Raw genomic sequence first — 144,179 nt, 5'->3', positions numbered from 1 at the left:
ACAACATCAATAAATTTGCAATTCATTACGTTTCGAATACAACTCTAAACAAGTGGGTTTTTAGTTGAGATTTAAAGGAAGTCAGTGTTTCAGCTGTTTTACAGTTTTCTGGAAGTTTGTTCCAGATTTTTGGTGCATAGATGCTAAATGCTGCTTCTCCTCATTTGGTTCTGGTTCTGGTTCTGGGGTTGCAGACCAGAACCAGAACCAGAACCTGAGAGTTCTGGAAGGTTGATACAACAGCAGCAGATCTTTAATGTATTGTGGTGCTAAACCATTCAGTGATTTATAAACTAACAACAGTATTTTAAAGTCTATTCTTTGAGCTACAGGGAGCCAGTGGAGAGACTTTAAAACTGGTGTTATGTGCTCTATCTTCCTGGTTTTAGTGAGAACACGAGCAGCAGCATTCTGGATCAGCTGCAGCTGTTTGATTGATTTGTTGGACAGTCCTGTGAAGACGCCATTACAATAATCAATACGACTGAAGATAAACGCATGGATGTGTTTCTCTAGATCTGGCTGAGACATTAGTCCTTTAATCCTGGAAATGTTCTTCAGGTGATAGAAGGCCGTCTTTGTGACTGTCTTTACGTGGCTCTGAATGTTCAGGTCAGAGTCCATCACTACTCCCAGGTTTCTGGCCTGATCACTGGTTTTTAGTTGTAATAACTGAAGCTGTGCACTGACTCTAGATCGTTCCTCTTTAGGTCCAAAAATAATAACTTCAGTTTTGTTTTTGTTCAGCTGGAGAAAGTTTTGGCACATCCACACATTTATCTGTTCTAAGCATCTGTTCAGTGATTGGATGGGTTCTGAGTCTCCTGGTGACATCGTAATGTAGAGCTGTGTGTCATCTGCATAGTTATGGTACCTAATATTATTTCCTGTTATAACCTGAGCTAGTGGAAGCATATAGATATTGAATAAGATTACAAAGCCTGTTGATTATAAACATATATATTCTTGTATTTTAATTGCTGATTATAAAAAAATATTTTTGTGTTCTGATTTATTAATGATTATAAAATAAGGATATTTGTACTTTGATTTACTGAAGATTATACAAAGCGTTGATGTAATAAAGAGCAGATTAAGAAATGAACAGCACAATGAATGAATGGTGAATAGAATTAACCTCAGATGATTATTATAAGACGTCATGTTTGAATAAAAATAGAAAGTTGATTATATTGAATCATTTATGCACTCTGGAGCCATGGGGAAGAGAAGACTTCGCACTGCTAGAAGGGACAAGAGCCATCAACCCTCAACCTTGGTTCCTGATTCGACTGCTGCTCTGGGCTCAACCCAAAGATTTCAATGCTGCAACGGACTTGGAGAATGGACAAAGGTCTATGTGATGTAGATCTGAGTGTTAGACAGACGACAACCAGTTCTGCTTTACTTCTGAACAGAAGAAGATTTTTGCAAAAGACAAAGACTGACCGAGGACGTCGAAGTTTTCTGTTGCCAAGATCATCCATCATCTGGGTAAGAGTGGAACTGCTCCCCAAATCCTCGCTCAGTAAATTAGTGACACAGTTAGGGAAATAAGTTAGGAAAGTCTTATTCATTTTAATGTTCATTCTTAATTTGTAATCATCGATAATTTATTTGTCACTTATTCCTGCTAAAAGCTTGCTTAATAAAGTTGCATTAAAATTCCATTAAGATGTGTGGACAGAGAAATTACTTCAGTCATCTATTATTTTATGGTTCTTCTAAATAGTATAAAACCCATGAACATGATTCTAGAAATGTGGTGGCTTCAGAAATGCCTTTAGTGTTGGTAAAATAATGATCCTGGGGCTTATGTTGAGCCACTAATAATTATCGAGTCGGTAACAAGTGCACGTTATTAATAGAGAGAGAACTACCATTGACAAGAGCGGTTATTGAAGTTATGCAGTTGCGAGAGATACTCAGCTGATTTCTTCTTAACTGAAAAAGGTCATAGCTCTTGGATTGTAGGCAGATAAAGGCTAGATGTCTCTCATCAACAGCTTGGACAGATTATCTTTCCTAGAAACTGTTTCAGAGTAAGACTCTACGGTTTGGAAATTCTCCGGACCCATTAGATGGAGTGCTGGTGTGTAGTCAGTCTTTGGGAGTTGTGAGGTTTAGGGCGGGCTGGCTATTGCACAATAACATCTGTGGCGCCCAACATGGGGTGGTTCCAAATAAAAGAAGGAGGGCCCTATGTTCTAAGTGTTTAAAAAGAGAAGTTTCATTCTTAATAACTCACTTAGTGTGAAAACTCTAGGGAAGTAGAGTTAGTGGTGAAAGATAAGGCCGTCAGTCACAACCCTTGCAGTAACTGTATTGCGTACAGGTGAGGGAAAGCTTTTACTGCAGATTACTGACCAAATTCAGACAGTGAAGCCAGTAGCCAAGCAGTCTGAACCTATTCCTACTCAAGATCGTTAAATGAAGCTTTGGGGACAGGCAACTCAAAGACAAAGAGCGAAATGAGTATCGGAGAAGAAGCATACTCATTGGTTAAGCAGATGCAAGCAATCCCACAAGACAATGGCTCCAACCATGAAGGTCGCGGTCAGAGTGGAGAGAACAGTTTGTTTTCTCCGCATCCGTACTACAGAGGACTCCAGTGGTGTTGATATTACTCGGAGACGGATTTGACTCCTGGACGAAGGTGAACCAATCCATGTTCCGTAGTTGTCACTTCATCAACAACGAAGCAAACCTGTGAGCAGCGATGACTGTCATGATAAGAGACCAGGGTGTTCTCCCCGAAAACACTCGTATGGGAAGCCGAAAGAGTACCCCATCCTCCATTCACGGAGCAGCAGCTGAAAGAAGCAGCCGAGAATCGGTCTTCTCAGCAGGTCCAACGGACCGAGTTCCACCCTACGGTCCACAGCACAGAGAGGAAGCAGCCAGCTCCCTCACGACACCAGCCTGGGAAAAGCTCAGAAGACGAAAGAAACAACTCAGACGAGGAAGTATGGGGAACCGGCAGACACATGAAAAAGACCCAGAAATCAAGCTCCCAAAAGATGGCTCCACTACCATCAGAGGCCATCTGCGACAAAATGCAGACTGGACTTAAGGTTCATCAGTTCATTGGGGAACCATGGGACATCAAAGGTGATGGACTGATAATGATCACCAACGACTGATACAAGATCCACAACCGTAAGTTCCGAGCAGACCACAAAGCTAAAGCTGGACAGAGTTACCAACAAGATGCAGAGGGCCACCAACAGCAAAGTGGCCAGTGGAGATGGTGCTGGTTCCGATCGACACCTACAAGAAAAGCGATGACCTCGAAGACTACCGAAGAAAGATCTTGCACAGGCTCAAATGGGCACTTGTGGCTGCCAACAACAAAGGAATGAGACAAGTCGTGGTGAGTGTGGAAGGACTGAGGTCGCCTGATCAACCAGGGGATACCACCCAGTCAATCGCAGAGAATGGAGTGGTGAGTATAACGAAGAACAACAGTCATCTCTTCACATTCATAGAGTTGGTGATAGTGGTCAACACCCTCCAGCACCGACTCCAGTGAGATCAAGGGCTGTGGATGGCAGCTAAAATAGAGGAGTAGTGCTGCGTTGACCGCTCACCCCATGAGATCAAGAAGCGAAATAAACCTCCAAGCACCTCCCAAAGAATTTTTGACAGCCTTAACGACACCAAATGGGTTAGAAATGATGCCTCACTTCAATGTGACATCTGGCAAACAGGTACCACCTCTTTCTCCACATGGAAGTTGTTAAGGAAGATTATTTTAAATTAGCTTAATTTGGAAAAAGTTTGGCTCTCTCTCTCTTCCTTCCTCCCCGGGTCCTCTGGCAGAGCAGCATGCAGCGACAAGGAACAGCCATGCGTGATGATGTCACAGAGTTACAGAGTTTAATTCCATTCAAAGCAGTGTATGAATTAACAAGAAAACTGCAGCACAACAGAGATACAGATTCATTACCTGAGACAGACAAAAGATAGAGAAAGAAAAGGCAAAAAAAGAGAGACAAAGACGCGTCTTTGGAGAGAGCTGATGCAAAAAGCAAAACAGGGCAGCTATCTGAATTCTTATTATTGTGCATTCACTTTTATAGTGAAGGCGTTTCTTTCCTTCTTAATGTATTCAATTAAGGCGTACCTCTGTTTGACCAACCAGAAGCTACCTTGGACACTCAGAAAACTTAGAACTTCCCTTAATTTCACGCCAAGATCAAAGGCCGTTTGCTCCTTGCTGAAACAATGGAGCAGGCAGCTGCATCCTGGTTTTCTGGGCAAATAAAACCATAAAATAAGACTCCACAGATACCTGTGAAATTTGGAGTGTCTATGGCAATTAACAACTCAGCTCTTCCGAAGGTTCTCCACAGAGTCTCCTGGATTAAGCATTTAACTTCTCTTACTCTTGCTTGACATTCATTTGTCGTTTTTTCCAGATCAGATCTCTGCTGTTCAGTCAGTGTGGCTTCATCATCTTCACCCAGTTTGGATTCTGCTTCTGCGATGAGACTTCCTTCCAGATCGTCATTTGCTGACATTACTTTTTCAGCCTCTATGTTAAGCTTGTTAAAACTGTCCTTCAATTCCTCTTCAGTCATGTCCCCATGCGTCCGAGTTATGTTGTTGACCAATCGAGTTAACGACCTCTTCGCTGAAGTTCTCTCCATTTTTAGTTGTTCTATGGACTTTTTATCAGCTGGTTCTGTCATCTTGAAACAAACAAATGATGTCAGCACTGTATCTTCTTTAACAAGATCCTTCAATTAGCTTATCCCCTTTCCTTCAGCAGATTGAAGATGTTTTTCTGTAACTTGAAGCTGATTTCTTACTGCAGTTTGCAGCGGTTTTTACTGTCAAGTTCTTTCTTTAACTTGTGCAGCTTCCCCACTTGAGAAGGGATGGATGAATTGATGCAAACTCTAATCAGCAGGGTTTTACTCAAAAGGACCAAGCAGTTCTCTTCATTACATTCTCCATTTATTTAATGTGTTTAGAACATGTTGACCTTTGGTCCAGAAGCAGGTAAAAACCTTTAAACCAGGGGTCTCAAACTCAATTTCCCTGGGGGCCGATGGAGGTAGAGTCTGGGTGAGGCTGGGCCTCACCGGGTTTTCCACAAGAAAAGCTCTTACAAAAACATTCCAATGTTATCAAATGTCTTTATTTTTATTTTTTAAACACAAAATAAGATGAAAAAATAAATAAATTAACAATTCATAAGAAAAAAAATTAATTAGTAATAAATAAATACAATAATAATAATAATAACAGCAGCTATAGAAGACTAGATAAATGTAATTATTATAATTCAGATTCAAATGGCTGTATTAACAGTTCTTTAACCTTTAACTTTCTGAACATGAATGGAACATTGAACATAAACTGTTATGAATATAACAGTTTATAAACTGTTTCTTCTGCCTACTTCTTACTGCTAGAGGTCTGGCAGCGCTTCCTCTCGCATAGCCGAGCCACATTTGGCTTAAGGGAGGAGGCAGTTGAGACCCTAAGTAGAGCTTGAAGATGCTCGTCAGTAAGTCTGGACCTGTACTTGGACTTATTGAAGTTCAAGGTAGAGAAGAGCTTTTCGCACAAGTATGTGCTCCCAAAAAGACACATGGTCCGCTTGAACATTTGGGAAAGCTCAGGGAAGCTGGGTGGCAATTCCCTCAAAAATTGCCCAAGCTTGTCTGCTTTTCCACTCACCTCCCTGAACTTGGCTTTGAGTTCAGAGAGGCACTGCGGGTCAATGAGCTCCATTTGAAGCACTGTGATTGGTAAGTTAGTTCAGCTCCACACACAACACTGAAAAGTGCCAATCATATCAAACTCGCGGGCCACACTAACATTAAACTTTCATATTAAGGTGGGGGCCACAAACTATCGTCCCGAGGGCCGCAGTTGGCCCGCGGGCCGCGAGTCTGAGACCCCTGATCTAAAGAAAAGATGAATAAAATATGTCACTTAAATGAGTTGTTCCTGCACCTCTTTGGAAGAAGAAAGTCTTTTTCTAGTTTGGGCAAAAGCTGAGGTGGTTTAAGAGAGCAAAAAGCGTGACAGTTGAAAACCAGCTCAGAACCAGATGACAGTGAAGTCCTGATTAATGAAAGTTTTGTCTGGACTGGACTCCAGTCAGCTGATTCAAAATGCTGAAGAAAGTTGTGTTGAGTATCTGGCTGACTAGCTGACATGTCCAACAAAGAGGCTGAAATGCATCAAAGAAGAGAGCATGGGGAGTCACAGTTTACTGTCCTTATTAGATAAAGCAAGTATGAGTGAGCAGACCGTTTCCCCTGTTCAGCCACAAAAGAGCGATTGTAACAGATATTCAGACATTATTGGCCCGCTTTGACCGTATTGAAGCTCAGTTAGGCCAAGTCTTATCCACTCCAGCCTCCCCAGACCTGGACAGATGGACTCCAGCACCACCACACAGCAGCCATTCTTCAAACCAACAGACAACTAGGGCTTCAGTTCCACCAGCTACAGGGGGCCACTTTCCCCAACTCTTCAACCCCATCACCAGCCGTGCTCACCCCAGCACCCTCTCCCTCATTCAGGGAGCGTTCCAGTCACACCGGTCAGAGTACGGTGAAAGATTTGCCGCTGCTGAAAATTCAAAATGCACTGAAGTCCAAGAATCAAAGCAACATTTCAGGTATGTTTTTGATGAGGGAATGGAGGCTGTAGGACTTCTGTTTGCTCCAAAAACATGGTGACAAATTGAAGCCTGTCGCCTATTTCAGTTCTAAATTAGTTCCAGTAGCAGCCGGACTGCCCCACTGTCTTCGCACTGTGGCCGTGGCAGAAAGAGCTGTACTGGCATCTCGGGACATCGTGGGTTATTCTGACCTGACCTTACTCGTTTCCCACGCTGTCACATTGATTGTCAACGAACAGAGAACAGCTCACCTGTCCTCTGCTCACTGGTTAAGGGACCATTCTGTACTTCTGGATATGCCAAACATAACTATTAAACGGTGCACCATTTTAAATCCAGCAACGTTGCTTCCTACATCTGATGACGGTGAGGAGCATGACTGTGTGTCTGATCTGGAAATTGTGTGCTCGCCCCGACCTGATTTGTCCCAGGAACCCATCCTTAATCCTGATTGGACGCTCTTTGTGTATGGTAGTTCCTCCAGAGATCCAAACTTTGGTGCTATTCTGAGCAGTTATGCTGCTGTTACATCAACTGAGGTGGTTGAAGCTAAAGCTGTTCCAATCTGTTCAGCACAGGGCTGTGAACTCATTGCTCTAACACGTGCATGCATTCTCTCCAAAAATAAAAAATAAAAAGTCTGTTAATCTGTACATCGATTCCAGCTACAAATACGGTGTTACGTTCGATTTTGGGTCCTTATGGAAACATAAGAATTTCTTGAAATCTGAGGGAAAACCTATCCTGCATCATAACCTTGTTTAAGACCTTTTAGAAGCCATCACTCTCCCTGCTCGCATAGCAGTGATGACGTGTTCTACTTGTGGTAAGGATGTGGTTTCAACAGGAAATGCTTTCGCTGACTCCACCGCGAAGGCTGCACAGCGTCTCTGCAGCTGTCTCTCCCCAACCTTTCTGCAGACTCTGATGATAACACACTCTCATTACAGGACATGCAGAAGCTTATTACTCCACATGAAATGTCTAAATGGAAATCATGTGGGACCACCTGCACACCACAAGACATTTGGATTGGTCCCAATGGTAATCCGTGTCTACCTGTTTATTTTTTCCATCCATTTTCTGTTATGACACATTCTATAGATCATGTGTCAAAGGGAGGAATGCTGAGAGAAATGGACAGAAATTGGTACACCCATAATTTTTCAAAATATGCGGCTGAATACTGTCATAACTGTCTCATATGTGCACAAAATAACGTAGCAAAAGGCTAAAAATTAACAGGAAAAGGAGCAGACCAACAAACTGAAGCCCCATTTCAACATCTGATGATTGACTACATTTAATTAACACCGGCAGAAGGAAAAAATGTTAAGTCATGTTTGACATGTTCTCTAAATGGGTTGAAGCATTCCCTTCCAAACATGCTGATGCATCCACAGTGGCAAAGTGTCTCCTAAGGGAGGTGTTACCACAGTGGGGTATTCCCAGGAAAATATCTAGTGACAATGGTTCACATTTTACAGAAAAAATCTTAGAACAAATTTCACAAGTATTACAACTGGACTTGACGAAACACTGCAGTTACCATCCGCAGAGTGGTGGTGCTGTTGAGCGAGAGAACGGATCGCTCAGGAACAAACTGATAAAAATATGTGAGGAAACAAAGTTAAACTGGGTACAAGCATTACCATTAGCCTTGCTTTTTAATGCATGTGCAATGCTGTCAGAAAAATAATCTTTCTCTAACAGATCAGATGAGAAGGATCTGGTCGCAGGCCCAAGGAGGCCTACCTGCCCTAGCTACAAAAATGTTGCATGACATACAACCTGGAGATTTTGTGTTAATAAAAAATTTCAGAAGGAAAAACTGGCGTTCCCCCCGGTAGACAGCACCTTTCCAGGTGTTGCTGGCGACCCACACCATGGTGAAGGTTGCTGAGCGGACCACGTGGATTCATGCCAGCCACTGCAAGAAGTTCCTGGGCACTCCACCCACACCTGACCAGACCAGGACAGAGGGTTCTACCTACAGAACCACCAGTGTTGACCTGAAATAATAAGCAACACCACCGATCGGCCCACTCAGTAGATAAGGATCTAGCTGAGGCAGCATCACTGACTTGGACTTCACACCGGACGTCATCGTGAGGGCCCTGACGCCCGACCCAGGGGCAGATGACAGCGACCCTGAGGACGAGGAAGAAGATGTTGACAGACATTGGTTTCCTGAAAGAATAGACACTGTTGTCCAAAGTCTCAGTGGGTTTAACCCCAGACCTGGACAACAACCTGTTCCTCCATCATGGCCTGACCGCCCACTCACTGAACTAGTAGATAATACACTGCTGTGTCTAATCTTCACATGTGCTATTATTCTTCTGACCCTGTCAGCTGCCCTCATTGGAATCAACCCAAGAAGAACCAGAACCGTCAGCCTCATCCCAACTGTCAACCCAGGCTTCACTAAGATAGGATCACCTGTAACGACCAACCCACCTGTATCTGCTAAGAGTAAGAACACCACAGCCACATCCCCTCATGACACGTCTCAGCCAGACCACAACATCTCAGTTAAACTTAGAAAACCAAGGTCAGTACAAAAGGTTTCCCCGAAATCAATCCCTGAGGAGATGACAGCTCTCTGTGGTGCCTTAACCACCGTACCTAAAATAACTCAAAATGGCTACACCATAGGTCCTAAACATCCTAAGTGCACGTTCCCTGGAATTAAAGATCCTAGCGTTTGTATTTTGATATGTTCTGCTCTCAATGAATTGTATGGATCTTCCCACCCAGAACTAGCTATGAGTCTCCTCCCAGCACTAGGGTCTGTACTGAACAAAGTCAGATGGAACGAAATAATTCATGAAAATAGAGCTGATGACCACCCTGTTGGTGTTAATGCCATACAAATAAAAGCCCCAAGGCCCCCAGATGAATTGATAACCCCCTGTGTCACTAACTTAGCTGAAGAAGGCCCCAAATATAGATACATGGTTATTCTTTATTCTGAAAACACTCAGATTACGGTTAGACTTACCACCTGTGAAGTTCTAGACTGCGGAAACCACAAAAATTCTGAATTTCACAGAGGACAAGCAGCCTATCTGTGTCTGTATAATAAGTGTGCTACATGGAGATGGGTGTTTGCATACTCTGACAATACGTATAAACGTATTGTCAGAGTATGCAGACACAACGTAAGCAAAACATGTCTGGCTTACTCACAGTAGTTAACGCCTTTGACGTCTTACTTCTCCTTTTCTGCTGCCTGCAGACTGACCATCTGGCTTACTTCCCCATTCTAGTTATGAAGAAAACATCTTAGTTTCTCTGTGGAACTCCGCTGCCTTCCCGCTCAACTCAGCTTTGACATCTGCTCCAGTTACAACACAGTCTGTGAAAAACATGTCACTTCGCCTCACAATGTATCATTACTTCAGTTACAATTCTGTAGATTATCATAAATCATTCAACATAAACAACTTTCTATTTTTATTCAAACATAACATCTTATAATAATCATCTGACGTCAATTCTATTCACCATTCATTCATCATGTTATTCATTTCTTAATCTGCTCTTTATTACATCAACTCTTTGTATAATCATCAGTAAATCAAAGTACAAAAATCCTTATTTTATAATCATTAATAAAACACAAAAAAAATTTTCATAATCAATTAGTAGATAAAATACAAGAACATGTATGTTTTTAATCAACAGTAAATCAAAATGCAAGATTACTTATGCCTCTCAGGCCTTTATGAATAATTTTCTGCATATACCTGGAAAGATCTCACCACTCTACAGTCCACCAGTTTTCACAACATTGGTCAAGAGTGTCTGCATGTTTTCTTTTTGTTTGTTACTGCATGTTTTTTACTGCATGTACTTGGTCTGCCAGTCACCAGAACCTCATTATTCACACAGAGTTTGTATCTCCTTTACAAAGCCATGGTCTCAAAGCCATGGGTCCACTATGCATTGTACATGCACTTCCCTACTAAGATGGATCACATCTGGTTCAGACTTGTAGGAACTGGATGTATTGGATGGGTTATTATGGCAGTGATGAGATACACCACCTAAAGGCAGGACAAAGTATTACAAGCCAGGATCAACTATATTACATTTTTCACAACAATTCATAACCCAAACTGAGACAAGGACACAAGCTGAGATCAGGACCTGAATGGAATTGGCTACCTGACCTTTGACCCCAAATATCCTATAATATGCTATCCTTGCAAGGTTGATGAAGATCAGATTTTGATGAAGTGGGTTTTCTGTTATATTTTGTTTGTTGAATGTTTTGTGTTCCCTTATATAAGTTTTACTTGAGTAGGTTTAGTTCAGATACAAATTTCTGAATGTTGAACTTCCTTCCTGCTGCAGGAGCACAGAGACATTTTATCATAGATACATAGACGGATAGATTTCCAGGAGTCTGAAACATCTCTCTGCTCCTTCCTGTGGATGTGAAATGAAGATCATTTTCTCCTGGTTCCTTCAGTCTGCAGTCTCCTCCTCTAAGCTGCCTTCAGCTCTGGATCCTTCATCATGGAGGAGGATGTTTTCTGGTCCAGACATCTGGTTTCTCCTGGCCTGGAAACAGAGGATGGTTCAGCTTCAATGCAAGAACTTTCCCAACTGAACACATCATGCATGATACATGCAGTACCTTAAAGTAGAGGACCAGGACTGATCCCAGCAAACCCAGCAGGACGACAACCAGTCTGATGATCAAAGCAGTGAGATAGGCTGAAACTGAATGAAACAGATTCAGGATCAGCTTTCATCAGATGAGTCCAGTTAGAAAATAATCATATAGACCCTTGTTTTCATGCTGCCTGTAGATCTGATCATGAACATTAATATCATCAATCCTCTCTGACCTCATGAATGAGGCAGACAGCTGCTGGTTCACCTGAAGCAGAACTTTTCCTGATGGACTCCATGACTTTGTCTGAGACAGTGATGTTGAGAGGCTGGCTCATAGAGGAGAAGTTATAGAAGAAAACGTAGACGTGGTAAACGCAGCGGTAGGTTCCTTGGTGGGCGTGGCCAGCAGCAGAGAACAGGAAGAGGGCGGAGTGATTAACAGCTGGCAGGGTGTGGTTCTGAGTGTAGTTAGAGGTGCTGAAGATGAGCTGGAAGGAGCCGCCTTCATACTGAGGTCTGATGGAGCACATGATGCTGAAACTTGATCCAATGAGGAGCTCAGACCCCTGCTTTCTGCCTGTGGAGACCCCGTCAGTGGAGGAAGAGAGGAAGATGAGCGGCTCAACCAGCAGACCTGGGAACGCAGAGGAAACACAGAGACAACTGGATCTAATCTGAGGTGGAAAACAAGATGGCATGCATGTGAAAGAGAAAGGAGCTCATCACAGACTGGTTGCCATGGTTACCAGCATGTTTATACATGATTACTAGCACCTTTATGATAGATTTATAGTTTGTCAGTAATATTTAAACCAGTTTTAGTTTCTCTCCCCTCAAAGCTTCAGGTTCTTAGTTAAAGGTGACGGTTTCTCTGCAAACATCTGGAACCTGATTGAAGAAACATTTTAAAAGAAATAAATATGAGAGTTCAGAGTTACCTGAGCAGACAAGCTCATGGCTCTGATTATTGTTTACATCATGAGGGAAACAGTTCTTTAATCCAGATCCTGACTGGAAACATACAGACAAGATCCACCAAACTGGTCTCTCTGAATCTTCCTCTGATTTTCTTTCTGAAACAGCAGAACCACAGTCCAGTGCAGCACAAACTGCAGCAGCTGAGTTCATGTTCCATTTAGGATCCCAAACATCCACTGGTCTCCACTCTTCGTGATGTAACATCTCCAGTTTCCCGGCACATCGGCTGGCCTCTCCCACCAACCTGATGTTGTCTTGATGTGAGCAGAGACAGAGTTCATTAATGAAGGAAGTGAAGCAGTGAACAGCAGCAGGTCTGCAGATCCTCCTCTACCTGAACAGGTGAGTCCAACAGCTTGACCAGGTGAGCAGCTGTTTCTACCCGAAGTCTTCCTGCTGCTGCAGTTCAGCAGAGCAGACTCACTGCCTTCACACAGGAACTCTCTGCTCCCCACTGGAGCCTCTGCTTCTCCATAGAGCGCCCCCTGGAGGACTGAAGGAGACCCACAGCCAATCTCCCTGCAGACCACCTCTGCATCCTGCAGGTCAAAGTCTTTTTCACACACTGAGGACCACGACTGGTTGGTCTTCACCTCCAGTCTGCCTGAGCACCGGTTGGTCCCTTGAACCAGCCTGACTGAGTCTGTGGATGCAGAAAGAAAAAAGTTTCTTCAACATTTTCACTGAAAGGCTGATGGAGAGACGGTCTGGTTCTCATACAGCTGCAGGAAAACATCTCCCAACCTTGTGCATGTGTGGCACACAGGCCATTTTAATGGAATAGTCGAGGTAAATTGATACTGTTTTGTGTTTATTAATACTGTTTTGTGTTTATTAATACTGTTTTGTGTTTCGTTGTGTGTGTTATTTACTAGTGGTGTCGCAGTTTGACGTGGTTGCGGAGGGGGGTGAATATCACTCCGCCGTTGCTAGGAAACGAAGGTTGTGGAACGGAAGTGGATGTGTTCTTTTTTTTCTGTTCTAACGGCTGTAAAAAAAACCGTTACCGCTAACGAAGTTACTTTGTAACTATCATTAAATTAAAATGTTGCGGACTCAATCTCCATCTCTCTTTTGATTGTTTGCCACCGTTACATTTTTGGCGAGCCAGCCCCAGGAGGAGTTCAGCTAAAAGTAACTAATCCAAACGAGACGAACCGAAGACGGAGGAGAAACTACCGATGGAGCAGCTTCAAGACGAAGTGAGCAGAACGCTGCTAATGTTAGCGAAGTCAGAGCTAATTTTAGTTTGTAAACACCTCAAGAGTGATGAACCTTCAGGAGGGTTTACTGGCCAAACTCGGCGTTCCCTCATCAGACTAGCAGAGACAGCACTGGACGATATCGGAAATGAGGAAGAACCTGAATCGTTTCAACAGTTTCTCCAGAATTTAATCACCTTAATGGAATCTTGGACGTTGGATGATCCCAGAACATCAGAACAGACGCAAGCTGACGAAGGTGAATTAAACTCACTAAAAGCCAAGTACAAGGAATTCCAGGAAGAACATAACAAAGCCCGACAGCGTATAGAGGAGGAAATTGGGGTTTTAGAGAAGAAACTGAACATGACAGTGCATATGGAGGAGACTGAACCACACTGTGCTCCATCACCTCACATACCAGAAGTGACCCTCAGGCGGGAGTTTCGGATTTGTGGGCAGATTGGAGAAGCTGGTCAGAGGGATAAATTGTCCTATACGAGCCTGATCAACCAAATTGAATCTGGGCAGAGGAAAGGATATTCAGAGACTGAGATCCTGGAAGCAGTCATACGGGCCATAAGCCCAGGGCTTCACCTGAGAGAGATGCTGGAAATCAAAAGAGGACTGACACTGTCCACTCTGAAAATTATCCTAAAAAGCCATTTTAAAGTGGACTCTTCCTCTGACCTCCTTCATCAGCTGATGAACATCTCACAAGATCCAAAAGAATCTGCACAGAATTTCTTATTTAGAGCTATAGAACTGAAAGAAAAAATGCTCTGGAAATCAAAAGAAGAGGATGAAAGCGAACAATTCAGCCCAGAACTGATACAAAGGAAATTTCATGCTCCATAGATACAGGACTGCTAAGCGATGCAGTAAAATTCCAACTAAAACCTTACCTGACTAATCCTGCAGTATCAGATGAGGTCCTAATTGAGCGGGTGAGTGAAGCTGCAAACTTAGAGCAAGAAAGACAAAAAAAACTGAGAAAAAGTGCAGTGAGTAGGTTCCCAAAAATAAATGAACTGAGAGCTGAAGGAGGCATACATGAGTTTCAACCTTCTTCCATGGAAGAAGCTGCAACCAGAGGTGAGATAGGGGACACAGTAATGACCAAGGATGTACTGAGAGGGGCCAAGAAAAATCGAAACACAGAACAGGAAGCAGGAACAACTAAACTCATCGAAGGACTGAAGGCTGAAATGTTAGAACTAAAGAAACTGGTGTTAGAAACAGTGGAGATTACTAAGAAACATCAGACAGAGAGAGCTACCACATGCAGCTACAGCAGACCCAGAGGTTGCCCAGCCTGTCTAGAAGCACAGTCAGGGGAGATGTGCACTCACTGTTATAAGTGTGGTCAAGGAGGACACTTTGCCAGAGGCTGCCGTCAGAACAGGGGACAGCAGGGAAACGGGACAGGGCTGCTGGGCCGGGACCCTCAGTAGCCCCACACAAAACACTCAGTCCCACCACAAACAAACCAGGCTCCCATACAGAACTTTCATCTACCCCTACAGCTCATTACATGAATCCACGGAGCAGACAGAAACTTCTGAACCTCATAGGTAAGAGATGCATTGTTCATTGTTGGATGGATGCCACGCCAGTAGAAGCATTATGGGACACTGGTGCCCAGGCATGTCTCATTAATGAAGAATGGAGACAATTACACTTACCACACCAGCGAGTTCGACCTCTGAATGAACTACTGGAGGTGGATACACTTATTGGGCTTGCAGCAAATCAGACACAAATTCCTTTTCTGGGCTGGGTGGAGGTGGAATTTAGACTGGGTAAAGATTCCCTCTCAGCAGAACCCCTGTTGGTACCAGTACTTGTGTCAAGTGACTCCAGTGTGGCACAACAGCCAATAATTGGCTACAATGTTATAGAGGAAGTGCTAGGAGACAACACACTTAAACACCGGAAACCTGAAGTCATCCAAAATGTGTGTGAAGCCTTTGCTGTCACTGTCCAAACTGCACAGACAATTGTCAAACTAATTCAGACATCAGATAGTCAGGTTGATGTGGGTCTTGTGCACACAGGGAGAAGTCGAATCAAATTAGCAGCTGAACAAATCACCATCATCCATGTTAAAGTTAATACTGGAACTCAGTTCAGAGGAGAGGACCTTCTTTTTGTTCCCAGGGAGGACTCGGTGCTGCCAGAAGGTGTCAGTGTTGAGGAGGGTCTCATGACAGTTCCTACAGAAAGCTCAGGATTCGTATCAATCCCAATTTCCAACACCAATAAGTATAATGTTACTCTACATCAGCGTGCAGTCCTGGGGCACCTAGAAGCAGTAAAGACAGCTTATACTGTAAATGCACAACAGTTGAACATCACTGTTGGTGAACAACAACAAGATGACCCTTCACCCAGAACAAAGCCAGCTGCAGCTCAGTCCCTGATTATCAACAGCAAAGCAGAAAAACAGAAGCCAACACAGTGGGATCCTCCAGTTGACCTCAGCCACTTAACGGAAAGCCAAAGACAGACTGTGAGACAGATACTGAGAGAAGAGTGTCATGCATTCGCCTATGATGAAGATGACATAGGTTTAATTCCTTCTTTGAAACTTCAAATCACTCTGCATGACACCACTCCAGTGAAGAAAACATATATGTCAGTTCCCAAGCCATTACATCAGGAAGTTAAAGAATACCTTCAAGATCTACTGAATAGAGGCTGGATAACTCAGTCACGTTCTCCATATGCATCACCAGTGGTGTGTGTGAGAAAGAAAGATGGGGGTCTGAGGTTGTGCTGTGACTACCGGGAATTAAACAAAAAATCTGTCCCTGACCGCCACCCTATTCCCCGAATCCAAGACATGCTTGATTCTCTAACTGGCAGCTCCTGGTTCTCTGTATTAGATCAGGGGAAGGCGTACCATCAAGGGTTTCTGGATGAAAAAAGTCAGCCCTTAACTGCTTTCATAACACCATGGGGTTTGTACCAGTGGATCAGAATCCCCTTCGGTTTGAGTGCTGCCCCAGCAGAGTTCCAAAGAAGTATGGAGGAATGTCTGATTGGTTTAAGGGATGTGATATGCCAGCCCTATCTGGATGACAACTTAGTTCACAGCCCAAGTTTTGAGGATCATCTCAACCACATGAGAACTGTGTTGCAAAGATACCAGAAGCATGGAGTGAAGCTGAGCCCAAAGAAATGTGAGGTGTTCAAAAGAAGAGTGAGATTTCTGGGACGTCTTGTCTCTGGTGAGGGCTACACAATGGATCCAGCAGAAGTGGCACCGGTTCAAGCTTTGAAGGAGAGAACCCCCAGAACTGTAGGAGATCTGAGAAAAATGCTGGGATTTCTCTCCTATTATCGAACATATATACCAAACTTCTCCAGAATAGCTAAGCCCCTCTACCAGCTTCTGGCTAGTCCACTGGAAAATCAACCTGAAAATCCACCATCAGGAAGGCAAAAAGACAGACGGAACACCAACACTTCAAGAAATAAAGGTAACCTCCCATCAAACACTCCCATTCACTGGACACAGAACCATCAAGAGACAATAAACACACTTATTGCCAAACTCACTGAGCCTCCCATCCTTGGGTATCCAGATCTCACCCAACCATTTATTCTGCATGTTGATGCTTCCCAGGAAGGGTTGGGAGCAGTTCTGTATCAGAGACAGAATAACAAAATGGTTGTCATCGGGTATGGATCTAGAACACTGACCCCACCTGAGAAAAATTATCACATGCATTCAGGAAAATTGGAATTTCTAGCACTCAAGTGGGCAATATGTGAAAGGTTTAGAGATTATTTGTACCATGCACCTCACTTCACTGTATATACAGATAATAACCCCCTGACCTACATTCTCACCACAGCCAAGTTGAATGCCACGGGTCACAGGTGGGTTGCCCAACTTGCAGATTTCAATTTCACCATTAAATATCGACCAGGCAAACACAATACAGACGCAGATGGCCTCTCTCGCATGCCACTGGATATAAATGACTTATTGCAGCAATGTACAGAAGAAATGACTCAGGATGTGATTAGTGCTTCAATTCAGGGAGTGACTGTGCTCCAAGATGCCCAATCTGTCTGGATAACCACAGCTCACATCAACACACTGGACTTAGTAAGGGATGCTTCTTCACCTTCATTACCTGCCCCACTAACACCAGAACAAATCAGAGAAAGTCAAAAGAAAGACCCTCTCATCAAGCAAGTCATGCATTATAAAAGCCAAGATCTATTCCCCCCCAGAGGAGTGGTGAAAACCGAGCCTGCAGATGTCAAAGTGCTCTTGAGGCAGTGGCGAAAACTGTATATCAGCGATGATGGGATCTTATACAGAAAGGCAGGAAATAAGTCTCAGCTAGTGTTGCCAAAAGAACATCATCTGTTAGTGTTTCAAGAATTACACAAAGAGATGGGTCATCTGGGGGTCGAAAGGACTCTGAATCTGATCCGAGACAGGTTTTATTGGGTCAGAATGCAGCAGGATACAGAACATTTTGTGACCCAAGTGTGTGAGTGTCTAAAGTCAAAACGACCACAGAGAGCAGCCAGAGCACCACTGATGCCAATTGTGACAACACGTCCATTCGAACTGGTTTCAATTGATTTTCTGCATCTAGAGGCCTGTAAGCAAGGCTATGAGTATATTCTGGTTATAATGGATCACTACACTCGCTTTGCACAGGCCTACCCCACAAAAAACAAATCCGCAAAAACAGTTGTGGAAAAGCTATTTGATGACTTTGCCCTTCGCTTTGGCTTCCCGGAGAAAATCCACCACGACATGGGGAAGGAATTTGAAAACCAGTTGATGGCTCAACTGCAGAGGTGTTGTCACGTGCGAGGGTCCCACACTACCTGCTACCACCCACAGGGTAACGGACAAGTGGAGCGATTTAACAGAACCCTGCAGTCTATGCTCCGTACGCTCACAAGTGCCCAAAAGTCTGACTGGAAAAAGTCGTTATGTAAGATGGTGCACGCATATAATTGCACCCGCAGTGACACCACTGGCTTTGCTCCATACTATCTACTCTATGGGCGATCCCCACGTCTGCCGATAGATCTCCTGTTTAACATACAGCCAAATGAAACACAGCAAAGCTATGCTGAGTATGTCAAGGATTGGCAAAGCAGGATGCAGCAAGCCTACAAGATTGCAACCAAAACTGCCACCCGTGAATCAAACAGAGGAAAAAAAGGATATGACAAAAGAGTTTATGGAGCTGACCTGCAGCCGGGGGGGCGTGTGCTTGTACGCAACTTATCAGAGAGAGGAGGTCCTGGTAAGCTCAGATCCTTCTGGGAAGATAAAGTGCACATCATCATGAAAAGAAGAAGTGATATCAGCCCAGTATATGAAGTAGTACCAGAAGGAGGTGGCAAAAGACGTGTGCTGCATAGGAACCTCCTGCTCCCTTGTGACAGTCTGCCAATCGACAACCCAGAAATAGACTCAAAAATGAAAAAAAGGACTAAAAAGACTAAGTCTAATACATCTCCATGTCATCTTTGTCAACGAGAAGAATCTTCAGACAGTGAGAAGGATGAGGAAGTGGAGCTGGTGTGCCGTTTTCCTCCTGCTCAGCGCAGTGGTCACCGAGCTGTCGGCTTAGGCCCAGATGCTGAACCATTTGCACCAGACCTTCCTGACCAAGACGGTGCACCGACAGTGGATGAGTCTCAGGCTAGTTGGATGGACAGCATACTGGAAAAAGAAGATGGAGGCCAAGATATGGAGCTACACCAGGATCTTCCTGAGCCATCTGCAGAAACAGCTTCTGAGGAAGAAGAGGATGCAGCTGTTCCACCACCTGCATCCAGCTACCCAAAGAGAGAGCGTCGCCGTCCGAGGATGCTGACCTATTGTGCTTTGGGTGAGCCAACCATGGTGGAATTAAGACTGGGTAAAGATCTACCTGTGAGTATGATTCCAACCTGTAAAGAACTTTGGCGACCCTGGGTAGTTCCAGGTGTTAAAGTACAGAGTTAAAGACACACTGTATATAGGTTTGAGAACTACATTCAAAAGAAAAAGACTATACATGAATTCTCAAAAGACAGTGTATTGACTGTGCTTTCAAGACAAAAGACTGGTATCAGAAAAAAACTGTGGCTGAAAGTAAGGTTCTGTTACACTAGAGAGATGATCTGAACATATTTAGAAGTATTTGTAACTGGACATTTGTAATCTAAAGTGACAATATCCTCTGTTAGTGGTGGACACTATTACAATAATATGTAATGTATGTATGTAATGAATGTCATGTTAAGTACCTTACTTATAATATCACTTCCAGTAATAGGTATTTAAAAATGTCATAGGACATTTTTTTTTTTATGAGGGGGAGAGTGTGGCACACAGGCCATTTTAATGGAATAGTCGAGGTAAATTGATACTGTTTTGTGTTTATTAATACTGTTTTGTGTTTATTAATACTGTTTTGTGTTTCGTTGTGTGTGTTATTTACTAGTAGTGTCGCAGTTTGACGTGGTTGCGGAGGGGGGTGAATATCACTCCGCCGTTGCTAGGAAACGAAGGTTGTGGAACGGAAGTGGATGTGTTCTTTTTTTTCTGTTCTAACGGCTGTAAAAAAAAACGTTACCGCTAACGAAGTTACTTTGTAACTATCATTAAATTAAAATGTTGCGGACTCAATCTCCATCTCTCTTTTGATTGTTTGCCACCGTTACACATGCAACCCAAATAGCTTCATTTGGTGAGAGTTCACTAGCATTTAGAATGAAGACAATACAACCAGCAGATGTTACCTTACAACAGTGCTTCTCAATTATTTTCTGTCATGCCCCCCCTAGGAAGAAGAAAACATCTCGCGCCCCCCCCAAGCCCCTGTGACTATTAATAGTATCACTGTCAATAAAACTGTTATAAGTACACCTCTGCATAACACTGCATACTTATTAACATATAAGAGAATATAAAAAGAAAGAAATATGGATCGACTTACCACAAATAATAGTTTTATTAACTGTAACAGAAAAGATTTAAAGTGCATCTGAAATTCAAAAATAAAATGAAATCCTTGATTAAACTATTAACATTTTTTGACTGACCATGTCAAACCATATGATACTGAAAAATAAAATTACATAAAATCGATAAATAACAATGCATTCAAACTGATCACCAACATTAACTCAGGATCACAATATTTTAAAAAACTTTAACCTGCAAAACAAAAATATATAAAATAATCTGTGCTGATTTTTTTTAATCAAAGATGATGTCTGGATTAATGGCTACATTACATTACACCCCAATCAGCGTGATTGGGGTGTAATGTATTTAAGTGACGCCTTAATTTATTTTGCTTCATGCTGTCCGCTGCCAACAGTAAGCACACCGGTCTTTCTTCGTCTCCCACCGTAGTCACAGTGAAGCCAAACGCTACATACGCTTCGTCATATTTCCTCGTCTTAGCTTTAGGAAGACTTTCGTTTGTCTCTTTATCTCCGTCTCTCTTCGCCTGTCTTCTAATTCCTGTTAAATATTTTTCCATGGTGTCACTTGAGGGTCTGCTACACTTCGTGTCTACACTTCATACTCATACTATGTGCAAAGGCGCAAACCCCTACACCACCGAGCAAATGCTTCCTGCGCACACTCTGCCAATGAGAGCGCCACTGCCCCCTAATGTAGTGGAGGTGCAATTGCACTTTATTCTAGGACAGTCAAAAAAATCAAAATAAAAAAATAAAAAAGCATGTTCCCCGAGGTCAAACGCGCCCCCCTTGATGGAGCCTCGCGCCCCCAGGGGGGCGCGCCCCACTATTTGAGAAACACTGCCTTACAATAATTTGTCCACCATAAACAGAGAAGAGCCGAATGAGGCGACTGTTAATGTTAATTCAATATGTGGAAGTTTGGCCACCATGGACTGAACTTCCTCCACTGCCATTGCTAAAACTACAGAGACAATGTTTCTAAAATTGTCATGAAATGGTGGTGAAGTGGTGAGGCAGACGCCATAGACCCAGGTAAAGTGGATGAAAAGATAATTTAATAATAATTCCAGCTCCAAACAGTCCACAAAATTCTGGCAGCACGTCTGAGCAGAAGCCAGGGTTCACACTGGTAACAACAGAAATAATGCGTGGCATACAACCAGGCAGACAGAAAGGACGCGACAAATACACAGAGACACAGGTGACACTAAATACACATGAGGTAATCAGGGGACGAGACACACCTGGGAACTAATCAAAGGGCGACAGGACAACACGGAGACTCAGAAACACAGAAAACTCAAAATAAACACACAGAAAAACACGGAACATGACAAAAATAACAGAAAATTAATCATGGTTCAAACTTCTTCTTCTGTTTGCTGATTGGTCCAGTAGAAAATCTACCAGAGTGAATCCAGGTGAAGGGGAAGAAGCCCAGACTGAGCTGGAAGTGAGAATTTTTTAAAGTGGAGTTGGAAGCAGAACAGGAAGACAATGGACAGGATATAAAATCACCTGAACAGATGATCTCTATATTGTCGTCCCCATCTCTTCGTAACGACACCACAGATCCACAGTGGAGCTGTCTGCAAGCTACAGCTGCTGATGTAAAGTTCCAGTTCCAGGTCCAATACTTCACTGGTTTCCAGTCTCCCAGATTCTTCTTCTCCAGTCTGCCAACACAGCGACTCCTTCCTGCTACCAGTCTGAGTTCATCAGACAGCGCTGGAAGAAACAACATTTACATGTTGGGTTACAAAAAGCAAAGACAGATTTAGGATGTGTTGACAGGATCCTGTTGATCATGTTTATTTTATCTTCTCTTGATTTTTCCTCCTGTTAGAGGCAGAGCTATCATGGATGGTTCTGATCCCCAGCAGTTTTCAAACCACTGATATAAAAAAGAAAAACAATCTGGACAAATAATTACTGCAGAATTACAGGCCGATCTCCAACCTTTCATTCATCAGCTAAATTATTGAAAAGCTGTTTCAACAATTAACTCTGCAAAACAACTGAAACACTGAGTTCCTTTAATCTGGACTAAAATCCCAGCTGGTCAGATTTGCTGTTGAAACATAATAAATGAAACACTGAACAACATTTTGATGTGTAACGACGACACTTTGACAAAATGTACTGTTTACTGGTTTACTGTGTGGTGTCTTTAGGACTTTTTGTGTTTTTATGACATAAAGCTCTTTGAACCGCCTTGGTGCTGAAATGTGCTTTACAAATAAACTGATCGATTGGTTGATTGATTCTAATCTGCAGCAGGCGAGTTCGACATCCTGCCTGAGACACTCCCACGTCAGACGGAGCTCAAACGTTTTCACCAACACAACCAGCGGTACCAGAAGCTGGTCCAATGACCGTGGTGCTACTGGGCTTGGTTGGCCAGCAAACGGGCCTGACCAGAACCTCCTAGAGAACCTGTGGAGCCAAGAGGTAGATGAGACAATTCATGCAGAAGGAGCCATTTTATGTGGCTCCACCTGTTTACTGTGCAGATTCAGCGCTGCTGCAGAGTTTCTGCAGCTTCTCCTTATCAATCAATCAATCAGATTATTTTATAGCACATTTCAGCAACAAGGCAGTTCAAAGTGTTTTACATCATAAAAACACAAAAACTAACAATTCTTGATTTTATTGGCTCCTTAGCAGCAAGTAGACAATATAAACATCACTAACTGTGTAGCAGCAGCTCTATGATCTGAGACTAGAAACAGTTTCCAGTTTTATGTTTGTAAAATTTAACATGTTTATCAGTCGATCATTTTTAATTTGAACTCTGGTGAATATTAGTGTTTTTGTTTGAAAGTGGAGTCCTACCTGAGCTGCAGAGACACAGAAGCAGCATCAGAGCTGTTTGGTCCATGTTTCCTCTGGATGTGGAGTGAAGCTTCGTCTCTTGATGTGATCAGGATGAGGCTCCAGACTCTGAAGACTTCCTACTTTAAGCTTTTTTATCTGCCACTTCCTGAACGTCACAGTTCAGCTCTTTGGCTGCTTTCAGAGACAACGCCTCCTTCCTATGATCCGATAATGAAGATTGGTTCATACTGGGCCTACTGGGATTCACAGGTTTCACCAGTGTCTGTTGTTCCTGTGTTTAGTTCAGTCTTTGTTCTGCATGTGGCCGGAGTGGATCCAGGTGTGTGATCCACTGAAGGGGAACCTGATGTTGTTGGCAGCAGTAGCTCAGCTTCCCTCCAGGAAGGGATCACAGCTAAACAGAAATGAGCCCAGGTGTAGCTGCTATGAAGAGAAGAAACAGAGAGAGAACATAAACTTCATGTCAGCAAAAACTGCAGACATTCAAGGATGGAGAGCAGTAGGAGAAAGAAGCAGAGGAAGGAGAAGTGGTCAGTTTGTCCTCCAGGAGGATTGATGGAACATCTTCAGATTATAAATATGAAACATTTAAATAGATTCTTTTCATAAAACATTTTTCTGCCATTTTATTTCAGTTTTAGTCTTTGATCATCAGAGCAGAAAGGCTTCATAAAGGTGTAAACTGGTTGTATTTCTCTTTTGTTATAATTACACAAAATGTCTTTTTGTTGTTTATTTGTATTGTTCCCTACCTGGCTGAAAATCTTTGTCATTGTTTTACTTTAAGTGCGGAAGCCTCTCCTTTTTATTTCTTCTTCTGTGGTATTGTCTTTAAAATGTTTGCGTCTCTTAGGCCCCCCCCTTTTGTCATATTGTCCTGTGGGAGAGGTTTGTACTATTTATTTTTCATCTAAATACATCCAGTTCATTTATGGATCTATTAAGTTAATTTTTGTTACGTACTTCTGTTTTGTGTAGGACTTGGAGCGAGCGGCCTACATCACAGTTGTTTTCTTATATGATTCTCGTCAGAATAAATAGAGAAATAATCTTTTTAAAGACAAACCGTGTCACGGCCTGATCATTTAAAACCAGCTCAATGCAGAAAGGATCCAGTTACAGAGGCAGAGAGCGAAATCTAAACATTAATCTGGATGTTCAGCCTCTGTGTGCTGCCGTGAGCAAGCTGAGTGATGCTAATCTGGATGGAAACTTCAGCAACTTTATCAGTTTTGTTGCAACATAACCAGGTTTTTCAGGGTAAATCTAAACTTTATATCTTCAGCGGAAAAACTTGTTTATTTCAAAGAGCTGAGATATTTTAGGCCCATTTAACCCAAAACATATTTTATTTAGAATATTAAACACTACCAGCCCCTTTATGTTGCTGCAGCAACTTGCATTTATATCATAAAACAATGAATGAAGAGACATGAAAATCTAAAATATTAGCTGAACCTCTGAGGTTCTGACCCAAACTGTGAGCCCAGTTGGGTCAAAGTTTCCTGTTTGACAGTCGGGTCGGGCTTCTGTGGTGCATTTTTAACAAGCCAGCAGGTTTTCTTGCATTACTAATTGCTGTGTTGGATTAATTTAATTTTTTACCTTCATAATTTTAGTCATAACCTGTTTTTGCATGTTTATCATCTTGTGATAGTATCACAGTTTCCATCTGCTTTGGCTGACTCAACGTACTGAATGATGAAATATCCGTCACTAAGCAAAAAGTCACTGACTCTTCAAAATCCCCAAATAAATTAAACTAGAACTTCTGAGTTACATTTTTATTCTTTTCTCTCATAATTATCAGTCAATTCCACTAATCTATTAGTTAAGCTAATTTTTAGCTTAGCACTAAAGCTAAGTTAAAAAAGAAAAGACATCTTTCTCATTTTAGTGGAAATATTTCCAATCAGTCAACCTGGAAAACTTCATTGCAGTCAGCTGACTTGCAGCAATAGGTGGGGGAGGGGCATTGATGCTCTGCAGAAGAAAAGCAACAACATAAATAAAAATATTTGCTTTTGAAGCTGGTTTTTAAAAATAACATCATAAGTAAACAGAAAATAAACCCAAAAATCTTCATGTCATGGTTTAAATTCTCTTTAATCCTATTTAACGTTTTACAAAGCTGCAGATATAAGACACAAACATTCCTCTAAACCAGAGTAAACTTCTTCAGTTTTAACCCTAAATGTGTTTTATTTTTTAAATACGGTTTCTATGGTAACTAACAGTATAACTTCAACTTTAGCTTATGCTAGTAGGAATATGTTCATGTTTTTAGTTACAATGTGCGATTTAAGTATCTGCATTTTTTTATCCATTCTAACAAAAAATGTTTTTACCTTATTTTATAATTATTTCCACATATATTGCATGTGTTTGTTGTTGTTGGTGTCAGAGACCAGGTAAAGGGTTACGGTTCACAACAGGCCCCATAATTTAACGGTACAGCAGCTCTGATGTCAGAGTCTGAGTTCAGTTGACTGTTCAGGTTCAAAGTTGTGCTACCGTGTTCTTTAAGGTCTCCGTGTTATTTTGTTTTTTTACTTTTGCAGGCTTCTTGTGAATTAGAAGTGGTCAGTTTGTCCTCCAGGAGGATTGATGGAACATCTTCAGATTATAAATCTGAAATATTTAAATAGATTTTTTTCATAAAACATTTTTCTGTCATTTCATTTCAGTTTTAGTCTTTTATCATCAGAGCAGAAAGGCTTCATAGAGGCAGAAAGAGAAATCTAAACATTAATCTGGATGTTCAGCCTCTGTGTGCTGCCGTGAGCAAGCTGAGTGATGCTAATCTGGATGGAAACTTCAGCAACTTTATCAGTTTTGTTGCAACATAATCAGGTTTTTCAGGGTAAATCTAAACTTTAGATCTTCAGCGGAAAAACTTATTTATTTCAAAGAGCTGAGATATTTTAGGCCCATTTAACTCAAAACATATTTTATTTAGAATATTAAACACTACCAGCCCCTTTATGTTGCTACAACAACATGCATTTATATCATAAAACAATGAATGAAGAGACATGAAAATCTAAAATATTAGCTGAACCTCTGAGGTTCTGACTATTAAGGAAGAGTATTTTAAATTAGCTTAATTTGGAAAAAAATCTTAGCTCTCTCTTCCTGGTCCCAGGTTGTCTCAACGGGCGGCGGGCGGCGACAAGGAAACAAAACAATGCGTGATGACGTCTCAGAATTACAAAGTTTAATCACATACAAAGCAGCGTATGAATTAAACAGAAAACCGCAGAGTTACAGAGATATACATTCTTTACCTGAGACAAAAGAAATAGAGAAAGAAAAGATAGAGAAAAGAAGGCAAAGACATGTTTTTGGAGAAAGCTGATGCAAAACGCAAAATAGGGCAGCTATCTGAATTATTATTATTATTGTGCATGCACTTTTATAGTGAAGGCGTTTCTTCTCTTGTTAATGTATTCAATTAAGGTGTACCTCTGGTTGACCAACCAGAAGCCACCTTGTACACTAATAAAAACTTAGAACTTCCCCTAATTTCACGCCAAGATCAAAGGCCATTTTGGTCTCCGGTAAGACAAAGGAGCAAGCAGCTGCATCCTGGTTTTCTGGGCTCTGGCGGCACCTGGGCAAATAAAACCATAAAATAAGACTTCACAGATACCTGTGAAATTCGGAGTATCTCCCGTTATCTTCTCCTTACATACATTCTCAGAACAAAGCCAAATCGAGTAATTTAGTTCAGGGAAATGTTACCTTCTCACAATCAGTTTTACTCTGCTGCATTCAGCATTCTCAAAAGATTTACATCTTTGCCTTGTCACATAAAATCAACAGTACAAAATGAGATACAATTGCTTTTCTTAACCTATAAAACATAACATTCAAACAATTTTCATTCGATTCAGATATTGTCACAGATAGTACAATTTTCAAATACATTCATCATTTACTAGATTAGTAGTTCTAAACTTAGATAATCCCATGTTCGTTCAAAACCCGCTATTAATACTTAGAAAAATGTCTTAGAAATTAGATGTTAGTGGTTTCAACATTCTATGTTGTATTTAGTTTTATACCATCCCAAATGTTGGCCCTGGGAGACCTTCGATGTTCTGTGAACCAAACAGACTTTCTGTCCTGCAGTTGATGCTAATTTTATGGCCTCCTGACCTCTGATAACACAGCAGGAGCCTCCTCGAGATCTCCTTTTGCTCTGCATTTGGTTCCTGTTTTCTAAATACTTACCGATTAAATAGTTTAGTTTTAAATCCTTGGCACAAACCTGTTTAAAATTAAGAAATTTGTTCAAAATAAGAATGTTCAATATACCTTTTACACATGGCGTAAGATTAACTGTTTTAAGCACTGAAAATAATCATTTTTCCTCAACATGACCCAAACTGTGAGCCCAGTTGGGTCAAAGTTTCCTGTTTGACAGTCGGGTCGGGCTTCTGTGGTGCATTTTTAACAAGCCAGCAGGTTTTCTCGCATTACTAATTGCTCTGTTGGACTAATTTAATGTTTTACCTTCATAATTTTAGTCATAACCTGTTTTTGCATGTTTATCATCTTGTGATAGTATCACAGTTTCCATCTGCTTTGGCTGACTCAACGTACTGAATGATGAAATATCCGTCACTAAGCAAAAAGTCACTGACTCTTCAAAATCCCCAAATAAATTAAACTAGAACTTCTGAGTTACATTTTTATTCTTTTCTGTCATAATTATCAGTCAATTCCACTAATCTATTAGTTAAGCTAATTTTTAGCTTAGCACTAAAGCTTAGTTAAAAAAGAAAAGACATCTTTCTCATTTTAGTGGAAATATTTCCAATCAGTCAACCTGGAAAACTTCATTGCAGTCAGATGACTTGCAGCATTAGGTGGGGGAGGGGCATTGATGCTCTGCAGAAGAAAAGCAACAACATAAATAAAAATATTTGCTTTTGAAGCTGGTTTTTAAAAATAACATCATAAGTAAACAGAAAATAAACCCAAAAAACTTCATGTCATGGTTTAAATTTTCTTTAATCCTATTTAACGTTTTACAAAGCTGCAGATATAAAACACAAACATTCGTCTAAACCAGAGTAAACTTCTTCAGTTTTAACCCTAAATGTGTTTTAGTTTTTAAATACGGTTTCTATGGTAACTAACAGTATAACTTCAACTTTAGCTTATGCTAGAAGGAATATGTTCATGTTTTTAGTAAAACTGTATAATTATTTCCAAATATATTGCATGTGTTTGTTGTTGTTGGTGTCAGAGACCAGGTAAAGGGTTACGGTTCACAACAGGCCCCATAATTTAACGGTACAGCAGCTCTGATGTCAGAGTCTGAGTTCAGTTGACTGTTCAGGTTCAAAGTTGTGCTACCGTGTTCTTTAAGGTCTTCCGTGTTATTTTGTTTTATTACTTTTGCATGCTTCTTGTGAAGAGCTCAAACAGTGTGTACAGCAGTGTGTTGAGGCGGGTCGGTTTTCCAGCTGTCTGGCTCTGGTCTGCTCACCCATACACTCGCCCTTTCAGGCTGAATACAGAAGTGATTCCATGGTAGTAGAAGGGTGGCAGGTTCATTCAACCTAAACACTTTCAAACAGACAAAAAAGAAGAGAGAGACAAGTGATTCAATTTTGTACTCGAGGAGAGAAAAATAGGAGAGTGTGATTTTTACATTCTCCAAATTCACTCTGAGGTTTGTTGAGACACTTATCAAGGGCACATATACACACAGAAGTTTTTATACACATGGCGTCCTTCACTTTTACACAAAGGCTTTTGTAGAAATAGAAACTTAGCTGACATAAGACATCAGGCGACCACCAGGCGTCTCACATATAAGGAATGGATCGTCCGTTTTTGATCAGATGCTGTGTAAACCCGCTGATATTTCACTTCACAACAAATTAACATGTGAGGGTAAGTGTCTCTCTTTTTTAGCACTAAAAAAGAATAAAAAAGTAAACTGATTATTCTGTGTTGGCTGATTTGCTGTTCGTGTGCTCACACATTTCTGGTCCATCCGGTTTTAATCGAAACAATTGGTAGCAGAGGATGGTTCCATGTTGAGACACGAGCAGAAATTGGACAAGACGTTTAAGGCAAACAGCTTTCCGGAACAGCACACGGGCGTTGGGCACGAATAATCAGGTCAGGACGCTTTCTTCCTTAAACATGAACCCTTGTGCTGTTTCTTTGGGCTGTCTAAATTCCATATATCAGCCGTTGTTCATATTGAGTTCTGGGTTGTCTGATTTGTCAGTCATGTTCGTACTGCTTTCCACTGGTTGGTCGAAGTCTTTTGTTATTCATAGGAGCAAAATACGGTTAAGTTTATTTATGTAATAAAAAAGTGTTTTGGGTGATTGGCAAGCAGTGAGTATTGGCCGTCTTCCCCTTGCGTCGGAGGTGACGGAGGTACAGGCTGGGTTTTGTCGGTTTACCCCCAAGGAGTACTGCCCTCGACAAATAACGCGTTAGCTAATCTGAGTCAGCTTGAGAAACGCAAAAGTGGTGAAAGCTGTCCGCATAAAGATATAAGATAACGGTTTAAGGTTTATCACGATCTGATCCTCAGATGAAATATAAGTAAAAGTAGAAGTACAGAAATATACGTATAAAAAAGTAAAAGTGTTGAAAAGTGTTGTCATCGAGGACTAAAATAGGAAGCTTTAAAGAGTGTGGATCCATTTCTGTGTTCTATGTAAATGTCGGTGTGTGTGTGTCAGACTCTGCCGTCAAGCAGACGCTTTTGCTCATACGTCGCTTTTCTGTTTATTGTAATGTGCTTTGAAACCATGGTTGACATTTGGGAACTGTAATTTGGGGAAAAGTCTTTAATTTTATCTGCTGTGTTGGTTTTCTCGCTGCCGTGCGAAGAGTAAAAAGGCAGAGAGAAGAGAAGAGATGATTTCTGGCTCTGAACATGGCGGATGGGGTCGACAAGGAGAAATACGATTCAAAGTGGGGCATAGGGCCTTGGATTACGCTTGGTGAGCAAATAGACGGACTAATAACTTATCTGGCAGAGCATAACGAATTTCAGAATAAGGGGTGTCAAGAAATCTGGTATGTGCGTGTGAGATCTGTCCAGGCTCATGCATAAAAACCGAGTATAAAAAGGCCTGAAGAGATTGTTGCAGCTTTGTAGGTTGATTAATGCTGTTTATCAAATGTGTATTCCCTATATTTACTTGATATGTAGTCCCTCTATTGATAAAGAGAAAGAAAAAGTTATAATGATGAACTAAAATCAAATAATCTATGGTTGTTGAAATGTAAGGAATTGAAGTTTTACACAGGAGAAGAAATAGGGCTGAGTTGCAGCGACAGGAAGTGGTCAGGATGTCAGAGCTGCCGATGACAGAGTGCTTGCAGCTGCAGATTCGGAAAGTTTTTTAAATAGTTACAAACAGAGTCCTTGCAGCTGCAGATTCGGAAAGTTTTTTAAATAGTTACAAACAGAGTCCTTGCAGCTGCAGATTCGGAAAGTTTTTTAAATAGTTACAAACTGTCATAAGTCAAGAAAATGTCAAGAAGAGGTGGAGGTTTTAGTTATTTTAGTTAAATAAAGTTATCTTTAAAATGAATCACTTAAGAGAAATCTAGACCCAACAGTAGACTTAAAGGAATAAAATAAATATTTTGTTTCCAGCCTGCAGATTTATAAAGATAGTTAAAGCTAGTATTTCCAAGCATGAAAGTTGTAAAGAATGAAATCTAAACATTGTGAGTAATTGGATAAGATTCAAAGTGAAATGCTTTTATTAATATTGGTTTGCTTGTAATAAACATTTACACTTGTATTAAAACAAGTAACTGTAACTTTGATGTCAAGTAATTAGGATCATGTATTATTCTTGGTTTCTTTTCAGAAAACATTTGTAATAACTCACATTAAGATTAGAGTAGCTGATAAATTATAGTTATCATAACATTATAAATGATTGATAAATTAGAGAAGTAAAGTAAGTTATAAATGTGATTTTTACTCTAAACTTGAAATGGTTGGAGGATGCAGCTGGCATTTATCAGCTGCCTGATAAAGATCAGAAAAGGTTAGGGCGGGGGTGTGAAGTTAGCAGCTCTCGGGTTGCAGATGTGAGATGTAGGATGAAGCCATGTGGTGGCCTCCTGCTTGCACAAGTCAACCGCCCACATGGAAAAGAAGACAAAGTTCATGTCACAAGTTCATGAGGCCTAAAGGTAAAGGTGGGGGCCTGGTTGGGCCACCATGGGTTGCGTGCGCAGATGTTCTTTGTCTTGGTACACTTCCATGGAGAGAGAGAAAAGAAAGGTATAAAGCCACGAGACCGAGGTTATTCGAGGTTCTTCGTCCCCGGTGGTGAGACTCAACACAAGTGCAGCAAGAAGATCAGCAGAGGATTATATTCTGGAGCCAAGGAAAACGCCTCACGCCGGACTGAGAGACGAGATCCACCGACCCACTGCCTTGGTTCCTCATTGGATTTCAATACTCTGTGCTCCAACCCATCGATCTCAAAATACATCGCAACGGACTTGGGGAACTGAACAAAAGTCACCGGATCGACTGAGAGCTGATCAGTTGGATGTAACAGACAGTTAATTTTGTTTCAATTCTGAAGAGGATTATTTTCAAGAGAAAGAATCTGACCAAGGACTTCTGTTGCCGAGATCCAATTCCATCGATGAGTATGAGTTTGCCGCACCCCAAAGCCTTATTTTATAGATAAGTTGACAGTATAGGGAGTTATTAGGAAAGATTAAATTGATTTACATAATATTGATTTTATTTGAATCATGTATTCACAAGTGAATTTATATGCCTGTCATTTACCCTGCTAAAGCTTGCTTAATAAATGCATATAATATAAAATTCTAAACAGGTTGTGGACTGTTAGAGAATTTTTGGTATTATCATTTTGTTATTACTTTAGTTCACATTCAGTCTGTTTAAAGTGTTCTCTTCCTTATGTGTGTATTAACTGACCTGGAGGTCAGGATTGTCTGTTTATCTTCATGTGAGCAGTTGTAATTTGTCTTGTTAACAGCTTGACCGAAATTTGAACTGGGCTCAGATCGTAGATCAGTTATCACACCTGGAATTGGGTTGCTGGTTGTTTAGGTTACATGTTTTACGACCTCTGCTGTTTTTACTAACTGCCCCCTTGGCTGTTTTTCTTTGGCAATAAAACAGGTGCTCGCGTGGAAGGATATCCAGAACTCTGTAAGCGGCTTGGAGAAGCTGCTATCGGAGACTTCTCCTTTTGCAAAAGCTTTGTCATAAAATTCATACACGTTGTCTGTGGTTCTTTTATGTAGGTTCAAGAAAAACTACCTATCATTTTGGTGCCGAAACCCGGGATCTCTCCTTCCCCCGCTGTCAGGCAGAGGGAGACGCGCTGAAACCGTGCACGGCCAGAATCAACTGGATCTGGAAAAAAAAGAAAGACCCAGGAAGCAAATTCTTCGCTGGGCCAGCGACGCATGTCCGACTTTGTCTGCCAACGGCGGAGTGACGAGATCCGACTGGACAACCAGACAACTACAGAAACGTAGGTGAATTTTAAAACAAAATAAGTTATACAGGTTTGAATCCTTGTCAAATATCAGTTTGACTAAAGAAAGGTTTGAGTCCTTGTCAAATATCATTTTGACTAAAGAAGCTATAAAAAGGGTTAGAGTCCCAGTTGACAGAGTTTCAACTAAAGGCAAAAGGTAAGGCTCTCAGAGCCTCCTTACTTAGAGGACACCCCTTAAGGGCAAGTCCTCACGTAGTTAGGAAGTTTGCAATACTGTTTTGTTATTGCTGTGTTGATATTGGTGTTTTTGTCTGCTGCTTTGTTGATGTGTGTGTGTATGAAAGAGTGAATGGTGCTTTTCTCTCTGGGAAGTAAACCTCTATGCCTTCGGAATTAGGATCCAAAGTGAAAAACCGCTTGGAAGCTAGGCTCCAAGTAGAAGCCTGTTTTTCAGAAGGCATTGAGCGCTGATTTACAGCACTTTCTCTGAGAAAGCACAAAATACCAAAAATGTTCAAGCTAAAATTGCAAGTGATTTAAATAATGGGAAACACAAACTCTTGTAATTCCTCACTCGCTGAGGGCCTCGACGGAGATGAGAAATACATGCTGTCCAGATTTCCTGGTAGCATTGTACACATGAAAAAATGGAAAAATAAATATAAAATAGATGGGAAGCTAAAGATTGATCAATGGCAAACAATTGTGGGAATTTTGGAGCGTAGTGTAGCAAGAAAAAAGGGGATAAAAAAGGCTAAAAAGGAGGATGAACTAAGGTGTGCTAAATTATGGTTAAAAGCAGCCATAGACCGTAAAGAACAAAATAAAAAGATTAAAGATAAAAAGCTTGTAGAATCAAATAACTTATTTGTAAGGTCAGAAGAAAATGAAATGGTGTTAACCAGGCGGAATGCTTCAGCGGGACAGGGAGAGCAGGTACGGCCGACTGCTCCTCCCCCAACCGCTGCAGCAGCTCCGTCTGCTTCTGCACTGTAAAAAGTAATAAGTTCACTTTACTTAAAAAAAGGTAGGAAACCGATTGCCTCAAAATCTTCAAGTAAAGTAGCTAATTCATTTTAAGGTGTTATTGCTAAAAATAACTATGTTTAGACCACTCAGATAAAGGCAGTAAACCTGAGTGCTGTTAACTCAAAATCATTAATTGGGTTAACTGTAAAATATTCATTCAGACAACTCATGCAATGGCAGTAAACTTGAGTGCCGTTAACTCAAAATCATTAGTAAAGTTGACTATAAAATGTCAATTATGACTACTTCAAATTGTGAGTTATGTCAATTAAGCAGTACTCATAAAAATAAGTTATACTTACACGTTTAAGAGTTCACATTACTTGCAAAATATCAGGAAACCAATTGCCTTGATATGTTCAAGTAAGATGAACCAAAAGTGTTAAGTTATTGGAACGAAGAGCCAACAGACAACAGTTTGAATGGAAAAAATGTTTAATAATTAAACAAGTTTACCTTAAATACAAGGTTCTCAAGTGTGGTTACATACACACTAACCTGGAAACAAAGTTTTCCATAGACTTTTTTTAGTGAAAAAAAATGACATGACTTTTTTTCTAGGGTAGCCTTCAAACTAATATTGAATCCTTCAAATGGCCCTCAGTCTTTAAAACTTTGAGAATCCCTGCTTAAATGTCTTTGTTGACTGGTGTGAAACAAAAACTCAATTCTCAATACTAGAGCCCAACATCTATCATAACATTGATAAAGTAAATAATGAAGTAGTGAAGTGAAGTAATGTTTCTCCTCATTAACATAAAACCATTTAGTAGTCTGCAAATGCAATGATGCTCTCTCCAACAAAAAAAGAATCAAACAAGAAATAAAAATCACTTTTCCAATAAGGGTAAAGGTATCAACGTTGATCCATAATGTCACATTCACTCATTGCATCAGAAGATTTTTGAGTGATTGTATTTTTGGTTTTAGGGATTTATGTCCAAGTGACAGAAGCACCCTTTGGATGAAGTCAAATGTGTACTTCAGTTGTTGAGGGTACTCCAAATTCAGAGTATAAATAAGTCCAAAGAGCAAGCACATGGCATGTGGAAGATTCCCAAGATCATTCATGACAAGACTTCCTTCCTAAATGATGGCAGTACTTGAAGACTGGAGGTGCAGTGAGTCAGTGGAGGCCTGCCTGTCCTCAGGAATGATGGTCAGGATCCCAATGGGGGTGTGAGACACGTCTGGGTCTTCGCAGTCCTAACAACAATAGAAGCAACACCACAATTACATATCAACATAACACTTCTTTAGGGTGACCAGACGTCCTCTTTTTCCCGGACATGTCCTACTTTTCAGACCTAAAAAAATGTCCGGGGGGAATTTAAAAATCGTTAGGGATTTTGGTCAACTGCCTCTTTATTATGTCATTTCCATTAAATCAGTGTAAAAAGGTTTTCAAACAATACTATCGTCTATCGCAATAGTTTTTTGAGACAATTAATCATTCAGCAAAATTTGCAATCGTGACAGGCCTACATCTGATAGATTTCATTAACCCACTCTATCCATTCTTCTATAGTGGGAGGTTCAGGGAGGAGCCAGCGTCTGGTGACAGTTTGTTTGCAGGCTTTGATTAATATTTGAAACAGATAGTTTACCTTTTCAGGTAGGCATTCTGTGTCACTTCGAATAAAAATAGTACATTTAAAAGGTATTTTTATTTTCAATATTTTTTTGCATTTCTATACAATAATGTCTTATAATTGTACGCTCCCAAAATATATGCCAGTGGTTGGGTTTGTTTGTTACTGCGCAATAGCCAGCCCCGCCCTCTCCTCACAACTCCTCGGGCTGACTACTGAACCAGTTCTCTGTCTAACAGGTCCGGAAAATCTCTAAGACCCGGGTCTTACCCTGAACAAAGTCTATAGGAGATAATCTGTTTAAACTGGTGGCGGAAGAGATTCGTCTAGCACTAACTACCTCCTTATCCAGAAGTTATGACCCTTTCCAGTTAAGGAACAATCAACCGAGTAGCCTTCACAGCTGCATAATTCCAATAACCACTTCTGTTAACGGTAGTTCTCTTCCTGTCGTAACGTGCACTTGGTAACGGCTAGATAATTTTTAGTGACTAAGATATAAGTCCCAGGGTCATTATTTTACTCTCACCAAAGGAAAGTCTGAAGCCACCACATTACTAGAATCATGCATACTGATTTTACTATAAATAGAAGAACTTTAACTCAAATGACTCAATTAATTTCAATGTCCACAACCTAATCAGAATTTTTTAAGATATATGTATTTATTAAGCAAGCTTTAGCATGGAAAATGACAGGTATACAGAATTTGCTCTAGGATTACCATACAACAGAAATTAATAAAATTTAGATTAATTCAACCTTTACCTAACAACCTCCCTACACTGTCATCTATCTATCGAATAGGCTTTGGGGTGTGGCACAACTCATACCCATCGATGGTATCGGATCTTGGCAACAGGAGTCCTTGTAGTCCTTGGTCAGAGTCTTTGACTTTAAATCATAAATCCTCTTTGGAACCGAAACAAAATGAACTGTCTGCTTCATCCAGCCGAACAGCCCTTAGTCGATCCTGTGACTTTTGTTCAGTTCCCCAAGTCCGTTGAGATGTAATTTTTGAAATCGCTGGGTAGAGTGCAGAGTTTGGAAATCTAATTAGGAACCAAGGCAGTGGGTCGGTGGATCTCGCCCTTTGGTCCGGCGTGAGGAGCTCCGTTGTCCTCCTTGTGAGGCGCTTTTCTTGGTTCCAGGGCGTAGTCCTCTGCTGGTCTTCTTACCACACTTGTGTAGAGTCTCAGCGCCGGCGACGAAGAACAACGTATCACCTCGGTCTCATGTTTTTATACTTTTCTCCCTCCCTGGGGAGTACACCGAGGGAGGGAGAGAGAGAGAGGAAGACAAAGAACAGTTTGTGCTCTGCTTCATAGTTGCGCAACCCGCCCATCTGCAAATTTGGGCACGATGACTCACTTGTGAGGTAATGTGCTTGTGAATCTTGGGACTTTCCGAGAGCAATAGACTCCAGCTTGAGACACAATGACCCTATTGCAAAACTATGTGTTTGGGCCTTTTTGGGGCTTTCCGAGTTGCTATAGCTGTATGTGTCATAGCCTAGGACTTTCTGGGACTTTCCGAGTTGCAACTACATGTGTCGGCCTCCACCCCCCAACCTTACTTCTCCTTGTTCTGTACTTAACTTTAATCATACAAGTTACTTCAATCATTAAAATCATATAAAATCTTAGTACATTAGATGTTTCGATAATTACTTAAATCATATAAAACATCAGAACATTAGATGTTTCGATAATTACTCAAATCATTAAAATCATATAAAACATTAGTACATCAGATGTTTCGATTCTATTCTCTCATTACAACATTAATAGAATACAGAGAACACATTCTCATACAAAGAGTACACAATAAGCAATCATTTTTAATCAACATACAGGGCTGCAGCAATCTCTTAGGCACTTTATGATCCGTTGTTCTGCGTGGACCTGGACAGATCTCATATTTACATACCAGATTTCTTGACACCCCCTCCTTGAGATTGGACAGTGCTCAGCAGAACTCGCACAGCCCTACTCAAAAGAGGTCAAGGCCGTTGTCCAGTCCATCATCACAGCAAAGAAAAAGAACATCCTCTTCATTGACGGCCGTAGGAGAAGGAGACGGTGTCCACGCATCCACAACGTCGTACTCCGTAAGATTCGATGGTGGTGGAAGCCAGTCATCCGTATCCATATCCTCGCCAGATGTAGAGCAGGGCTGGAGCTGAGGATGTGGGGGACTCAGCCGAGGCGGAGGAGCTGGGGCAGAACCAGTCGCACTCACCTCTTGGGGAGGTGAGGGGAGACATAACTCCGCCAACAGCTCCTGGAATTCTTCCTCGTAGGTGGATGACGAAGCGCCGGTGTCAGTCGTCTGGCAGGGTTGGTGAGATGAACTGAGTGGCTCAGTTTGGGAACACTGATCCTGTGTTGCTGTGCTGGTTTGGGTTCCGACGTCGACGAACATATCCGGGGATACTGGACAAACAGGGGGAATATACTCTCCCACAGCCACCACCTTGCCATTCAAAAGATGAAGAGTAGGTAGGCAACGACGGGACACTTGGTTCTCCCACAATTTCCTGACTATGGGGTACATCCGCCCATTGCCCAGTTTGGACGATGATAGCTCGTTTTCGTCTTGGCCCAAGGCAGAGGTCCACACGATCTCGTGGTCTCGCTCCAGGATTCTAGATGTAGAAGCCGCAATGTACGGGACCCCACGTCCTTCGACGCAGAAGATAGCCGTTACATAGCTAAAGTGAGTGTGCACACACTTTTGGCACCAACGAGTTGACGATGCAACCCAAAGGAATCCATAGGATTCTGCGGGTATTCCACACCCCACACAGCAGATCGGTACCTAGAGAGAAATAGCAACCCAGGTAACTTCATGATTAGTTGCAACTGATTAGAAATTATTTACATAAATATGTAGCCTAGATGCCAAAGCAGAGGAAAAGATGTAAATTAGACTAAGCTGGTGTGCCAGATTGAGCTGCGAGCCATGGGGAGTTGATCACGGGGGGATCGTAGATGGGGGCTTGAGGCTCCTGGATGGAATCATGGAATATGGCAGAGTAGGTCATGAGCCAAGCAATGAGGGGCAATGTAGAGGTCTTCTTTATCCAGTAAAGGATCACCAGGACCCCCCAGCATACTGCCCAAAGGACCAGGAGCGCCCATCTCTGGAGCCAGCGACGCTTGCTGCTACCCTTGATGGAATATGCTTGGTGTGCCAGGTAGACGAGGATGTAGACGGCCAAGAGCCCCTCTACGATAGCAGTGGTGATTTTGAGGGGACCGGCACGGGTGGCATGAACTCCTCCACACACCAACTCCATTACCATGGCAGCTGTATCCATGGTTAGCCAGAGGCCTGCGACGATGCCTTTACGCCAGTTGATTCGGGTTCGGCCCATCAAATAACAAGCAAAGAGGGATAGAGCACAATCCCATCTTTGGAGAAAGATAGGGCGTAGGATGATCTTCATATACCCTTGCAGAGCGACAACCACCCTTAGTGGCTGATCAGTAGACCATAAACCGGTGTGGGAATATATCACCCAGGCAAAGATGACACTAATCTGCTCCACGGTACTCACTTGAATAGGCGCAAAGAGTGATGTCGGAGCAGAGGAGTTAGTAGATGAGTTAGATGCCATGATCTCTGATGATGGTTGTTCTTTAGGTCAGGTCCCCACCGCAGCCGTGAAGAGGAATGGCTCGGCGGCACACAGCAGCTGTCCTTTATGCGGATGTACGCTCCGCCTTGGGGGGGAGGGGCTTATAGTCCTTCCCCCTGCAACGACAAAGTTCCTTCAGCCACACCTCCACGATGACCTTGCCCATGATCAAAACCACGGCAACGCCCAGGAGGCCTAGCAAGTATGGCCACAACATACTCAGGGCACTGAGTATCCAACCTTCGACAATAGAGAGCCCTCCCCCTATCACGTCGGCAACTCCTTCCACAACGTCGGTGACTACGGTTGCCACAGAGGAGCCCAGGACCTCATACCAGTAACATTCATGTTGATTCTTTCCGTCTCCACATTGCTGCCATGTCTCTTTGGTCACATAGCAGGTAAGGTTAGAATACATAAGGTTAGGTCCAACCCAGTCGAACCCATGGTCTACTTCACCCTGGCACAGACTTTTCCGGAATGCATGCCCTTCCGCAATGGCGATGATAGGGTGTGGGATGAAGGGAACGGGGGCATTAAGGATGCTTTTGCGCTTCTGGAGGTGATAGCCCAGGATCGCATCAGTACATGTCTTTCCACTCACGATTGCTCTCCGCCACACTCCGTTGATCTTCCTCCAAGTAACCTCCGATGAATGGGTGTCATACTCTTCTGCGTAATGGTCTTTGCAGTAGTCTTCCCAACCTATGAGCGTTTGGCAAGGTTTCCTGGCCAATGCTATGACGCATTCAGTGTTGTTGCGTCGACACGTCATGCGCCAGGGTCTTGGGTTCACATATGGCTCGGGTCTCCAAAAAGCTCCGGGCCATATGGTGACTTCTTTGGAGTAGACAGTGGCAACATACTGATATTTTATCCAATAATTGTTTGATTGACTGAGACAAGGTAACACCCAGGTTTGAAATTCTCTTTGTTGAAATCCCCAAAATTCCCAGTCCCACTTTCGATAATAATCCTCATACCAGCCTTGCAGAGCGAGCTTTGCTGTTGGGACCAAGTCAGGGTCGGGGCATTCATAGGTCCATACTGTGAAAAGGGCGTGATTAGTCTGCCAGATGTCACAACGTGGAGAGGAGAGAGTCCTCCTCCAGGTGGTTCCGTTGAGGCTGTCGAAGATCCTCTTGGCCACACACTTGTCGATTTTCGCAAACTGGTCTTTAGGAGCATTGAGAAGATCGTCAGGAGTTGGGAGTCGTTGGGTGCGCAGGTCGGCAACTTGTGGTCCTTTTAACCCGTCGGGAGAACGAGCAGTCCCTTCAGGAAAATCTCCAATGTAGTACAGCTCGGCTGGTGCAATGTAGGTCCATGGGAACGAGTTATTTAGCCAGGGTTCTATTTCAGTTCGCACAGCTCTCACGAACCCATGAGACAGTTATGTATTCTTCTATGCCTAGTACTATGTAATTTTGACTGCCACATCTCATAAATGTGTTCCACAAGCAACTGGAGAGCAACTTAAACTTGTTGTCATAACAGTCTGCCTGGTCCGTTTGATATATGAATCGTCTGGGGCCTTGCCGAATTAGAAAAGCAGTGATGTTCGTAAAACTTGATGAATCCTGACGAAGTTGTGTCTTATTCTTCGGAGGTCTTACCACAGGCGGTCTTCTGGTGACGACAACATCGTCCTCACCGTTCAGGTGATAATCCCCCCAGAAGTCCCAACGGGGAGCCAGGTTCGACAACCTGAGGCTCTATGCGGAGCCGCATAGACTACTTCTGTATCCCAGTATCCTTGTAGGGCAACAAGATCAAAGGTCGACAGGCCATGTTGCAGTGCCATTCCGCACCCCTAGGTCTGGGTGGATCCAGTTGCATCGACGGTTCGGCGTTCCTTGCGTTGCAGGATCCTTATCCAGCAGAGCACGCCGTCAGTGAGGAAGTTGTAGTAGTAGATCTCCCATGTACGATTCATGAGGGCATCAATGTCGGAATCATTCAGGCTATATGCTCGACTTTCCACATACTTTTTGCCATAATCCTTGGCAAATACAGCAGTCATATTCTCGGTGGAAGTATCTTTTTCCCATGGCACAAAGATGGATGTTGTACTTACATTCCAGCAATTAAAGTTAAGCGTACTTGGGCGACCATAGGTGACTCTTGAGTGTGTAAGTTGCCATGGTCCAACTCCAACGAAGTATAGGATAGTGGTGAGAGTAGCAGAAGCGATTAGCAGGGAAGAAGGCGTAAGAACGCTTTTGCAACAAAGGGATTTGGCCTTAATCGTAGTAGCTTTTCCGTAGCAGGGTCCTTCAGAGGAATCCAGTCGTCTGCCGTCCTGAGTCTTCCGGGGCTGATATGTCGGCCAGTAGGTTTGGTTTCGTAGGCATTCTTTTCAGATGGATGTCTTCCATTTTGGTTCCAACATGTGACGAATCAGTCGTTCTCTGGGGTCTGCTTCAGTTGGAGTTACGCAGATCTTCTTTAATGCTTTGGTGTTTCTCCCTCGCTGCAGCGTGGTATATATTGGAGAGGGGTAGGGCAGATCTGGTTCCAACCCCCTCCACACCCACTTCCATAAGAACATCCTCCAACAGTCGGGCCTGGGAAGTGGGCCCTGTGCACTACCACTTGTTACCGCCTTATCCTCCCAGGCGCCATGCATGTGCCCCACGGGGATTGGAATGGTGATATATGTGCACAAAGATTGGCCCTGCAGTGTGAGCCGGGTGCGGTACCCCATAGGTGGTGGAGTAAAAATCCTTTGATGCGGAGGGTTGGGGTAGACCCTGTCCATCTCCAGTCTCAGCGGCAGTCGTGTGTTGTTGAAGATGAAACGGTCCGGGTCACCTTCCATCCTCACCAGAGTTTTAGCCATGCCGGGGGATGATGCCCAGATGATGCAGCCGTTCAACGCTATTTCACAGTATAATCCCTGTATTGGCTCCAAATAGTGGGGTCCCCATCTGATTCTTACTTCCATTCCTGCTGTCATCCAGTATACAGTGTTGAAGATCCAGGGGAGATGTCTCCGGCAGTCCGGGGAAATCTCTGCTTCACCACGCTAGACATTTGTCGCCCCCTCCAGACCGCAGGTTCTGACGGGGAAAAATAGTACACGCTGTGCCATGATCTCGGCACCTTTTCATCGCCATTTCCCACATTCCCTATGTCTTGAAGATCGGTTGGGCGTAGGTAGATCAAATGTTGGAAATAATAAGCTTCAGAAAGTGGGAACGAAGTAGTGAAATCTTCTCTTGGTTTATCTAATAAAACAGAGCCATGGGGGAGTTTCAGAAAAGGCCCTCTTTTTGAAGTCCCTGACCAAGCCCCCGTGCCTACTTTAAATAGTTTACTTACAAAATATCTTTTTCCATCTCGTTTTTCATTTTTTTTGCTGACCTTTAGTTGTGACGACTCGTGTTCCTCTTGCCTGTAGGTCCGTTATTTCTAATTTTTCTTCTTCCATGGAAATGTGAAGGTGAGTGCCTGCCAGGGGTTGGTCTTTATTTTCTTACGAGGTGGCTCCGGTTCAGTAAGGGACACGGTGGCATAGACCTGTTCCTCCGGCACCGTCTTGATTGTTGCTCCGACTGAGTAGATCCCCTTAAAAGGAATGATGACCATCCTCACTGACAGTTGAACTTGACGGGTGGTGCTTGAGTCAGAGGGCGTTCTCACCCTATGAGCCACGCCTCCAGGGACCTGCAGTATTCCATCGCGGAAGGATGACTCTGCTGTCACCCAGTAAAGAGATGACTTTTCCTTGGGCCTCGAGGCATTACTGCCCCATCCATCCAGCTCGGTGTTGTAGTAGTATACGTTCGACGTGCGTACTCCACTCTCCTTGGTACGTCCTGGTAGATCCGTTACTGGGATGGTGCAGTCATTGATGATCTCCAAGATCAGATGCGCCCAGGTGGTTAGCTCCCAAGGGCCTGTCCACCCCCCGTTGACAGCCTGCACTTTAGTGTCATCCGGGAGTAGATTTAACTCTCCAGCAGGATGACTCAACTGGGGCCGAAACACCCGAAAGATCACTGGGGAATGTTGGGTGCCTACCGGTAGGAACGGTACGTGCGTCCGAGAGGGGTCATATGGCCAGGCAGCTTGAACAGACGTCCACAAGTCGTCATGGGGCCCCTCTGCTGTCTTCCACACCCCTTCTTCTGTCCCCGACGGGTCCTCCGGAGTAACAGGAGGAGCAGAAGGTCCGGGGAACCAAGGGGGTGCTGGTATGGGGCTCTCATAAGTTGACCGGGCACGGTCGTTCGATTTAAACAGGCGTAGGGCGCTGTAGTATCTCTTTACCTGCCAGCCTTCAGCCTGTCCCGTTGGAGACACCCCTGCCTTCTGAATCAAGTCACAACAGACAGTACAGTAGCACAGTTCCTCGCCGTCCCACATGCACTGACATCTTTTCAGTTCCTCCTCCTGCCAGCCCCATTGGGCCATCACCGTAAGTCGGGGCAGGTATCCTATCCGGCAGTTCCCGCAGAACAGGGTGCTCAAGACGATGACCGGAGAGACCGGCAGGGAGCCCAGTACCAACGCCGTTGCCTCCTGTCGCCTGGGTTTGTCACGGCCTGGTCCTTCCCAGGTGGTAGGGAGCTGGTTGTCCGTTAAACAAACAGGGCAGCAGTTCTTAGGTCCACTCCACATCACCATTTCTTTCTCCGTCGACAGGATTCCATTTTTGGCCCATTCCAATTTCTTCAGGGCTTTTCCTGTCCAAATCCCTGAAGTTGTTCTTCTAATTACAACCACCCCTCTCACGGTGGCCAGTCCGAGATAGGGTGGAGTATTACATGATTCACTGGCCATTTCACCGGCTTCTGTTTCACTTTAGTTAGGAACTGGCTTGAGCGACTCCTTGGATCCCCTTCTTTTCCAGCAACACTGTGTTCCTATCCAGTACTTGCTTGACTATGTCTGTTGTTTCAAACTTGGGTTTCACTGCTGCATTCACAGGCTGATCTCTTGCTCTGACCCACACGCGCTGTCCCACTTGGAATGGCACCTTGGGCGTCAGCTTCTCCTTTTTGTCGCTGGAGCTCCGCCCCACTTCCTTCGTGGTGAACGGCCGTTGGTTGAGCTCCATCGCGGGGGCGGGTCTCTCGGCTCTGCTTCTGTCGTTCAGGGCCTGTCCACCGCTTTGGTGCTCCAGCTGCTGGTGTTAGCATTCTTAGCTATCCAGCTTTTCACTAATCCTATGGTGCGCTCCACCACCCCGTTGGCTTGTGGGGTGTATGGGGGTGAATAAACTCGCATTATCCCATAGGTCTGGCACCATTGATCAACCTGTGCATTACGGAAATGCGTCCCATTATCCGTACGCAGCTCCTTCGGGATTCCCAGGGCACTGCACACTTGCTCCAGCATGCCGACAACACTATTGCCGTTTGCTTTCCTGGCTGCTTTTACAGTTACAAATCCCGACATAGAATCCACCAGCACCAAGAGGTACTTCTCACCTCTTTTTCCTGTTATCCCCATGGGGCCTGCAACATCCATGCAGACTGAGCCCCAGGGAACTGTGCTCTTGATGGTCAACCCGTCCAACCGCTGCCCTCGGCGACCTGCGTTGTATTGACCACACACTTCGCAGTCCCTCAGCACGCGCTGGACCTGTTTCACTGGGATCCAAAGCTCTTGCTCCTCCAGCTCCCTACGGGTAGGTCGTACGCCGGCATGTCCAAGGGCTTCATGCACGCTCCGTACGACCTCGTCCACGTACTCTTCTGGGACCTCCCGACCTTTGGGAGTACTGTCCCACTTCTCGGTACCGACAAAGACAATCTTCCGCTGTTGGACATAACAGTCCACTTCCTCATTCCCGCCAATGAGCTCCCTCATGCAGCGCTTTCTGATGCTCAACTTCGAGTTCTAGCTGCAGCTTTAACTCGGCAATCTTTTTCCACAAGTCTTTATGCGCCACTGGCTTGCCTTTGGCTGTTTCAAAACCATTCTCTTCCCAAATGGCCAAATCTTCTTTAAAGGCTTGAGCACAGTAATAGCTATCCGTGACTATTCTGGCACTTTTGATTCTTCGTTTCACCAACTCCAACAGTCCTTCCAATATTGCTGTCACTTCTCCTGCTTGGGCGCTGCGAGGCTTTTCCTTCTGTCGGCATCTTTCTCTGCCATCTTGCTTCAGGATGAACCCCCAGTAGGCCGTCTGATCGGACCCTTTTCTTGATCCGTCGGTGTAGAGTATCCACTCTGGTTGTTCTGGTGTCTCAGGCGCTTCTTGTAGTCGTTTCTTCGTGGGTTGTGTAGGCCCAATTTCGAGCTCCGGGTCTAGCAAGATGTCTTCCCATCTTCCCCACCGTGCGTTAGTTGCTTTGGTGCTTTCAACAGTCCCTTTTCTTAGAAACTTGTGGACCTGACTTTGAGTGATGACTTTAACTGGTTGTCCTTGTGCTAGGTCTTTCAGGACACTCCAGTAACGAGCTAGCACCGCCAGCTCTTTCTCCTCCTGTGGGTACTTCTTTTCCACAGAGGTCAAGGTGTAACTCCACAGGGTAACCAGGCCCCCGTTCTCGTTGCTTACTTTGATCATGGCGTCGTCGTTCTCACAGCTGATCTCTGCCACCAATCTATCCGTCAAACTCCTTGGTTCCAGTCTCACAGCTGCTTGGATCGCCTTTCTCAAATCCTCCAGGTTCTGTTGATTAGCTGCTGTCCAAACCCATGGTTGCTTTTCTCCGTTTTCTCCGTCTTCATTTTTCTTCAGGCAGTTGTACAACGGTCTGGCATATTTTTGGTAGTTGGGTACATGGTCTCTGACATAGTTACATAATCCTAATATTTTCTGCAGGTCATTTTCTGACTGAGGGGGCTGAATATTCATCAATTTTTCTCTGTATCCTTCCGAGAGTCCCAGGTCCGACGTGACCTGGAACCCCAGATAATTTACTTGGAACTGTCCGAATTGGCATTTCTTGAGATTAAGTTTCAGACCTGCCTTAGTGAGGTTTTCGACCACAGTTCGCAGCTTTGCTAGGTGCTCCTCTTCAGTGTCATCGGCAATGAAAACATCATCTATGTAGACTGTTGCCCCCACATCCCCCAGTACCTCCATCACGGCTGACTGGAAAACATTTGGAGAGTTCTTGTATCCCTGGGGCAACCTCTGCCAGACGTAGCTCTTGCCTTTATGGGTGAATGCTGTCTTACCCTGGGATTGTCTTGCCAGGCGAAGTGAGAAAAATCCATTAGCCAGATCGATGCAGGACTTGAACTTCTTGACACGGAGTGTTTTCAGTGTGCCTTGCGGGTTGATTAGGCTGGCTCGGTTCGCTACGGTTCTTCGATTCAGGGCTTTGAAGTTGATCACCGGTCTCCAACCCCCTCCTGCCGATTCAGGTTTCTTTACCGCTTGGATGGGGCTGTTCGTGATGGGGTTGAGTTCCTCTCTGATGATTCCCAGAGCGCTCAGCTCCTTCACTATTTGTCCATTTCTTGACCGCTCCCGGGTTCATGGTACTGTCGAACAGGCGGGTGTACCCCACCTTCAATGTGATGAACAAACTTTGGACCCAGATCCCCACAGTCGTTCTTGAACCGGGCCACCTCCGCTGATGTGATGATCTCACGCAGCTTCTCTTTCCCAGCCGGGGAGAAGTCGCTCTCTTCAATTTTCTGTTCTGTCACTGCTGGTATGTCGACCGGCTTGTACCAGTCTTGTGTTTCTGGTCCAGCCTGTGTCGGTCCGACTCTCACAAGCCTGGCTTTCAGGTTTGTCAGTCGTCGCTCCAAGGAACGACGATTGTTCTTCTTTTTTCCTAATCCTTCTAAGTCTTTTACTGTGAGAAGATTATAGGGACCTTTTACCCACACTACTCCTTTCCAGGTCCCGTAGGGCATTTCTTCTACTTTTCCATTGGCAAATTGAACCTTTAGGTGTCCTGCTGTTTTTAGGTCTCTGCGGGTCATAGACACCTCTGCTCCGGTGTCCACTAGATAGGGCACTCCATCCACTTTAGCGTAGATTTCATCCCCCTTCCAGTAGGCATTCTCTAAGATGACCCGCGACCTGGACTCCATCACTTCGTTGACCCTCCGTTCCCGACTTTGCGGGCCTCACGGAGGGCCATCCTCTGTTCTGGGCTCAATTTCCTATAATCCTCATCTGACAGGAACGGGCCTTTCCTTGGCTGGTTTGATGGTGCTGGCGGGACGACTGGTTTTCCCTGCGGCTCCGGTGCTCCTTGCTGGTAGGGTCTGCTTTGGAAGTTAGATGGTGGTCTCACATTTGCCTTATTAGGTGGTTTTGCAGGCTGGATAGACTCTTTCTTCCTTCTTTCTTCGAAGTAGTGCTGCTCCAGGTCAAATCCTTGCACTGCTGTGTCCATCTGGGCGACTGTGGTGCTTCTCACCGGCAGCTTCACGAAGACCAGCTCACCTCTCCGTCCTTTAGTCACTTCGCGCAGCACCTTCACATATCGCGCCGGGGAAACGGTTTGCTTGAGTGTGTGCCAAAGGGGCTCTAACCGGCTCCCTTTGTCAAGTCGTCCTCTGGCTCTTTTGATCTGGGATTCTTCATCATCCATGTCTTCTAACACCAACCTCTCATAGTGGTTCTGTGCAGACTCCGATCCAGTCATCGGGTCCGCGGTCACGCTAGTAAGCCACAGCTTCTTGGCTCCCTCATGCTTAGTAGCAGACACCACTGTGGGCCAGACGTCCTTCAGATACTCCTCGTTGGTCTCATCTGCACCCTTACTCCTAATTATCAGTCTCAGATTCTTGAGTTCAGCGTAAGCATCCTGGCTCGCACTTAATCCTGTCGGCTGGGCTGACACACCTTTTAATGGCGGCGGATCCCCTTGTCCCAGTTGCAGAGATGTCCCTTGGGGCTCCTCTTCATCAGCAGACACTTCGTCCAGCTTCTGTCGAGTTTCTCGGGAATACTTGTATGCGGCTTTCTTCAGTCGTCGCAGCATCACGTCGTACATAATCCCGATGTAGGCTGTCCTGAAGTTGGCGGTCAGGGAGTAGTGTGCCGTCAGGGTCGAGCAGGACGGTGTCATCAGTATGTTGGCCCATTCCCCGACCGTCGCCTCCACCTCGAGTGTAACTCGGTCCTCCAGTCTGCTGGCCCAACCTCCCGGGATCTGGTACTCCTTTTGCCCGACTTCTGGTACATACGCCCGCCGTCCATCCTTAGCCTGGACGGGACCCCAGGTCAAGTCTCGAGCCAATCTCTCAGAAGATTTTTCGATGTCAAACGTCTCCGTCTCCTTCTTTTTCCCTCGATGTTGTCCTGTCCGGAGCGGCCTGTAATCAGCTAGAGGCTGCTTTGGGTCGGAGAAGGCGCTCTCGTGGTCGCTCTCTTCTTCCTCCGCTGCAGGATGTTCGTCCTCGCGCTGCTCCTCTCCGTCCTCTGCGTCGCTGATGTCCTCGTACTGCGACTGTCGAAGAGGGTCCCTCCGGGGGGAGTTCAGCGGCTGAATCTTGACCGGTTTCAGCAGTCCATCTTCCTTGTCAGCCTGCCGTTCGTTCTTCACCTTGTCTGCGCTGAATTTTTCCTGTTCACTGTCACTTCTTTCAAACGTGAACTCTTTGACGTATTTTGCTGCTTGGGAATCAGCTCCGTCTGATGAGGCTCTCAGCTTTATCTTGATGGGTTCCACCACTTTGGCCTTGCCCGCCTGTGAGGTACTTGGAGGCGAGCTCGGCTGGATCACCAGGGGGTACTTCTTAGCCTCTGGCGGGGGGGGGTTGACCCGGCGTTGCTCCTCTATCGCAGCTGCCATCCGTACCCCTTGCTCCGTCTGAAGCCGGTGCAGACGAGGGTCGACCACCACCACCAATTCCTTGAACCCGAAAAGATGACTGTTGGTCTTGGCTATGGTCACCAACCCGTTCTCAGCAACTGACTGGGCGGTGTTCCCCGGCAGCTTTGGTGTTCTCAGTCCTTGTACACTCACCACAACTCGCCTCATTCCCTCATTATTACCGGCCACTAGACCCCGCTCGAGGCCGTGCCAAATCTTTTTCCGGTAGTCCTCAAGGTTATCCCCCTTCTGGTAAGCGTCGATCGGGACCAGAATCACTGCCCCGTAGGGAAGCCTGTAGCCATTCACGATGAGGACCTTCCCTCTGGTTTCAGTGGCCCTGGCCGCTTCCCGCAGCAGCAGTGAGTTTTGCTGATAACTCTCTCCGGCTTGACATTGGAGGTCCCCTCGGAATTCCCGGTTGTGAATCTTGTATTTGTGGTTGGCGAACACGATCAGTCCATCACCCTCGATGTCCCATGGGCTCCCGACAAGCTGAAACACCTTGAGCCCGGTCTGCATCTTGACACAGATGGCCTCCGGCGGCAGTGGGGCCAGTTCCTGGGCCATCCTCCAGCCGTCCGACTTCTGGGTCTTTTTCCTCGGTCTGTCGGTTCCCCGTAGTTCCTCGTCTGTGCTGTCCCCCGCGTCGTCTGAGCTGCTCTCCTCCCGATGTTGTGGCGGCGCCGATGGTCTCCTCCCTGTGCTGTGAAGCGTCGGGCGAAACTCGGACTGTTGAGCTTTCCAGCCGATCGCAGCCTTTTTCAGCTCGCCGTCCTTAACCATCTGCTGGAGTGCTCCCTTCGCCTCCTCTGGACGCGTCGGTCGAGGACTTCCCTGGGCCGATGACGGAGCCGGTCGAGATGGTCCGTCGTCGTCGTCCGAAGTTAGGTTGACGAGTTCCATGTCTGCCGACCCCAGCTCTCCGACGGGGTTTCCTATCCTACTCGGGGGCCGGGATGGAGCCTCAGCTACATCAGATTCCTCCTCTCTCGTAGCCGGGGCTGATGCTCGTTTCCGTTCCTTCTTCTCCTTCTTGTAGGCAGCCAGCCGCTCCAATTCCTCACGGTATTCAGCGTAGCGATTTACTCCTCTGGCACTGGAGTCCACCAGTATCCCGTCTAAACCAGCTGCCAGTGTTGCTGTCTTGACGACGCCGTCATATTTCTCAGACGGGCTGTAGATCGTTATTATTTCGCTGTCCTTCTTTTCCTCCAGAAGGTCAGCAAACCATTTCAGCCAGGCTCTGATCTCACTCTTTTTGCTGACCTTAACCGGACACGGAGCCACACACAGCCGTGTCCCATGGTCCAGCTTGGAGCAGCTGTAGATGCCTTTGGAGTCAATGATAGTTTCCATCAAGTTCGGTATGTCCTCCTGCTTGTAGTGGTAGTGATGATTGAAGAACATGCGTCGATTTACTTCAGTCCATGTATCAAATCCATCACCAAGCAGCAGCAAATTCATTGGAGTTCTTTGTAGTTGGGAGGTGGAGAGCATAGATCGCCACTCTCCTCCACTTTGTTCCTCTTCTTCGTGGCCGGAGCCACTTTCTTGTGGAATTCCTTGCTTCGATTCAGCTCTCGCGTATCCATCTTCTCTTTTAGTATCCATTCTTGTTCTTTGTCTTCGAGTTGCCTCTCCCCCAAAGCCTCTCTTATCGATATAGAGCAGGGATGGGTCCAGGCCGGGTTGGCTACTGGCTTCACTGTCTGGATCTGGTCATTTATCCTCAGTAGAAGCTTTCCCTCACCTGTATGCTATACAGTTACTGCGAGGGTTGTGACTGACAGCCCTATCAGTCACCACTAGCTCCTCTCCCTAGGAGCTAGCCACTAAGTGAGCTATTCAGAATCACACATCTGTTTTTACTGACTTAGTACCTGAGGCCCTCCTACTCCGTTGGACTTGGGCCCACCCAGGGACGCCATGTTTGTTACTGCGCAATAGCCAGCCCCGCCCTCTCCTCACAACTCCTCGGGCTGACTACTGAACCAGTTCTCTGTCTAACAGGTCCGGAAAATCTCTAAGACCCGGGTCTTACCCTGAACAAAGTCTATAGGAGATAATCTGTTTAAACTGGTGGCGGAAGAGATTCGTCTAGCACTAACTACCTCCTTATCCAGAAGTTATGACCCTTTCCAGTTAAGGAACAATCAACCGAGTAGCCTTCACAGCTGCATAATTCCAATAACCACTTCTGTTAACGGTAGTTCTCTTCCTGTCGTAACGTGCACTTGGTAACGGCTAGATAATTTTTAGTGACTAAGATATAAGTCCCAGGGTCATTATTTTACTCTCACCAAAGGAAAGTCTGAAGCCACCACATTACTAGAATCATGCATACTGATTTTACTATAAATAGAAGAACTTTAACTCAAATGACTCAATTAATTTCAATGTCCACAACCTAATCAGAATTTTTTAAGATATATGTATTTATTAAGCAAGCTTTAGCATGGAAAATGACAGGCATACAGAATTTACTTGTGATTACCATACAAAGAAAATCAATATAGTTTAGATCAATTCAACCTTTACCTAACAACCTCCCTACACTGTCATCTATCTATCGAATAGGCTTTGGGGTGTGGCACAACTCATACCCATCGATGGTATCGGATCTTGGCAACAGGAGTCCTTGTAGTCCTTGGTCAGAGTCTTTGACTTTAAATCATAAATCCTCTTTGGAACCGAAACAAAATGAACTGTCTGCTTCATCCAGCCGAACAGCCCTTAGTCGATCCTGTGACTTTTGTTCAGTTCCCCAAGTCCGTTGAGATGTAATTTTTGAAATCGCTGGGTAGAGTGCAGAGTTTGGAAATCTAATTAGGAACCAAGGCAGTGGGTCGGTGGATCTCGCCCTTTGGTCCGGCGTGAGGAGCTCCGTTGTCCTCCTTGTGAGGCGCTTTTCTTGGTTCCAGGGCGTAGTCCTCTGCTGGTCTTCTTACCACACTTGTGTAGAGTCTCAGCGCCGGCGACGAAGAACAACGTATCACCTCGGTCTCATGTTTTTATACTTTTCTCCCTCCCTGGGGAGTACACCGAGGGAGGGAGAGAGAGAGAGGAAGACAAAGAACAGTTTGTGCTCTGCTTCATAGTTGCGCAACCCGCCCATCTGCAAATTTGGGCACGATGACTCACTTGTGAGGTAATGTGCTTGTGAATCTTGGGACTTTCCGAGAGCAATAGACTCCAGCTTGAGACACAATGACCCTATTGCAAAACTATGTGTTTGGGCCTTTTTGGGGCTTTCCGAGTTGCTATAGCTGTATGTGTCATAGCCTAGGACTTTCTGGGACTTTCCGAGTTGCAACTACATGTGTCGGCCTCCACCCCCCAACCTTACTTCTCCTTGTTCTGTACTTAACTTTAATCATACAAGTTACTTCAATCATTAAAATCATATAAAATCTTAGTACATTAGATGTTTCGATAATTACTTAAATCATATAAAACATCAGAACATTAGATGTTTCGATAATTACTCAAATCATTAAAATCATATAAAACATTAGTACATCAGATGTTTCGATTCTATTCTCTCATTACAACATTAATAGAATACAGAGAACACATTCTCATACAAAGAGTACACAATAAGCAATCATTTTTAATCAACATACAGGGCTGCAGCAATCTCTTAGGCACTTTATAATCTGTTGTTCTGCGTGGACCTGGACAGATCTCATATTTACATACCAGATTTCTTGACAGGTTCTATGTTTCCACATTGCCTCCAGCACTCAGGCTCCTCCCTGGTATGAGAGATTTTCTGTTTCAGTGTTATAAAAAAGTTTATGTAAACATTTCCAGTTAAATTCTCTCCATGAGTATGAATTGGTACATCTCCAAACTGCTATGCAGTAACAAAGGCATTTTATAATTGAATGTGTTTTTTTACTCATAAGTCCCTTATATAACCGTGATATAATACCTTTTTTGGATTTGGCCTAATATGCTGCTAGTATTTCTTTAAGCTCTGGTTCCAGTTCATCTATATGTCTGATAATTTCCTGATTATGATAATGGTGTACTTGTAGGTATTTATAAAAATTCTGTCTTCCCAAGTTATAAATCGTTTTAAGTGTTTGAAAGTCTTTTATTTGTCCTTTATCCATTAATGAGAAATGTGCTGTTATGCCTTTAGATGTCCAGTTACAGAATCCTGTATCTGTTTGATTTGGTTTAAAATCAGGATCATAAGCACACCATCTTATAACACCAGATCTTTAATTGGGATCTTATCTAAGGATTTACATTTTTGAGTTTAATCTGATCTAAATCTTTATTCCCATAGATTACCTGTAAGGGGATGTTTGGAGATAGAGCCAATTCCATATCCTTCCATTGGGCGTTGTAGTTTTTATTAAAAAGGTTTATCAGTGGCCTGATTTGTGCAGAATAGAAGTAGTTCTTTAAATGCGGTACATTCATGCCCCCTTTATCTTTTGAAAGTTGTAGTGTTTTAAATCTAATTATCAGCTTTTTCCCAGAATCATATAAATCTGGAAAGCATTGTGTCCCACTCTATAAAATGCTTTTGGTAATTTCTCCCTGTAGGACTTTAAACAAGAAAATGAATCTTGGTAGTGGGTTCATTTTGACAGATTCAATTCTTTGGGTTAAACCCATGAAGGGTGTGACAGTGCATCGTTGTATATCCAGTCTAATTTTGGTCAGAAGATTTTCATAATTACACTTAAATATAGTGGTTGTATCTTTGGGGATCAGAACCCCAAGGTATTTCAATACAGTTTGGTCCCATTTAAGTTTTAGTTCAGTGCACAAAGAATTTGGTGGATTTTAAGTAAATGTGAATATCTGCATTTTTTCACATTCAATTTATATCCTGCAAATTCACCAAAGCTGCTCAAGCTGTCAAATAATGTAGGCAGCGATGCGTTTGGTTCGCTTATGTATAGCAACAGATCATCCGCATATGGTGCCACCTTGTGTGCTTCACCAGAAATGTTTATACTCTTGATATTGTCAGTTTGCTTTATTAGTTGGGCAAATGATTCAATGTAAAGGGCAAATAGTAATGTAGCGAGTCCACATCCTCGTCTCATTCCACATTGTAATTAACGTGGAATTGCACTGATTTTTATCAGTGCAATCGGTTTTGTGTACAGTGACATGATTAACTCAATAAAAGTGGAGTGGAAACCAAACTTCTCAAGTTCTTTATATAGAAAGTTCCAGCTTATTGTATTAAAAGCTTTTACAGCATTGAGGCTGATCACTGCAGCTGGTGTTTGGTATTTTGAACGTGGTTCAGGATATGAAATGTGTGACCGATATAATCATGGGTTTGTCTCTGTGGGATAAAACCAGTCTGATCGGTATGAATAAGTTCTGGGAGTATCTCCTGTTTTCTCCTTGAGAGAATTGATGTGAATAATTTATAATCAATATTAAGAACAGAGATAGGTCAGTAGGAACTGCAGCTCAGATGGTCCTTTCCTTCTTTTGTAATAACAGATACTGTAGCTTGTTTCCATGTTGGTGGCATTTTACCCTCTTTCAGAGCCATGTTAAAACTTAGAAGGAGGAATGGTGATAACTCCGACTTAAATTGCTTTTGGAAGGAAATCCGTCCGGACCAGGAGATTTGTTTGTTTTAAGCTTTGTAATGGTGCAAGAGAGATCCCGCTCTGTGATATTCAATATTAATCTTTGATTTTGATCATACAACAGAACAAGTAGGTTAAGTTGTTCAAGGAATTGTTTAATTTGGTGCGATCTTATATGCTTGGTTGTGTGTATAATTGTTTACAATAAGTTTGGAAAACTTGTTTGATTTCATTTTATTTATAAACACCTCTCAGAATTTGGGTCCCTAATTTTATATATTGTATTTTCTGCTTGTTGGTTTTTTAATTTTCTCCCAAAGAGTTTTGCTAATTTGGCTCTCGATTCATAAAATCTTTGTTTAGAATAAATATTTTTTTTAAATTTTTCTTGAAAATTCATTGCATTAAGTTTATTTCTTAATACTTAAGCTTTATATGACGTTCTGGTTTTAGTTCTTATGTTTTGTCTCAACCTTTTTAATTTTGATGTTTAATTCTGATAGTTTTAATTGGTTTGCTCTCTTTCTTTGGACACAGAAAGATATAATTTTTACCTCTAATAACTGCTTTTAGTGCATCCCAAACTATTTCTGGACTAACCTCTCCATTATTGTTTTCTTTTAGAAATGTGTTTATGTCAGATTTGATTAGTTTTGTAAATTGGAAGTCATTCAGTCATACAGTTTACTCGTATTTAATCTCCATTGTGTACTTTTAGAGTCCTCATCTAATTTTAAAGTTAATAATAGGGTTTATGATCAGAGAGGTCAATGTTGCCTCTCTTACAGTTACTAATTTTATGACAATCTCTTTTAAAAGTAAAATAATCTGTTCTAGAGTTTATTGTATGTTCATGAGAGAAATTAGTATAATCACGGCTTGTTGGATATAAACTCCTCCAGATATCTATAACACCATATTGTGACATGAGATTATATTCAGCTATGGATTAAGTCTTATATTCCAAACTCCTCCACAAATAAGTATACCAGTTTATTGTCCCATTAAATCAAATAGTTTTTATAAAATGAAAAGACACTGCCAGGTGGAAGGTTTACATTACATAATGTTATACTGACTCCATCTATTCTACCTGTTATCAATAAATATCTTCCTTCTTGGTTGTTGGTTTCAGAAAGAAAATCAAATGGAAATCTGTGACATTCACCTGGCTACGCCCTGTCTGTGATCTGATTTATTCAATGAATAAAATATTTTACAGAAACCCATCATTTTTAATTTTCCATTTTCCCCAGATATTTTGAAAATGTCTGATTTCCTTGAACTCCTCCTGGGATTTTGATGCATCGACTTCAAAGCAGCAGAGATTAAAAGTTATCAAAATGATGAGTTTTTGTTCATCTATGTGGGCTAAACTGAAAACTTTATCTGGATATTTAAATTACTTTAGTTTCTCTCTCCTCAAGGTTTCAGGTTCTTAGTTAAAGGTGACGGTTTCTCTGCAGACATCTGGAACCTGATGGAAGAAACATTTTAAAAGAAATAAATATGAGAGTTCAGAGTTACCTGAGCAGATGAACTCAAGGCTCTGATCACTGTTTCCATCATAAGGTAAATAGTTCATTAATGCAGATCCTGACTGCAAACAGTCAAACTTGATCTCCCAAACTGGTCTGTATGAAGCTTCCTTTGACTTTCTTGCTGAAACAGCAGAACCACAGTCCAGTTCAGCACAAACTGCAGCAGCTGAGTTCATGTTCCAGTAACGATACCAAACATCCACTGGTCTCCACTCTTCTTGATGTAACATCTCCAGTCTCCCAGCACATCGGCTGGCCTCTCCCACCAACCTGAAGTTGTCTTGATCTGAGCAGAGACAGAGAGTTCATTAATGAAGGAAGTGAAGCAGTGAACAGCAGCAGGTCTGCAGATCCTCCTCTACCTGAACAGGTGAGTCCAACAGCTTGACCAGGTGAGCAGCTGTTTCTACCTGAACTCTTCCTGCTGCTGCAGTTCAGCAGAGCAGACTCACTGCCTTCACACAGGAACTCTCTGCTCCCCACTGGAGCCTCTGCTTCTCCATAGAGCGCCCCCTGGAGGACTGAAGGAGGCCCACAGCCAATCTCCCTGCAGACCACCTTTGCATCCTGCAGGTCAAAGTCTTTTTCACACACTGAGGACCACGACTGGTTGGTCTTCACCTCCAGTCTGCCTGAGCACCGGTTGGTCCCTTGAACCAGCCTGACTGAGTCTGTGGATGCAGAAAGAAAAAAGGTTTAAAATATTTCAGAACTTTATTTTTCTAGATTCACATGGAAACATCTCTGAGTTTGATAAAAATAAAGGTCAATAAAACCAAACTAGAAAATCTCAGAGCATCAAAGATGAAGTGAAACCGTGTTAATAAATCCACTAAATGTAAAGCAAACTTTACAATCTGAATTTTTTTGTATTTCAGTTGAATTAAAAATAAATTTGGCAAAATGACTCAACAGCGCCCCCTAGTTCATCCAGGCCAACAACCATAACAAACAAAAGGTTTTCCTGCTATTTTCACTAAAAACAGGAAATCCACCATTTTGGATCAAAAGTCATTTTCTGTTAATTTTCAGGTTTTGAAAATGTCTGATTTCCTTGAACTCCTCCTGGGATTTTGATGCATCGACTTCAAAGCAGCAGAGATTAAAAGTTATTAAAATGATGAGTTTTTGTTCATCTATGTGGGCTAAACTGAAAACTTTATCTGGATATTTAAATTACTTTAGTTTCTCTCTCCTCAAGGTTTCAGGTTCTTAGTTAAAGGTGACGGTTTCTCTGCAGACATCTGGAACCTGATGGAAGAAACATTTTAAAAGAAATAAATATGAGAGTTCAGAGTTACCTGAGCAGATCAACTCACGGCTCCAATGGCTGTTGTCATCATGAGGTAAACAGTTCTTTAATGCAGATCCAGACTTGAAACATTTAGACCTGATCTCCCAAACTTGTTTTTTTTTTTAATTTCCATGACTTTCTTGCTGAAACAGCAGAACCACAGTCCAGTTCAGCACAAACTGCAGCAACTGAGTTCATGTTCCAGTAAAGACCCCAATCATCCACTGGTCTCCACTCTTCTTGATGTTTCATCTCCAGTCTCCCAGCACATCGGCTGGCCTCTCCCACCAACCTGAAGTTGTCTTGATCTGAGCAGAGACAGAGAGTTCATTAATGAAGGAAGTGAAGCAGTGAACAGCAGCAGGTCTGCAGATCCTCCTCTACCTGAACAGGTGAGTCCAACAGCTTGACCAGGTGAGCAGCTGTTTCTACCTGAACTCTTCCTGCTGCTGCAGTTCAGCAGAGCAGACTCACTGCCTTCACACAGGAACTCTCTGCTCCCCACTGGAGCCTCTGCTTCTCCATAGAGCGCCCCCTGGAGGACTGAAGGAGGCCCACAGCCAATCTCCCTGCAGACCACCTTTGCATCCTGCAGGTCAAAGTCTTTTTCACACACTGAGGACCACGACTGGTTGGTCTTCACCTCCAGTCTGCCTGAGCACCGGTTGGTCCCTTGAACCAGCCTGACTGAGTCTGTGGATGCAGAAAGAAAAAAGTTTTGAAGTATTTCAGAACTTTATTTTTCTAGATACACATAGAAACATCTCTGAGTTTGATAAAAATAAAGGCCAAGAAAACCAAACTAGAAAATCTCAGAGCATCAAAGGTGAAGTGAAACCGACTGTACCTGGAATTTTATAATTTATTTTTATTTTAGCTGAATTTATCATATTTTTGGGACATAAACATGTTAATAAACTCACTAAATGTAATGAAAACGTACAATTTTACATTTTTTGTATTTCAGTTGAATTAAAAATAAATTTGGCAAAATGACTCAACAGCGCCCCCTAGTTAATCCAGGCCAACAACCATAACAAACAAAAGGTTTTCCTGCTATTTACAGTAAAAACAGGAAATCCACCATTTGGGATCAAAAGTTAATTTTCTGTTAATTTTCAGGTTTTGAAAATGTCTGATTTCCTTGAACTCCTCCTGGGATTTTGATGCATCGACTTCAAAGCAGCAGAGATTAAAAGTTATTAAAATGATGAGTTTTTGTTCATCTATGTGGGCTAAACTGAAAACTTTATCTGGATATTTAAATTATTTTAGTTTCTCTCCTCAAGGTTTCAGGTTCTTAGTTAAAGGTGACGGTTTCTCTGCAGACATCTGGAACCTGATGGAAGAAACATTTTAAAAGAAATAAATATGAGAGTTCAGAGTTACCTGAGCAGATGAACTCAAAGCTCTGATCACTGTTTATATCATCAGGTAAACAGTTCTTTAATGCAGATCCTGACTGAAAACAGTCAGGCCTGATCCACCAAACTGGTCTCTTTGAAGCTTCCTTTGAATTTCTTGCTAAAACAGCAGAACCACAGTCCAGTTCAGCACAAACTGCAGCAACTGAGTTCATGTTCCAGTTATCATCCCAAACATCCACTGGTCTCCACTCTTCTTGATGTTTCATCTCCAGTCTCCCAGCACATCGGCTGGCCTCTCCCACCAACCTGAAGTTGTCTTGATGTGAGCAGAGACAGAGAGTTCATTAATGAAGGAAGTGAAGCAGTGAACAGCAGCAGGTCTGCAGATCCTCCTCTACCTGAACAGGTGAGTCCAACAGCTTGACCAGGTGAGCAGCTGTTTCTACCTGAACTCTTCCTGCTGCTGCAGTTCAGCAGAGCAGACTCACTGCCTTCACACAGAAACTCTCTGCTCCCCACTGGAGCCATTGCTTCTCCATAGAGCGCCCCCTGGAGGACTGAAGGAGGCCCACAGCCAATCTCCCTGCAGACCACCTTTGCATCCTGCAGGTCAAAGTCTTTTTCACACACTGAGGACCACGACTGGTTGGTCTTCACCTCCAGTCTGCCTGAGCACCGGTTGGTCCCTTGAACCAGCCTGACTGAGTCTGTGGATGCAGAAAGAAAAAGTTTCAATATTTTCACTGAATTTTGTTCCAGTTTGTTCAGCAAAGATACAATAGAGTACTTATTTTTAAGTCTACTGTTTAATAGTCCTTGCATTTTTACTATCTGCCTATACTGGAGATGGGTGGAAAAAAAATCTTAAGACAAATATAGAGAAAATTACACTAGAACAGCACAAAGAACCTATGAATTATCAATTATTAATATTTCCTCTTTGTCTTCTGCAAAGCAAATATGAGGACAGATTTAATCACAGAATAATAGAAAACTATCTTCATCTTTTAACTCTAAACTTAATTTATGGAGGAAGTGCAATATTTGATCAGTTTCTTCTCAATGACATTGAGGTTTTTATAATCCTGAATCTGCTCCACTGGTTCCCCTTTAATCTAATCAAACTTCATTAAATCACTAACCTGGTAAAAACCTGCCTCTCTCTACTACACTTTGATTCATCCAGAGAGTCTGGACTGTGTTGAGGTTTTAAATTTCACCCAGTTGCTAACGTTTGTCCATGACATGCAAAGCACCAGATCCACACTAAGAAGTTTACTGGAAGTTTCCTGGACTGTAAACATGTTGTAGAAAAAATCAATTACCAAGCACTGTTAGATAAAATCACTCAATCAGATTTACTTGCATATTGTGCCCAATACAGAGAGCATATAAGATGATCAATAGTGAAACATTTCTGATTGAAAACTCTTTCAGGCAGAGACAGCAGGAGTTTTATACCAATGCTGATGGAGAGACGGTCTGGTTCTCATGCAGCTGCAGGAAAACATCTCCCAACCTTGTGCATGCAACCCAAATAGCTTCATTTGGTGAGAGTTCACTAGCATTTAGAATGAAGACAATACAACCAGCAGATGTTACCTTACAATAATTGGTGGAAGCAGCTTATATTATATTACTTGAGCTAATTTTTATTTTAGCGCTAAAGCTAACTTAAAGGTAGAGAAACTATTCTCATTTTCAGAGCAATCTTTGGTTCTTGTTTAAACTAACTAAAATGGCCGCAGGAATCATTGAATAATTTAAATATGTCAAAAATTCTATTTAAATTCTGATACAAACCTGTCATTACTTCACTATTAGTTCCCTGGTATTTGGTCGATTTGGTAAAAAAAAAAAAAAAAAAAAAAAACAATAAGACAGTTTGACAAACAGAAAACTCCTGTGTTAAAAAACACAGGAGTTTTTTAGTTGATGAACTTGGCATAAACACGCACAACAGAGAAAGCAGCTAAAGAAATAAACTCTGAAAATGTCAAAAAAGACCAATAATGCTTCAGTAGGAACCAAACAGCAGATCATTTTTATAATTTATTCATGCATTTATTTAATTTCGGGCTGAAATGTTTTCACAGCTTAGTTAAATGTGAAGCCCTCGGTTTATCATATTTGACCACCAGGGGGAGCTGCTGCATTTAGCAACGTTTTCATTATAGAATAATTTGTTGTTTTGTTTCTTAAAAGATCATTTGATAAATCCACAATAATAAAAACTTGAGCTTAAAGGAAAATGAAGTGGGTTTAAACGATTGTTGTGGTTTGTTTTGATCGTCATATAAAGACCGATTGTCTTTTCCTCTTTATTCTATTGATGCTTCTGTTTTCATCTCAGGTTGGAGATTCAGAATGATTGTCATTATTCTGCTCTTTATGTTGGAGAAAGCCTCACAAATCAAATTTGGCTCTTTTTGGCAGAGTGGAAAACTCCCGAGAGGCCAGTTTACTGCCTAAATCCTGAAATTAGCAAACTCCACAAGTTTTTGCATTTGTTTTAGTACCACAGAGGAAGATTTTCCTGCCATTTAATAGTTATAGAAATTGATGGCCACTTTCCTTTGATCCAGATCTCCAAAATTCAAAAGATTTTATTTTCTCACAAAACCAAAGAATGTTCAACTGAAAGTTTAAAATTTGCTGGACTTGTCCGGAGTCCAATCAACTTAAAAATTAAATCTAAATAGAAAAATAAACTTTTTTTTGTTTGTTTGGGTTTTTTTTTTTGCAGGAACTTGAAGGGTGCTAACAGTTTAATGATTGTTAAAAAATATATATTAGGCTATGTAACAATGTGAGATTTTTTTCTCTCTTTTTCAGCTGAATAAAAATTTTAATTTAGAAGAAAATCTGACCACATAAAAGATGATTTTTAAATTTTTTTTTTATTTTAACTGAGATGCCAGTAAGTTGGATTTTACCATATATGCATGATATGTACATTTTCTTTTTAACTGAAACAGAGAAATGAATAAAAAGTGATAATAATGTTTATTTTACATTTATGCATGAAACACCTTGTGCTCAGGTGAACCAAATGTACCAGATGTATTAATTTCTGATGATTTTTCGTTCCTGTGGTTGTTCAGTCGTTTAAAGTCTGGTCAGCATTCAGGGACGTGTTAGCATGCACGCGCCGTCCTTGAACGCCACACCAGCCTCTGCAGCTTCAAACAGGGCCTTGTGCTCCTGCAGACGCTCCCCGTTTCATTTACATCTCCAAAATGAACTGATGCTTCATCCACAGCAGGATGCTGACACCGAGCAGCAGGAGTTTGGTTTCTCATTCAGGAACATATGGAGACATCAGAGTTTAATCTGGGACTTTTACATCTCTGGTGGTTTCTATCCAGCGTTGTGCCGCCTGGCTGCTGCTGTGTGAGACTTAGATGTGATTCTTTTAACGGTGATGGAGCCAAAGCTTGTCTAATCAAGGTTTGTGCAGATGACAAAAAGAAGGGGAATTTCTTTAAATTCAGAGGACTGATTTCACAACATGTGGTGGTTTATTTAAGTAAGAAGAACATGCAAATTATTAAAGCAAAAAAGGAAAACACAACAGAGAAGCTGTAGGACTGTCCTAATCAGGATTCACTCTGAAAGCTAATTAAAATTAGACTTTTTCTGATGCCACATTAGAAAATGCAGTTTTTACCCAACTGGACTTTGATAAGGTTTCTCCGAGGTTACAAACTTTATCTGTGATTTGGGTTTGGTTACATGATGTGTGGTGTCATCTGCATAACGGTGCATTTCTGCTGTTATCATATTCTCTGCAATGAAAAATTAACTGAGGCTAAAATTGGACTTGGGCTGGAAATTAGAATAAAAAAAATGTCACATAAAACTTAAAAAAGACTTAGACTAAAAAAAAAAACTTGTGTAACTTAGAAATAAACCCTCATGTAAAAATAATACTCATATTAAGCAAAATGACACAAAATGCAACCAAAGCTCAAAAACATGCCTTACTTGGAGGGTGTCCAAAGTGCGACCCGGGGGCCATTCGTGGCTCTTGGACTGATTTTGTGCGGCCCCCAACTGCAATTCAAAACAAATTTGGCCTTTAAAGGGAAATGGGAACTTTTAATTTGTAATCGGGCTAAAAATAGTCACCAACAAAAATTTCTTACACAGGAAAATGTAAAATGCAACAGAAAGAATCCATGTTTTCATAACCAAGTTTTATGGTAAGGTAAAATCAAGTTTATCCAGAGATTTTACAGAAAAACTGCACAGAAAAGTAGCTTTTATTCCATGTTAAACTCGGTTAAATGCGGCAAACCTTTTGAGAGAAAGTGACCCAAGTCCTGTTTTTATTACTGAAAACAAAAGTATACAATCGAGCCTAAAAGAAACTGAAAACTACATGCCTCGAGAATTTCCTAGAAAATTTTTTAGGCATGTAGAATTTTCTTTGAAAATTCACATTTTTAGATTAATATCATAAATTTTCTACAAAAAAAGTGTAATTTTGAAATTCTCAGATGTTGAGATTAATCACAAAATGTCAGCTTTTAGCAGAACTGTGCTCCTTTCTAACACGCAAGCGGTGCTTATGTATCGCTTCCTAAAAAACCAGCCACACAAAACCCAGGAAACCATTTTGTTTATTGGAAGACAATCTGAGAAACCAAACCAACAACACTGAATTATTTGACATCACGCTTCTCAGAGTCGGAACGATTTCAGCCTTGAAAGTCGTCGATACGTTTGATTGAAAATCAATCTCCCTGCTGCAGTCTGGAGAAAGTGCTTCGTTAGTTTTGGCACTCAGATAAACAAACAAACTCAACTTTCCTCCAATGAGCATAAAGTCTTTATGCTAACCTGTGCGTTGCTACAGGGCGCCTCCAGGTAAAATGACTGAAAGTTCACTTCTCTCTTTAGCCCTCTTGGCACTTTTTAAAATTATTTTAATTACTTTTTGACAGCTTTTAAAACACTTACTGTGCCCTATTCTTCAAATTATAAATATTTACAGGATTTAGACTTTTTAAAGACGAAAAGTAAAAAATATCTTTATGCTTATTAACAAGCGTAACTTGATTTATTTCATAACAGACGGGATTTCGTCTTTTTTACACTAAAATCTGGAACAACAACTAACAGATTTTTGTAACTACATTCTGAACATAGCGTCACATTTTTAAAAACACCTTACAGGACATGACAAGGAATGGAGTATTGCAGAAATTAAGAGAATAAAAATATTTAGATGAGCCTTAAAGAGATGTGCAAAAGTTTTAAATCAATAATTCTCCAGCTTCTCTTCCAGTCGAGATTTGTTTTTTTGTTATTTCAGATTATGATGCCAGCACATCACAGAGTCCAGCCTTTGTTTTTGTTTGCTGTTAAAATTTTACTTTTACCCAATAAATTGAGCAATTTTGTTGTTATTTTCTGTCACCTAAAGAAAACTCTAAAAATTGCTGTTTACGGCAGTGAAATGAGGGAAAATGTGGCCAGAAATGTGAGCAAAACCTCAGAGAATCTGCAGAGCAGCTCATCCAAACCAGTTTAAAACAAAACAGAAACACATGAAGTATGCAGAAACGCACTGAAATGAAGGACGGCTCCAGAGCTGCTGCACTTCCTGTCAAACATTTTTGGTTGCTTGAATCTCAAGTCATGAATGTCAAAGCACTGTACAGCAGTAACACACACACACACGCAACACACATGCACACCTTTTTGCGTGGCTGTCTTTGTGGGGACTTTCCTTTGACTTCCATTAATTTCTACAGCCTAAACCTTAACCTTATCCTAACCCCTAACCATTACATTCTTAACCCAACCCAAAACTCAATTTACACCTTAGTCCTAAATCTGACCCCTGACCCAAAAACAGTGTTTCCCCTTCTGGGAACCAGGCTTCAGTCCCCACAAGGAACAGTGGTCCCCACAAGGAACAGTGGTCCCCACAAGGAACAGTGGTCCCCACAAGGAACAGTGGTCCCCACAAGGAGCAGTGGTCCCCACAAAGAGCAGTGGTCCCCACAAGGAACAGTGGTCCCCACAAGGAGCAGTGGTCCCCACAAGGAGCAGTGGTCCCCACAAGGAACAGTGGTCCCCACAAGGAGCAGTGGTCCCCACAAAGAGCAGTGGTCCCCACAAGGAGCAGTGGTCCCCACAAGGAACAGTGGTCCCCACAACTTCGTATATGTCAGGAAAATGGTCCCCACAAAGTATTACAAACAAACGCACGTGCACACACACACACACACCCACACACACACACACACACACACATACACGAATAGAGGATTTATAACAACACATTAAGTCAAAATAAATCAGACAGAATCAGTCCTCATGCTTAGTTTGTCATTCTGAATGTTCATTTTATAAAAAATAATTCACGATAATCTTCATGGCACCCAAAGTCTTGATAAAACATTTCTCTTGAAGGTTTGCATCAGCGTCTTATTGGCTCGTTGTGACCAAGCTGAGCCAATCGCAGCCCAGGAAATGGGCCGCGCCAGTGGCTATTGCTTCATGCTGTTCTTGATGGTCCACCTCTGACCCGAGCAGGGCTGCAGGACCAGCAGGTGGCCAAAGTAAACGTTGGCCGGCACCACCTCCAGACAGCGACCCGTGGCCCGGTTTACGATGGAGTCGTTCTGCAGGATCAGGACAGAGGAGTCAGGATGCGTTGATGTTAAAGGGAAACAATCAAGTAAAATTCACTGTTTACTTGATTTACTTGATCCATTAGGATCTCTACTGCTTATTAAAAAACATCCACGTTTTTATTGGCAATAATTTAATGTGTTTTTTGAACCTGGAAATGATTGTTGATTCACATTGGACGATGACTGTGTCGTAACCTAGGAACCACAGCAACACTCCAAAAGCAAAAGCAGTCTAGTTTTTAGGGCAAATCTTAGTACACCTAAAATAAGACAAAACTTACTTAAAATAATTTTTTAGCTATATTTAGAGGCTTGTTTTAAGTAAATAATTCCTTAATTTTGATCAAAAAGTTTTAGCTCAATTGGCAAATAAATTAACTTATGGGAAAAATGTTTTGTTATAAATGAAATAATCTGCCTTTTTCACCAATACTAAAGAATTATTGACTTAAAACAAGCCTCTATACTTTGCTAAAACATTACTTTTAAGTTAGTTTTGTCTTATTTCAAGTGCACTGAGATATATGGAGTAAACACTTTATAAGATTTTGTGTTTTTGCAGTGGGATCTCGAGCATGTTTTACTGCCGTATAATGGCTGCTGGAAAAGAAAAATGTTTTGTTGTTAACTTACCATCCAGAAACCACTTAATGTATTCTTGTTGGTTGTGCAGGAGGCTGCACTTCTGCTTTTCCAAGATATACGGTTGTATAATTGCACATCTGTTTGCAGTCATTTCTACTCGCGACTGTAAACGTTGAGTTGGGGTGCAGCCAGGATTGTACCGCTTATTTGGATTTAAAGTGACAAGTCGCCGTAATACTGCTCAAAATAGGCAGAACTGATCAGACTACAATTATCTAGAAATAAATTTGAGGAAAAAATACATGACCATAGACCTATGCTAATCTTTTTAAAGAGGGATAAATAGGTCACATTCAAAATTTTTACTTACCTACAAGATTCTTTGAGTTTTAATTTGATGTAAAACATAATTTGTGCAGCCAAGAGCCTGCTGTTTTTTATTCAACCTTTCTTCTTCCACAGAAAACATCACAAAAAGCTGAGACTGTCGCACACCAAACCAACATCATGAACCCCCCTGCTGCGTCTCCATATGTCTGAAAATGGAAACAGCATTTGAACGCACCATGAAGATGACACCCAACTGCAACGTAAACCTGCTGTGTGCGCTGACATTTTAAAAATATCATGTTTTATTGACCTAAACGCCAGAAAGTGGAGAGGATTATGTGGAACATCCAGATGTTTCTCATCTAATTAAGTAAATGTGTCAAACTTGGTGCGCGTTCGTTTCTGAATACAGCTTGCATCCTGAAATCAGTGGCTTGGTACTCAGTAAAAACCTCGTTAAAATGCTACTTTTGCAATTAAACTCTGGTTGGATCGTTATTTATACATTTTTTATATTTTTGAACCAACTGTCTGCATGGGAGTGAAATTTCCAAGCAGTCAGACAGTTATTAGCTTAATTAATAAAAAAAAGTAGAGTTCAGTTAATTTCATCTGTAGTTTCAAGCATGAAGCATCACGAGTGAAGAAAAGCCTCTCCATGACATAATGAGAGATTATTTAATATTATCGTTGAGACGTAGCTACATGACAGTTGAGCACTAGCAAGGCTGAAATGTTAGATAAACCCAAACACGTCTGGTCATCAGGTGATCAGATGATGTTCCTACGAAGGAAAATATATCGTAAAGTGATGCAGGAGCGATAAGTTAGCCTTCCTACGACACTGAAACAAACTGTAGAGTTATAATCACAGGTCATTTTGAATGAAAAAGTAAATTTTTTTATCAGCGATTTTAAAAAATAATAATTACATATTCAGTTGCAATTAATTTTCATTCGAAAAGCTGAACAGAGAATCCAAGTTATTAAAAGAAAATCCAAAATTCAGTTACTGGGGATATTATTATTATTATTACTTCAAAGAGGTTCATCCCATGTTAATAAGGCTATGATGCATAATTAGGATTTAAAATTAATAGAATCAAAGAGTGAACAACAGCAGGGAGTCTAACGATTCTTCCTGAGCTCCTTCTGGTATCCGAGTCGGAGAAAAACATGAAAAATGTAGCTAAAATCAGCTAAATTTAGATTTTCTGCAGGAGGAATAATAAAACAGCAGAATAATAACCTTTACTTTAACACGAATTAAATAGTTTTCTGAAACTTTGTTATTTTGTTGGCCACAATGCACAGACACAAGAACACAGAGGATTTGATGTAAAAACCTTTTAGAAAGGAAGAAAAGTAAATAATAAGAGAACTGGGATGCACTGCAAAAACACAAAATCTACTGTCTATCATCAAGTGTAAATATCTAAGTATACCTAAAACAAGACTAAACTAACTAACTTATAACTAAGTTCTCAGCAAGAAATATGAGTTTGTTGTAGGGGTTGAACCAATTAGTCGACTAGTCGACTAGTCGACTCTAGGACATCTCGCGAGTTTTTACATTTCATGTCGACTAGTCGCAGTCATGTGATTGCCGGTGGTGACAGCCTGTGCTGATCTGACAGCACAGTATACGTCACAAGACACAAGAAAAATAAGTTAATACATTAGTTTAAATGATAGTAGATGGATGCATATTTGTGGTTTTACAGTGTTTTTAAAAGGAGATGGAGTTGCAGCTGCAGTCAACTACAAAACACGAGCCGTCTAAAACTCGCCCCCTTCCCGCTAAGGATGTCACTTAGCCGGCTCGCGAGTGTCTTTGTCACGACGATCTAACTAATACATTATGATGTTATGTTGCTGATTAAATAAAGATCTGTGGTAATGCCATCTAAAAGATGTGCGTTTCCTTTTGAATGTTGGTTTCCCAGCAACTTATTATTTATCATAAACTATCCCGATGTTTTGTTGTTTCACTTGTTGCTGTTCTGTGTAAATGCCGTATTTTTCCGTGAAAACGGGTAATAAAGCCTGTACGTTACTCCAAAGTTTGCGTCTTGCGTTGCTATGGCGTCTAGCGACTAGTCAACTCGACATCGACTCGACTTTTATCATGTTGACGTTGACTAGAAAATATCTTAAATCGTTCAATCTGCTGAGTCAGCAGAGCTTCCTGCCGCGCATCGGGCGGAGGAGAAGCAGGTGGTTTCGTTGAATTCAGCTGTAACCAAACGGGATCCGTTCATAACAAGTTTGGCTTGTGATGTTCCAAAAGCACCATGTAGTCAGTGTGATAATTTGACTCCTATAGTAACTATCCAGAGATCATCAGCATCAGCCGGTGTTTAGAAAAAAAAAGTCAGACCCGACTTTGTGCAACAAACTTTTCCCCGCTGCTCACGAAGAATGATCTGTTTATTGCTCTTTTAATTCTCCATAATAGACTTAGTAAAAGCAGGAGAAGGGGAGTGTGTGTGTGTGTGTGTGTGCGTGTGTGTGTGTGTGTGTAGGGGGGGGGGGGGGGGGGCGTGTCAATATTTGCCGTGAAAATAGCTAATAAAGCCTCCAAGTAGTTGTGAAGGGTTTTTACGCTTACGTCACTATGACGTCACCGCGACTAGTCGACATCGACTCGACTATTATCATGATGTAGTCGACCTTAAAAAATATGTAGTCGTTCAACCCCTAGTTTGTTGTAAGTCAGTAATTCCTTAATATGGATGAAAAAATACTAGTTTCATTAGCAGATTATTTACTTAATACAAGATATTTTCTGGTAACACTTTATTTGACGGGGTGTGCATAAGACAGACATTAACATCATGTTTTTATGAATGTTTGAAGTTTCATTCTGTAAATTACACATTTAATGCAAAGTCGCACTAAAAGGTGCATTAATAGTTGACTAAAAGTGTAAACTTTGTATTATTCAGTCAATAATGACCCTTTAAATGCAAAGTTCTATTAAAATTTGCATTAAAATCTTTTAAAATTGTCAACTTTGCATTAAAAGTGTCATTATTTACTGAAGGACACTTCATTCAGTCGTAAACATTCATAAAAAGTTCTTCATATTTATGACAATCTGATGCACATCCCATCAAGTAAATGTTACCCATGTTATTATTTAAGTAACCTGGCAACGGAAAAAGTGATTTTTCATTTACTTAAAACAAACTCATATTTCTTACTGAAAAGTTACCTGGAAGTCAGTGCATTTGAAATCAAACAAAACTAAGATATTTGCACTGGAAACTAGATCAAAAATACTTGCAGAACCACCTGAAATAACAAATATTGGGGAAGATGTACACGACTTTCTGTTTTTATTTCCACTTCAGACTCTTCCCTCTTCCTTCCTGCTCACCTGGGAGAAGCTCCATGTCTTCTGCTTGGCGTTGGTCACCTTGTCACAGTTCAGGAGTTGGGGAAAGCTGCTGACCTGGTCGTCCACCACGCAGCGAGTGTCGTCTCCGGTGCTGCCCAGAGGACCCAGGAACAGCTGACCCTCTTTGGTGTAGCGCCCCAACTGAGCGAAGACAAGAAAAACTGTCATAAAGAGGTAAAAATGAAGGAAAGCTTAACTAGGACTAAAGTCCCGTTTATGAAACCTTTGCAACTTCAAAATGTGAGAAGTTTTGGGTCATGACTGATTCTGACAGGAACTTCCTCTCATCATTCAGGCTAATTTTAGTTGCTTCAAGCAAAATGAGGTGTTGTTGTTCCAAGGATGATGAGAAACTAAACAAATCTTTGTTTTCCACTGGCTTGTGTTGTTTCCTGTTAATTAGTGTTATCGGCTCCAGTCTGCTCTGTCCCAACACAGAAACTCCCAAAGCTGCTGCAAACAATTAAAGTTCTGATGTTTCCATTTAAAAATCTAAACCTGAGCATCAAAAAGAGAGAAAGACAATCTGCTGTTAGGTGCTCAGATTGTGTTTACGCCTGAATAATTTTGAATTTTTCCTTCTGAAACCCACAAATAAAGTAATCGAAGTTTTCTCTAAAACGTATTGCAAAAAGTTTTAAAATACAGTTTTCTTAAAATAATTTTGGTGACACTTTTGGCCTTTTTATTTTATAATCCAACAGGATTACATGTGTAATTTGTGTCGCCAGGATCTATTTTTTAGCAAGAGATTATACAACAAAACAAATGCATTTACTTTCATGCTTTTCACACATAAAGGTAAAAAAAAACTGTTTTATGAACATAGTCAACTTCAGACGTCTCAGTTATACAATATGCTGATTTTGGAATAAAAATAATCCCAACGGATGAATTAAACGTTTACGTTAGATTAAAGAACCACCCGTTTTTATTTCAATGAATAATGTAAAAAATATTTATTGATAAATGTTGGGCACTGGTAACATATATAAAGTTACACCGGATTTATCAGAAGCTAATGCTAAAGCGCTAACTTCAGTTTGAATTATATTTACCCTACAATCCTCAAGGATCAATTTAATTTTGACTTTATAGTTTCATAAAAACATTATATATTTATTTATGTTTGTGTCTTGCTCTCTGTCTGTGTTTCATTTTGTTTCTCTTTTTCTTGTTTGAAAGAAAAACAGAGGAAATGGAAACAGTCTTAACTGTGTTTTCTGTTTCATCTGCATCTGAAGCTTCACTCCTCCTTCATTAAAGAGATTCCTTCATGCATTCAGGACCAAATACAAATTTTCTGGTACAAATAAACTTTTTTACTGCATTGGGCTTAAAAAAAAAACCCTGCATGAATAAATAAATTGCAAAGCGAAATGAGGCTTGACCAAACTCAAACGATCCTTTAAATCTGTTGATCTTTGCACATTTCAGTTCCGCCCTGAGCATCTGCTTGTGGTTAAACCTGGACGCCTGCAGACTGACGCAGCTCATGAGCTGACACCTGCTGACTCAGCACAAAAAAAAGTGAAAGACAAACATTTTCCCTCTGACAGCAAAATTCAATCCATAGAGACTTTCAGTTGAGCTGGTTTGACAAACGCAGGTGAACACTGGTAAGTGGTAGATTTCCTAAAGCTGACTTGTTATTAGGATTGGTCTAAACAAAACATGTTCTGGACATTTTTTGTGCAAAGACTCTTCTATATTTAGATTTTAGTCTGAGCAGTTTGGATTATCTTGAGGTGTTTTAGGGCGTTTTGTCACTTTAAGTCCAAATAAGCTGCTTCAGGCCACGAACCCCAAGTCAACGTTTACACTCGCATCTGAAAATGGATGCAAACAGATGCACGATTATGCAACCATATGTCATTGAAAAGCAGACGCGGAGCCTCCTGCACAACCAAACACTTGTCTTTTCTAGCAGCCATTCTTAACCTTATTAAGTTTTATACATGCACAGCTCTGGGAAACATTAAGAGACCACTTAAAATGATCAGTTTCTCTGATTTTACTTTTTAATGGTACATGTTTCAGTAAAATGAATTGTTCTTTTATTCTACAAACTACTGTCAACATGTCTCCGAAATTCCACACAAAAATTTAGTATTTATTTGCAGAAAATGAGAAGTGGTCAAAATAATGAAAAAGGATGCAAAGAAAACAAGTTAATATTCATGTAGAAACAACAGTACAAATGTTTTAAGTCAGGAGGACTTCAGGAATCAGGAGGAGTTCAGGAATCAGGAGGAGCTCAGGAATCAGGAGGAGTTCAGGAATCAGGAGGAGTTCAGGAATCAGTATAACCAGCAGGTTTCAGTGCAGTGGGTTCTTTATTTTTTACAGAGCTGCATAAAACACATATAAAACTTGATTTTTAAAATTCTTTTTAACTTTGCAACTTGACAAAATCCTTTTTATGTATCATTATTTTTATTCTCTTGTTTTAGGAGAAGCTGTCTATACTGCACTGTAACATATTATATTTATATTGTAAAACTAGCCTTTATAGCTAACTCTGCCGTATTGTGTGACAACTAAACAACAACATAAACCATCCTACATGACGCAAACTGCAGTAAAACCAGCTGACCAAATGGGCTGGGACTCAGCTTAGGTTGCTAGGTAACTAGGGGGGAGGGGCAGAGTTCCACTGGGGTTGCTAGGTTACGGCCAGTGCCTGCTGATTTGTGACGATACATTCCGAAGGTTTTTGAAACGGCTCATTTTCTGATACCAAAAAAAAACAAAACTTATTGTTAAATAAACACACGGGTGTTTTTTTAAGCGCTTAGGTTGTTTTTATAAGCAGTAGAAACTCAAAATGGAGGTACAAAAATGTGAACTTTGAATAATCCAGGCCCCTTAAAAAAACACAAACCATGTATTTCTTTATTTTTATTTTTTTTTAAAGCACACAGTGTTTCACCTGAGGACCCCAGCCATGGCAGGGGTGAAGGGTGGCTGTGTGGTTTTCCTTCATACCCTGATCCATACACAGGTGGCTCACTTTGGAGTTACGGATCTGAGGAAAAAACAGATAACACGCTAACTATCAGCCAATCACTACAGCTTTCTGAGAAAAAGAAATCTGATTTTTCAGGTTCATCATTAAGCTTTAATTACACATTTCTACTTTTCCAATTAGAAGTTTTGTTTTACTTCTGTGGCTTGAGATGGACAACCTAGTAAAAAGTTTACTGAATAAACTGAATAACTTATAAAATTATCAATCATTTAATACTTAAAAATTGCATCATCAGATGGGTCAAAATATAAAGTTAGGTTGAAGTTTTGGTATATTAAAGACCATAATGACAATATTTCATAACAAAAAATAACAAAATCGGGTAAAATTTTCCAAATTAGTTTCTTTCAATAAAAAACTTTAACAAAAACTGCAGGTGTGTGTGTGTGTGTTAAAACATGTTTGATTTTCATTCAGTGGGTAGAAAATCCAGAAATTTTACTCAAGTAAGAATAGAAATACTTCATAGTAAAATTACTCAAAGTGCAGTGTAGTAAAAATACTCCTAAAAAAAACAACAACAATTTTCAAAAAAGTTACTCAAGTAAATGTAACTATTTACCACCCAACTCACCTCACCGTAGAACGCCGTGTTGTTGTACCTCCTCATTTCCGGGTAAACGTTGTCCAGGTACCACTGGAAGCTCTTACACTGCAGATTCCTCCTCAGCGCGACCCTCTGAGAAACGTCGCCGTAGTCGATGCCGTGGTTCTGCGAAACACAAACCACTGGTAAGCTGTGAAATGCTGATACAACTCCCCCATTCACAGGCTGAATTTGTTTTGAAAGCTAGTTGTTTTAGTTGCATCAGGGCCGGCCCAAGGCATTGCAAGTCTAGCGGCTGCTTAGGGCTCCCAAGCTAGCGTAACAAATACATTCAAAATAACACTGAGTAATATGCTAATACAAATGGAGAAACCATTTACATATTGTTTTTATTGTAGTTGCACAAATAATAGTTGATGTCTGCCTGTTGATGGTTGCTGTAGTTTGATATAAGATATCAAAGTTGCTATCTTGTTTACTGTAAAATTAGTATTGCACACTTAAATACTTCTCTGCATTTTGAAATCCTTTTTTAAAGTTTGTTACTCCTGTAAGGTTAACATCAGTAGCCATAACAACACTGCTATGATGTTAGATATTTATAAAAGATGCTAATGATAGATACAGAAATAGAGTAGGAATGATAAAGCATCTGGTGTTGACATGTTGGTATGAGGGACACCCAAGTAAAAATCTGCCTTGGGCCCCAAAAAGGCTTTGGCCGTAACCTCAGTCACATGGTTTGCTTTGCAGTGCAAAACGGAACAAAAAAACATTACAATTTTGGATATTCTAAGCAGATTTTACCATCAACGTAGAGAAATTTGCCTTTTCTTCATTTGGACATTTTAATAAAGGAATTTTGCTGCTGCAAAGATTTTTCTAAAAATTAGAAAGCCCTCAAAAATGTCAACGTTACCATGAATACAACAATGTTTTTATGGGTAAATACATAAAAAATAATAAACTAACAATAATCTATTTTATAACATTTAAAGTAGAAATCTGTAACAAATTATAGCGAGTCCTTTTGCTTGTATTTGTTTTTACTAGAAACTAGCATGTACTTAGCTAGCTAATACATGCTAACTAGCTAGCAGCAACTCTACTTGTTACTTATTTACAAACTGCTGAATATGTTTTACATTACTGTACATTGAGCTTTTCACATTTAATATTTTCAGACATTTTCGATGATAGTTTATCTGTCGAAACCAAGCCAAAAGTTAAGCTTATTAATTAGAAGAGATTTTAAGAATTAGCTAGAAATTACAGGTTTATGCTGTACAGCTTTGTTAATTTGTTCTGTCTGAAAAGTTATTTTTCTGCTATTTTTAGTAACATCAGTCATTTAAATATGATTCACCTGTATTTTTTTCCTACATTGCCTTTAAATGTACACAATAAAGTCAGATATAGCGTCTGACATAACAGTTTGTCTGTAGATTAGCTACATTGTTCCCCTGTTTTGGGGCACATTAGTGAGTTAATGTAAAGAAAATACAAAGCATTTGTGAATCCCTATCAGGGACAGCCTGAACGTTTGCTGAAGTTGTATAAAAATCACTTTAGAAATCAGTGTATGTAAGCTAATTAGCCGTGTGCTAATTAGTATGAAGCTGCTGTGATCGCTGCACTAAATTAACACAGACAGTGTCTTACACCTAATTAATTTTCCAAAACACATTTTTTGTACATCCCTGGTTGTAAGAATATAAATTTCTGTTGAGGATTAGAGAACAAATGAAGCGTATAAGCAGCTACATTATGTTGTGTTATTAATGCTAATTATTCAGAGGATTTGGTATGAGTAAATAAAATAAGAGTACTTTGAGTTAAATAAACAAACATTTGTTTGTTTGAATGTACTAATTGATGCAAATGATTGGAATAAAAACAGAACAAAAACATTGAGGATCTGTAAAGTTGAAGTTAAACTTAAATGGAAAATAGATAAAATATTTTATAAGTACCATCTGTTTTGGCTTTTCTTTGTTCAGGGGTGCTCAAACTTTTTGAGACCAAGATCTACTTTTTCTGCCACCAGCCGGCTGAGCTCTACCTCATGACAACAAACTGCGCCCCGCAAGCCGAGCAGAGATTACGTTAAAAACACAACATTTCAGGCTTGATATTTATTTCACAATTACTAACAAGCGCTGCCCTGAACACAGCGGTGGTTGATTAGCTAATTTAAACTCCTGCTCTGTTTGTCAGAGTCAATCTTTGAGTCACCTTTTATTTTAATTGAACCAAAACGCACTGAAATGCCCAACACCTTGTGGAAACAATAATTACTGAGATCCTTAACTTGAACACATTTTGTTGATTTATTTTTATTATTTAGTAAAGCTACAAACGTTTTGGATCTTTGAATATTTTTGATAAGCGCGTCAGAAGAAGACGTGCTGGTTTCAGCCTCTTGGCGGCGTTCAGTTTGTCACCTGCTGCCGAGATTGACTCAAAACCTCCCGCAATCGACGTATTGAGCCCCCCTGCTGTGGTTAATCTGTGAGATTGATGCTGTTCAGATAGAGCTCTTACCAAACGCTTTGCAGCAAGTCTTTATCCTGACAGTTAAACAAAACAATGTATATTACCCTGAAGCCAAACTCTGAAACTAAACTTGTTATTTAGGAAGATTTCAACAGATTTCAAACACTTTTCTTCAAAGTAAAGATCTTATTATTCTAAAATTTCATGCCACTCCATCGTTGGTTTCACTTAATGAAGAAGGAAGTTGCATTCAGTAGCTCTGTTTTCATTACAATGGTACCCAAAACTTCCACTAAATAAGAAAGGCAATTAAAATCACATGTGAATAAGTTTGCTCATAAAATATGAGTCATTAAAAAACAAACACCATCATCCTCCTACCACTTCCTGTTGTCTTCTTGTTTTCCCACAGTGGCAACATCCGTCTGTTAATCACTCAAAGCGTATAAACAGCTACACTAGCAGTAAATGTAGCTGTGATGCAATAAAAACTTTTACAGAATGCACTAATTTCCATAAAACACTTCTTCATAGCGCCAAAACTTTGTCAAAAACCAAGAATTATTTTCAAAATTGCCGTTTCCATTACACAAATTTATTTTCAAAATGTCAAATTGTGGAATTTTAAGCTGGAAACGTATCCAGTGTCTTCTTCACAGATTTTCATATCGTTTCCTTCATTGCTTGTTGCAGCGCCCCCTCAGGTGAGGAGGGGAACTGTTTCTCAAAGGGTTTGATTGGTTTGACGCAGTTCAGTGTGAAAGAGAAGCAGCTGCTGAAAAGCAACAAATGTTGCAATTTTGATCCTCAATCAAACTGAGTCTACTGGAAAAGACCCTGAGATAGTTTGTGTCTCAAATGGAAGGAGATTGTTAAAACTGAAAGTGTAAACAAGCTAAGCATCATAATTCCTCACCTCCATGGGGATGTTCCAGGCCAGGTACACGTTGGACTTGTATTCGTCCATCCAGACCTCTGCCACACGCAGAGCGTTGCGCCGCGTGTGGAACGCGATGTTGCTGTGGTAAGGTTTCTTCATTCGAGCAATGTGAGCCACTCTGGAGCAAGGCAGCACCTCCATGCTCCCGCCGCAGAGCCAAACCTGCAGGCAAAACGTCGCACAAGCATCTACACATGTGCTGGTGAAAAGAGCTGTAAAAAATGTATCTATGAAGGTGGTTTGGATTTTTATTTTATCCTCCGATGCTTAGAATTCGCTAAATGAGAGCTGGGGGTGTAGTATTTGCTTTTCCGCTGCAGAATTTAATAGAATTCAGTTTAAAATAATCCAGTATGACAGACTTTTAAATCAAAGTGTGCAGAAGCAAACTCCCAAACCTTCCTGCTTCATGTGACCTATTTATCTTTATGGGCCTGCTGTCGGCGGCACACACAGGACCGCTCCTCCTGGAGACTTAATGGGGCCTCATTTATCAGTGATGCCATGCTACAGCGGCCACTGCTCCATTTAAACCTGCGGGCGTAAAGAGGGCTCAAGAACAAAAGGAAAGTGGGTGACACACAAACCCTGATGCCCAGCTCGATGTTCTCCCCTCCGTAGACGTCCATGCCCGAGTCCAGCAGGCCGAGTTCCCCAAAGTAGTCCCGGTTGGCCACGAAGGAGCAGCCAATCATGGCAGGAGTCCTGCAGCGGAGCAAATCCCCAGAAGAATACCAGCGATAAAGACAATTTGGAAACTGTAAGGAAAAACCTGTTGAGTTAACAAGGTTTTCCAATTATCACCGGAAAAACTCAAAATCTTACCAGGTATTTTTGGTCGAGTTTTAGTGCAAACGTTTTAGTACACACAAGATTAACTTACAGGTGACTTTTCAGCAAGATACAGCAGCTTGTTTTAAGTCAATAATTCCTTAATATTGATGAAAAAGTTCTAGTTCCACTGGCAGAATGCTCGGCTGCGCCGTTACCTAGCAACCCCTGCCAAGCCCAGCCTGTTGCCTAGCAACCCAATTCTACTTCTACCGGCAGATTCTTTCACTTATAACTGGGGGAAAATGTCTTGTTTCAAGTTAAGATATATTTAAACTTTTTCATCAATATCAAAGCTGCAGATTGCAGCAGAAAGTGTGAAAAAGACGTCACTGCAAAAACACAAAATCTTCCCAAGTATTTTAGGTTTAGTGAACATGTCTCAGTTCACTTGAAATAAGACAAAACTATCTTACAAGTAACTTTTTAGCAAGAAATCGGAGCTTGTTTAGAGTCAGTAATTCCTTAATTTTGATGCAAATGTTCTAGTTCCACCAGAAGATTGTTTCACTTAAAAATGTGTTAAGTGAATCTGTCAGTGGAACTAGTATGTTTTCAATAATATTAAAGAATTATTGACTCCTATATCATTTAATAATTTTTTCTAGTTTTTGGGTGCCATCCCCTTTCTAATGCCGCCCTGGACAACCGCCCATATGAAGAACTGCCACAGTGTGGACGTGTATTTAAAAGTTTTCTTTTTTACAGTATTTACGGTGAGTGTTTCTTGCCTGATGGGTGCGGACATGTCCCCCTCGTCCCACCACTGCTTGGGCGGGTTGATGTACATGCACCACAGTTCCCAGTTGTAGCCGTGGCCCGAGTTCTCATAGCGCTCCACCTCGAAGGTGTCGTGCTTGATGTTGTCGATGGACGGCAGGATGATCCTCTTATGGTCCTCTTTTATTCTGGCCAGCACCGGCTCGGCCCTGACCACAACGCAAACACGTTAATAAAATATAAAACACAAACCCAACAGCAGCACAAAGTTTCTGAACTTCTCACAAATGTTAATCAGGGAGTATTATGCTTTGTCTTCATGAATCCGCTCTAATTATCTCAGCTTCTGTTTCAGAACGCCAACCCTCTGAGTGCTAATTAAATTTATCCCGTCTTAGACTGCATGAGAATCTGATAAGAACGGCTGAATTAAATCCTCTGATACAGCTGGAGGCTCCGTCTGTTCCTGACAATATAGCTGCAAATTTATTGATACTGGAAGCTTTAATCAGTGACCAACAATAGGGGGTTTAGCCGAGCAATAACCCTAATGCGACAAACGGTGGGCAGATGGAAACGTACGTCTGAAGTTTGGAAAGTTTTTGTTTATCAATAATAGTTCATATTATCGTTTCATCCATCCATCCATTTTCGATTCACCCTTGTCTCTAATTGGGTCGGGAAGGTTGCTGGTTCCTCTCCAGCTACGTTCCGGGTGAGAGGCGGGTTCACCCTGGACAGGTCGCCAGTCTGTCGCAGGGCAACACAGAAAACATACAGGACACACAACCATTCACACACACACTCACACCTAGGGAGAATTTAGAGAGACCAATTAACCTGACAGTCATGTTTTTGGACCGTGGGAGGAAGCCGGAGAACCCGGAGAGAACCCACCATGCACAAGGAGAACATGCAAACTCCCCGCAGAAAGACCCCGGGCCGGGAATCGAACCCAGGACCTTCTTGCTGCAAGGCAACAGCTCTACCAACTGCGCCACTGTGCAGCCCTTTATCATTTCATTTTCTCCTAAATGTTTATGTAAAAAATATAAAATCAAGAAAGAAATAGAGAAAAATAGATGAGATTATTATCTGCACCAGACATGGAAACGAAACTAAATAATGTGAAAGTACAGTTACTTTGACATAACTTTACTAAAATACATGTAAGAATGTCATTCGACTGAATGACATTCTTACATGTATTTCGCAATCATTTAAACAAGATCAATAGTTTCCATTTGCATAATTTATACTTTTTCTACCAAAAACTGGATGATAAAAGTTTTCAGTCTGATGTTTAGTTAAGTCTCTGCAAACAAACCGATTTTGTTTGCAGACTTAACAACTTAATACTTCATAATAATTCATTTTAATTGCTGTTTCTGTTGTTTTGTTTTGTTTTTTATTTTGTGTATTTAAAAGGTCTTTCAGTTACAGTGTTAAATGTTCATTAGAATTAAAGGATATTTATTTTATTTGAAAATGGTCTCAAAACAACAATGTTATTAACTTTAACTATTTTTATTGATTTTGTAATTTCTGCTGTTTTCTCAGCCAAACCGTGTCTGTGTTGCTATAGAAACACATCCTAAAGCGAATCAGATTTCTACGATGTTTTAATGTGTTTTTTGCTCCCTGAATCTCTGCACAGGCTACAATTTGTTTGTCTGTTGAAGAAATGTAAAATATCATTACAGGAACGATGAAGGACGGTACGCACCATGACGGAGTAAACTCCACATGGGCATCAAAGAACCCGGTAACTTCCGCCGTCGCCACCTTCCAGCCCTCGATTCTGGCCCGGATCAGTCCTTCTCTCTTCTGGTTTCTGACGATCTTGACCAGCCCAGGGTAGCGCTTGTTCACGTAATCCTCCAGCGGTCCCTTCAGCTGCTCTGTAGACCAAAGACAAGCGCCTCAGAAAACTCTCACACCTCGCTAATCCCAGTTGGAAAATAAATTCACTCTGCAACAGATTAAGGACCAACAATCTGGCAACAGGCGATCAAACCTCTCAAACGTTATTTATCTGTGGTCAATAATCACAGATATTCAAACATTTCAGAATTTTTTATAGCTTTCCTTTTAGGGGCTGATAGTAAACGCCTTAAAGTCACTCTTCAGAACTGGAAAAACAAGAGAACATTCAGGAAATGCAGATGTTTGTTGATTTTGATCAGATGACAGGAAAGGCTGTGAGAAAGTAACACCTTGGATTAGCCTACTCATCACTACACTGCAAAAAACACAAAACCTTACCAAGTATTTTTGGTCTTGTTTCTAGTGCAAATATCTTACTGCACTGAAAACAAGACAAACTAACTTACAAGCAACTTTTTAGCCAGATATAGGAGCTTGTTTAAACTCAGTAATTCCTTAATATTGATGAAAAAGTGCTAGTTGCAATAGCAAAACATTTCCCTTATAAAACCTATTGACTGTTTAGAAAATATTTAGCACTCAAATTGAAGGTTGGCCCTTCCAGCACATTTTAGTGTCGCTGCCTTCAACATTTATTCCTTTTAAACCTTTTTGGCATCTTTACTAATGATTGCAGGCGCAGCTGCATGTACATTGCTGTGAATTAACATTACTATGTCTGACATTGTCACATTTTCACAGAAAATGCGTCGGGAAAGCGCCAGCAGAATAATTTACTCTGAACATACAGACTTTCAGTTCCAGACAGATTAATGGAAAGCAGAGAATGAAGGACACAGACTTAGGAAATTAAGCCGATCCCAGTAGAGGAATCCGACATGCACACTCAGGGCAAACACTTCGTCCTGCTGAAACTCTGAATTAGGCTACATTCACACTGCATTTCTTTTTTTGTCTTCTTAACGTATCTGATCTTTTTATGACAGTCTGAACACCAACCCATCTGATCCTTTTAAATGAGACCAGAGTCTGAACATCCAGGTCTCATTCATCTGACCTGAACGTCATTCACACTCGACAAACGTCTTATTCTGCGTCCTGCGAAATAAAACCGAAGAAACCACTACATCCAGATTACGTTTTGGTCATACAGGGCTAAATAGTTCATTATTGAAAATGGGAAAACATCCAACAGGAAATTGTGATTTTTGTTTTCAAGAAGAGACAGTACAACATCTTTTGTTGTTTTGTCCTAAATATTCTGTTGAGAGATGGGAATTAGTATGTAGATTACAAGAAAATAAATTACAGTTAAGTATACAAGATATTTTGGACAAAATCTCTACTTCTGAATATTTTTGTTCTTTAATGAATTACCTTAAGAAAACAAATTGATAGAAAGGATATAAGTTTTATTTATTTTATTTTTTGTGGGAGAGTATATATATATGTATATATATGTATAGCATCCCGAGCCACACGCCACACTCCATTCCAGTAGATGGCGATAATGCACAACAGTGAGTTGCTTGCCAACCGACATAAAAAAGAAGAAGAATTCTGCGTCCTGATACGCATGGACGAAGAAAAAACACCAACCATGGCAGACTATGATGAGGATTAAGTTGCTAATGTGTTGGCTCTGGTTGGATAACAACTTCAAAATCTTAAACTATGCTCCACCATTAGCGTCCACGTTTACTTCGGCAAACACTGAGCACTTCTTCTTCTACATTTTTTTCAAATTTGACCCGAGTTTGAACAGCCAGGTCTCATTCATCCGACCTGAACGTCATTCATACTCGACAAATGTCTTATTCTGCGGCCTGTAACGCGTAAGCAGGAAGAAAAACCGTGTCTTTATTGAGGATTAAGTTGTTAATGTGTTGCTCCGGTCGGACAGCAACGTTAAAATCGTAAGCTAAGCTACACCATTAGCATCCACTTCACTTCCGCAAACACAGAGCTCTTCTTCTACTTTTTTGCTGCGGTTAGCAAAACACTGAGCGCTCTCTCTATATGTGATGTTATTGCTCCCTCCACTGCGCATGCGGAAAACTTTTAGATCGTTTGCAGTTCACATACAAGCGGCATATATTTGGAAACGTTAACAAACACGCCAAACAGAACAGACATACAAAATAAATCCCTATATTACTCCATATAGTTTTAGATTTGTTTGGTAATCAGCACAATTTGCCAGGAGATAATTTATTTTCCTCGGATCCAGTCCTGACTTAGTAAAAAACAAACACACACAAAAGAAGGCTTCAAAACAAATTTGCAAAAATGAATTTCATAACACGAGCCCGGCATACAGTGGAGCAGAAAGACGACTCAAATCTGCTTTCATGGTTCCCTGCGGTGCTTTCTTTAAGCTGCAGCAGACTCCAAACAACACCAAAGGGAGTCTGCAGCTCCACCTTTGATCCATGAATTAACTCATCAGCCGTTTCCCTCCGGAGTCGAGCAAAACCTCCGCCTTCCTCCCTACACACACCAACACACACACTTCAATATTCCCCCCAAACAAAAACACATTTCTCATTCCCTCTGTGTGTTTCTCTTTGCTCTTATCTCTGTCCTTCTCACCCGCGCTCTTGATCACAAAGTAATTTCCCATCCTGTGTTTTTGTTCTCTCTCTCTCACACTCACACACACACACACACACACACACACATCATGCATCCAAACACAGCCATGCAAACGAGGCTAAAATCGAAGTTTGAGGCAGTGAAGTGAGTTTTCTACACTGCAAAAACACAGAATCTCACCAAGTATTTCTTGTCTAGATTCCAGTGTAAATGTTTGTCCTCTTGCAATAAGATAAACTAATTTACAAGTAACTTTTTTAGCAAGAAATAGAGGCTTATTTTAAGTAAATAATTCCTTAATGCTGTCACTAAAATTGGGTAAACTGCTATAAGTGAAATAATCTGCCAAAAAAACTAGAACGTTTTTAATATTATTAAGCAATTATTCACTTAAAATAAGCTTCTATATATTGTTAAAAAGTTACTTTTAAGTTAGTTTATCTCATTTCAAGTGTTCTAAGATATTTGCTAGAAACTAGACCAGAAATCCTTGGTGATATTTTGTGTTTTTGCAGTGTAAGTTTCTGTGTTTACCTCTGAGTGTGTTTCTGAAATGGATTCAGTTAGAGACTGTTAATCCTCTTTTATCCAGGATTATATTTATTTACCTTACAGCGTGAATCACTCTACTGTATGCTAATATTCACCAAATATGTGAATATAGATGTCAGGTGGCAGCCATTTTGTTTCCCCCTATTGTGTCCATATGGTTTAGTTAACCAGTATTTAAATCCCCTTATGTGTCACTTCAGGTTCGGTCAGTCTGTCTTATGTCAGTTATATCTTTAAGTTTAGTAATTTGCGTTGACCTCTTTTATTTGCCTGCTTGTCTAATTGTTATGTTAATCATTGTTCATACTTTGGGGTAAATAAAAACCCACTTTTTTGAATTCAACACCTGTGTCCTGCCTTCTGTACTGTTTGGATCCTGACAAACAACTTGGGAAAACAATTTCAGTGGCTCTGTTCAATACTGCCGATTCCAGCGTCCATCATGGCGCCTGGATCGATTAAGTGACGTGGTTGCAAAGGGTCAATAGGAACCATTTGGGAAGTGTTAAACTTGGGACGGATGCCTGACTGGCTTCATGGTTGCGTTTAACCTCTTTGTTGGATTTACTGAAAACATTTAATTGCCTAATTCTGCGACAGCCTCATGTCTTCCCTTCGACGTCTCCATCAAAGTCGTCTTTGCTTTCCGTTCTGCTGGATTGCTCCCTCCGTTTCTCCTGGATCCTGCAGTCGCTCTCTGACCTCATTTATCTCTCTGCCCCCCACCACCTCCTCCTCTAATAGCCTGGTTTGTTCTCGCAGCTCTTCCATTATTTCATGCTTCCTCCTCTCTACTTCTCTGACCTTCCCTCTTAATTTGCCTTTTGTCATTTCCTTCAGCTCTCTTCATTCTGTGACCTTTCCTTTCTTGCAGTTCCATCCCATTTCTCCGACACCTCTCTGTCTTTCTGGTTTCTCTGTTCTGCTGTTTGCTTTGAACCGTTCTCATCTCAGACGTTTCTCCTGTGACATGCCGCCGATCGCTCTGTCTCAATCTGCCTGTCTGTCGGAGAAAGACACGGACGCCATCAGTCACCACGCTGAACGCTCCTCTTCACACAAACCTGCAGCGTTTCCCAGTGAGTCTCCTCTACTCGTTTTTCCAGACACCAAAAAACACAAACTTATTGCCACAAAAACGGGTTTGATGGGTTTTTTATACACCTGGGTTGTAGGAACCCAAACTTGAGTACGAAAACGTGAATTTATCGTAATCCATCCGGACTGTGAGACTCCTACTGACCGTCGTCGCTGTTGTCGTCCACCAGGATGATCTCTTTGAGCAGGTGAGCCGGCGTGTGATTGACGGCCGAGTGGACGGAGCGCAGGATGACCGACAGCGCCTCGTTGACGAAGATGAAGATGAGGGAGATCTGAGGGAGGTCTCGGGGGTAGCTGACTTTTCTACATCTGCAGGAAGAAAAGCAAATATTAGCTAAACTTAATGCAAACCAAATATTCGGCACATAATCATCCTTCACTGGAGCACGGAAGGAAAAACATGCAGCTCTCTCTGCAGGGTTAATCACATGTTCTTTTACTGTTTTCACAGTGTGTGTGTGTGTGTGTGTGTGTGTGTGTGTGTGTGTGCGTGGGCGTGTGTGTGTGTGTGCTGCTGACAGGAGGCTTATTTTCACCTCTGCTCAAACAGCTCTAATGAAGAGCAAAGAGGAAGGGTGACACTTTAGCTCTAAGTTTAGCTCTCATGTAGACGTCTTCCTTCATGTTCTTCTGTTGCCTCTTTAATCAATAACAGTGTGAAATAAAAAGATAAATGGAAGTAAATAATAAATTATAAATCCAAGGTTTTCAACTGAATGAATGACTGACCTTGCTGTGACTTTAGATAGAGATTTTTAAAACATATCATAATTGATCCTGGGATTTTTATGATAAAGAAATTGCCCTGATGAGCCTTAAAGCTCCAGTAGATTATTTTTATAAATTATGCTGTTTTTTTTATGTGGATTTCATAAAACTGTCAGCAAGTGTTGACATTATAAACTTACATAATTTGTGTCCAAATCAAGCCATTCTAACATCTCAGTGTAGTCCTACCGCTATCTGCAGAAATGTTCGGTGAAATCCGACCAATCAGAACGAAGGGGGCGGGTCCTAGCGCTGCTCTGACCTTTCAACCAGTTTCACAAACGACTGAGACGGTTTTCTTTACGACATGTTTTATTAGCACTGTTATCGCAACAACTGATGACGGCAACAGCTGGTCGTATCCTAGCAACCGAAATCAACAGAAGATAGTGACAAAAGACAAAACCGTACTTCAAAATAAAAGACTTCCTCTCTCAAAAATCAATCATGCTTTGTAGTTTGTAATTATGAACAATCGAGTTGAATTCAGTGAATAATAATAGCAATTATGTAAATTACATTTGACATGTAACTGTAAATAACTGCGTTTAATCTGGATTAAAAGCCTTTTTTTCTCCGTATATATCCTTGGTAAAGACAAATTAAAACCTCTTATCTTTAAGATTACTTTTTGTTCTTTGTTTCCAAATCCAAACACCCAGTCCTCTGCAAGATGATCTCACAACAAGACCAGGATCAGAACGCGCTGACACATCTGGATCCAGATTAATTCAAGCGTTTTCCTGTCAGTTTATTAAAGGAGTCAAAACCCAACGGGCCGTTCTGCCAAAGTTTTCCCTTAAATTTAGCTCAGACATTAAGACTAAAGATTTGTGACAAAATTTCAGAGAGAAAACTTTAAATGAAGCTCAAACTAATGAACCAAACAACAGTCGGAAAAATTATCTCCCATTTCCTTCCAAATTTCTGTTCACATAGTAACTATACCTCGTCTTTTCTATGGTTAACTACTAAATTAATCATTAAAATAGATGCAATTCCTGCTAGTTATTGATTTTATAAGTGTATAGATGGAACATGATTCCTCTTTTCCAAATTAAATAAAATAAACTTCCATTTCAGTCAAATATGCAATTAAGGGCCTAAGAATTAAGGGATTTATCGTCAGACTAATAATTAATCGACTTACAACATGAGCAAAATATTTAATGAGACTAATAAGATTGTTGATGTGTTATCACTATTATTTATTTCTTAGGAAAAATCTTACAGCAATAACAAACATGAAACATATAGACTTGAAATAGGAAAAAAAAAAGAAGCACAAAAATTTCATCCACTTTCACTGGAAAAGTTCTGGTTTCTAAACAAAAAAAAAAAAAAAACATCACCGCGTCTCAAAGAACATTTTTACTGCCTCAAACTGCAAAACACGTCTTTTTTTTTCTGCAGCAGCTTTGATCTGATTGTTAAAAGGCGAACATCAGACGGGAGTTAAAAGGGAATATTCAAAGCTCCAGTCGCTCCGAGGAAGGCAGAACTGGAAACTGAAAAATCTAAAGATGTGAAGCGAATAGAGTTAGTCTGAAACTGAGGAATTATTTTCTCAATAAACACTTTAAAATAAACAACAACCTAGAGAACTCCATATGATGTGACATGATATATACAGATATTATTAATATTTCTGTGACGTTATGGGAAAACAGTTGAACAACCACACGATCTGCACAACTACAACTCAAATATCTGAGCAACCAACCTGGGATATCGTTACTTTACCCCGTCCCGTTTACACGAGTCCACTTACCTCTGCATGCCAAATGCTGAGAGATGAGCCACTATGTTTACTATTTTGTTTGGCTCAAAATCATTCCTAGATAATGAGATTTTAGTCAGCTCAGTTCTGCCCATTCTGAGCTGTTTTAGAGCCTCCTGTCACTTTAAATCCAAATATGCTGCTGCTGGCCACGCCCCCCAACTCAACGTTTACACTCACTCGTGACAATGACTGCCACAGATGCGTAATTATACAACCGTACATCTTTGAGAAGCAGAAGTGGAGCCTCCTGTACAACCAACAAGAATGCAACGAGTGCTTTCTGGATGGTAAGTCAACAACAACACACTTGTCTTTTCCAGGAGCCATTGTACAGTGCATGTAGTGGTAGAACCAGCTGACCAAATGTGCTGGAGCTCAGCCTGGGTTGCTAGGTAACGCTGCAGCGCCTGCCGATTTGTTACGTTACATTCCAGAGGTTTTAGAAACAGTTCTTTTTCCAGACACCTATAAACACTAACTTATTGCCAAAAACTGGCTGGGTGTTTTTGTTTGTTTGTTTGTTAATGATTAGGTTGTTTTCAGAAGCAGTAGAGACCAAAATGGATGTAAAAAAAACAAAACATACAAAATGTGAATTTTTGCACAATACGTCCCCATTAAAATTGAAAGAAAAACTTAGCCTGGACTCTCCTTTTGGTTAATTCAGCTAAAAATATCCTGACCAGTTAAGGGAACTCACAGACCAAAGATAATTCATGCCCAAAAGGTCAATTGATCTCCTAATATAAAAATACCAGATTATTCCAGTTAAAACAAGACGTTTTCCCAATGTTAGAAGTGAATTAGTATTTTTTTAATCAATATAAAGGAATTATTGACCAAAAACAAGCTCAAATATTGTGTTAAAACGTTACTTATAGGTTGGTTTTGTCTTATTTAAGCAAATATCTTGATGTTTAGTGTTTTTGCAGTGAGCTGCAGAAGGAGCTGCAGAAACGATTCCAGCAGTAGGAGAGCTGAATGCTGAATGCTGAATGCTGAATGCTGAATGCCGAATGCAAGCAGGACCAGCAGTGTGTAGGAGAGCAGCATGAATAGTTTCAAATGTGAGTGAGAACTTGTCACTTCACAAGTACAGAGTCACTGAATCTGTCAGTAATCGTCCTTCATGACTCCCTCAGCGGTGCAGAGGGATGCGAGCGGCTTCACAAAGTTTCACATCTGCAGGTTTAAACAAATTAATGCAAGAGATGTTGGATTTTTTAAATGTCTTTTAGCTGCTTTTTTTCTCTCTGCCTTCGTGTTTCTCCTCCTGCTCTGCAGAGTAAAAGGAGCCTGAATGAAGCACAGCGAGGCTCATCAGGCTCCAGCTGACTTCCTGCTGCTGCTTCCAGGCTGCAGGTATCACACCCAAACTCGCTTCGCTCTTTTCCCACCAACTTGTGAGACTCCCTGCGGTGACAAGTAAGAACGCTTTTCCACACTATGCGAAACGGGGGGAATAATAAGCCCACACATGCACACCGCCGCTGGCAGCAAAGAGCAAAGGATTGTGTTTGGTAGTGACTTTCAATTTGCTCACCTACGCAGAAAACTGGGTCGGGAAAATGTTCCCAGAAGAAGAAACATTCGGTGAAAACATTTACAACATAAATAAAGATAAAATATACAGATTTAGTTTCCTTAGGGATCCTATTTCTACACTTCTGTCATCATCAAACTAATTTTAATAAAAATAAAATCTGAGTAAATGCAAAACAAAATTCAAAGCAGGATTTATCTCTTTGAGTGGAAAAATATATTGAAATAAAATTAGGAAAAATAAAAATAATTTCCCCCTTTTTAACAGATAATTACAAATATCATTTTTCAATCACTTAAAGAGACAGTATCACGTAAAATTCACTTGTTCTGTTCCCTCATAAAAACATATCTGGAGTGTTGCTTTGATTTTTTTCATTCATGTTTGAGAAATCCTTTAATCTCCATGGCAACCATTTAGCTGAGCAAAATGCCTCGGTGGACTTAGCCCCGCCTTCGAGACGCAGCTCCTCCTCAGAGCTGCAGTTTCCAAGCTTCCAATTCCCCACTCAGCTCCTTCAGACTAGCCAGCAGCAATTGGCAAACAGCTGCTGAGCTCGTTAGAGGAGCTACTGCTCAGTTAAAAGCTGATATAACTTTGTTAAAGGGTTCATAGAGAAGCCATGTTGTGATGACTTCCTGAAGGAGGAGCTTCTTAAAGAGACAGAGGCCCAAATTCAAACAATCAATTTGCAAAGTCAAATTTCTTCTAAGTCATGTTTGTTATAAATATAGCTGGGTAGAAACTACTCAGTTACATTTATTTGAGTAACCTTTTTTTTAAGTACTTTTAGGAGTATTTTACTACGCTGCACTTTTTTATCATGAAGTATTTCTTCTTACTTGAGTAAAATTTCTGGATTTTCTTCCCACTGAATGAAAAACAAACATGTTTTAACCAGAAATTCACCCGACTCAGACACACACCTGCAGTTCCTGTTAAAGTTTCATCAGTTTTTTGTTGAAAGAAACTGATTTGGAAAAATTTTCTCTTGCCTGATTTTGTTATTTTTTGTTATTTATGTAAATTATTGTCATTTTGGTCCTTAAAATGCCAACGTTTCCACTTAACTTTACATTTTGGTCCATCTGGTGGTGTCATTTTTAAATATTAAATGATTGATAATCTGATCAGTTACACTTGAATAGACGTTTTACCAAATATTTTTTTACTTTTACCTCAGTAATTTCTTGGCTACTTTTTACTTTTACTTGAATAAAGTTACATTGAAGTAGTAATGGGTTGAGTACAACTTGGAAATTAATAAGAAAGCTGAAAATAACTGGAAATATGTTTTAAATCTGATGTTTGAGACTGAACAAAGCACCAGAGCAGTTTGACGTACATATTCACATGAAGAAGTGGGAATCATCCAGTATCTCTTTTCTTTTGCTGAAATAATGAACTTCTTGCAACTGAAGTTTTCCACGTGAATTATCAAAAACATTCTCGAAACTTTTAATTGGATTTTCTTTGCAGAGCAGAAAAAGTTCCAAGTAGATCTATTCTCAGCGATTCGTGTTTCCATTTATTTATGGAAATAGATGTCGCTCCTGAATTATTAAAACTTGTTTTATTATCACAGCTGAAAGCGCCAAATAATTATGTGTAATCTGTAATCTGACGTTAAAAGGCCTTGGAAGTTGAGTTTTGTTTTTTTTTGTGGCTGACACAGACTGACTTGTTGGGCCGGTGGTCCGGGATGGTCCGGTCCAGAGAGATCCTGTCGCTCAGGTAGGCGTTGTAGCCGTACTTCTCCTTCAGGTACTTGGCGTCGTTCTCCTCCAGCGGGGAAAGCGTGGCGGGCAGGCCGCCTTTCCCGCGGCCGCCGAAGCCCTCGATCAGGCCCAGGGACTTGGACAGACCTGTTGGACCAAGACGAGCTTTCAGGTTGAACGAATTCATGAGAGTTCAAAGGTCACAAACGGCAAGACGAAACGTTAGCATGTTAAACAGAATCACAGGAATCTGCTTTAGTGGTAAGAAGAACTGGTTAGATGAGAGCAAAATCAAACTTTGTGACCACAAAAAAACGTTAAATGTAGAGGAAAAACTGAAACTGTGACCCTGCAGTGAAATGCGGTGGTGGCAGCATCATGCTGTGGGAATGTGTAGCAACAGACGCTAATTATAATTGATGTAAAGATGAATGAATGTAAATAATCCTGGATGAAAACCTGCAAAAGACTGAAGAGAAGCTTTGCATTGCATTCCAATGGAATGGTTTAGATTTATGTGTGAGAATGGCCTAGTCAAAGCCCAGATGAAAATCCAACAGAGACTCTGTGTTGCACACTAATGTTGACAGATGCTTCCCATCTACTCAGCCTGGGATTCAGCTGTTTAGTGAAGAGGAATGGGAAATAGTTTCAGTATGATGTAATTATTTTAGAATTTTTTTGATAATTAATCGATTAATCACATTTAAAAAATTTAACCACTTTTCATTTAACCACTTGAGCCTTTTTCACACAATATTTTAAATACATAAGAAGATGCAAAGAGGAAATAATTAAATCAGTTTTTGGACAATTAAACTAAATTATTTCCTAAAATGCAAAAAATATATAATTTGCAGCAAATATGAAACTGCAGCTTAAAATATACTGAATACTGATGGTTGATTAATGTTTGGGTTAATAATTTGATATTTAAAGGTGCTTAGTAGTTGGTTTGTCTTTTACAGAATTTAATCAGGTGAAGCTAAATCTGTGACTTTAGCAGTATTTACATACAAACAATGTACTTCTTAAATCTAAAAATGCAAAATATATTTATTCTTAGTGCAGTTCTTTTGTCAAATGTCGATTTTAGAGTCTGCATACTTCAGTTAACGGTTAATCAACCACTAAATATGCTGGTGATTATTGTAATAGTCGATTAATCAATCGTTTAATCGTTTTAAAGTGTCCAAAAAGTGGAAAAAGAAAGCGAATTAATATCTTTACAGGTGTCGGAGTTTTACTTCCCGGGTGTTTTGTGAGGACTGAGATGATATCTGAGTGGAAATGTTTCTGTTACCGTTTAGCTGCCGGTACACCACATCCTCCAGCGAGCTGAGCCTCTTCAGCAGCACCTCGTGGCTCACGCTGGGCCCCTGCGCCGTCCCGTTGGCCCGGGGCCGCCTCCCGTCAGCCGGACCCTCCGGACCCACCGCCTGCACGCTGCGGGTGTTGCACTTGGCCCAGAAGGTCATGAACCCTGCGACCGCCAGCACGTTGAGCAGCAGTAACACCCTCCATCTTCTGAAGACAAAAGCCATGAAAAAGAGTTCGGGTGCTGGTTTGTTCTGGGCTTCTAGGGTGGGCGGAAGGTCAGGTGATGGTCAGCGGCGATCCGGAGGCTGCAGGGACGTCTCACCGGGTAACATCAGCTGGACGGAAAGCCGCAGGGAAGCTTGAGCAGCCAGAGCCAGCAGTGCGCCGATGAGAAGACGATTTATCCGCCGCTTTGCTGTCCGACTCCGGGGTTATTTTAGGCTGCATGTCGCTCTGCTGGAGCAATCAGGGGCGCCGTCCGCCGCCTCTCCGTTTGAAATCATCCTCTGAAGATGCGAGACAAAGACAGCAGTGTGTGCGGAGCGCAGAAAGCAGATGAATAATTTAGGAGAAAGGAAAATATCCGCGTTTTTCTTCTGGGGTTCCTCTCCCTTCGCGTCCGAGAGAAGTCGGCAGTGATGCGACTGGGATGCGGACAGATGCTTCAGGGAAATCCTTCTGAAGGTCCAGCCAGCATCTCCTCCTCCTCCCCTTCCTGTTCTTCCTCCTTCAGCCGTTTATCACTATCAGATGCGCGGATGGTGAGCAGCTATCTGCGCTCGGAGAGATGCAGCAGCGGCGGCAGCATCCTCTGAGAAATTCACTCCGGAAACCGGCTGCAGCCAAAACAAGAGCAGAAAATTAAAGCGACCTTCTTTCTTTTTCTTCCTCCCCTCTCTTCACATTTTGTCCCTCTGAACCTCCCAGCACACAACGTCTTCCTGTTATTCCTCGCCCTCTTCTTGATTATTGCGGCTGTTTGTTTCCTCGTTTTCTCCTTCAATCGGGATTCTGGACTCGATCCGGGGACGTTTCCCTTCGCAGCAGCAGATCGGGGAGGGGGGAGGTGTCTGCTCAAATTACACTAAGAGAAAAAATACTGTTCTTAGAGAAACTTACGCTCCAATATTAAAGATAATTAAGCCAAGGGTCTCCAAAGCGAGGCTCGGGGGCCTTTTGCGGACGCTGGAGGATTTTTTTCTGGCCTCCAACTGAAGAAATTTACCCCCAGAGTGTCACTACTTCAACATATTTTTACTCAAGTAAAAGTAAAAAAGTATTTGGTAAAAAGTCTACTCCAGAACTGAGTATCTGATCAGATTAGCAACAATTTAATATATAAAAATGACATCATCAGATGGAAAAAAAAATAAATAAAACTAAGTGGAAATTTTGGTATTTTAAGGACCAAAATGACAATAATTTATGAAAGTAACAAAAAAATAACAAAATGGGAAAAATATATATTTTTTTCCAAATCACTTTCTTTCAATAAAAAAACTTCAGAAACTTTAACAGAAACTGCAGGTGTGAGTCTGTCTGGTGGATTTTTGGTTAAAACATGTTTGTTTTTCATTCAGTTGGCAGAAAATCCAGAAATTTTACTCAAGTAAGAGCAGAAATACTTCATGATGCTTCAAAGAACAGCAGTAAAAATACTTTTAAAAGTTCAGTTTTAAGTTTCTGAAGTAAATGCAATTGCTGACTCTAGACAACACCCTGTTGTCTGTTGCAGAAACAGCAGACAATGTTCTTCCTCATCACTGTGGGGGGGATTCCCCTCCTCTTCTCAGAAACATTCATTAATACGACATGAGGAGGTGGAAACAGGAATTTATGTTTGAAAAGGTCAAATCTCAGCAGGAACAGATCAGAAACCGTCACTGATCTCAACAAAACATAACTCTGATCACTGTGTCAATTTCTTTAAACAAAAATAAAAACAAATTGAATATTTCTGCAGTTTTTAAATCTTACCAAGTACCTATAACTAGTTTCTTCTGCAAATATTTTAGCTCACTTGAAATAAGACAAAAGTAACTTGAAAGTAAATTTTAAGGTGTAATGGTAACATTGACATGGTGATGGAGCCGTTATCTGGAGTCAACGCGGTGAAACGTCGGTTTTCTCTGCAGAAGTGGGTCACCCGAACCGAACCAGAATCAGAGAGAATCACCAACTGTGATGTGAAGGAAACTCTGACGCAAAGACGCAGAGCGTCTGAGTGAGGAGAGAGCAGTGAGATCAAAACCTTTGATTTGGTCTGTGAGACGAATCCAGAGATGAACTGAGAGAGAAAAACACATCAGTCAGCGAGAACAGGCAAGAGAGGAGAGGAAAAGAAAGGAAGAAACGGAGGGGAAGAGTAGATCTGAGCTGACATTTATCTCATCTCTTCAGCCTCTCGAATTGTCGTAGAGAGGAAAGGTCAAGAGGTCGCGGCTCGGTGCTGAACTGAACCCGACCCCTGAACTTCAGGCTCTGCTGTTTGCATCCAATCAGCTCCATTTCTGTGAGCTTCACGCTTCCACAGCAAACCGTTTACACGCCATCAGAAACGAGCAGAAACGCGAAGCACTGTAAAAAATTAAACTCTCACCAAGGAGTTTCTGCTCTTTTTCCAGTGAAAATGTCTCTGAACACTTTAAATATATAAAAACCTTTCAGCAAAATGTAACAGCTTCTTTTATGTCAATATGTTCTTTTTCAATGACATATTATTTCACGTAACATGGTAAAAATGTCTTATTAGACGATAAATGAATTAGTACTAAATATTAAAGGATTTATTCACTCAAAACCAGGGCAGGTCCAACGAATAATGCAAGTTAAGCAGCTGCTTAGGGCCCCATAAAGCTAGCATAATAAAAAAAACAATAATATACGTATTATTGTTTATAATTATATAAACAATAATATATGAAAACAAACATATACGGTATATATTTATATATATATTACATATATAAATTCAACAAATATTACATATTACATCACTTCAAAAAAATATTTTATCACTTGACCTTAAAGGAATGTGAGAAATCAGGCAGATCTGTTATATTAAAAAACTGTTTAGTAGATTTCACTATTTGAGAGCAACTTGGAGAATAAAAAAATAAATCATCAGAACTGGGAGATTGTTCAGAAAGACAAGAGAAGCTCGGTGGAAACGATCCAGAATCGATTCCTGATCAATCAGAACATGCAACGATTAAATCTGCTTCAGAAGCGACCTGTCGCTCTGCAGCTCGTTTACTGCGACACTTTTTCAGTTGCTGAGCAGGATTTGACTCTCGGCTTTAACACCAGCAGCTTGTTTCATTTATGCAACAACACATTTGGTTTTCCTGTGGGAGTCACTGCGATCTCAGCTTGCAAAGGCAACGGCTAATTGACCTTCACACAGGATTGACTGGAGAGGCAACTTTCTCTCCAGCGGGATGAGAGGGTGTGCAGCATGCGCAACCTAAACCTCAGAGCAGAGCCAGGCTGCTGTATGAGCCAAAACGTCTGTTTTTATTAGATTTGTCCATCAAATAGGAGGAAATCAGTTGGAATATTGTCTTTGGAGATCTAGCAGACCGGCACCCCATCAGTTTAAACCAACCTGACAGGAAGGCTGACATGTCCAACAAGCTGGAAGCCATGAACTGTGACTGCTTCTAATTAATTATGTGATTATTTTACTGCCAACATTTCTGTGCGTTTTTAGAGTTTTTGTCATAATATGTTGAAATATTCAGTAACTTTAAAAATGAATTATTCAAAGATGCTCATTTGCGTCACAATCAATACAAACTGAGCTTCATTCACTTCTTCCATGTTTCAATAAAAAAAATAAATCACTCTGTTTAACTTCGCTAACATGTTGAAAACATCTATATGGAGCTAAATTGGGGCCAAAAAATTTGTTCAAAGAAAAAAAAAAAAAAATTGAGACCAAAAGAAAAAAACCTTGAATATTAAAAGCACTTTAACACATTATTTTCAGATTTTAAAAAAATTATTTTCTCAGGTTCAAATTTTTTTTTCAGTATCAAAACTTTCCCAGACTAAAAAACACGCTGCAATTAAAGGCAGACAGAAAACTTTGGATAAATTAAATCAGTGTGAAACTTTGCTGCTGCAAAACATTTATTTTAAGGCCTTTTCAAGATGTTCTGTGATAATTTGTCACAAAAATAAATAATTTAAAAATTAAATAAAAATCATTTGAGAACTCATGAACAGAAAGAGGAAGAGCTGCAGCTTTATTTGATGGCAACAGCCAGAAGGATTTATATATAAAAAAGAAAATGTTTTTTTGTGCAGCTGTACATTTACAAATTAAGGGAGATTAATTTCACCAAATTAATCTCTCTCAAATTCAGATTCATTTCACCAGTTTTCTAGAAAAGAAAAAAATTTCTCAAGAATTTTCTAGGAAAAACAATCCTATTTTAATTACTTGAAAACTTACTTTTATATAAAAAACTCAGAATATTTTTAAAATCAGTTGAAATATTGTCTTTGGAGATCTAGAAAAAAAAATATGTCTAATTTTCTAGAAAAAAGTCAAATGTTTCTGAAAAATTTTCTACAGTCAAGTATTTGTAATTTTTTTTTTTTTTTTAGAAATTATCCAGAAATTTAAAAAGTCAGAAATTTCTGAGTTTTTTTCTGGTAAAACTCAGAAATTTCTGCAATTTTTTGACCTTTCAAACTCAGAAATGTAGGTTTTTCTACAAATTTTTTTAGATTAATCTAAAATTTGAGTTTCTCCCAAAATTTTGAGTAAGAAATTGTTTTTTTTTTTCTAGAAAATTTGAGACTGATTTCAGACTTTCTTATCTCGGACATTTATTCCTCTCTGTTTTTTTGTTTTCTACATGTCCGTCTGTCTAACAGACAGTCTGATATGAACCTGGAAAATGTTTGATGACTTTTATAAGCAAAATGTTCAAACCAACCAGAGTTCAGTTTAAGTTAAAAAAGAACAGAAATCTTCTTTTCACTTTTAGCTCCAAACTTGGTCCTGCAGTCGAAGCTCAGAGGTTTTTACAAAATATATAAACTCAGAATCTGCTCTCTTTGGCTCATTAATAACTCAGGAAAGAACAGAAGGTGGTGAAACTCTGACGTTTGATCGCTTTATTCAGAGCGATCCTCAGTCTGTTCCTTCTTCCACCAGAACCAGAACCAGAGTTCAGCTGTCGAACCGCCGCCTCCTCTTCCTCCTCATCTCCTCGGCGCTGACATCATGAGACAAGTCACGACGTGGACGACCTCGTCTGTCATGGCCTCGCCTGTCATGGCCTCGTCCTGAGAGAATGAGCAGGAAGTAACGTCAGGTGTGTTTCTGTCAGGTGAGGAGTTCAGAGTTCAGAGTTCAGAGTTCAGAGCGTCTCACCTCGGTCGTGCAGACTGTTTCTGATCGCCGCCTCCAGCTGCTCCTCCTCCGTCAGCCCGCCGGTGTACGACGCCGTGTGGTAACCTGGGGGGTCCGGAAAGTATCCAAAGTATACGTCACTCTGGTCTGCATAACCTGAATATGTGAGAGAATGAGAATGACAAGAACAAGATAATAAAAGACAAAACTATGAGAATAAGGTCAAAATATCCTGAGAAAATGTCATAAAATTAAGAGAATAAATTCATAATATCACAAAAATGGAAGTCAAACAAAAATGAAAAAAATAATATGATAATAAAGTAATAAAATTACAAAATTCAGCTCTTAGTGCAATAAAATCTTAAACTTTTCAAAAATAAAGACAAAATTGTGAAAACAAAGTCGTAATAATTTGAGAATAAATTTCTAATATTACATCGATGAAGCTCAAGCAAAAATAAAGTTATAAATTTATTAAAGTTGAAATAATATGAGAATAAAATGATAAAATTATCAGAATAAAGTTATAAAATTATGACAATAAAATCATGCAAGAACAAATTTATAATATTTCGCTAATTAAGTCAATATTATGAGAATAAAGTTACAGAAGAAGGACATAATAATACCACTTTATTCTGGTAATATTAAGACTCTATTTTTATATTTTATGAAATATTTCCCAGCATGCTCTGGTACCTGATGTGCCGGAAGATCTGTAGTAGTTGTGATGTAATCCGTGTTCGTTGGACATGAACAAATCTGGAGAAAACACAGAAACAGAAGAATCCAGTCAGACCAGTAAAACCAGCAAGTTACTGTTAAAACTGTCTAATCGAACTGAAAGACCCGGTTATGATAAATGAGTCGATTTCTAATCAAATGAATTTAAAACGTTGAACATATTTAAGAACCGATGTGTTCGATTTGTCTCCTCAGCGTCAGATAGAAGAGAAAACTAAAAACTAAAAATGAAGTCAGACCTGCACAGTTCTTCATGATTCTGTTGAGCGGTCCGGACGTGTAGAGCAAACCCACCAGGATTCCTGACAGGTGACCCACAAACGAAGTCCTGGAGGAGCAGCAGACACGGATCAATCAATCAATCAATCAATCAATCAATCGATCAATGGTTTCAGCAACAGGGCAGGTCAAAGTGCTTTACATCATAAAAACACAAAAATCAACAATTGAAACATTACATTTAGTAAATATCATCATCACACATTAAGATGTTGGTCAATGTTTCATTTATTATGTTTCAAAAGCAACTCTAAACATTTGGGTTTTAACTCCAGATTTAAAGGAACTCAGTGTTTCGGCTGTTTTTCAGTTTTCTGTTCCAGATCTGTGGTGCTCAGAAGCTGAATGCAGCTTCTGGGAATCAAACACTTCCTGGGTTTAATGGTTCCCAGCAGAACATTTCCAGTGCTCAGGATTACACTGCAAACACTAAATATTACCAAGTCATTTTACTCTAGTTTCTGGTGTAAATGTCCTGAAAAAAGACAAAACTAATTCACAAGTAACTTTTCAGCAAAACATATTAGCTAGTTTTAACTCAATACTCCCTTAATACTAATAAAAAAAGTTATAGTTCCATATTTTTCCCACATTATAAGTGGAAGATTCTACAAATGGATAAAAAAATGCAATTTATTTATTTATTTAACCTTTTAAATGTCACATCTCTATTGTAAATGAGAACTTGTTTTTAATAGCTTACCTGGTTTAAGAAAAGTTGAATAAAAATGTTGTCTTTGTATTGTTTTCAGGTTAATCTACTTGAGAAAAAGACTTATATTCAAAATAAAACTCTTCTAATAAAAAAAAAATGCAGCTTTTTTTTCATGGAACAATTGAATTAAATTTCATAATCAATAGATTACTCGATTACTGAAATAATCTTTAGCTGCAGCCGTAATTAGCAGTAATAATTTTTCTTGTCATTCAGTTATAAACTGTACTTAAAAAAAGAAAAGTAACAAATAACAACAAATAAAAGAAAATTGAAATTCTTTGCACAATTTTTATACATTTCTTTATTTTTAAACCTAAAAATGTAAATGAAGTTACTCTTGAAAAATGATAAACGTCTAACAATAGATATTTATCAAAAAGAATAATCTGTTTTTATTAAAAGGTCAGTTTAGATTTTTGACTAACTAATTTACCAGGCCTGAGGACAAAAACGTCTAAGTTTAAATCTATAATATAAATTATTAAACACGTGAAACAGCTCCATCTAGTGGATCAAATCCAACAGTGCAGTTAATAAAAAAGTATCTTTAGAAATTTAAATAGTATATCATTTAGTGCAGCATTATGTTTAAATAAATTGAAAAATAAACTGGAGATAAACTAGTGGAAAATGGAAGTTAAAGTGTTTCAGAGCTATAAAATAGAGAGTTAAAGTGAGAAAAGGCTTAGTTAATGATTATGAAGCTGTTTAAACTGGTTTTGCTGGGATTAAAAAGCATCATTACGAGTCTAATCTGGGAAACGGCTCCAGAATCCAGGATGTTTTCTCTTAAACCAGCGATCAGGCCAGAAACCTGGGAGTAGTGATGAACTCTGACCTGAACCTTCAGAGCCACGTAAAGACAGTCACAAAGATGGCCTTCTATCACCTGAAGAACATTTCCAGGATTAAAGGACTAATGTCTCAGCCAGATCTAGAGAAACTCATCCATGCGTTTATCTTCAGTCGTATTGATTATTGTAACGGCGTCTTCACAGGTCTGTCCAACAAATCAATCAAACAGCTGCAGCTGATCCAGAATGCTGCTGCTCGTGTTCTAACTAAAACCAGGAAGATGGAGCACATAACACCAGTTTTAAAGTCTCTCCACTGGCTCCCTGTAGCTCAAAGAATAGACTTTAAAATACTGTTGTTAGTTTATAAATCACTGAATGGTTTAGCACCACAATACATTAAAGATCTGCTGCTGTTGTATCAACCTTCCAGAACCTCTCAGGTTCTGGTTCTGGTTCTGGTCTGCTCTGCATCCCCAGAACCAGAACCAAACGAGGAGAAGTAGCATTTAGCATCTATGCACCAAAAATCTGGAACAAACTTCCAGAAAACTGTAAAACAGCTGAAACACTGACTTCCTTTAAATCTCAACTAAAAACCCACTTGTTTAGAGTTTTATTAGAAACGTAATCAATTGCAAATTTATTGATGGAATCTGACTTGATGTTGTTTTGATTGTTGATTCTATGTTGCTTTGTGTTTTTGTGTTTGATTTGATGTAAAGCACTTTGAAATGCCTTGCTGCTGAAATGTGCTATACAAATACAGTTTGATTGATTGATTGATTAAACTCACCCAGGTGCCGTTAAGTGGATCAGGATGAGCTCCACCCAGCTGGCGTAGCGGCTAGCTACTGGCAGCCCCATCATGTATATCACACTGCCAGGGTTAAAGTGGTTATTCAGCACCTTCAGCGCAAACAGCACACCTGGAAATAAAACACACAAACCAAACAGTGAAGAGGACCCAAACGTTTCCACTCAGAAACCCGCAGATCTACTCGTACCAGAGAAGCCGACAGCGCAGTCCTGGCTGTAGGACTGGTCGTCAGCTAGCTCCGTCAGCAGTGCCTCCAGCAGCAGGTACACCGCCCCGGTGAGCACGGAGAAGACGGACAGAACGTAGAGGAACCAGGCCGGGCCGAGGCGCCGCTCCAGGTTCATCCCCTTCCACAGCAGAGACACCATGTTGAAGTACAGATGCCAGTCGTCGGCGTGGTGGAACGGCGCCAGGAGCAGCCGCCGCCAGTCGCCCTGCCAGTACGTCTGCTGGACGCTCACACAGGTCTGGGAATAAACAAAACAAATTAAGGATGAACCGATCCACTTCTTCCACTTCTGAGGTATCGGCTGATCTGACGCAGAAAAACAGCTGACCTGACTTTTTAAACAGACATAAATGTGATGAATTACACATTTATGTCTGTTCCAAGTAACTAAAGTACCAATAAATTGAAGAATTAATACAGATATTAATATCGAATCAGTGCGTTTCTTTTAGAAATCATGCAAAAAGGTGATTATTTCTGTCAACTGAACCACCAAGCACAGTTCAGTAAATGAAAAGAATATATACATCATTTTGCTTTTAAATGTTTGGATGTGCTGATTAGTTTTTTACCCTCAGGAGCGGAGCTGCTGGGAAGAGGAAAAGGTAAACGTTGAGACCCAGGACAGCCAGAGTGACAGGGGGGATGTTGTCCAGGCCCACCTGGAGCAGCTGGGAGCCCAGCATCAGCAAGCCCAGATGGGACGACCTCGATCTCCTGTTCATCCTGAAACCTGCCTGACAGGAAGCAGCAACACGACTTCAACCATGGCCGACGTTACAAACCAGACAGACAGAGCAGAGCAGAGCTCTTTAAGGATGTTTTCACACTGAATAGTCCAAGAAACTCGGTTTGAATGGGGGCCAAAACTGAAATCTGCAAACTCAACACTCTTAAAAACAGCTCTGAAAAGCTAAAAATGATACTGTCAGCATGTTTTGTGACATAAATCTGTGACATTTTGACAAAACAGAATGCAGTATAATATTCAGAATGTTGATTCAAGATATCTGAACGTCTAACAATAGACATTTATGGTCAGCATATCTCCAATTCATTTGGAGATATTTTAAAAAGGAACTTTGACTAGGACTGTCACAATAACAAATTATACTGGACAATAAATTGTCCCAGAAGTTATTGCAATAAACAACAGTATTGTTGTCTTGAGACTATTTTAAGTACAATTTAAATTCTAATGAACATTTAACACTGGAACTGGTAGATAATTTAAATATCCAAACTAAATAAACAACAGAAATAACAAATAAAAAATAAATCATGAAGTCCACGTAAACAAAATTGTCATTTAAAAAAACGAGCTAAAGACTTTTGTCATCCAGTTTTTAATGAGTTGATTGAGTTCACTGTAATTTATCATGCAATTGATTTATTGCCAAACTTTGAACTAATCTCTAAGTTAGTTTTGCTGAGTCATTATTTGCTTTTAAAATTTAATTTGCACTTGTTCAAACTTATATATCACTTGTCTAAAAGTACATTTAAGATACGTTTAATTGGACTTATGACAAGTCAGATAAAAATGTAATTACTTATACAAGTCAGAATGTAATTAGACATTTCTCAAATAGGCATTTTGTGTAGTCAAAATACAACTGGATATCTTAATTAATACATTTAGTAATAAACTAATCTCAAGTATTTGAAATGTAACACAACAGAGCCACAATCAAAACTGTCAGATGACTAATTACCCGCGACAATAACTCAGAAATAGTCCAGATTAGGATGCGTTTTTATCACAAATGAGCGGTTTAAAAAATATTAATTCTTAGCTTAAACAGAAACATAAAAGTTAGTTGTACTCACTCTGAGTTCAGTTCTTCTTCCTTTGAAGGCGCTTCGGCTAATGCTAACCCCACTAACAGTAAAGTTAGTTTCTGGTTTAAAGCGGCTTTTCACCAGAAAAGACTGTGAGGAAACTTAACACCGGCCGACTAAGTGAAGTTTAACTAATAAACCTCTCGGCCACACGTCAGAACGTTTTATTTCTCCTGGTTTCATCATAACGTCTAGCACTTACAAGCAGTGGCTGGAGTTAGGAATGGTCACATGACAATAACAATACTACGTAACAGCGCAGGCGCATTACGGAGTTTAGGGTGGGTGCTGATGACGTCAATGCAAAACGTGTGTAATCGTAAATAGTTTGTAGAGATCCCGAAAAACAACGGGAGTTCTTTACCATTGAAGTCAACATAATTAACGGCAATATGAATAACTGAAACATATATATAATGTTTAAACTCAATTAATAAAAGTTTAATAATTAAAAGTTATTATACAATAACTTTTAATAAAGTTTTGTGTTTTGTTTGAAACACAAAACAAAAACTGCTGATAGAATGGATTTTATTTATTTTTATTTAATTTGCTTATTTAGAAATTCTTCCGTCTCTCATGCAGAAAATATTTCAAAAACAAGAAATACATTTTTATATGCTGTAAGTTGGTTATTTTATATATCATGCATAATAAAATCACATGGACTATCACTAACCTCAAGTGTAACATAAACACACAATACACTGTCATTTTAATACAGTGTGTTTAATAAAAATATCATTTGTTTATTTTTAGGTTTTTGTCCCTTAATATTTCTTATTTATGTAGCAACAATTAGTTCAAAGCGCCTTTTATAAAACAAAAAGAAACACATTACAATGCCAAAATAAAGAAAAGCAATGATATAGTAATAAAAAATTGTTCAGACCAAAATTAACATATTTTCCGGCCAATGTACAAGATGTGTGTATTTGTGCATAGAAAATACAAAGAAGCTTCAGCAGATTATGAAGACTCTTTGGGACTCTTCACCTCCCTTCGGTCAAGGGATGTGAAAATAAAGGCAGGGATGTTATTTGAGATTAGAAAAACTGCACAAATATCAGCAGGGATGCAAAACATCTCTTGAGTTTGTAGGGAGCAATGCTGCTGGGAGAAAGGATCTGCGATAACGGCCCTATGTGCACCTCCGACTCAGTAATCTGTCCCTGAAGAAGCTGTCTAAATAATTTAAACTTAAAAATATAGGATTTGGCATAAGTCTAACTTCTGGGATATAGAAAAATGATTATAGTTGATTTAAAATAAACTAAGTTTGTCTTATTTTAGTTCACTCATTCATTCATCGGCGCTCCCTAATCATTTAAAGTAGGAGTAGCTGCTGCTTCTACATCATTTATTAAGGAACAAAACCACGAAACCGAGATTACATTTCGCCTCTCAGAGACTGAAACCTCACTCACCCGTTTGTTACGTAATTTGGACGCACACTTTTTCAAGTCTTAACCTTTTCTGCCTCCAATGATCAAGCAGCTCAGCTGGCGGAGAAGCTGTTGTTATAGAAACAGCGACAGGGAGGGTAGATAGAGGAAGACATTTCCGTAAGCTAACCGTAGTTAACAGGGAAACCGGAAATGGAATAGTCGGATTTTCAAAATAAACATTTCTAATTATGTGAATGAAATTGCAACCAAATGAAGAGTTTAACATTTTACGATTAAATACAAATTATCAGAAACACAATCAAAGATAAAAAGAAAACTCCTGAAATGAAGGTTTTCTATGATATTCAACAAAATAAGTTTTTTTAAGTGACAATTTGTGCACATTTCTTTAAATATAAATAAGGAGACATCTTTAAAAGAAGTGCTGAAATTTCCAATAATTTCTTTCAACTTGACAATAATCACATTTGGTCAGGAATTATTATTGATTTCAGCTTATTGATTTCCAGAATTGAAAAGATTTGTTTAACAGTACAAACAGGAGAGTCAAAAACCAAAGTGACCTATGAATGGGAATTACAGATTTAAACGAGTTGGGAGAATCTTTATGATATTAACCTCTGGCCTCCGTTGTAAACCCACACACAAAGCTACAAAATGCATAAAAAAACAAACATTTTAGAATGCTTTTTATTCACTATCCCATAATTATTACATTCATTTAGTATAAATTTGCTTCATACCTTCTGATTTTAGATGGCCATGATTTCTGTGGTGGAAAGTTTTATTATCAGATAATCAAATATAAATTTATTACCAAAAAATTTTTTTTTTTTTTTTTTACACAATCCCCTCTTTTAATGACATTAAACTATGAAATATTCTATATTAAACTCATACATTTTATTTTATTTCCATTATTTATTTATTTACTTACTTATTTCATGCAGCAGGACTGTTCATTTGGCCTTTTTCTCACGAGCAACTTGTTTGATGAATTGACTGGCAAACAATTAGAAAATGATTAAGTTATTTTAATGTATATTTTATTCTAAATATAATGAAAAGCAGAAAACAAAAATCATGATGAAAAATTTAAGATAGAAAATTATGGGATTCAACTTTTTTTTTTTGCGTTTTATTTCTCATAAATGCTCTAAATAGTGTTTTAGAGGATTTATGGGCATTCTTTCACACCTAAGAAAACGATGAAACATGGTGACGGCAGCATTATGTTGAGTCTGTTCAGAAGGCTGCAGTTTTTGTGTTCCAGTAGAAGGAGGATCCCAAAATATGGTCAAAACAGAAGCGACATGCTTTTAATTTGAAAATAATTAACGGAAGTTAGTCTGTAATAAAAACGTCGGCTTGCCGCTGGCTGTGAAGCTGGAGCGGGAGAAGCAGAGGCAGTTGAGGCAGGTGAAGGTGTGAATGTGAATGTTTATGGATGTGGGGGAGACGGAAAGCGGTGAGGGCGTGAAGACGAGACGGAGAAAAGCGAAGGGAGGACGGGGGAGTCCACCGAGAGCCGGAGGAGCCGCGGACAGGGGCGGCAGAGGAGAGGAGCGGGGAAGGATGTCAGAGAGGATCGCTTCGTGTGGGAGCCTGTGTGACGGCACCAACCTGCTGCTACAGTACTGCAACAACGGTGAGCCGCCTGTCACCTCCCGGCAACACGTACACACCTGATGGCTTCAAGGAAACACGAAAATACACACATATTTTTAAAATCAAATTATTTTATTCGGTGGTACATTTACTTACTGCTTTTAGAACCATTGTTCTATATTGCATTTACTTATTTAATTAAAATTTTTATATGAATTATAAATATTTTTGGTTTAATTTGCACAATACATTTAAAAAACAATCATTAAACAATCAGTTAGAAACAGATAGTCCATTGGTAATATTTTTTATAATATTTTAGTTTTCTAATCTGTTTTAGAATAGAAAGTATTTTTTGTTGTTGTTTCCATGTGTTTCCAATATTTAAATTGAATTAAATTTAGGTTAGTAAGCCCAATTATTCTGAAAACTAATCTTAAAATAAATGTATTGGTAATATTTTTTCTTGTTTCTGTTTGTTTCTAATATTTGAATTAGAATAAATACATATTTTGGTTAGTAAACACAGTAAATCTGAAAATTAATATTAAAATAATCAATTTAAAATAAGATACTGTGGTATTGATAATATTTTTATTGTGCGTTTTAACATTTTAAATCAGGAAATTTTTGAAATCTATTTTTTTAGTTCTGTTTTCTAATATTTAAATGAGTTTAAATGTAATTTTTTTTGTTAGTAAGCACAGTTAATCTGAAAATTAATCTTAAAATAATCAATCAAAAGATCACAGGTATGGGTAATTTGTGTTATTATTTTTAATCTCTAATAATTCGTATAAACGGTATTTAAAAATAGAAAGAAATTAAAAAATATATATATGTTTATTTCAACATATTATAGAGGTGACTTGTAGAAAAAGTGATCAAGTGTCCCTAAATTATTATTTAATAAATAAATAAATCTAACCTCATGTGTAAAAACGCTACACAACTCGTTTCATAAGGGCATTGTTAATAAAACAAACAAGGAGAAGTTTATGAATACCTTGTACTGAAAACCCTTCCGGGTTATCATAATTTATTTTTAACCTTTCTTTTTTTTTGCTTGTGTGAAGCGGCTGGGAATGCCGTCTGCGCATGCGCGTACTGAATGGCTATGTTAATTGATCATTAGCTTTGCTCATTTTCCAACATCGATTCAAGAGGTAAAGCGACGTTTCCTGGTGAGTTTATCTGATGCCTTAAAGTGTGTGTTTTCTCCAAATATATAATATTGTTGATATTAAGTAAAAGTTTTAATATATCGGACTGAGTGTTACCTTCTCGTAGTGTTGGTGACTTATTTGACTCGTAGGTGACTTATTTGGTGTCCAGTTTACGTCTGGGCTTGCTGTACATTTTTACTAAAGTTTATTTTTTAAAGGTTCCTGGGAATATTTAACAAATTATAAACGGGTTGGTATTTAGAGCCTCTCCTCGCTGCCATTGGGCGCTGTTATGAGTTACTATGTCGATATGCATATATATTATTTAGTGTCGTATATAAATTAGTTAGTGGGCTATAAACTTAATTTAGCACCTCTGGAAAACGTTATTTAAGTAATTGGAATTAAACAACGAGAAAAATCGGCACGTACCGTTATGTGAAACTAAATTGGGAGTCCTATTCGCTTCTCCGCTTCCTATTGGACGAAACCATACCACGTGGTTTCATGTAAACCCGTATATTTTCATTTAGTTGACTGATTGAGTTTAATATCCCGCGACATAATAATACTAAAACTACCGGGTCATCATAAAATACATATACCATTGTTTCTGTTATTGCTAAAACTTTAAATTAATTTTAAAATTTCCGAACCGTGAGTTAAACTGAGCTCGGCCTGGTAGATATGGTTTCCTCCCCAGTTATGTGGCATCGCTTCTCGGCCTTGAGGACTAAATATTAAATTGATTTTTGGAACAAGGAGCTGGTATTGGGGCTTGCTTCATCCACTCCATGCATTGACCTGGTATTGCAGAATCTCCAGGAACAGTGCTCCTCCATTATGCTGTTAAATATGAATGCTGTTGAGTACAATAAAGAGTAAGCATTGCAGTATCAGAGACAATTTGCCTTAACTTCTGCAATCTTTAAACCTATTTATCAGGAGGATGTTGCAAGTCCAACTCTGAATGGCTCAAATAGGAAAGAACAAATGGAAGGCTTTTGGAACAACATAGTCAAAGTCTGGACTTTTTTTGAGTGTGTTTTACTTTGGAACCTGTCATGGTGGGTGAATTAACACAATGCATAGTCATCATCTGACCTCACACCTCTGGGAACTTTGGCGGCTATCTTGGTAGGCACCGAAACAAACTGCCATAGCAGTTGCTATGGAGTTGCTATGACAATAACAAACAAGCCACGAGATAGAACTAGCTCTCGCCTCGTTCCCAAATTATAAACAACTATTACTTGATTACAATTTTACTGAGATAAATATTGGATATTTACTGTAATACTTACTATCAAACTAGCAATAAGCCATTGGCTTGTGTTGTTAATAGTTGTTACCACCACAAACGTTAGCAAATCAATTCAGCTTTCTGACTTTTAGCTGCACACAGAAAATGGTTGTATGTCTTTCACATTGGGTTGTTTATCTTATCATTTATCTTGCTAAATATCTTTTCAAGGTAAGAATTTTGATTTATTGTTGTCACAACAAATTACAATTGGTGATGTTTTAAAACCTCAAAACTGTCTGCACTGTTGGGATTATTAGCTTTGCTATTTTTTCCTTTTTATCGATAAAATTGAAAATATGATTAAATGCACTTACTGTGTGCTGCTTAGTGTTACAAATCAGACTTTTTCATGTGGCTGCCATCCTAAAGAAGAGTATTATAAATGGGAATGATTTTCAAGAGCAGTATTTGTGTTTGTGGGTCTATTATTGCTGAGAGAGAGACACACAGCCGCAGTAATACAGTTACCCAGAAATGTAGTAATAAGTTGTTCTCATCATCCAGGTTGTTATGGCTGCCGCTGGTGGAGTTTCTCGTTTCCTTATCCTCCCTGGCATGTTTGCATCTTCAATATCCTGATTCTCATGAAGCATTACATGCAAATGCGTGAAGAATTTGGATATGTATCATATCTAGAGCATCAAAGGAGAAGTGAGACAGTTAAATTAGGCGTTGGGTTTTGGACTAGCAGAGGAAAATATTCATACCTCTACACACATCCTCAGTGTTAATCTCTGAGTTGGTACTTTCTAGAACCTCCTTTCACTGCTATGACCCCAGCAGGTCAAGTTTGCCATATTTATTGTGGTAACAATAAAAGTGAAGATTTAAAAAATAAATTGACAACTTTTTTGCAGACACTTTTAGGCAATGTGGTTACTGTGTGAAATACTCGTGTTTAGATTTTTATTGATATTTCTTGATGCTGTCATGGAACCAACGGTGGAGAAAATAGTAAAAGTAAAAATTCTCTCAGTTTTTCTTTTTAATTTGTAAAACTGACCTTTTTTAGTTTTACCTCATGTTGTAATGTTATTCAGTCATCAAAACCAAATCTGGAGTGTTGCTTTGATTCTTTCACGCATGTTTGAGAAATCCTTTAATCTCCATGGCAACCATTCAGCTGTGCAAAATACCTGGTTGGACCTAGCCCCGCCTTCGAGGTGCAGATCCGCCTCCAAGCTGCAATTTCCAAGCTTACATCTCACAGAGCAGCCTTCTTCTGCAGCTCCTTCAGACTAGCCAGAAGCAATTAGCAGGCACCTGGTGCAACTGCGCAACAGCTGAGCTCTTTATAGCTGCTACTTCTCAGAACACCGCTGGTAAAACGTTGTGAAAGGGTTAGTAGAGGAGCGATGACGGGGTGACTACCTGAAGGCAGAGTTTCAGAAAGAGCAGGAGTTTATAAAGAGACAAAGACCCAATTTCAAGGTGTTGAAAGCCCCAATTACACCTGGATGTTGGTGTATCCTGTTAAAGTTCCCCGCAATACATTGAAGTTTTTGATTGCAACATGAAAAAATTTTAAAAGTCTTAAGCTGTCTGTATATTTTTGCAGGGCTCTGTGTTTGCAACAGATCCATAGATGTGTCTTTTTCTCTTTTCTGTGAAAGCAGAATTGATTTTATAAATGAATCATCCTGAACCACATGAAACTAGAGCAGAATACAATCTGAATCTTTGAACTTTTAAACCAGAGTGTGTGCCAGTGAGTGTGTGTGTGTAGATTTATGCATTGCTGCTCGTTAAAGCTCACAGACGGCCCCGCTGAGCGGCAGGTGGAAGGACAGTGAGGGGCGGTGAAAGTCTGACTGGAGCTGTGATGTTCCAGCACAATCTGATTGGTCAATGTTGAACTTTTAAATTCAGCTGAAGCTCCTGGTTACATGTCATCAAATAAAAAAATAAAAATAAAGAAAACAATATAAGTATTGTTTGGCTGAAAGTGAGGAAAAGATGGAGAACATGGAGGGAAAAATGATATTTACTGGCAGTTGTTAAGTGACAGCTGGTCCTGCTGGGGAAGGTCATCTGCCCAACTTGAGCTTCTCAATTGTATATTTGATTTTATCCAACTGAAACACTGACACATTAAAGAAGTATTACATCTAGCAGCATCAAAAACCTCCGCTGATTTATTCCACAGCAAGGACGACTACAGATCCTAATCCTTTTGCACGGTTGGTAATCACAATTTGACAATTTGAAAGTAAATCTGCTTTATGGAAATGAGCCAGTTTAAAAAAAAAAAAAAAGAGTTGTCACTGAAAAATATTGATAGGATGAGGTGTTTTTTTTTTGTTTTTTTTTTTGGTGTTTCCGTTCAAAAACTGCGATGGGAACTCCTTGTTTTTTCATCTCACAAGTCACATGACCTTGTGTGATGTTGCCACTGGTGCAAACCACAAAGAAGACAACAGGAAGTAGTTGGAGGATAATGGCGCAGAACCTTTATTAATGACTTATCATCTGGACAAACTTATTCACATCTGATTTTAATGGAAACACCACAATTGTGATTTTTTTAAATCTATTTTTTTATATGACCAAAACACTGACAAAGTTTAATGCACATTAGTAAAGAAAATGCAGCTAATGGGAGACCCTGGACAGGTCACCAGGTCTCCAACAGAGATGGGCCCAGTTCATTGCATCAACGATACACCTAGCTTAATCCGTCTTTACTAAACACTTATCCTGGTGGGGGGCCAACTAAAGCCTGGTGGCCCGCCAGGCTTACAATGGGGTATACATGCTACGGATGTCTTTCTGGCTCTTGCGGTCTTAGCGTCTTAGCTAAGGAGGATCATGGCTAATTTTTATGGTCAGACAGCAGCGAAGCAGAATGGGGTCCAGTCAGAGCGTCAGTTCCCGAAACCACACAAAACAAACCCCTCAGTCCCACTCCACATGAGGTAAAGAGGTAGTGAGGCCCAAGAGACCCCTTGGATCTCATATGGTCATTTCCTGTGTCTCCTGGTGTCCCTCAAGGCTCTGTTCTTGGTCCCCTGCTGTTTGTCAGAATGTATCACATTTTTATTTCTAGAAATTTAATATTTTTTACCTTTACATGTGAGCTGTTACATTTGAAATTGTTAAACATTGAAGGAGTTGCGTTAAAGATGTAAGATGTGGAACAGCATGAAAATAGGTAGCGGTGGTAAAGCCTCAGGTCTGCTTTGCTCTGTCTTTACCAACCATCTGTCCTCTGTAACCAGAGACCTTCCACCCAGATCAGCTTCTCTCCTCTCACTCCTGATTACACCAGAAGGCCAACACTGTTCCCCTTCACCTGTTAATAATGTTTATAGTTTTACTGCACTCCTCTGGTTTATATATTAAAGAATTTTATGGCACTATAGGAACAATTCTCAGATTAGCTCCCCACATTATACATCCAGGCTGCTTTTTAACACACTTTCAACTCCATCCCTATTTGATGCAACTCAGTGAATTTGAGTTGTAATAGTTTCACTGTCTGTTGGTGGTTTTGATGCTTCCTCTCTCTGAGTTCACATTTTCTATGTTGTGTGAATGTGAGACGCAGAGTAGGCGTAGAATTTATGTCTTGTTGGAACGCCCATCCGGACTTTAATTAGCTGAAGCGGAGCAGAAATGTTATTAATGGGTAATGTTTCTGGGGTTTTTATTATCTTCTACTAAAAAAAAACTTGTTTTCTCTTGGAAAAGGGCTGGATGTTTAAATATAAAAGAACAAGAGGGAGCAGATGCGGTCTCCATGAAAACACACAAACACACATTACTGCAGAGCATAACGGCACCTGAAACACATTTCAGCTTAAAGGGGAAGCTGCAGCCTGCAGAGAACAGACTGTTCCTTCAGATCGATCCGACTGATGACTGAAGCAGTGCGGAGAGTGTTACAGCTGCTGGAGCCGTCCGTCACAGTCCTGTTTGCCAATGGACAGCACTGACATGCAGACTGTGATGAGAGGTGATAAAAACAAGAGATAAAATCACAAATCTTTTATGCTTTCTTCAGGGAGTGAAAGAGTCTGTTGTCAGTATCGGCATCAGGCGCCGCGGTCAAATCTTTATCCATCGGTGTAAAGAAATAAGGACTTATTGAATTGAGTGTTTATAAGATCTCTGTTTACAACACTTCTGTGTGATTACATGGTTTTGTAGACACACAAAACGTCTCACTATCATAAAAGTTGTGTTTTTTAAACGTGTTTTTCGTTTTTCTTTAAAAAGCCTCAGCTTCTTTGCCTGCAACAAGAGTTAAATTTGTCTCTTGATAAAGCTTGTCACAATTACAAAGTTTGCTGGACAATAAATTGTCCCAGTAATTATTGTGACAAATGATAATATTTTAGTTTTTCCGTTAATTTTATGATAAAAGCAGAATAATGCAAGTTAGACCAACAAACACTTAATGCTGGAATTTGAAATATCTAAAGTGAAACCTAAAAAACAGCAAAAATAAAAACCTAAAACAACCGATACCATAAATAAAACGGATTATGACGTCTCTGTAAACAAAATGACCTTTCTAAAAGATATCAATCATCAGAATGGAAATTATTGACCTCATTTTAACTTATCATACCAAGGGTTATAATAGTTTTGGGTTTTTAATTATAGTGTCCTTTTATTTCATTTTGACTTTTTGTTTGCCCAACTAATTTTGCTTTAATTAGTTTTTAGTGTGTTTATCAGTTTTCATTTATTAGTTAAATGTAATGTAATTTTAGTTTAGTTTTTATTAGTTGTGTTAGTTTGTTTTTCATATGTCAGATTTAAAAAGTCAGAGTATTGTGTTGGGATTATGTACACATGGATTGGATGAGCAACACTCAACAGACGTTAACATTTTCCAAAAATGTATTAAATTAATGTTGAACGATCAACAGACTCTGGTGTTTTCTCCCAACGTTTTCTGTTGCCGTTTTGCAGACGAGCTTATTTTCAGCTCGAAAGGCTAATAAATAGATTCATAAACAAAACAAATCAAAGGCTATTATATTAATAATTTAATTTTTTTTAGTTTTATAAACACACAGTGTAGTTCTATTTAGTTCTAGTTTATGTTTTTATTCAGTTAACAGAAATGTTTTATCATTTTCAGTTTTTGTTATTTTGTTAAAGTTTGTTCACAATAATAACCTTGATCACGCAATTAATAAATTGATTATTAATCAATTAGCTAAGTTTGGAGCTTACCAGACTAAACAGGAAAAATCTCTTTTATGCTTTGAATTTTGTCACTTTTTTTGTGATTTACGCTGCAGAAATCCACTTCCTGTTGGTCCAAACTGAAGACGAGCGGGATCTCTTTAGCCAGTTGGTGCAACATGTCGCCTTGTTGTGATATTTCCAGCAGGAAACGGCTGCATGTGTTGGTGTGGTGACTAACCTTTTCTGTGAGGGTGTCATTAATCATGCAGTGTGACTCTGCAGCATCTCTTCCTGGCGGTGCCTGGCTGTACGGATGCTGATGCAGTGTGTGTGTGAACGTGGCCGTGAGCCAGGCTCCGCCCCGCCACGCTCTGCTCTCCCTGCCTTTAGTTAATGAGACGCGAGGAAGAGGAGGGATGTAAAGAGGATGAAGAGGGAAATCTGGGGGGAGGGAACGGCAGGAGGAAGAGGGAGTGGTCCAAGGGACTGAGGAGGAAGTGGAGATGGAGGAGGGAGTGGTTCAGTTAGAGAGGAGTGTGTGTGTGTGTGTGTGTGTGTGGAGATGGGAGGGAGTCCATGAGCTCGTAGTTGGGGAAAGTGACCGGGCTGACTGAGCGTCTGTTCGCTCTCCGGACTGACTGACTGACAGGAGGAGTGACCAGAAAATCACCGTAGGCCGGATGGCAGGTAGGCAGCTCCACCTTCATCCTCATCCTCATCCTCAATTCACAGCATGAATATTTCACCACCTTCAATTTTCTGGTTACCCCCCTGCCTGCACCGGCCTCCATCACTCAGCGCTTCATCAGCCGTATCGTTCCGCCTGTCTTCCCCCCACCTCTCTCTCTCTCTCCATTCATCCCTTTCTTTTGTCTCCCTGAAACCGGCCATGTGTCTGAATCAGCTTCACGTCAGCTGACTCTTAAACACAGCTACCGTGTTGTTTAAAATGGAAATCCTACAGAAAGGGAAGTTGGTGCATGTGAGTTCTGTTGGCCGCTGAATGTGAAGTCGATGTGACCTCTGGTTAGCAGGGACAGTAATGCAATACCACTGAACTGCACCCACTGTGACTCTGTGTGTTTTATGGTAATTGAAGGACAAAGATGAATGTAGCTCCTCCAAACAGATGGTGGATATGAAGGTGAATCCTGCTGCTTTCATCCTGTTTTCTTCTGTACCTGTAAGAAATGAGACATTACCTCATAAACACCAGTTTACACATAGAAAACTAAAAAATTTTAAACAGAGTTCAATCAGGAAATCTGAGCTAACACAAAATGCTATTTAATTTACAAAAGGAATAAAGCATCTGTCTGAACCAGCCAGCCCGATATTAGATATTACCTCAGAATCACAAGTTTGCACATAGGAAACTGTCAGTTTGAACAACTTAATACCAAAGATAATCTGAGCTAATATAAAAAGCTATTTAATTTACAAAAGAAATAAAACATCTGCCTGAACCAACCAGTCCCCACGCAAAAGAAAAAACAACAGCAGCCTATAATTCCTCTCCTAAACCTTATAACTGGGTTTGTAACCTTTGGGTATAACTCTCAATGATTGATTTCTTACCCACTTTTCCTTGCAGAATTGATTTTGCTCAGCTGTACTGGTGGATTTTTGAGCACAAATGCAAGATTAAGGTCATGCTGCTGCAAATTTTGTCCGGTTCCAAAATGAAAACAACTTCCAAGCCACAGAAATACACAAACCCATCTTGTCCCCAAGACATTTGGGAAAATATTCTTTGGACAGATCCTGTTAGGTGTGTTGTAATATTACACTGCGAAAACATAAAATCTTATCTTTATCTACTTTCTAGAGCAAAAACTTTAGTTCACCTGAAATAAGACAAAAATAATTTACAAGAGACTTTTCAGCAAGAAATATCAGCTGGTTTAAGTAAATAATTGCAAGTTCTACTTACAATTCTGTAAAATTTACTTTATTAGACTTTATGTCATGTTTTAATGTTTTCTCTTATCAAAAACATACTTGGTGTGTTGTTTTGATTGTTTTATGCATGTCTGAGCAGTCCAATTGAATCTCCCCTGGCAACCATTCCGGGTGCCTAAACGCTTGCTCTTACCAACCGCCGTCTTCCACTCAGCTCCTCTAGACTAGCGGCAGCAGCAATTAACAAACACCTGGTCGCACTACATGCAACCTACTTCTCATCCAACGCTCCTAAAAACGTCTGTAAACGGCATAATGAGGAGCACTGTTGTGACGATGTGTTGAAGAGAGCAGGAGCTTCTTAAAGAGACAGGACCCAATTTCAAGACTTCAAATTAAAATTTCCTTTAAGTTATTTTTTTTTTATATCTACAGCATTTTAGTAACAACACATGACATCGTAGTTACTTGGTTGTGCTATAAAATGGCACCTTGTGCCTGGAAAATACAAAATACTGCCATTTTAAGCTCAAGCACACCTGAGCAGCAACACAATAATGTTGCAAAGCAAATTAGCGAGTCCAGCTGATGACTCACAAAAACAAAAATAAAAGCTCTGGAGTGGTACACTCAAAGTCCAGACTTAAATGTCTTTGAAATAATAAAATATGATCTACAACAGACTAAATAATAATTCTTCCATCAAGAGTGGGCTTTGATCCCTTCACAATGTAAAACATCAGTAGCCAGTTGTCATAATTCCTTTCACAACCACTTTTTAGATTTACGGGGAAATTAATATTTCACATCCAGCCAAAAACTTCAACAATAATATCCTGAGCATATTTTTCTACTTTATTGGTGCCACTGAATTCCTTCTGTTTTTAAAGTATGCAGTTCATTACTAAACGGTTTTTTATTAACTGCATCATGACATCGAGACTTTTTCACACATCCAGTTGATTTAAATCTGAAATGTGCTTAAATCTTGGATCTTTTCTCTCTTGCTGCTCTAAAACACATTTTACTCAGTTTTTACTGCTGCATATTAAAGGTAATGTTTGTGTACTTTAAAATGTTTCACCCTGAATTGATGAAAACAGACTGCCATGATGATTAGTTTTTACAGTGCAGGCTACATTTCAGCTGAAATCAGTTGGTTCTTGGCACCTGATGGTACTAAAACAATCCTTATCTCACCTTGTTTGCTATGTGCTGCCTGTGTGTCTAATTTTTACTGCAGCCTAGATAAACATGACGTTGCTCTTTATAAATCTCTCATGATCTCCTCCCACCAACATTCGGTCCACTTCCTCGTCGGTTTCATTTCATTTTCATAAAATGGTGGTTTTCTTGTTTCCGACTCCACCAGAAACTGTTGGGAAAGAGACGTGATTAATCGGATTTTACACGCAATTTTTTGAGGTGTTTCTGGATGTAACTAGTGAGATAAATGACAAATAAGCCACTGAAAATTAATAAAAGATGTCTCTCTTTAAACCAGTAGCTATTTAAAACCTTCTCCAATGCCTCCTGTTAGAAACGAAGTGAACGCTTGATGAGAACTTAATATAATTCAGCATTATTCTGTTTACTAGCCGCACCAGAAATGGTTTGGAAACAGACGGATTTAATTGGATATTCAACTTAAGCTGTGGTGGGTTTTTTTTGTTTTTTTAATGTAATTTGTGAAAAAAAATGACAAATGGGTCACTCAGAAAGTAAAAAATGTATTATTCCTTCAACTGGTAGTTGTTTAAACCCTCATCCAACGCCTCCTATTAAAAACAAAATGAAAGTGTGATGAGAAGTAAAGATAATGCAGCGTTATTCTGGTCACTTCTGCCATGCAAATCTCCCCACAGGCTGATAATTGCATGTAAATCCGAAGTTTGATTTCCCTGCAGCCTTTTCCTGTCTCATTTGACAGTGAAATGTGTTTCTGTAGAAGTAACAGAGCTGCCTACGTTGCTCAGAGGTAATGTCCACTTTATGGTTTTATATAAATCTACACACCGTCTTTAATAGCATTTTTATCTTTGTTTTGTTAATTGTGCATCTAACCCAGTTGAATAGGAAGGTTTCTTTTTTAATTATTTACTTTAAAGTATGTAGTCCACTGAAAGAACATTCCTGCAACTTTTCAATCAGGTTCGGTTCTGGACTTTGACTAGACCATTTCAACAGCTTTACCAAGTGTAAGCTCCTTGGTAGAACATATTTACAGACAAAGTATTTTTTTTTTAATTAGAAATGTACATTTAGATTTCTTCTACAGTTGTGACTTTTTTATCGCTCTGAATATGTTGCTCTTTCAACAAGTGCTCTCTTTTTGAGTATGTAAATTAGTTGATTATTTCAATAATCAACTGATCTGATTAATTGTTTCAGTCACAAAATGAACTATAAAGTGTTGCAGATTATGAAATGCATTTCTTTTTATTATTGGATTTTGTTTAACAGGGAAAAAAAAACTGGTTTTGCACAAGATTTATTTTTTCCAAATAAGGCTTCAACTGAAAGTTATTTGCAAAAATAATAACCCAAAAACCATATATGTTTTTGCAGTTTAAGTACTTTCGTGTAATGCCAGGATTGTCTTTGTGTTTATATGTAAAGTAAAATGTTTTGTGGTTCGCAGCAGGCTGTAATCCGTCGATGTGGGTCAGATGAATAATCTCCAGAAGGCAGTTTGCCTTTGGTAATCTGACCAGCTTTCAGCGCTGCCTGTCATGCTTCAGATGATGGCAGACGATTGTGTTGGAATGGGTTTAAAATGAGAGCGGCAAAGTGAAAGACGGTTAGGTTACTAGAATCAACGTCGCCTGGAAACTAATTAATATTTAATGGCAGAAGCATAGCATCACTTTTTCAGTGACATTTTAGAAAAATCTATTATTCTGGTCGATGTATTCGGCATGGATGGACGTCTGTCTGCTGGTCCTTGCAGCAGTTTAGAGAGGACCAGCTACCCCTACAGTTATGAATTTGGACTGTGAGATGAAGCTAAAGTACCTGGAAATAACACCTGCATGCACAAGGAGAACATTCGAACGCCATGCTGATCGCTTCGTCTCGAGAAATGTTCCCTGATTTCAAAACTTTGGCTGAAGTGGAGATTGTAATTCCAGTTTCCAGTTTCGCAGATTTGTCCTCCGGATCATTATAACCTTGAGACGTTTTATTACGCACAAGCTGGTGATCAATTCAGGTGATCAATCAGATCAGGAGTAAGTTGTTAGTTACTGAGGCTACAATCAGTGGTATTTTTCGCTGGAGAGACACATTTTCATGTATCCATCTGTGGATTTTCTTCTCAGGTTGTTGAATATTAAACTAGATTAAAAATTCAATGCAATTAAATATCTCATTATCATTTTATTTTATTTTATTTTTAAGTTCAACCTGTGGATGAAACTGAAGCTGTAGGCCTTCTTTTCCTCTGAAGTATCTGGAAACTTTTGTCAGAACAAAGCGTGTCCTGAACCTTAGAGATTTTACATAAACATAAAAATCTGGTTTCATCATCCAGAAAAATGAAACTGGGCCATCATTTGACTTAATTTTAGCTCGTTCAGGTAACAATCACCTGTTAGAGTCTCCGTACGTTTTGCTCATACGAATGACTCAAAGTCTTCTGGAGATAAATGTTGAGAGCACAAATGGGTCCTGTGGAAGTTGTGTTTCGCTCCGGCTCTCTCCCACTGTGCTGTTGAGTGAGTAGCGAACCAGATTCTTCTTTTTTTTTCTCTTTTTATTGCAGCCACAGCGACACCTTGTAGCATTAGCTAAAATTACACCAATCAAACTTGATATGATAAACAACAACTCAGGTAAAATTAGCCTTCCTGTATTTACTCTGTAGATTCCAGTACAGAATGAACCATCATGTGTCATCAACACATCGGTGAAAAAATGGCGACCTCCCTGGGTGAAAATTATAACAAAAGATGTAAATTATTGAAGTAATTATAAGTTTTGATGTATCACAAACAAAAGTTTTTAGTTAATAGGAAAATTACAACATATTTAGGCCAACATGTTGAACTAATCCTGGTTCACACTGTGCCTTAACAACTCACAACATTTTCCCACATTAAACTAGTTTACTTAAATTTTTAATTCAGGAAGGAAACAAAGCGTTGTTTTGTTTCTGCAGCTGCGACTCGGATCGTTTTCCCGTCCTTCCTCCTCCAGCCTGTCAGTTTAAACTGGTGTTGGTTTACTTTGATTGTCTTTCCTTCTTCATGTCTGGATCAGACTCACTCTCCCTAAATAATTCAAACTGGTTCATCTGTGGAAACTCCTCCAGCTGAAAAGGATGATTTTATTTAATTTAAAACGTTTGTTTTTGCTTTTATGTTCGTCTTTATAGTTGTCCAGTGTGAAGCCACCTTTTACATGTTCACTTCTACACTTCCTCCTCCTCATTTTTGCCACAGCTTTGATGAAAGCATGATTTGTTTTTGTGTCTGGCCTTCTCTTCAGATGACACGGTGTCGGCCAGCAGCAACATGGACATGGAGGACAGAGTGTCCCACCTGGAGCAGAGGCTGCAGCTGCAGGAGGACGAGATCCAGCTGCTGAAGGCGGCTCTGGCCGATGCTCTGCGTCGCCTCGGTTACTGCGAGGAGCAGAGCCAGGGGCCACGTGCAGGGGGCGCTCATGCTGGCAGGAGGCCGCTTGCCGCTGCCGCTTCCACACCGCCTACCAAGGGTAAAGACTTTGCTTTTTTACTAACCTGTTTTTTGTGTAATAAATGTGTAATAAGAAAAGGCATAAAAGTAGCAACGAGCGTTCAACTGAACTAATTAAACGTTAACAACTGCATATTATGTATAAAATTAGATTTGACTAAAAGTATACATTTTGTACTTGGTAAGTTATTTAAAAAGCAGCAAAATGTAAATGCAATTTTTTAATAAAGGACTTTTTAAACTGTTGAGATATTATGAGCCGTCATTATCTTACAACGTAAGTTAACACTTGTAGCATTTTTATTTTGGACTCAAAGGGGCAGTGTCATGTAACATCAACTTTTTTGAGATTTACATTAAGTTACAACAATATTCCCTCATCAAAAACATACCTGGAGTGTTACTTGGATTCTTTCATGCATGTTTTATCTCCATGGCAACCATTCAGCTTTGCAAAATGCTTGGTGGACCTTAGGTCTGCCTTCGAGATGCTGATCCTCCTCATAGCTGCAGTTCCCAAGCTTCCAAACTCTGAGACTTCCCCAGTCAGCTCCTTCAGACTAGCCGGCAGCAATTAGCAAACACCTGGTGGAACTGCTGAGCTCATTACAGGAGCTACTTCTCAGTGAAACTCTGGTAAAAAGGTTGTTAAAGGGTTAATAGAGGAGCCATGTTGTGATGTTTAACTGAAGGCGGAGCTTCAGAAACGGCAGGAGTTTCTTAAAGAGACAGAGACCCAATTTCTAGGTGATAAATTACAAAGTAAAATTACTTTTAAGTAACATTTGATATATATAGTATTTTCAACTGAAGCTAATGTATTGATTATGTTGCAAAATGATGCAGTATTACAGCTTCTTTGTTTCTTCTGAAACATTTTTCAGCCTGTTTTAACAGAAAACTCCTACTATTAAACCAGACTAAAGATGCTGCCTTGTTTCTTTCATGCATTTCTGTTTTCTACATAATTTCTAAATGATCCATCACGGCTGAAGCTGAAATTGTTATTTTTTTGAGCCGGTTAATGATGCTCAGTGTCACCAATGTGTCGCCTTCCAGTGCGTCAGCTCCTGCAGGCTCTTCCCTCCAGGCCGCTGAGTAACGGCTACGGTCAACAGAAACGCCTCCTGTCCTCGCCGTCCTCGCCAAAGAAAGAGGTGCTGCAGTCCATCAAGAGGTAGGATGGGGACGGGAAACTTTAGCTAGGCCAAAAGACTCCGTGTGGGTTCACAAGTTTTTCAATTATCCAGAAAAATTAAAATACAGCATATGGAAATGAAAAAAAAGTTTGTGTATACGCTTCTTTTTGTATTTTTCTCTTTCATTTCTCTTTCTTTCTTTTTCTTTTTTGTTACTTTGTTTTTGTCTTTGTTCCTGCTTTGTATCTTTCTTAAATTGTTTCTCTTTGTATCTTTTTGTTACTTTGTTTATGTCTTTCTTTGTTCTTGTATCTTTCTTCACTTTATTTCTTCTTTTCTTTTTGCATCTTTTTACTTTCCTTCCTTCTTTCCTTCTTTGTCTCTTTATTTCTTTCTTCCTTTCTAACTTTCTCTCTATTATTTATTTTAATTATGAATTTAAAGAATAAAAATGTTTATCTGTGTTTTTACTAAGACACTAAGCCTTTTTAAAACGCTTCCATTTTCAGATTGAATGTGGAATTGATTTTAAACTAGTATTAATTAATTAATCTAGCTCAAATCATCACTTTGATTCAACTCAAGTAAAATTTTCTGATCATCTAATGATTATTTTTTTGTGGCATTAATCCAAAACATTAAGTTTTTAGAATAAATATGAGCAGCAATACTTATTTCCAGTTTCATCAAATTTGCTTTAAATCATGATTTAAAGTCCTAAAGCTCTGGACATTCAGATCTGCTGTTTTGTGTTTTTTTTTTTTTTTTTTCCATCTGCAGGAAGAGCATGTCCACAGAAAGACTTACCCTGGTCCGCAGAGAGATGGCAGCAGAGAGTCGGAGTCGGACCACGTCCTCCAGCAGCTCCTCTGGTGGGAAAAGGTAACTTCTGCTGCTGGGTGGGGCAGGAGGGAGAAAACTGTTTCTGAGCCACACACTAGACAACACACACACACACACACCCACACACACACACAAATTACATTTTCAGTTTATTTATTTAGAAAGAACAAACTGAAATGAACAAGCTTCTTAGATATTTATATATTCAGTATGATTCGTTGTTCCTATATGAGTCAGCAGACATGATTATTGAAATAAAAATAAACTAAAGGAGAGTGTTTTGTTTGAGATAAAAGCTAAATTATTCAAGATATCAGCTGACTGAACTGGAAGTCTGTGGAAAGTGGTAAATCCAAACATTTTAATTAAATAAACTCCAGTTGATTAACTGCAGGTGATTAACTTGAACCAGTTTTTTCATAATTATTGTTTCCACAATAAATTATGACACAATTTTAATTCCTTTTTGCCAAAAATTAACATAAAGCTCAAAACCTTATTTTACATTAAAATCAATGACATTTGGAACATATGAAAAGCAGAAATGTGTATCTGACGGGTAAAATATTGTTGTTCTTTGTACAGATTTAATGTAGCAAAACAGTTTTACTGAGGTTAAAGTAAACCTAGTTCCTATCCTCAGGTAAATGTGACTATTTGGTCCCATTCTGCTGCGTTTCTGCTGATGGGTCAGATTTCCTTCCTGGTAAAGAGGTGTGGTTACTCTGTAAAATGTGGGGGCGTAGCTTTGGGCTGGAAGCTGCCCTCTGATTGGCTGCGATCGGCCTCCAGGCTGAGCTAAAAGTTTGCGGAGGGAAGGAGGAAGTGTGTGTCTGTGCGGCTGCTGAACGGGACACAAACGGCTCTACTGGAAGCTGGAAGCTGCTCTAACGGCAAAACTACAGACATGAAGCGATCCTCCAGGTAAACACCGACAGCAGCACTTCAGAGACCCGCCGGAACCACTTCCTGCTGGTTCTGTTCCACTTCAGACAGGTTTTCACTAACATTTGAATGTGTTATGGATTTCTGAGCCTCAGGAGGTTTTCGTTGTCACGCGAACAGTTGGATGCGGTTAAGTCTCTGTGGAGCGCGGTGGGGAGGGGCAGCAGCACAAACCGACTGGAGATAAAATAAGTCAATAAGACTGTTTGGTGTTTCTTCAATGTTTTCTCTTCACATAAAAACTTCTGTTTCATTAGTTACAGCAAACAGCTGCCTCCTGACGTAAAAAGACAAACAGATAAGGAAGGAAAGGTGGATCGCTCGGCAGATCTGAGCTGGTCGCTACGGTAACCAGCCGCAGCTCCTTCTTTGTTTATGTTCGGGTTTACCTGGGGATCACCTGCTGGGCTTTCAAAGTGAGCTGGAGAGTCGGAGCGTTGCAGAGTTATAATTGCGGTTATGAGCGCTGCTTGTGCTGAAACTGATTACATTTCCTGGTTAACATGCAGCAAACTTGGCTGCACCACCAGGAACTGGGTTGAGTTTCTCCGACCGCGCTGCCCTGCATGTTTTAAATGTCTCTATACGAAACAAAAACACGATTCAAATGACTTCACCACACATTTTGCTTCATTTAGTACTAAATAAAACTTATTTTTAACTCACTGGAATCATTTTGTGAGCAAGTAATCTTATTCAGCTCTTTTCAGATGCAATAAATTCTGCAGGATTTATTCCGATTTTGTATAATTTGCAGTTTCTGAGTGAAACTATGCAGAAAATATGTTTATAAAGTCGACGGCTGCAGCACTTATGTCATAATGGATCAGGAGATGGATGACCGCTCCCATCATCCTGCATTTAGAGGACGCCACAAACCATTAGTGGGGTAGAAACGTCCATTTCCTCCCTGCAGCTTTGACTTCACTGCCAGCTCACTCACAGCTTTGTTTTCTGATTCCTTTTAGTTTGAGTAATCCCTATAGGAAAAACCAATCAGTTGAACTAGAGGAGAAGGAAAACGTCTAACTGGAAATATCTTTTAATGCAAAGTCAAATGGCTCAGAAAACATAAAATGAAACATGAAAGCCGAAATGAAAAAGTTAGAAAAGATGTCATAAATTATTCTGACTGTTTTTGGGTTCAGGTTTCATTTGTGGATGGTTACCAGCAGGTAATGGTTGTTCTTAGTTTAAGCAGAGCACATGAACTTTGACCTGCTCATCTAAGAGGTTTGAGGGTTTTTTTTTATTCTGAATTTTGTCAGGCTTGTTGAAATAAAACTGTCTGAACTGGTTTTAACTGCTTCAGGGATGAAAACTGAAATAACTGACAGGTTTACAGCAGGAACATGGGCGGTGTACGGCAAGCTGTTTGAATATATAATCAAACCAGCTAATTGAACTAAATGTCTTAAAATAGCACCATATTTCATGACGGCATGTTGAGATTTTAAGGGGTTGAATTTGGGTCTTTATGAAGACATTTTCTGTTGTAACTAATCATTTATTTTCTTGAGAAAATATGCAATATAATCACGATTAATAAGAGTTTTCTGCAGTATTTTGAGTCAGTTCTTGTTGGTTAAAAGAAAATTTCTCACATCCAGAACAGTTTCTTCCGGTTTACCGAACCTACAGTAACCTTTTACAATCAGATTTGGGTTTTAATCTGATCTCAGCTGATCTTTGTCGACAATCCCCATCTGTAATAAATGATAAAACTGCCTTCCATACCTTCCAGTGGCGTAAAGAAACCTTTAAGATTTTACCAGCAGGTTTTATTTTTGTCTTTTAGTTTAACATCCACCACAGATCTGCTGCTTTTTTTTTTCTTTTTTAGGTTTATTGCCACCCTTATTGTTGGCTCCTCTGAACTTTAAACCAGCAGACATTTTGTTCCTGCTTGACGTTTGTTCATCAGAAACGTGTTGCTCTGGAGAAACGTACTCCGGATGATTACGGCGCTCCCCTGGTGCATCCTTGCAGCCATCCAGGCGGAAAACGTTCTGCATGTTAATGAAGGTTCTGTTTGTTCATCTTCCCCTGGAAACCAGGAGACTCGCTCACGTTTCACAATGAAGAGCTTTTAGATGTGCCAGTATTTACAGTGTTTTTCTGCCAGTTTCCCAGCCAGCTCTGCTCTAATTACGGAGTTAGCCGTGGCCTTTGATTGGCTGCAGCCGCGCCACACCTCGTCTCCCTGCCAGAGCGACATGCAAACAACCGGGCCTTTATGTGGTTAGTTAAAAGAGCTGGCACCCAGCCTGCTGGCCTCCACCTGACCAGAACCAGATCAGACATCTGCTCTCTGATCTGCTCTTTAATCTGTGCCTCGTATTGAAACAGGCTTGCATCTTTTTTGACTCAATAAAGGAGACCTATTGTGCTTCACTGAACAGGTTAGAAAAGGTCTATTCAAAACCTGCTCATTACACTTTTTGTAAAAACAAATTGTTCTTAGATAAAAGATTTCAGTCTGTTTAGTTCTGCCTTCCTTTCAAATTTGAGATGTTTTAGGTTTGTCCTGTCACTTTAAATCTAAAGAAGCTGCTGCTGGCCACAACCCCAACTCAACGTTTAAACTCGAATGTGAAAATGGCTGCAAACAGATGTGCAATTATACAAACATACATCTTTGAGAAGCATTAGTACACAACCAACAAGAATGCAGCAAGTGGTTTCTGGTCAACAAACCAGAAACCACTGGTCAACAGTCAAAACATCTGTCTATTCCAGCAGCCATTGTACAGCGGTAAAACCAGCTGACCAACAGTGCTAGAGCTCTACTGGTGTTGCTAGGTAACGGACTGAGCTTCGCTGGGGTTGCTAGGTAACGGACTGAGCTTCGCTTGGGTTGCTAGGTAACAGACTGGGCGCCGCTGGGGTTGCTAGGTAACGGACTGGGCGCCGCTGGGGTTGCTAGGTAACGGACTGGGCTTCGCTGGGGTTGCTAGGTAACAGGCGGTTCCTGCTGATTTGCGACGTTCCATTCTGTAGGTTTTATAAACGGCTTGTTTTCCAGACACCAAAAAACATTAACTTACAGCCAAAAACTTGCTTTTATTTCTACTACTCTAATTTTTTTAAGTGCTTCACCTGTTTTTAGAAGCAGTTGAGACCCAAATGGAAATGCAAAAATATTCTGCATTTACTCATCTTCTGTTGTCAGTGAGGCCTTCACAAAATGGCAGCCGATGTTTTCAGAGTTTCTTCTTTTCTAGTGTTGTTTTTTTTCCTGTCTCCTTCCCAACCTGTTTGGTTGTTCTGTCTCTTGTTTCAGTTTTTGGGTTGAAGTTAAAACCTTTTCCCTTATCCAGATGACCTGTGTGTCATCACTTATTCTGCAGCTGCGGCTGATTGGTTGACAGGTCGTCCTGCCAGTCAGCAACCAGTGAAATGCCCAAACCGCAGCAGCTCTGGCCGGCTGACTGACGGCTGATTCAGGAGCAGCAGAGCGCAGAATTCGGCTGAATCGTTGTAATTTTGCATTTAGCAACACAGATTTCCAACATAAATGTGCAGAGCTCTGCTGCCTGCTGTTTTGCGTTACGTTTGGGACCACGCTGTGTGTCATCTTCTGTTTTTATGGGTACAATAGCATCTCTGTATTCTGTGTCCTAATTCTTCAAAAGTAATTTCTTTTATTTTTAATGGGAACCTTGGAGCACAAAACCTTCAGTGTTTTCTCTCTTTATCAAAAGAGATTGAAGCCTGAACAGAACAGAAGAGAAAACGTTCCAAAACAGTTTTTCTGTCTTAAAACTGAGGGATGTAACTTTTATAAGAAAAAACTTGTTTATGTATTAAACTATCACTGTGTTGTGAGACAAATAATCGGTGAAAAAATTTAAACAAAAAATACCCTGCTCTGCCAGAAGCAACCAGTCAGAGCCAGGAGGAGGGTCTTAGTGCTGTCAATCACACTTGTGTACGCTACAGCTGGTTCATGAATGCTCAGGCTAGTTAGCATGGCCACCAATGACAATCGTAAGTTGTTTTTCCTCCATCCGCACATTGAACAGCGTATACAAGAGCATGATTGACAGCACTAAGACGAGGTCCTGTTGTGATAAATCAATCGCATGATAAATTAAAATGAGCTCAATAACTTCAATTTGCATGATCTATCGTTTTTTTCTCTTTTCTCTCTCTTTTACCAAAAACTGGTTGATAAAATTTTTCAGTCTGGTGTTTTTTTCTGAAAGACTAAATAATTTTTTTATGTGTTGGTTTTGTTTTATTTTGGATTTTTAAAAGTCGTCCAGTTCCAGTATTAAATGTTCATTATAATTTAAAGTTTAATGATCTTTGAGGATATGTTCTTGCTTTATTATCATGCCATTACTGACATTTTTAAAGAAATCATTTTTGTAAAAGTGGAACGGCTCTGTGTGCTGCTAGATTATTTCCAGTGTTTATAATTAACTTTTGTCATCTTTGGCTGTTTTTGAAAGCTCGTTGCTGCAGCCGCCTTTTGCCCATCAGCGCTGCGACTCTATGCTCCAAACCCCTGCAGTGATCTGCAGCCTGTCCGCCGTGTCGGAGCGGCAGCAGCTGGTATCTTTGATCTGATTCTTTATTCATGAGTTCTGCAGCTGAACGCTGAGGTCCACTCCGCGTTTCTGCTGACTCCCATGTTTCCTCTCGCTGTCCGGTCGAATTAAGTAATGAGGGTTGAAGCCTGGAGATGAAATGATGTAGCGAGGGCCGTATAATGGAGCACCATATTTGCTGCTCCATTTCATGCATTTACTCAACTTATGCTTGATGCTTTCTCTGGATCAATAGCTCAACTTTTTAAACATTTTTAATCTTCAGAGTGGAAAATGACTTGATTCTGCTGATCAGATGGTTGATCCTTTTTTATCTGTTTTCTTTTTTCAGCAAATCCAAAGAATGCACCTACAATGCAGGTAGAATCTTTTAAAAAAAAATATATATATAAATGTATAAATTTTTTTGTTTTTGTTTTTCTGTGTGGAGTGCCTTTAAGTTTTTGTCTTTTTTTTATTTTTCTACAACCTGCCGTTGTAGAAAAATGTTGCATAAATATGCTCTGTAAAAAGTAAAAAAAAAAGATTTTATATATATAAAGTTGTTTTTTTTTTTCTGTTTGCTTTGGCACCGCCAATTAAAATGCCCCAGGTACAACGTTAAAAGTTTAAGAGAAAGAAAAAGTGCTTGGAGATTTTCACAGGTGATGTAGGAACATGTTTTAAAAGTCACCATGTCTTTAATTTTCCACTTCAGATTTATACACTACTTTTATTTTGGTCTATCACCTAAAATCCCTGTAAAATGAATGAATAAATTTTGTTGGTTTAGCATGAGAACATTTGAAAAACCTTTAAATGGTGCACAGATTGTAGCGGCTGCTTTTACATCGACTTTGTTGTTTGGAGGGAAAATCAGAAACGTAATTCTCAGACTTCAGCTCTTTATTTTGCTTATTTGATGTAAAAGTAAACATTTAATGAGCTAAGCAACAAATTTAAAGTTTTTCCCCCTTTTGTTTCTGGATTTATGTAGCTTTTTACTTTGTTTTTGTTTTTCATACTTTTCTCTCTGACCTCTGATTCACACTCTGTGTATATTTTTAAAAACGTTTTTCTCCTCCAGAGGACGGCTACGTGAGGATGTTCCTCCGCGGTCGTCCCGTCACCATGCACGTCCCAGACCAACAGCGGGACAGTTTCAGCCTGGACCAGAAGGTGGCGCTGCCAGAGAAGAAGCTGAAGCTCCAGTGGGTGTATCCTTCAAACCGAAAGGGAGTGACAACCATGAAAGACTCTATGGTCCAAACAATGGACGAGAAATATTTTTTAAAATATTGAAAAACATTTAATTCGTTTTTTTAAATTGTAATTTTAAATATTGTATAATTTTGTTATTCTGTATCAGGTACTGTGAAAGTTACACTTCTCATTTATTTTAAAAAACTTCTTAAAGGTTGGCTCCAGAATTACACATGTACCAATGTAATTTCATGGTCTTTTATACACGGTTAATATTATTGTTAGCAGCTTGTTACCTTGCTGGGTTTTTAAAAATTTCATCACCACTTTAGATTTTATCCATTTGGCGAAAACTTCATGTATTTAATCATTTGCGTTAATTTCATTCTGTAATTAATGAACCTCATTTTAATCAAAAACCATGTCAACAAAATGATATATTTTTTCAGTTCAACTCCCCTTTTTTGCTGCTAAATCATTGAATAAATAGATATGAGCTCAACAACAAATATATTTATTGTTTTTAAATCTCTTTTTTTAGGTTCTTCAACCATCAGATTGGTACTAACTTCTGTTCCTTCCATTCATCTTCTTTGGACATTGTGGCTGCTAACATTAGCGTTAGCATCTGTGCTGCTGCTGCATGTTTAGCATTCCAATGCTATTTTAGCCTTCTTGATAAGCTAACTCCTTTTAGCACAACCTGAACACAACAATAGTCTTTCCCAACGTCCGATCGGATCGGTTTTTGAAGCAGACACAAACCCCCAGCTTTGGCGGCCATCTTTGTTTGGGAATGTCTTGTGTAAAAAATGGCTTCCTGCCAGTCTTTACAGCTTCAGTCACCTTCCCTAACTAAACGGTGGCTAGCTACGGCTACCGCGGCCGCGACTGCCGCTGCAACCTCTACCTGCTGCCCACCGGGGAGATTGTGTACTTCAACGCTTCGGTGGTGGTTCTGTACAACACGGAGGAGCAGCAGCAGAGACATTACCTAGGACACAACGACGACGTCAAATGGTGAGGAAACAAACTTTGATACCGTAATAAAGCCTCTGGAAGGCTGTTTATTGCAGCTGCAACACAAATCTGTGCAAATCTTTGTTGATATTCTGCGGATGTCAAAAAAATTAAAATTTTGCAAGTGCAGTGTTTGTATTTTATAAGAAATTAAATTAAAATCACATTAATAAATGATTAAAAATCATGGCAGCGACAGTTGCATAAGATTATATTCATAGTTCAATCATCAGTTCAGTCGTCATTAGCGTTGGCGCGACCAGTAGGCTTGTCGCAATAAATTAGTCACATGATAAATTAAAATGAACTCAATAATTTCTGGGACAATTTATCATCCAGTAAAACTTGTTACTATCAACAACAAGCAGGCCTACTTGGGAAGGGCTACGTTTGTGGCGTTTCGGTGAAATTGTAGTCGGCCATTTTACATAAGAGCAAAGGATTCAACATGTTAGATTGATAAATAACTGTTTATGAGCCGTGATGGCTCTGATGGAGCCAGAAGAAAAACCTAAACAAACCATCATCCTGCTACCACTTCCTGTCGTCTTCTTTGGCGATTCTGTCAGTAGTAACATCCTGTTGTTGATTATGTGATGCAAAAACACTGATTTTAATATGAATAATTACCTCACTCTGTTTCAAAAGTGTTTTTTTTTTCCTCTAAATTGCCATGAATAAATTTATTATAATTTCACTTTGCGTGAAATTGTAATTATATGGTTAATTTAGGCGCAGCTACTGACAGATTCATTAGCATAAAGTTCAGACTAGATCACCAAGCAGCTGAATTTTTCCAAGAAACACTTTCAATTTGAAGCTCTCAGTTTTCACACAGAGGGATCTAATTGGATAATTTCTCCTTTAATGGCCTGACTTCACCTCAGAAAACCACCATCTCTCTCTTTCTTCCACCAGAGGAATCTTCAGAATTTCCTCTTGTTCCCAGTATGAATCAGACTTTACTGGGAAAGCTCCCTGTCGCAGTTTTAAACCTCCTCGAACTTTATTTGCCTTTTTTCAGAACTTTTGAATTAATTCCCACTTTTAAAACTAATTTATGGTTCGGTATTTTGCATATTTTCAGGTCTGAAAATGACCCGTTTTATCCTTATTTTCTTTTCAAATTCTCCACAGAAATGTAACTTTTATGAAAAGTAATGGATGAATAGTGGAGTAAAATGTCAGATTAGTCTGGATCTTGGTCTGGATTTTTGATGCCATTTGCCAAAATGATTCACACGCTGCAAAAAATAAAATCTTACCAAGTGTTTTTCTTCTAGTTTCTTTTGCAAATATCTTAGTACACTTTAAATAAGACAAAACTAACTTTCAAGTAACTTTTCATCAAATTATAGGAGCTTGTTTTAAGTAATTCCTTAAAATTAATGAAAAATATTTTTTTCTCATGTTATTAGTGAAATAATCTGCCAGTGGAACTAGCATTTATTTCATCCATTTTAATGAATTATTGATTTAAAATAAGCTCAGATATCCTGCTGAAATGTTATCTACATGTTACTCCTGTCTTATTTCAAGTGAACTAAGATATTTGGAAACTAGATTTTGAGTTTTTGCAGTGTACAGCAGAAACACTCCACACTTTTTAAAGGGACGGTATTGTTTAAAATAAAGTATTTTTAGCTATACATCATGTTATAATGTTATTCCCTCATTAAAAACATACCGGGGATGTTGCATTGATAATTTTCTGTATGTTTTAGAAATCTTTTAATCCTTTATTTTACAGATTCTGTGCCTGTGAAACACACAAAAGTGGCTCTAAAAACAAAAATAAATAAGACTGAGGAGCAGCAGAAACTAGACTGAAAACACTTTTGTGTTTTTGCTGTGCACAGAAGTTTCTTTTGTGTTAAAAGTGTCTGTTTATCTAATTAAATCCATGATCTAATCAGCTGGCACCAGCTGGCCTGGAAACACTAAACGCCTCCTGAGGCATGCTGGGAAAAAAACGACTCTGCCGTTTCTTCTCCCACTGCTGTCAATTAAACTCCTTCAGCTTCCTGCTTTTTTTTTTTTTTTTTTTTACATTTACCTTTTATCCTTTCACAAAGACGTTGTCATAACAATAAAAATAAAAAGTTTTTAATTGCACATTTTTTACATTATTTTTGCTGAATGTTGTTTTTATGAAAGTGACATGTCGATTTTTTTTTATTATTATTATTTTGAACTTGCAAACGTTGTGAAAGATGTGAATCGTTTTTCGCTCTCCTCAGCCTGAGTGTTCATCCTGACATGGTAACCATAGCAACAGGTCAGGTGGCTGGAAACTCCAAGGATGGAAAGGTAAAGTGAACGCCACACTTATGTTTGACTTACTAACCCAACTTCAGCTTTGCTCATCCATTTTTGACATTTATTCCCTTTTTTTTTTTTTTTTTTAAAGCTTAACAAAAATGTTGAAAGAGCTTAGAAAGAATCTTTGATAAAATAATTTTCCAATAAAGATGTTGCTTAGGATGCAAGAAAAAAGTTATTTTAATTCCTTGTTTCAATGGAATTAATAAAACATGTTGTCTGAATGGGATTTCCTCAGTAAATGTCCTTTAATTCTGTAGTTATTTGTTGTTTATTCCTCGCCAGCTTCTCGCTCCTCACGTTCGCATCTGGGACTCGGTGAGCCTCAACACGCTGCATGTGATCGGCATGGGGGCGTTCGACAGAGCCGTCACCTGCGTCTCTTTCTCCAAGTCGGTGAGCAGCATCTGAACGGCATGAAGGGCTGCAGAGCAAAAAATGTCCGATTCCCCCCAAAAATCTGACATTTTATCAAATTAAAAAAAGAGGACGTTTTCTCGCTTTGTCTCTAGAAAATTTGAGATTAATCTCAAAATTGTGGACTTTTTCTTATCTTAAGTAAATGTATCTAGAAAAAATCTGGTTAATCTCAAAATTGTGGAATTTTTTTCCAATTAAATTTTTCAAAGTTTTCTAGAAATGTGAACATTTCCGAGATAAATTGAATGAAAAAAGTTCAGAGTTTTTTCAAGAAAATTGTAAACTTTGCAAACTCAGAAATTTCTGCCTTTTGTTTCTAGAAACTTTTTTTTTTCCCAGCAGGGTTTTTTTTTTGTGGGCTCTGGTGTCCCTTATGTGACAGTAGGCTGACAGGAAAGGGGGAAGGAGAAGACATGCGGTAAATGTCGCTGGGTCTGGGAATCGAACCTGCGACAGGCACGCCCTTCTAGAAACGTTTAGATGACTCTAAGCATTTGAGGTTTTTTTTAGGACGTTTTAGATTTTCGAAAATAGAAATTGTCACATTTTGTTTTTAGTAATTAGAAACATAAATTTATTCTTTCCGTTTCTTTCTGCCCATGTGCTTCATCCCTCCTTCCTCGTTCTTCCTCTTCCTCCATTTTAAGCAAATTTTCAACTTTTCAAACCCAGAAATTTCTATTTTATTCTGCTAAAAAAATTTTGATTTATCTCAAAATGTTGGATTTTTTTTTTTTTAAAGCAAACTTTTGACTTTTCAAACTCAGAAATTTCCACTTTTTTTCTAGAAAATTTCAGAAATTAATCTGAAAAATTCTGAATTTTGGGTGGAAATGAACAAGATATTTTGTCCCCCTGTCTGCAGTGGCCCTAATAGTCCAACATATGAATCTGTGCAACTGCTGGAGATCAGATTTTATGTTTCTGTGATTATTTTTTTCTTTCTCCACTCAGAACGGCGGCTCCTTCCTCTGTGCTGTGGACGACGCCAACGATCACATCCTGTCAGTCTGGAACTGGCAGAAAGAGAAACAACTCGCTGAAGTGAAGGTAAGCTCTGCCTTTTTGTCCAATAAATCCTCATTTAATTTCATCATCAGCTAATGAAAACTCTAAATAAGCTGCAGATGACAGATTAATGTTTACTGCTGCAGTGCTCCAACGACTCTGTGCTGGCTGCTGTCTTTCATCCCATGGACACGAATCTGATCGTCACCTGTGGAAAGTCGCACATCAACTTCTGGACCATGGAGGGAAACACGCTCACCAAGAGGCAGGGACTGTTTGAGGTAGAACCGCCACCAACATCAGAGATTTAAAATTAAAAATATATAAAGGTTTGAAGCTGAAGAAAACTGGCCGCTTCGCTTCGGCCCGGGATCCCCGGCTGAGTTGATCAGTAACTGGTTACATTTACTCAATTACGCTTGAGTATCTTGAAAAAAAATATCGCTTATATGAGTATTTCTACTTTTACTAGAGTAATTTTATTATGAAGTATTTCTACTCTTACTTGACTAAAACTTCTGGATTTTCTTCCCACTAAATGAAAATTCACCAGACTCAGACACACACCTGCAGTTTCTGTTGAACTGATTTGGGAAATCAGTTCAATTTTGCCTGATTTTTGTTACTTTTTGTTACTTATATTAATTATTGTCATTTTAGTTTTTAAAATACCAAAATGTCCACTTAACTTCATGTTTTGGTCTGCCTGATGATGTAATTTTTAAATATTAAATGATTGATCATTTGATCTGTTACAGGAGTAGACATCTTACCAAATACGTTTTTTACTCTTGAGTAATTTCCTGGATGAATACTTTTTTGTTGAGTAAAAGAGTAAATTGATCCTGAGAAATCAAGCTCAATGGGAGAAATCCCGCATTGAGCACTGAAGGGAGATGAGAATCAAACTGAAGCTAACATCATTAGTCCAAACCTTTTCAAATATGTTCTCGCTGCTGAACTTAGTTTTTTTGCTTATTTGTGTTGCAAATGTTAATTCTCAGTATAAAAACTGTATAAAAAAAAAAAACATTAAACCCGCAAATTTTTCGATCCGTTTCCATAGAAACATGAGAAACCAAAGTACGTTCTGTGTGTGGCCTTTGCTGAAAACGGGGACGCCATCACAGGAGACTCTAGTGGGAACCTCTACATCTGGGCTAAAGGTCGGGTTTGCTCCTTTTCTCTGATGGAAGGTCACTCTGTGAACGTAGGATCAGCCAACGTGTGTGTGTGTGGGTGTGTGTGTGTTATCAGGCGGTAACCGTATCAGCCAGGTGGTGTCGGGTGCGCACGAAGGCGGCATCTTCTCCGTTTGCGTCCTGAAGGACGGTACCATGGTGTCCGGAGGTGGGAAAGACCGCAAGGTGGCGCTGTGGGACCACAACTACAGGAAGCAGGCGGAGATGGAGGTAGAGGAAGAACGAGGAAGGAGGGATGAAGCACGCGGGCGGAAAGAAACAGAAAGAATAGATTCATGTTTCTGGTTAATGTGAAATTATCCAGTTGGTCAGAGATAAAAACATGAGCAGGAAAATATTTGTTTTTCCAACCTTTATTCCTGATACATTATCTAAACGTTATTTCCTTTTTTTATCCTCCTTTCTCACTCACATACTTCCTTCTTTCTCTTTTTTTCCTTCACGTCTTTCTCTCTGTCACTCTATTTCACCCTTTTATGTTTATACTTCCTTCCTTTAAATCATGTTTGCTGTCGAACAGTAAACAGTATTTTTTAATGAATATAAATCACTGATATCTCTGCAGTAGTTGGTTCCAGTAACAACCAGTTTAACCAGTAGGTGTGTTTTAGTGTATTGGTCTCTGCTTCCTGGACGATCGTCTCTCCTTCTCTCTTTGTGCGTCCAGGTGGGCGAGTCGCTCGGCCCGGTCCGGGCTCTGGCTGAGGGGAAACCAGGTGAGCTGTTCGTCGGAACCACCAAGAACGCCATTATCAGAGCGGCCTTCCCAGACACCCTGACCCCCATCGTACAGGTACACACGTGGACAAGGCTCCGTCAGTATACGTTAGCTTCTAATATTAGCTTCTGTAGCATCTGTTAGTAATTGTTGGCTTCTGTAGCATCTGTTAGCTTCCAATAGTAATTGTTGGCTTCTGTAGCATCTGTTAGCTTCCAATAGTAATTGTTGGCTTCTGTAGCATCTGTTAGCTTCCAATAGTAATTGTTGGCTTCTGTAGCATCTGTTAGCTTCCAATAGTAATTGTTGGCTTCTGTAGCATCTGTTAGCTTCCAATAGTAATTGTTGGCTTCTGTAGCATCTGTTAGCTTCCAATAGTAATTGTTGGCTTCTGTAGCATCTGTTAGCTTCCAATAGTAATTGTTGGCTTCTGTAGCATCTGTTAGCTTCCAATAGTAATTGTTGGCTTCTGTAGCATCTGTTAGCTTACAATAGTAATTGTTGGCTTCTGTAGCATCTGTTAGCTTCCAATAGTAATTGTTGGCTTCTGTAGCATCTGTTAGCTTCCAATAGTAATTGTTGGCTTCTGTAGCATCTGTTAGCTTCCAATAGTAATTGTTGGCTTTTGATAGCATCTGTTAGCTTCCAATAGTAATTGTTGGCCTTTGATAGCATCTGTTAGCTTCCAATAGTAATTGTTGGCTTTTGATAGCATCTGTTAGCTTCCAATAGTAATTGTTGGCTTCTGATAGCATCTGTTAGCTTCCAATAGTAATTGTTGGCTTCTGATAGCATCTGTTAGCTTCCAATAATAATTGTTGGCTTCTGATAGCATCTGTTAGCTTCCAATAGTAATTGTTGGCTTCTGATAGCATCTGTTAGCTTCCAATAGTAATTGTTGGCTTCTGATAGGATCTGTTAGCTTCCAATAGTAATTTTTGGCTTCTGATAGCATCTGTTAGCTTCCAATAGTAATTGTTGGCTTCTGATAGCTTCTTTTGGTGTCCGTTAGCTTCCGTTTGCCTCCTTCCGTTGGCTTTTCTTAGCATCTGTTAGCTTTTGTTAGGATTTGTTAGCTTTTTTTGGCCTTTGTTAGCATCTGTTAGCTTTTGTTAGGATTTGTTAGCTTCCTTTGGCCTTTGTTAGCATCCATTGGTTTCATTAGCATCCAATGGCATTCGTTACATCCATTAGCTTCTGTTAGCGTCCTTTTGATAGCATCCGCTAGCGTTTGTTAGCATTTGTTACATCCATTAGCTTCTGTTAGCATCCTTTTGATAGCATCCGCTAGCGTTTGTTAGCATTCGTTACATCCATTAGCTTTGTTAGTGTGCTTTTGTTAGCATCCGCTGGTTTTTTGTTGGTATCTGTTAGCTTTCGTTTTAGCTTTTGTGTTTCTGTGTTTGATTTGATGTAAAGCACTTTGAAATGCCTTGCTGCTGATACAAATAAAATTTGATTGATTGATTAATTGATTCGTTAGCGTCCGTTAGCGTCAGGCGACTTCCTGTTTTAACCCCGCCATGTGTTTCCAGGGTCACACAGACGAACTGTGGGGTCTGGACGTCCACCCCTCCATGGACCAGTTCGTTACCTGCTCTCAGGACAAGCAGGTTCACCTGTGGGACACCAGCACCCACCAGCCGCTCTGGAGCAAGACCATGGAGGTGAAAGGAGCAGCAAAAACAAGGCCTAACCCAGCTAACTGACGTGGATTATTTATTATTTTGGTTCTTGTTCAGGATCCAGGAAGGTCTGCAGGTTTCCATCCCAGTGGCGCCGTTCTGGCTGTGGGAACCATGACTGGAAGGTTGGTCCACCGATCCAGCTGCTGCTCTAAAACTAGACGTCTGGAAAGACACAAAATTTAAACAGTGATTCCATCATTTCTTCCCAATTATTTCTGTATATAGTTATTTGTTTTTTTGCTACAAAATCTAATTTCCTCCAAGAATTGAGCAGTTATTTTGGGGGGGTTTTCCCAGATACGCAGCAAAAACACAAAATATTTTTTCTCCAGTTTCTAGTGCAGATATATTTATACACTTGAAATGTGGCAAAACTATTTCCAAATAGCTTTTTTTGGTCTGAGAATTTTTGACTTCCCAAAAAAGAGAGGAAATTTCTGAGTTTGAAAATTTCTGAGATTAATCTGAATATTTGAGTTTGTCTTGCAAATTTTCCACTTTAAAACTCAGAAATTTCCTTGTTTTTTGTCAAATTTGTCACGTCTCAAAATCTCAGCTTTTTTTGTAGCAAATATTCGACTTCAAATTTAGAAATTAACTTGTTTTTGAGAATTTTAAAAAAAATTCTCAAAAATTTCTATACATTTTTTGGAGTAATTGCAAAATGTCTGAGTTGTTTTGTAGCAAATTTTTGATTTTTCAAATTCAGAAATGTTCTTGTTTTTTTCTAGAAGAGTTCTGATATTAATCTAATCTCTCTTCTTGGAAGACATGTACTCTTTTCTTTCTGCCTATAATGACCCCAACACGCCATCGCAGGTAACAGCCAATCAGCATCAAGGGGAATTAATGTCTCTCCTGGATTGGTTAACCAACCAATAGCATATAAAGTAGCATTCTGTAGATGTTGAAGTTTCTCCAGCTCCTTTTTGTTTGAATATTTCAGCTAAACTCTACAACAAATCTACAGTTACTGAACACTAACCAGTCGTGGGTTTGGTGAAAGATTAGTTAAGCTAAAAACAAAATATTTATGTTTCTACTGGTTTTTGGAGCCAGGAAGTGAGGCGTTGCTGCACCTATTGGCTCTGCTGTTCACCTGAGTGTTGCCAGTCAACACTTCTTGTCGTTTCAGGTGGTTGGTCCTGGACACCGACACCCGGGATTTAGTTTCTATGCACACAGACGGCAGCGAGATCATCTCAAACGTCAAATACTCTCCAGGTGAACGCCCAGATGTCTCCACATTTCTCCATAAATGTTTCTTTCCGAGCCGCTCTCTGAACCGTTTGTTGTTTGTAGATGGTAACTTCCTGGCTGTTGCTTCCCATGACAACTTCGTCTACATCTACGCTGTGAGCGAGAGCGGCAAGAAGTACAGCCGCGTGGGGAAATGCACTGCAAGTCCAGATCCTCTACCCTCACCAGGGATCAGTGTTTCTCAAACTATTTCAGGCTAAAAACCTCTTAACCCATTTTTTAAAAAACACTCGCAGGCGAAACAAATGCCACCTGAAATGAAAACATTGCTCTCTTTAACATTCTCATTGTTGTTTTTCTTTGTCTATCCCAATGGGAACCAAAACCTTTAACTCGTCTATTTGGGGCCTTTTGAGTTATTTGCAGATTCTGAAAGTTTTCCAGTTATGTAAAACACAGAAATTAAAAAAAATAAGTTGCTATTTATTAGCAATTGTTGACTGAATTAACATTTTAAGGCCTTTTGTCGTTCAGAAGCACATTAAAAGAAAATTCAAAATTATCCACCAATTCTCTAAATTGTATTTATCTATTGTATTTAATTAATGAATTTTATAATTTTTAATTAAATAAGGATAACAATAGCTGTTGACGTGTGAGCAGAGCATTATAAGCAAGCAAAGTTGTCAAAGAACAGTTCTCACTGAGACTCGTTCATGACAGAGCTGTTCAAAAGAATCGAATCGCTGGTGAATGACTTGACCTCCTCTGATGTAAATATTCCAGACTTGGTTTTCTTCAATCAATCAATCAAATTTTATTTGTATAGCACATTTCAGCATCAAGGCATTTCAAAGAGCTTTACATCAAACCAAACACAAAAACACAAAGTGATGCAACATAGAATCAACAATCAAAACACAACATCAAGTCAGGTTCCGTCAATAAATTTGTAATTGATTACGTTTCAAATAAAACTCTAAACAGGTGGGTTTTTAGTTGAGATTTAAAGGAAGTCAGTGTTTCGGCTGTTTTACAGTTTTCTGGAAGTTTGTTCCAGATTTGTGGTGCATAGATGCTGAATGCTGCTTTCTTTCCTCCGATATCTTCAGTTTGTGTGACCTGGTTTTAAGCCACTTGTCCACTGTTATTTTTTGAACACAATCTTTTGCTAAGCTAACTGTAGCATCACATGCAGTACCCTGCGGACCACAAGAGGGCGCCAGGGGGCCGCAGTTTGAGAAAGACTGGGAAACATTTTCAGCTATGAGGGAAGACTGTGATTTAAACTGGAATTATTCTGGTCTGTTTGGGCTTTTTTAGGGTCACTCCAGCTTCGTCACCCATCTGGACTGGTCCGCAGACAGCCAGTACCTCGTCACCAACTCAGGAGACTACGAGATCCTCTACTGTACGCCTCATATTTTCCTGTTTTCTCCCAAAATAGGAAACCTCATGTGTATGAAGCTTTTGTTTTGTAATCGTTATTATTTAAATTTTCAGGGGAGGCATCCAGTGGCAAACACGTGACCAACATGGACACGGTGCGCAACCTGGACTGGGCCACCTCCACCTGCACTCTGAGCTTCAGCGCCTTCGGTAGGCCGTCAAGACGAAAACTAAAACCAAATAATTCTGCTGATGCAAAGTCTCACAGGTTGCATGCACTGCAAAAACACAAACTCTTACCAAGTGTTTTTGGTCTGGTTTCTAGTGCAAAAGTCTTAGTTTTGACTTTTTTCAAGTCTGCTAACTTACAAGTAACTTTTCAGCAAGACATGTGGGCATGTTTTAAGTCAGTAATTCCTTGTTACTGACAAAAAAAATACTAGTTCATTTGGCATATTATTGTAATTACAACATGGGGAAAAATGTCTTGTTATGAGTAATTCTGTCTGCTGATGGAACAAGAACTTTTTCATCCATATTGAGGAATTGTTGACTCTAAACAAGCTGCTATATCTTGCTAAAAGTTACTTATAAGTCACTATCGTATCATTTGTTCCATCATATTGTTCTACCATATCCTTTTATCTTATCGTATCGTTCATTCTGTTGTATTGTGAAAATTATATATCATTTTATTGTGTGTTTTATCGTATCATTTGTTCTACCGTATATTTTGTTCTTTTATTGCGTCTTTCATTCTACCATATCGTTTGTTCTTTCATTCTTTGTGTCGTTGCATCCTTCAGTCTGTCCATCGTTCGTTCGTTTTAGTGTTGGTTCCATCGTGTTCATGTCCTGTTCCTTTTTGTTTGTAATGCTACTGGCTACATGTATTGATGCTAACACCAAGATGACGACACTGGACAGCTACTGTGTAAAATGTCCAGCTTTCACTCTGAAATTATTTAAAGATTTCTTTCAGATGCCCTCTGACCTCTGGCATTTTCCTGCAGGCTGAAAACAGAACATGACATGAATGTCAATATTTGTCTCCTGCTGACTTCCTAACTCTTTGTTTCCCAGGAATTTGGCCAGATGGCGCCGACGGCACGGACATCAACGCCGTGTGCCGGTCACATGATGGCTCCCTGCTGGCCTCTGCTGACGACTTTGGCAAAGTGCAGCTGTTCTCCTTCCCCTGCTCCCAACCAAGGGTCGGTCACATTCAGTCTGCGCTCCGTCGGCTTTACATAAACACTCTGAGAATCAATTACTGGCTCATAAACGCAATGAAAGCTTGGAAATAAAATGCTTCCAGATTTTTTTTAAGAACTGGATGGAAACCAGATGTGTAAAGTTCACATTTTCTACCAGGTGTTTCCCCGTTTCCATTGAGTTGTAAAACCTAATACTGAAATGACTTTGACCAGCTAAAACTGTTAAAAGATCTAGAATTTCCTATAAACACACAGTGAACAGAAACAAGTGGACTGCAGGAGAAAACGCTCCAGAAGGATTTTAAATATTTCACTAAACTTTCTGAGAACAAAATCGACGCTTCACTTTGATCTTTTAAGAACAATGTTTTTCTTACATATTTGTTAAAAGTGTCACTATGTCCTGACAACCAGCGCTGTCAATCATGTTTGTGTACATGCTGCTCCACCCCCAGGTAGTGCCCGTCACCACAGGCTGAAGTGAACGCTCAGGCTACTTAGCCGCAGCTAACGCAGAATAAACCGCTTTCCTGCAAGTTGTTTCTCCAACGTTGCCGCATTTAGCAACCCATACACGAGCTTGATTGACGGCGCTAAGACCCTCCTCCTGGTTCTGATTGGTGTATTTCTGCAGATGGCGGTTGAACCACAGGGAAGAGCTCGACTTTCACAGATTATTTTACAGTTTTCATAAATACGTGAAATAAAAACACATATTTACATACTGTAGCTTTAAGAGGAAAAACCTTCTGGGCTCTCTTATAATGTGCAAACTAAATAAAACACTACCATAATTTAACATAAGTTAAATTAAATGTTTATTAGTTTGGTAGTTAGTCAGGCTGCCTGCTCCTAAACAATGAGGGGGATGGGCTGTTTCTGTACGCAACCTCCTTTTACAACCCAGTGATACTAAATATGTAAGTCATCAACCTTCTTTTCACTTTTTTATTCACTGAACAGAAACTCTTACAGTTGTTCAGCATAAATGTTGTTTCATATCTTCTGATCTTAATCGACCAGAGGCTGCAGGGAGTCTTGTAGCAGTGTTTTCTAAAGCATGGCTGCTGGACGTTTCCTAGCTATGCTATGCTATGCTAGCTATGCTATCCTATGCTAGCTATGCTATGCTAGCTATGCTATGCTAGTGCGCAGATTCATAAATTCAAAATCAGAAAAATAAGCATTTCAAAAAAGTATTCAAAATTTTGTAATTACGGAACGACAAATTAGATTTTATGATTAAAAAAAACTTCTATTAAATTATTCTGTATATTGTCGCATTTAAAAAAAAAAAATGAACACTTTTTTTAAACTACCAAAAATGTGATGCAAATTTTAACTTTCTTGTAAGAGGCATTACTGGGCTTAAGAAATCTGAAATTATAAATTATACCACATAATTTAAATGTACATATGCAGTGGGAATAAATAAGTTTGTCTTCTTCCTTTTCCTTTTCAAGCTTAATTCATTCCTGTTTTTCTAAATACATTAATATTAATGTTATATTTATTACATGAGTTTGATGTATGTGTATTTATGTTGAATATTTCTGTATATGTAAATGCATATATATAAATTTACTTCCATTCTTTACATGATGGCTCAGAATAAAGCATAATAATAATAATAATATTCATACTATAACATTAACTTTGTTAGTTTATACCATTTTTCTTTTAAGTGAAACATAAATTTTGAATGATATTCTTGTTGATTTAAGTATTTGTTTGTTTGTTTTTTTTCTAAAAAGGCTCCGAGTCATGAGTACGGCGGCCACAGCAGTCATGTGACCAACGTCGCCTTCCTGCACGACGACAGTCACCTGATCTCCACCGGCGGGAAAGACACCAGCATCCTGCAGTGGGTCGTTGCCTAGGCAACGCTCTGTCCGACCCCCCTACCCCACCCCCCCTTCTCCTTTGCCCGCCAACAGGTGGCAGCACCCCTCTGTGCCTACGGCTGCGTAACCAACCGGACCGACCCACAGATGTCCAATCAGAACCGTGTGAATCGACAGAGAAAATGTAACATCACGGCTGACCTGTGACCTTTAGCGTTAGTACTTCCTGTGCCTGAACTGTGTTCATTTCGACCCCCTTTAACAGGAACTCCACCTGATTTCATTTGGGACGAATGTGGCTCCTTCGTTTTGCAGAGCGGTTCTGAACGCTCGGGTTCGGGTTTCACTCGTTTGTTTCTGTTGAGTGACGGAAACTTCAGAGGTTTCTGCTTCATGTTGAGCAAATTGATGCGAAAACCTTAGAAGGAACTTCGTTCTTCCACAGAATCGGAGGGTTTGACTGAAACGGGTTGAAAAGCAGATCGTTCCCGGGATTTGTTTAAGCCCAAACGCTGTCTGAGTGAAGTTGGCCAACATCTTTCTCAAATCCAACAGAATTGGTGCCGAATGTTTGTGCAGCAAAAAAAAAAAAATTGTTTCTGCTTTTTTCTTTTGAACCTTTAAAGTTTAAAGGTCAAAAGGTCAACCAGTCCCTCCCACATTACCCAGATCCATTAAAATTGGTGTTGAATGTTTGTGCAGCAAGTTTTTGTCATTTTAAGGACATTAATAAATGTTTCCAGAGGTCACGAAAGGTCGAGCAGCCTCACAAAAATAGTCTGTTTGTGCAGCAAAAATGTTCATTTTTGCTTTTTTTGTCTTTGACGATATTAAAAGTTTAAAGGTGAAAAGGTCAACCAGACCCACTCCCTTATTACTCAAATCCTAACAAAACTGGTGTCACACGTTTGTGCTACGTTTGTGCCGCTATCGCATCAATTGATACAAAGTCTGTGTCAATTGACCGAAGCTACGTTTGTGCAGCAAAATTTTAATTTGTGCTGCTTTTGCTTTCAAGATATTGATGATGACATCTGGAAACTCTTTGATTAATACCTTTACTAAGGTATTGATAGCGTTTGTGATAGCGGCACAAACGAAAATTTATGCTGCACAAACGTGTTTTGGGAGCTTTGAAGAAAGTTGGCCAACTTCAGTCAGGCCTGAAGTCTGTTTGCGACTCTGAACATGCACAGGTTTCTCCCTTAAACACACAAAACCGGTTTCTCCTTTAAACTTGAAATAAACTCTTGCAGGGATTTGGCAGTCGAATGTAACGACCGACGTTTTAAATTCCAAAGTGGGAGAGGCTTCTGTGTGCGTTTTTTTGGTTTTTAAGCCGTAAATGAAACAGGTGGAGTTCAGATTTCAGGAAACCGAGGACGACGCCGTCGCCTTCTTCTCTTCCACTTCGAGTCCCAGAAATCGCCTGGTTGTCCCTTAAATGTTCTCGTTCAGCTTTTGGAGAAGCGACCGTTTCATTTTAAGCTGCTGTTTGATTGTACTACTGTAACCATGCTCAGCAAGCACTAGGTGGCGCTGCAGTGCCAGAAAAGGAGCATGACTGAGGCTGCCCTCCTGCTGTAGACGCTCTTAATAATGTCTGTAAACTTTGTGCTCCACAGTAGATCTGATATTTTAATATTTATCTCCAGCAGTAGTGGATGTTACTGATGTAATCGTGGCTTGTTGGCTGTGGACACAAACATGATGCTGTGCTGTTGCAGTGAGCTTACGCTGTGCTTCACCTTCTGTTTTGGTAATAAATATTCCTTTTTTAATCTGAATGTTCTGGAGGAATTTTATTTTATTTTACACTGTAAACAATTTAAAAAATGGTCTTAATAAAATGGAGAGATGTTAAGTAAACTTTTTTCTTTTTTTAGCCTTTTATAATTAAAATGTGATGTCTAATATTTTGATGATATTAAGAGTTGACTAAAACTAACAAAATTACAAAAGCTGAAATTGAGAAAAAACTTTTTTTTAACTTAAATAAAAACTAATTAATGTGGGAAAAATATGACTAACTGGGACTTTATTGTGTGCTCATAAAACTAAAACATGCTGAAATTATAAAAGTAATAATCTTCTGTTTTGTGTTTATGAATTTAT

General features: G+C 40.0%; 4 protein-coding genes and 1 pseudogene across 11 annotated transcripts; 2 read left to right on the top strand and 3 right to left on the bottom strand.

Moving 5' to 3' along the window:
• Positions 1–54,847: 54,847 nt before the first annotated feature.
• Positions 54,848–56,546, bottom strand: LOC122833031 (scavenger receptor cysteine-rich type 1 protein M130-like; the record flags this gene model as incomplete). Its single annotated transcript, XM_044120328.1, has 3 exons — positions 54,848–54,867; positions 55,870–56,163; positions 56,246–56,546. Coding segments are annotated over 3 exons (615 nt in total), but the record flags the coding sequence as incomplete, so codon positions are not given.
• A 6,547-nt stretch (positions 56,547–63,093) lies between these two features.
• galnt17 (polypeptide N-acetylgalactosaminyltransferase 17) lies at positions 63,094–92,474 on the bottom strand. Of its 2 annotated transcripts, XM_044120086.1 has the most exons (12): positions 91,667–92,474; positions 91,328–91,551; positions 89,988–90,171; positions 84,355–84,521; positions 79,804–79,978; positions 78,089–78,286; positions 77,114–77,231; positions 76,503–76,688; positions 73,118–73,255; positions 72,445–72,540; positions 69,492–69,653; positions 63,094–65,182 (listed from the first exon to the last, which is right to left on the bottom strand). In XM_044120086.1, the coding sequence occupies exons 1-12, from the start codon at positions 91,789–91,791 to the stop codon at positions 65,048–65,050; spliced, it is 1,908 nt and encodes a 635-aa protein (XP_043976021.1). In that variant the 5' UTR covers positions 91,792–92,474; the 3' UTR covers positions 63,094–65,047. The 2 variants fall into 2 exon arrangements, with proteins under 2 accessions (XP_043976021.1, XP_043976020.1); XM_044120085.1 differs by having other exon boundaries at positions 63,097–65,182; positions 91,328–92,472.
• A 3,985-nt stretch (positions 92,475–96,459) lies between these two features.
• rhbdd1 (rhomboid domain containing 1) lies at positions 96,460–103,719 on the bottom strand. 4 transcript variants are annotated; one of them, XM_044120122.1, is made up of 8 exons: positions 103,569–103,719; positions 100,872–101,036; positions 100,258–100,537; positions 100,047–100,179; positions 97,699–97,787; positions 97,415–97,477; positions 96,734–96,868; positions 96,460–96,645 (listed from the first exon to the last, which is right to left on the bottom strand). In XM_044120122.1, the coding sequence occupies exons 2-8, from the start codon at positions 101,022–101,024 to the stop codon at positions 96,530–96,532; spliced, it is 969 nt and encodes a 322-aa protein (XP_043976057.1). In that variant the 5' UTR covers positions 101,025–101,036; positions 103,569–103,719; the 3' UTR covers positions 96,460–96,529. The 4 variants fall into 4 exon arrangements, with proteins under 4 accessions (XP_043976057.1, XP_043976056.1, XP_043976055.1 ...); XM_044120121.1 differs by having other exon boundaries at positions 100,872–101,032; XM_044120120.1 differs by lacking the exon at positions 103,569–103,719 and adding an exon at positions 102,130–102,394.
• A 1,216-nt stretch (positions 103,720–104,935) lies between these two features.
• On the top strand, positions 104,936–143,851 carry eml2 (EMAP like 2). 4 transcript variants are annotated; one of them, XM_044120051.1, is made up of 22 exons: positions 104,936–105,198; positions 119,163–119,390; positions 120,431–120,548; positions 121,291–121,392; positions 127,186–127,214; positions 127,921–128,050; positions 128,907–129,056; positions 131,297–131,366; positions 131,664–131,774; positions 132,753–132,848; positions 132,953–133,087; positions 133,873–133,972; positions 134,064–134,218; positions 134,676–134,801; positions 136,262–136,393; positions 136,469–136,536; positions 137,550–137,638; positions 137,717–137,814; positions 138,938–139,025; positions 139,118–139,213; positions 140,087–140,217; positions 141,975–143,851. In XM_044120051.1, exons 1-22 carry the CDS (start codon positions 104,988–104,990, stop codon positions 142,098–142,100), a joined length of 2,589 nt encoding a protein of 862 aa, XP_043975986.1. In that variant the 5' UTR covers positions 104,936–104,987; the 3' UTR covers positions 142,101–143,851. The 4 variants fall into 4 exon arrangements, with proteins under 4 accessions (XP_043975986.1, XP_043975988.1, XP_043975987.1 ...); XM_044120053.1 differs by lacking the exon at positions 104,936–105,198 and adding an exon at positions 106,327–106,342; XM_044120052.1 differs by lacking the exon at positions 104,936–105,198 and adding an exon at positions 113,327–113,459.
• On the top strand, positions 107,037–107,165 carry LOC122833346 (annotated as a pseudogene).
• Positions 143,852–144,179: the final 328 nt, after the last annotated feature.

Source organism: Gambusia affinis, linkage group LG06, assembly GCF_019740435.1.
Source record: "Gambusia affinis linkage group LG06, SWU_Gaff_1.0, whole genome shotgun sequence".
In the NCBI taxonomy this organism is placed as follows: domain Eukaryota; kingdom Metazoa; phylum Chordata; class Actinopteri; order Cyprinodontiformes; family Poeciliidae; genus Gambusia; species Gambusia affinis.
The sequence above is the reverse complement of the archived record's forward strand: the minus strand, read 5'-3'. Positions and strand labels throughout refer to the sequence as shown.

What these genes read in the sequence shown, in the direction of transcription:
- galnt17 (XM_044120086.1), bottom strand. Translation starts at nt 91,791, where the DNA reads ATGCAGCCTAAAATAACCCCGGAGTCGGACAGCAAAGCGGCGGATAAA. An exon ending in GGTGTACCGGCAGCTAAACG is followed by an intron (nt 90,172 to 91,327) that starts GTAACAGAAACA and finishes TTGGTCCAACAG; the next exon opens with GTCTGTCCAAGTCCCTGGGC. An exon ending in GCCATGGCTGGGGTCCTCAG is followed by an intron (nt 69,654 to 72,444) that starts GTGAAACACTGT and finishes GTCTTCGCTCAG; the next exon opens with TTGGGGCGCTACACCAAAGA.
- rhbdd1 (XM_044120122.1), bottom strand. Translation starts at nt 101,024, where the DNA reads ATGAACAGGAGATCGAGGTCGTCCCATCTGGGCTTGCTGATGCTGGGC. An exon ending in AATCATGAAGAACTGTGCAG is followed by an intron (nt 97,478 to 97,698) that starts GTCTGACTTCAT and finishes TGTTTTCTCCAG; the next exon opens with ATTTGTTCATGTCCAACGAA. An exon ending in CAGATCTTCCGGCACATCAG is followed by an intron (nt 96,869 to 97,414) that starts GTACCAGAGCAT and finishes TCACATATTCAG; the next exon opens with GTTATGCAGACCAGAGTGAC.
- eml2 (XM_044120051.1), top strand. Translation starts at nt 104,988, where the DNA reads ATGTTTATGGATGTGGGGGAGACGGAAAGCGGTGAGGGCGTGAAGACG. An exon ending in CACAACGACGACGTCAAATG is followed by an intron (nt 129,057 to 131,296) that starts GTGAGGAAACAA and finishes CGCTCTCCTCAG; the next exon opens with CCTGAGTGTTCATCCTGACA. An exon ending in AGACTACGAGATCCTCTACT is followed by an intron (nt 139,026 to 139,117) that starts GTACGCCTCATA and finishes TTAAATTTTCAG; the next exon opens with GGGAGGCATCCAGTGGCAAA.